Below are 144179 nucleotides of genomic sequence, written 5' to 3'. Positions count from 1 at the left end.
GAAAATAAATTTTCTGTGAAGGTGCTTTGCAATGATTTGATTCTTAAAAAGCGCTATACAAATAAACTTGAATTGAATTGAATTGAACTGCGATGCACAATCGCCTCAGAAGAAAACATCCTGGCGCTCTCCGGCCTCAAAAGGACGAGCCATCTGTGTAAGTATTTATTATTACAATTAGTTTTGGGAGCCATTGTTGCATTCATAGCTGCTGTGTTTTTGTCATGAATTAATTAATATATGCTATGTAATAATGGTAATGCTAATCGGTAATGTATAAACTGTAAAAATATACTGTATAGTAGGGCTGCACGATATTGGGAAAAAATGACATTGCGATATTTTATTTTTCTGCGATATATATTGCGATATGAAATCTAATCTAATTTTTTCTTACAAACAAAAATGGGGTGAGCACACTTACATTCTCATTTTAAATGATTTAAACATCAGAGAATTATTTAAATTAGAGTAAATTATTTGTTTGTAACTTTAGGATATGGTTTGAATTGTTAATATATCAACTAACATGAACTTACTACGAGCAATACTTTTGTTACTATAATTATTAATCTTAGTTTATCTTAGTTTATAAAAACACAGCTGTTCATTGTTTGGTAATGTTACTTCACAGTGCATTAACTATGTTAACAAATACTGTACAACTTTTGATTTCAACAATGAAGGCTATAGCCTAAATGTTGAAATTAACAATGTTGTAGAAGTGCAGTTTAGTAATAGTAAATGTTAAATAATGTAGTTAAATAGTTTAATAAATAGAACATTATTGTAAAGTGTTACAGATTTTTTTAGACACCAATTCAGACGTCTCGTTAGTTCAGTGTTGGACAGGTCAGTTGTTAAAACCATTCATTAAATTAAATTGGTTCAAAGGAATCATAAGTTCGCGAATCAGACGTGTACGGCATGCCTTGTGTAATTATCTCTTTTTCGACAACATCGTGTCAATTGATTTTGATTAATATGCGCGAGGGAGAGAGAGCAAGAGTGAGGTTTACCTGCACAGCACTGCTCACTGTTCTCCGTTACACTGTAATCTAGTAGTGTACATGAATATATAGATACATTTCTTCTGCATTGCAAAGAGGAATTATGATGCTGATATCATTTGTTCGTTAACAACCCAAAATGTCTTTTATTCTAATTGACTGATTAAATGTAAGAATTTGACTCAAAAGATGATGAACTCTTAAAAAAAAGGGACAAGAGGGATTATTTTCCAAATAACTCTGATTTAATGTTGCAGAAAAATGTGTTCTTGTCCTTTCTCCAAGTTACCATCCTGTAGACTGATTTTTGCCTCTTACAAAAGTCAGAAAGTCTTCCAAGACGACAGTAGCTGAAACTGGAAAGTTAAGCTGCACAACATAAATGTAGATTAATGTATTATTATTATTATTTGTCTTACTATTTGAATACATTTATTAGTTTTTTTATTTCAATTTTTATATTATTGATATATTTGTATTTGCATTTTGAATGTAATTTGGCCATTAAAAACATTAAATTGGTTTAGTTTTCATGGTTATTAATGTCTTTATTAAGAGTTATTTTAAAATATCTATCTTATCTCTTGTATATTTAGTATTGCTCTTTAATAAAGAAAAAATACTTTAAAGAAGTTCCAGATCTTTACTGCACCACTGCCTAACATCACGACTTAAGGGACCGTTCTCAATTACCTCAGTCACCTCGATTTAAAAAAAAATGCTGTAATTCACCAACATTTTTAATCCTTTTTATTTTTCACATTCCTAAATGTTGCAGCTCATATTCAGTAAGTTAGCTTGGCCACTAGCTTTTACTAAAACGTTGTTTCACACTGTGGCTGGAGTTTGCAGACGGTCCCTAAACAACACCTGCGGTTATCCAGTGGATATTCATATTCAACCGTGAGAAATAACGGTAACAAACTTAGCAGCAAAAACAAGAACTGCGTTGGAGTGTTGGTTTTAACAATGACATATGATTTATTTCAATAGTTTTTGAAAGCAAGCTAAAACATCTTGTCTGGACACTACAGAACATACTACAGCCGATGTCTTGCTGTTTTATTAAACCCTGTTTTTCTGGTTTTACTTGTGAAAAATTAAGTGTTAAAAAATTATTTTGGGTTGAAAAGGTTCTGAAGGTCTTTTGAAACTACTTTCTTTTCTTCAGAAACTTTAGGCCTATTTAAAGGTAATTGTCTTGTTAAAATCATTTTTAAAATATATGTTCAATGAAACTTTAACATTATTTAAAAAGCCACCCTGCAATTTATATCAAATGTCAGTCATTTATGATACAGATTGTAATGAATGGTCTCAACTTGAAGTTGGTTCAGAGTCTCTTGATGTATTTATTTAATGTCATGTTCAATCCTGTTTGATGTAAAGTCTCTTTTATAATATGATGGGTTCAGGACAATGGACAGTTCAGCAAGAACGAAAACCATTTCGAAACTTTAATACTAAATCAAAAGACAATACATTCGAGGATGTAAAAGATAATATCCAGTTAACAGTAATTGGACTGATCCCAAGCCTTTACTACACATAAACAATAAAAACAGATCTGTAAAAACTCAGCGAGTGTCATGGATTATGATATTAAGTGAGTTTAATGTTAGATGAAAACAGAAAACAAGCATAAAACAGAATAATGTATCTTTGTTAATTCAACATCTAGACAACAGTGATGTATAACTCATTATAATGATCACATGATCACATTATAATGATCACACGTGTGATGCATTTCTCCACTTCCGGCATGATTTTTCTCATCAGAATTATTCTTCTTTCCACTTATTGTCTTCAATCAACTCTGAAACAAAAGTTGTCGGGTCTCGGGGCTAATCACCTGTCTTTTTGGTGTGGGTGTGTGTGTGTTGGGATGGTGACTGCTCACCACATCTGCCTGTTTGTGTTTTCCCCGCCTCCCTTGTTCCCCGTTGTTAACCATAATTGCTCGCCACCTGTTCTCTATGTCCTTCTAATTTTTTCCCCTTTATTATTCCCTGTGTTTCTCTGTCTATTGTCAGACTGTTGTTATTCGTTCCAATAGCTCCGATCATCTAGCAGTTCTTTGTACTCACCCTGTCGTGTCTTGTCCTCAGGCTCCAGTGTGTTTGGCTTATTTCTCTGCTCTAGTTCTTACAAGCCCAGAGCTCCTAGTAGCTTCAGCTGTTCATCCTGTCACTGCGAGTGAAACCTGTGGAGCGTGACTCTTTCTTCTCTGTCTCCGCTTTGTGAATAAAGCCTTGAGTTTACCCGCACCTGTATCCAGCCTGCTTTCTCCTGACAAAAGTAAAAGTAAATCTGTCAGTACCACGTAAAAAAAAAAGTGAAAGGATGTAGTAAAGTGAAGGGACATAACCCTGATTATAACAGCAGAAAGTAGACAATTGCATTACACGATTTTGATCCTTTTGATGCAATTTTATAAATTAAATGTCCCTGAATCTTTCCATGAATGAGGTACACTGATCTTGAAATTATTGGTTTTAAAATATTATAGGACATTTGGCCCGTTGCCCTGTTTTATTTATTTTAGTTATAATTACTAATATTTTAGATTCATGCCTTCTCAATGTACCAAAGTGATCATTTCCGTTTTTGTTTTATAATAAATGGATAATAAGTCTTGGCTGGCATTGCTGCGATAAATGAATCAGCTCATGTTTGTTCCTCAATCAAAGTGGTCAGAAGAAGCAGGGAAATGTAGCAACATCACTGACCTGTTCAGAGCTTCAAGCACAGGTCCGTTTCATTTGTAAAGATAGTTTTGTCTTTATTAATGTAGTTGAGTATTAAATTTCTAGTATCTGTTAGGCTATAGGGCACCCCATTATTATCATCATTCAGAATGCTGTGCTAAAGGACGTGAATATTGATTGTAAAGTTACATAAAATGGATTTATTGTATAGAGAGGGAGCTAGAGCAGACAGCAACACAAAAGAATATTATGAGTAACAGGCTCACAGCCTAATAATTCAATAGTTTATCAGACATTTTCAACAAATATGTACTAATTTTGACATTTAGGCAGTTTAAAACATTTGTTTTTAACGCACTACCAGTCAAAATAAAAAAGTTTTATTAAAGAAGTATTTTCTGCTCATAAGCCTTCATATATTTGATCCAAAACAGTAAAAACAGTAATACTGTGAAATATTTTTATTAACGTAATTTATTCCTGTGATCAAAGCTGAATTTTCAGCATCATTACTCCAGTCTGTAACTTGATCCTTCAGATGTCATTCTAATATACTGATTTGCTCATCAACAACAGTCCACATGTGCTTTGTGGATTTGGAGAAGGCATTCGACTGTGTCCCTCGCGGCGGCCTGTGGAGGGTGCTCCGGGAGTATGGGGTCCGGGGCCCTTTGATAACGGCTATCCGGTCCCTGTACGACCGGAGCAGGAGCTTGGTTCGTATTGCCAGCTGTAAGTCAGACTTGTTCCCGGTGCGTGTTGGACTCCGGCAGGGCTGCCCTTTGTCGCCGGTTCTGTTCATGATTTTTATGGACAGAATTTCTAGGCGCAGCCAGGGGCCGGAGGGGGTCAGGTTTGGTGACAACACGATTTCGTCTCTGCCCGAGGCCATGGTCCTCAGTCGGAAAAGGGTGGCTTGCCCACTTCAGGTTGGTGGAGAGTTCCTGCCTCAAGTGGAGGAGTTTAAGTATCTTGGGGTCTTGTTCACGAGTGAGGGAAGGATGGAACGGGAGATTGACAGACGGATCGGTGCAGCTTCTGCAGTAATGCGGGCGATGTACCGGTCTGTCGTGGTGAAGAAAGAGCTGAGCCGCAAGGCGAAGCTCTCGATTTACCGGTCAATCTACGTTCCTACTCTCACCTATGGTCATGAGCTTTGGGTCATGACCGAAAGGACAAGATCCCGGATACAGGCGGCCGAAATGAGCTTTCTCCGCAGGGTGGCTGGGCGATCCCTTAGAGATAGGGTGAGAAGCTCAGTCACCCGGGAGGAGCTCAGAGTAGAGCCGCTGCTCCTCCACATCGAGAGGGGTCAGCTGAGGTGGCTCGGGCATCTGTTCTGGATGCCTCCTGGACGCCTTCCCGGCAAGGTGTTCCGGGCGCGTCCCACTGGGAGGAGACCCCGGGGAAGACCTAGGACACGCTGGAGAGACTATGTCTCCCAGCTGGCCTGGGAACGCCTCGGTGTCCCCCCAGAAGAGCTGGAGGAAGTGTCTAGGGAGAGGGAAGTCTGGGGTTCTCTGCTTAGACTGCTGCCCCCGCGACCCGGCCCCGGATAAGCGGAAGAAGATGGATGGATGGATGGCTCATCAACAAACATTTATTATTATTATTATTATTATTAAACTGAACAAAATTATAAACTGCAACACTTTTGTTTTTGCCCACATTTTTCATGAGCTGCACTCAAAGATCTAAGACTTTTTCTATGTACACAAAAGGCCTATTTCTCTCAAATATTGTTCACAAATCTGTCTAAATCTGTGTTAGTGAGCACTTCTGCCAAGATAATCTATCCACCTCACAGGTGTGACATATCAAGATACTGATTAGACAGCATGATTATTGCACAGGTGTGCCTTAGGCTGGCCACAATAAAATACCACTCTCAAATGTGCAGTTTTATCACACAGCACAATACACATATGTCGCAAGTTTTGAGGGAGCATGCAATTGGCCAACAGACCTGTTGCCCGATGTTAATTTCTCTACCATAAACCGTCGCCATGGGCGTTTCAGAGAATTTGGCAGTACATCCAACCGGCCTCACAACTGCAGACCACGTGTGACACCAGCCAAGACCTTCAAACCAAGCATCTTCACCTCCAAGATCATCTGAGACCAGCCACCCGGACAGCTGCAGCAACAATCAGTTTGATAACCAAAGATTTCTGCACAAACTGTCAGAAACTATCTCAGGGAAGCTCATCTGCATGCTCGGGTCTTGACTAGTGTTGGGCGATATGGTCATATTTAAATCATCATATCATCAGCACGTAAGATTGACGATACACAATATTATCATGCATGGTTGCAAGGAAGCAAGACGGGGGTGACAAGGCAAGACTTCTGCAAGTAAGTGCGAAGCCACACGGTAGTGACGACTATGTGGGAGGAAAAGAGGACGCGTTGCAGGTAAAGTCTTGGATTGCGAAAATGGGGTCTGGGAATGTCAAATCTAAGATTGGTCTTGATGATTTGGACAGTCAAATTTACAATGGCATATGGAAAATAATTATGGAAGTCATACCCTGGGATGAGAATCATGGTTTTCCAAAAAAGAAAAGGTACCTTTAGCATAACAGCCCTGAACAGAGTAAAAGAGAGCTTGGAAAATTGTGAAAACAAATTAAGAAATTTAAAATTATTAAATTTTTCCCCTTAGAGAACTGTGGTGTGCCAAAATGGACTTTGATCTGGACTCCTGGCTTCACCCCTATTGACAAATGGCACAGCAGCACCAGATTCAAGTGGCTGGGCTGAATGGAACTGTGATGGTCTCTTGACCATGAAATGAGAAAGATTTGAAAGAAGCACAACAAAGCATATCGTCAAGCAGTGGAAACACTGTGTCAACGGATGAAGACTGACTTTCCAGTCACACCCGGAGCAGTGAACACACACACACACACACACACACACACACACACACACACTGTGAATACACACACTGTGAACACACACACACACACACACACTGTGAACACACACACACACACACACGCACACACTGTGAATACACACACTGTGAACACACACACACACACTGTGAAAACACACACACACACACACTGTGAAAACACACACACACACACACTGTGAAAAAACACCCGGAGCAGTGAACACGCACACACACACGCGCACACACACACACACACACACACACACACACACTGTGAACACATACACACACACACACACACACACACTGTGAATACACACACACACACACACACTGTGAACAAACACCCGGAGCAGTGAATACGCACACACACACACACACACACTGTGAACACACACCCGATATCAATAATTACTAAGTAAAACAGAATAAAATCAAATGTAACAATTTATTATCAGTCAGGTAAATATGTGTTATGCCAATTACATATCCAATTGAAACACATCAAATCATATCAATACAAAACATCAAATTCTCAAAGATGAATCTGAAAGTAAAATATGCATACCTGACCTTAGAAAATACATAGTATGAAGTCAAGAGACACAACACACTACGGACTTTCTGGCTACAGAATCGCCCTGATCCTCTTGCTGCAATCGTTTAAATACCTATTGAAATTTATAAATATTGTGCTCTCATTTATATTTGGTTTGTTTACCTTTTATTTATTTTCCTTGAACCAGGCAATCATATTGCAGAGTGTATGTCATGTGACCTAATCAGTGACTGAATGAATGCACATGTTTCTGTTTAAATAAAAGTGCGCCAGTCTGAACAAAACTGGTTGATGTGAAACAGTAATCCTGTTGTCTGCGTGAGTTACTCTGCTAACAGGTTATGGGCCCAGAATACGGGTGTTAAGTCGCTGGGTAAAAGTCGCAACGAAAACTTAACTGCGTGTACCCGAGTTTGTAAGAGAAATGACATGAGGCTGCAAACATGAGCAGAAAGACAAAAGCAGCGGTATCATCGAGCCGCTGGTCAAGGCTTGTCTTTGACGGAGATGAGGAAAATTATGAGTTATGGGAGACGAAATCTTTGGGTCACCTTTGTTTACAAGGACTGAAAGAGACTATCTTGAATGAACCTTCTTTCGAAGATGAGGAAGACGAGACGAAAAACGCCGAAGCCTATGCTGAGCTGATACAGTTCCTGGATGACAAAAGCCTGTCGCTGGTCATGAGAGAAGCAGCAGATGACGGACGTGCGGCGCTGGAGATTTTACGTGGATATTATGCTGGCAAAGGGAAGCCCCGGGTAATAAGCTTGTACACAGAGCTAACTTCACTCCAAAAATTGTCGAGTGAGAGTGTTACGGAATATGTCACCAGAGCTGAAACTACAATCACTGCTTTGAGAAATGCAGGTGAGAATCTGAGTGACGAACTTTTGACAGCAATGGTTTTGAAAGGACTTCCAGAGACATTTAAGCCATTTACTATCCATGTTACTCAGAGTGATGTTAAAATGACTTTTGCCGAATTTAAGACAAGACTTCGAAGTTATGAGGACATTGAAAATATGCGGACAACTGCGTCCGGGGACAATGTAATGAAAGCAAGAGCGCAGTTTGGAACAAAATCCACTTTTGCTGACTGTGCAGCTGCAAGTGCTGACATTGTCTGTTACCGGTGTGGCACAAAGGCCATAAAGCAAGGACATGCCAACGTAAACAGTGGTGCAGTCAATGTAAAAATACCACTCACCGCGATGCAACCTGCAGACGGAGAAAGCCACGGGATAACGCAAGAAAAGTGTCCGAGGAGCCGGGTGACAAAGAATATGTTTTTCGGGCAAGCGACGCTGAGATGTGGAGGCATGAGGATGAAAGAAAGGGCCTAATGGTGGATGCAGGTGCAACTTCACACATCATCACAGACATCGCAAAGTTCCAGTGGTTTGACAGCAGTTTCCAGGCTGACACACACTGTGTGGAATTGGCTGACGGCACGAGGTGCAACAGAGTCGCTAAGAACATAGGAGACGCGGCAGTATGTTTGGTGGACAGCACTGGACGACGTTTCAAGACAACGCTAAGGAACGCGCTGTACATCCCCACGTACCCACAGGACATCTTCTCTGTGAAGGCAGCCACCTCGAATGGAGCAACCGTGATCTTCAGAGAAGGGAAGAACGTTCTGCTACATAAAGACGGTACTGAATTCCCCATACACGTGCATAATAAACTGTACTATTTGCACACAAAAGACAACGAGTGTGATGACCAATGTAGAAAATGTTATGACTTGCAGACATGGCATGAGATATTAGGTCATTGCAACTATGGGGATGTAATTAAGCTCGAGAATGTTGTAGATGGTATGAACATTGAGAATAGAGCAGACAAACCAACCCCACCGTGTGAGATTTGCATACAAGGCAAGTTTATTGAGACTAGAAACCGAGAGCCAGATGCGAGAGCCAAAGCAGCTCTAGAAATGGTACATACCGATTTAGCAGGACCTATAGACCCAATGTCCAAAGATGGCCATAAATATGCATTATCTTTCACAGTTGATTATTCTAGTGCTGTGTTGGTATATTTTTTGAAAAACAAGAGCGACACAATAACCGCCACAGAGAAATTTCTTGCTGATATGGCTCCATATGGCAGAGTTAAATGCATCAGGTCTGATAATGGGACAGAGTTCACAGGAAGGGAGTACCAGGCATTATTGAGTAGAAACGGTATTAGACATGAGACCTCTGCACCATACTCTCCACACCAAAACGGCACTGCGGAACATAACTGGAGAACCTTATTTGACATGGCTAGGTGCATGTTAATAGAAAGTGGGTTACCAAAGACATTGTGGACCTATGCAGTCCAGACTGCGGCTGTAGTTAGAAACAGATGTTTTAATAACCGAACTAAACAGACAGCTTACTTCATGTTAACAGCCAGGCAACCTAACATTTCTAGAATGCAGAAGTTTGGTATTCCGTGTTACGCTTATCAACATGAGAAAAGTAAGCTGAACTCTAAATGTGAGAAGGGCATTTTTGTGGGATATGACAAGAATAGTCCAGCATACATGATCTACTATCCTGATAGCAGGAAAATACAGAAGCGCGGACTAGTTAAGTTTTTACCTGAAATGAGTGCTGAGGCAGACGAGATTTCGATTGATGATGATTGTGACGATTTTGGGGTTGGGAATAATCTTAGAGAATCGAAAAGAGAAGGTTCTGAAATTAATCTGCAGAATTCTCAAGAACCAGTCACAGAAAAAGAGCCAGAAATGTGCGAAAACCAAACACAAAAAGATCATAAACCTGAAACCGGGAGAAATCCTGCCAGAGAGAGGAAAAGGCCAGGATATTTAAGTGATTGTTTGTGGTTTGGATGGTGACGGAGCTAACATTGATTATTGTTACAGACTTGTATGTAATGTACCCCAGACATACAAAGAAGCAGTAACATCAGTGAATGCAGATGAATGGGTTAAGGCTATGAATGAAGAGATGAAGTCATTAAAGGAAAGTGTAACTTTTACCCTGACCAGTCTACCTGAAGGTAAAGAATTAGTGGGGGGTAAATGGGTCTACGCTATTAAGAAAAATAGTGATGGAACAGACAAATACAAAGCGCGATATGTTGCCAAAGGTTACAGAGTTCAAGAGAGAGGTGTGAACTATGATGAGACTTTTTCTCCAACTGCCAGTATGACAAGCATCAGAGTGTTGATACAGAAGGCAGTACAGGAAAATTTGATTGTTCATCAAATGGATGTGACCACTGCATACTTACATGCGCCAATAGAGTGTGACATTTATATGAAACAGCCAGAGGGTTACGAGATCAAATCTCAAGGTAATGCAAAACTGGTGTATAAATTGAAAAAATCACTGTATGGACTTAAACAGTCGGGCCGGAACTGGAACTGAATGTTGCATGAGTATCTTTGTGAAATGAAGTTTGTTCAAAACCCAGCTGATCATTGTGTTTACACGAAGGTTACAGAAACTGAGAAAGTTTTTATAATCATATGGGCTGATGACTTGATTATTGCAGCCAACAATATGTATGTGCTTAATCATGTAAAAGAGAAACTCAGTGCAAAATTTAAAATGAAGGAGTTGGGAAAATTAACACATTTCCTTGGTATTGATTATGAACAAGATTTTGATTGTGTTACAATGTCTCAATGTAGGTATATTAAGAAAATACTTGAGAGATTTGACATGCAGAATTGTAAGTCCAGAGTAACTCCATGTGAACAGAAACTAAACTACACTGATGATGCTGTGGAAATGAGTGATGTCAGAAAATACAGGGAGGTTGTAGGTAGCTGAATCTACCGGGCAACATGCACAAGACCAGACCTAAGTTTTGTAGTGAGCAAACTGTCACAGTATTTTACTAGACCAACCACAGAACAGTGGAACACTGTCAAGCATGTTTTAAGATATTTAAAAGGGACACAAGACAAAGAACTGTGTTACAAAAAAGGTGAAAATGATAACTTGATTCATGCGTACAGCGACGCGAATTGGTCAGCTGATGTAACTGATAGACTGAGTACTACAGGTTACTGTATTAGCCTAAACAAAAATGGTCCACTGGTCTTATGGAAGACCAAAAGACAGCCTACTGTTGCTCTGTCGACTTGTGAAGCAGAGTATATGGCTTTAGCTGCGACTGTACAGGAGTGTTTATTTCTACAGCAATTGTTAGAAAACATTGGTGGTCAGAAATATGAATCGAGAGTGTATGAGGACAATCAGGGTGCCATTGCTTTAGCAAAAAATCCTGTGTATAGACAACGATGTAAACATGTGGACATTAAGTACCATTTTGTGAGATCTGTGATAAAGGAGGGCAGAATTAGTCTGGAATACTGTCCAACTGGTGATATGGTTGCAGATGTGCTAACAAAACCAGCAACAAAGCTCAAGTTAATGAAATTTAACTCATTTATGTTTGGTGTATGAATTTTGTACTTGTATTGAGATGATGAACTGGAAATGTTGAAATAGAAATGTGAGAGCAAGTGGGGGTGTTGAGATTTATAAATATTGTGCTCTCATTTGAGTACATGCGACGAACAACCGTATAAGTCCAAAAAAACAAAAATTGAGATAACCATGTGACTTCAATGTATGTGTGCCACTTTGTATACAGAATCACTTTGGGGGCTGTTCGCGCGACCAAAACTCTGAATTTAAAATTTTAAAATAGTCTCACGCGGAAAAACCGTTTATGTCCACTAACGAAAAATGGAGATGCCGGTTGCTTTCATGTCCGCTGCGGACATTAATAGACGAAACGTCGGTAAAAAAAGGAGAGCGAACATGAATGAATGGAAGGACAGAGCAAGGAAGTCTTTGAGGGATGCTGGGAAACCATATGTGAACCGGAGAGGAGAGCAAAAACGAGGAAAATGTCCACCAAAAGAGGTGAGTGAAAAACCGTATACAAAGTATCTACATAAAGTTAGCGGTTTCAGTCAGAGGGGCGTGTAGGCTACTGGGCGTCGTCTACTACAGTTCATTCATATAGCTCACTCTGTTTAAAGGCTCAAGTCATGAATGGGTTGATATGAAAGCTGAGAAAATTAGGATTCAGGGGACGTTTTAAACATGTCTCTAAGTTACTCCTTATAACCACGGAGAAATGAATCGAAACGCTTTAGGTGCAGCCCAGCTGCGTCTAATGTTAGGCTTGAATGTTTTTTTTTTTTACCATTCATTGATTGTGTTATAAGGACTGCTGGCAGAATTTTATATACATAAACAAACATATGTAAATTCATCCCCAATCTTTAAGATGTTTAGAGTAGAATTTGATTGCTTTATGTCTTCACTGAAATTGGTAAAAAAAAGTCATTGACGTGTTTAAAATATTTTTATATAATTTTTGGATCCCTGTTACCATTGAATGCAACACTTTGTTTTTGTAATATTGTATGCTATGCTATGTTTGTTACTTGTTATTTAATAAATAATAAAAATTAAATAAATAAAAAAGGTAAAAAAAAAAAAAATGCATTGATTGTGTAAGCTGTTATATATTCTAGCTAGTAACCTTAATAGCTGCTAATAGCTCTAGTGTTTTATAGCTCAAAAAAAAAACAAAAAAACGCTAATGTGACTTTGTTTCTGTTAAGGGAAAGGCGTGCAAGGAGACATGTCCCAGGCAGTGTTCAAGCCTAACAGACCAAAGAAAACTCCAGCTCTTCACAGAGTTTTATGCTGTCTCTTATGGGAGGCAGCAGGCTATCATTCTCTCTGGTTTAGAGCAGGTATGCTAACTTAAGCAATTCATGACCATATCATGTCAACAGTATGCAATGCATTACAATGTAGGCCCATGAAATAACCAGTGAATTGAATAATACTGTATGCCTTTAATTCACTAAGACTGCATATGTGCCTGATCACTGATCATCCCAATATGTCTTTTTACTTCTAGCACAAGGTGAGTCGCAGACGACCACGTGGGCCCGACACTGAGAATACAAAGAGGAAGTACACCTTCAAGTACCATATGCAACAAGGAGGCCAAAGACTTGCTGTTTGTAAGCTCACATTTATGTCAGTCTTTCAACTGACCAACAGTCGCCTACAGGCAAGTTTTATACAGCCTAGCTTTTTCCATTTATTAACTTTTTATTACATGCATGATTTTAATTAGATACATTGTCCATAACATATTTATTTAAAGTTACTTATCTTTGAAAAGGTTATTCAAGAAAAGTTAGGCAGTCAGTCTGAGGGGACAGAGCAGGTAGTCAGGTCTCCATTAGAGGACTTCAGAGGAAAACATAAGAACAGGTAAAAAAAAAAAAATCTTGAAGGACCTCATGCTCTCGTCCTGTTAGTTTTTAAAGCTGCACCAATGTCAGCATCAGTTGCCCTACAACATTGCCTGATCTAATGGTGCACTGGACGCTGGCATTATAGGGCGTCGGGAGCCTTGCCACCCTATAACGCCAGCATGCACAAACTGTAATGGTTAGGATTCAGCTCACTGTTGTTGCCCAGTCAGGAAACATATTCTTGCACTTTGAGATCGATATCAGAGGTAAAGTGCTATGCAAATGTAATGTATGATCCCAGGATTTCGAGATCGGCCAAAATGTCCAGGATTCGCTTTTGCGTTCTACAGTTGCCATTCACTGTGTTTACTGTGGCGAGCAGGACGAGACTGAGGGCCGCGGGAGAACGGCGCGAGGCCGGTGGCGTGATTACTGGTGAGCAACACCTGTGAGACGCACCGGTCTCGTGTCTCTCACGGAGGAGCGGGAATTTTCTTAGCAATGCTAAAACGCACACATCAATCAATCACATGTTTAGCGTTCATGTAAACATAACATTTAGATTCACCAATCAGAATGAATTCAGTTAGATTGAAACAAAAGGTGTGCATGTAAACAATGACAATTTTTGCATCATCTGAGGATTTTTTCCAGACAAAAAATACATAAATCTCTCATCTCAGGGGGATATGAGGGAGGAAAGCATGGTAATTCGAAAATACTATACTGGTTTTCTACTAATACAAAGCTAAATGCTAAATCCTGAAGTATCCCTTTAATGATTGTTTGTGAAAAACAAAATCCTATAGTTTAGAGAAAAGTTTACAATTGTATTAAATTTTATTGTCACAGAAACAATGCAATTGTGCAAAACAGACCAGTTTATTATATTTCCCTTGTTCATGAGTTGTGTTGTTTATTTTTTAGGCCTCATAGCATTCATCCTGCAGTGAGAGAGGGGATAAGAGAGCACATCCTGAGCTTCCCACGCCAACTGAACCACTACTCACGGATGAAGGGAGATGTGGAGAGGGAGTACCTGAGCCCTGATTTAAACCTGCTCCGCATGTTCCGCCTATACAAGGAAAACAATCCAGCATCCACTGCAAAGTTCTGGCTCTATAGGGACATCTTCAAGCAGCAAAACCTCAGTTTTGGGCAGCCAAGAAGTGATACTTGTGCAAAATGTGACGCCCTGTTCTCAAAATTAGTAGCTGCTACAACAGATGGAGAAAGGTTGAAGATCGCAGCCGAGAGTGAGCTTCACCACCGGAAAGCCAAAAAAACGTACACCCAGTTGCAGGCTGACACAGAGTGGGCCAAAACCAATGATGACTGCCATGTCATTTGCATCGACATGCAGGGGGTAGTGTTCACGCCAAACCTGACACACTCCAACGTGTACTATCAACGGCAGCTGGCCAACTACAACCTCTGTATCCAGGAGATGGGCATTGACAAACCTCCTACAATGTGCCTCTGGCATGAGGGCATCGCTCACAGAGGTTCCATCGAGGTGGCAAGCTGTCTTTTGAAGTGGGCAGAAACCTCTTTCGCTCCCCTAGTCCAGGCAAAGGAACGGAAGCTCATCATCTATAGTGACCGATGCTGTGGGCAGAACAACAACTGGCGAGTCCTAAACCTCATGGCCCTACTCGTATCTAGAGGGTTCTTCAGTCAGATAGAGCAGAAGTTCATGGTGTCTGGTCACTCCTTCCTTCCCTGTGACCGTTCATTTGCCACGCTGGACAAGAGGCGTAAGGTGTCCACACTCCACACCCCCAGCGATGTCGCCGAGATGATCCGTGGAGCCAGGCAGCTGCATCCATTTAAAGTAATTGAGATGAAATGTGCGGACTTCAGGCAGCTCCCTGATGCAACATTAAAGCATCCACCTGGCTTCCTAATCACATCCATGATGTGGTTGAAAGTGACAGGTAAAAAACTAAAGAACTAAAGAACTAGACTAAAACTAAACTGGTTTTCTGAGATTAACAGTGTTGGGGATATGTGCGTGAAGGAAGAATCTTTATTGAATTTCTTGTTGAATCATGATTTCAGCTACTGATCCATGGTGTGTCCACACAAAAGGGAGCCACAGCCTCTACGAGGGATGGAAGCATTGGCTGATCACCAAACAGAGGAAGAATCAACCACCTCCAGCTCCCTTGTTTTCCACCACGTATGCTCGTGCTTACGAGGACCCTCTGCCCATCAAGAAGGAGAAGCACCGTGACCTTATGAAAATGCTAGCCTACATGCCAGCGGAGGCCCAAGCATTTTATGGGACACTAGAATGTGAAGAGTAGCCTGGTATGTGTAGGTCATGTGCAGGGAAAGGTGGGATATATTGTGTGAAATGAATCATAAAAGTAGCTGTAGCTTATCTTGTATGCCTTATCTTATGTTGTATAATAGTAATATATAGGTATTTATTTTATTTTATTTAGAACCAAAAAAAGGAAGACATATATGGTAAACTAGCATATGGAACGAGCATGGAATGAAGATGATGTATGTCTGTATTGTAAATATGTATTGTTTACCGTTATTACTGTTTATTGTTTGTATGTGTTGTTTATTGTAAGTATGTACGGTTTGTTTGTACTGACGTTTATTTTCTGTACTATAAGTAGGCCTATGTATTGTTCATTGTTCGTACCGTATTGTCCGCGTTTTTGTTCTGTGATTTACGTTGGCAAAAAATAAAAGAAATTGAAAGAAATAAATGCTTAATATTTTCTTTAAGGTTCTGTTACTGTATTAAAACTAAGATAAAAGAATTAAATCTCCAGTGGTTTAAATTGATATGATTAATTGGACTTATACTGTTATTCCACATTAACTGGACATATACTGTTCTTCCACATTCCAGAAATGTAAATTACTCTAACTTTTTATTTTTAAGATTGATACTAAAAAATCCTATCTCATTAGAATTGGGAAGCTTTTGTTGTCTATCTTCAATTAAAAAAAAAAAAGTAATATAATATTCAGAGTCCAAATTAAAAAAAAATGTATTCTTCAAAAATTGAAAATATGGACTTATATGGTTCTTCGTCTGAAGCCCTCATTTATATTTGGTTTGTTTACCTTTTATTTATTTTCCTTGAACCAGGCAATCATGTTGCAGAGTGTATGTCATGTGACCTAATCAGTGACTGAATGAATGCACATGTTTCTGTTTAAATAAAAGTGCGCCAGTCTGAACAAAACTGGTTGATGTGAAACAGTAATCCTGTTGTCTGCGTGAGTTACTCTGCTAACAATACCTCAGACCAAGACAAACATCCCCCGAGATGGAGACAGGAACTAACCATTGGAATTTGCATTAACTCAGGTCCCAAGCCTGGGTGGTTTTACGACCCAAAGAGAATAGAGGGTAATTCACATGGAAGACCCTGGGAAAGGACACTCCCATCACAGTAATCAAGATATCTCCTGACTCTTCGGATCTGTATTATCTTCTAATCTACCTTTGTTAGATTGAGACCATTGTACCAGTTGCACTGAGACATTTCCAACGATACTAGACATGAGTATTAATTCACTTGCATTGACATTTTCATGTAATCATTTTGAGCAGATTGAGTAGAAGGAAGAATGGGTGAAGGGATTTAAAATGAAACAAATGGACAGAAGGGAAGGAGGTCTCCTGCTCCTCCACTCTGTGGAGTGTCTCGAAGATGCTCGTGTATGTTTGTATTGTTTGTTTCTCAGGAGATCAAAGTATCTCATGTTCTTTCATCCTTACAGCGTATATATATATATATATATATATATATATATATATATATATATATATATATAGAGAGAGAGAGAGAGAGAGCGAGAGAATATCGATTCTGCTCGGAGTGAACTGATTGAATTTTTTTTCGTTTTCAAGCCCTAGTTTGCACCAATCCTGGGTTTTAGGTACCATGTAAGTGGCTTGGCTTTTAGCGGCATTCATTGCCATAGTAACTTACACTCCATGACTAACAGATGTAAGAAGAGTGACACATGACACAAAGTTACTCCCCCAGTTTATTTATTCATCACTAATGCTAAAAAAAAGGTTCTGGCTTTAATGATAGTTACTGAGCCATTTTAGGTTTAGATAATTATTATGATTCATATTATTATTATTATTATTATTATTATTTATCTATTACAAGCAATTTTAGTTTAACAGTTATTATAAATCATTTATTTTAAATAAATATTAATGTATACAGATCATGTTATATAAATAATCTGTGGTATCAATAGATTGCACGATTTAAAAAAAATAAATCTGACCTTACATGTTCAAGTCTCTATCACTATATACACTCACCTAAATAATTATTAGGAACACCTGTTCAATTTCTCATTAATGCAATTATCTAATCAACCAATCACATGGCAGTTGCTTCAATGCATTTTGGGGTCTGGTCCTGGTCAAGACAATCTCCTGAACTCCAAACTGAATGTCAGAATGGGAAAGAAAGGTGATTTAAGCTATTTTGAGCGTGGCATGGTTGTTGGTGCCAGACGGGCCGGTCTGAGTATTTCACAATCTGCTCAGTTACTGGGATTTTCACGCACAACCATTTCTAGGGTTTACAAAGAATGCTGTGAAAAGGGAAAAACATCCAGTATGCGGCAGTCCTGTGGGTGAAAATGCCTTGTTGATGCTAGAGGTCAGAGGAGAATGGGCCGACTGATTCAAGCTGATAGAAGAGCAACTTTGACTGAAATAACCACTCGTTACAACCGAGGTATGCAGCAAAGCATTTGTGAAGCCACAACACACACAACCTTGAGGCAGATGGGCTACAACAGCAGAAGATCCCACCGGGTACCACTCATCTCCACTACAAATAGGAAAAAGAGGCTACAATTTGAACAAGCTCACCAAAATTGGACAGTTGAAGACTGGAAAAATGTTGCCTGGTCTGATGAGTCTCTGATGATTTCTGTTGAGACATTCAGATGGTAGAGTCAGAATTTGGCGTAAACAGAATGAGAACATGGATCTATCATGCCTTGTTACCACTGTGCAGGCTGCTGGTGGTGGTGTAATGATGTGGGGGATGTTTTCTTGGCACACTTTAGGCCCCTCAGTGCCAATTTGGGCATAGTTTAAATGCCACGGCCTACCTGAGCATTGTTTCTGACCATGTCCATCCCTTTATGTCAATGTCAATGTCAATGTCACCTTTATTTATATAGCGCTTTAAACAAAATACATTGCGTCAAAGCAACTGAACAACATTCATTAGGAAAACAGTGTCAATAATGCAAAGATGATAGTTAAAGGCAGTTCATCATTGGATTCAGTTATGTCATCTCTGTTCAGTTAAATAGTGTCTGTCCATTTATTTGCAATCAAGTCAACGATATCGCTGTAGATGAAGTGTCCCCAACTAAGCAAGCCAGAGGCGACAGCGGCAAGGAACCGAAACTCCATCGGTGACAGAATGGAGAAAAAAACCTTGGGAGAAACCAGGCTCAGTTGGGGGGCCAGTTCTCCTCTGACCAGACGAAACCAGTAGTTCAATTCCAGGCTGCAGCAAAGTCAGATTGTGCAGAAGAATCATCTGTTTCCTGTGGTCTTGTCCTGGTGCTCCTCTGAGACAAGGTCTTTACAGGGGATCTGTATCTGGGGCTCTAGTTGTCCTGGTCTCCGCTGTCTTTCAGGGATGTAGAGGTCCTTTCTAGGTGCTGATCCAGCATCTGGTCTGGATACGTACTGGATCCGGGTGACTGCAGTGACCCTCTGATCTGGACACAGACTGGATCTGGTGGCCACGGTGACCTCGGAACAAGAGAGAAACAGACAAATATTAGCGTAGATGCCATTCTTCTAATGATGTAGCAAGTACATAGGTTGTTATGGGAAGTGTTTCCGGTTCCGGTTTACCTAATTAATGCAGCCTAAAAATCCTTTAGCGGATTTGGATAATAAAAGCATATTAGTATGTTATGTGTATGCCAGGTTAAAGAGATGGGTCTTTAATCTAGATTTAAACTGCAAGAGTGTGTCTGCCTCCCGAACAATGTTAGGTAGGTTATTCCAGAGTTTGGGCGCCAAATAGGAAAAGGATCTGCCGCCTGCAGTTGATTTTGATATTCTAGGTATTATCAAATTGCCTGAGTTTTGAGAACGTAGCGGACGTAGAGGATTATAATGTAAAAGGAGCTCATTCAAATACTGAGGTGCTAAACCATTCAGGGCTTTATAAGTAATAAGCAATATTTTAAAATCTATGCGATGCTTGATAGGGAGCCAGTGCAGTGTTGACAGGACCGGGCTAATATGGTCATACTTCCTGGTTCTAGTAAGAACTCTTGCTGCTGCATTTTGGACTAGCTGTAGTTTGTTTACTAAGCGTGCAGAACAACCACCCAATAAAGCATTACAATAATCTAACCTTGAGGTCATAAATGCATGGATTAACATTTCTGCATTTGACATTGAGAGCATAGGCCGTAATTTAGATATATTTTTGAGATGGAAAAATGCAGTTTTACAAATGCTAGAAAAGTGGCTTTCTAAGGAAAGATTGCGATCAAGTAGCACACCTAGGTTCCTAACTGATGACGAAGAATTGACAGAGCAACCATCAAGTCTTAGACAATGTTCTAGGTTATTACAAGCAGAGTTTTTAGGTCCTATAATTAACACCTCTGTTTTTTCAGAATTTAGCAGTAAGAAATTACTCGTCATCCAGTTTTTTATATCGACTATGCAATCCATTAGTTTTTCAAATTGGTGTGTTTCACCGGGCTGCGAAGAAATATAGAGCTGAGTATCATCAGCATAACAGTGAAAGCTAACACCATGTTTCCTGATGATATCTCCCAAGGGTAACATATAAAGCGTGAAGAGTAGCGGCCCTAGTACTGAGCCTTGAGGTACTCCATACTGCACTTGTGATCGATAGGATACATCTTCATTCACTGCTACGAACTGATGGCGGTCATATAAGTACGATTTAAACCATGCTAATGCACTTCCACTGATGCCAACAAAGTATTCAAGTCTATGCAAAAGAATGTTGTGGTCAATTGTGTCAAACGCAGCACTAAGATCCAATAAAACTAATAGAGAGATACACCCACGATCAGATGATAAGAGCAGATCATTTGTAACTCTAAGAAGAGCAGTCTCAGTACTATGATACGGTCTAAATCCTGACTGGAAATCCTCACATATACCATTTTTCTCTAAGAAGGAATATAATTGTGTGGATACCACCTTTTCTAGTATCTTGGACAGAAAAGGGAGATTCGAGATTGGTCTATAATTAACTAGTTCTTTGGGGTCAAGTTGTGGTTTTTTGATGAGAGGCTTAATAACAGCCAGTTTGAAGGTTTTGGGGACATGTCCTAATGACAATGAGGAATTAATAATAGTCAGAAGAGGATCTATGACTTCTGGAAGCACCTCTTTCAGGAGCTTAGATGGTATAGGGTCTAACATACATGTTGTTGGTTTAGATGATTTAACAAGTTTATACAATTCTTCCTCTCCTATGGTAGAGAATGAGTGGAACTGTTCCTCAGGGGGTCTATAGTGCACTGTCTGATGTGATACTGTAGCTGACGGCTGAATGGTTGCAATTTTATCTCTAATAGTATCGATTTTAGAAGTAAAGTAGTTCATAAAGTCATTACTGCTGTGGTGTTGGGAAATGTCAACACTTGTTGAGGCTTTATTTTTCGTTAATTTAGCCACTGTATTGAATAAATACCTGGGGTTATGTTTGTTTTCTTCTAAAAGAGAAGAAAAGTAATCGGATCTAGCAGTTTTTAATGCTTTTCTGTAGGATATGTTACTTTCCCGCCAAGCAATACGAAATACCTCTAGTTTTGTTTTCCTCCAGCTGCGCTCCATTTTTCGGGCTGCTCTCTTTAGGGTGCGAGTATGCTCATTATACCATGGTGTCAAACTGTTTTCCTTAACCTTCCTTAAGCGTAAAGGAGCAACTTTATTTAAAGTGCTAGAAAAGAGAGAGTCCATAGTTTCTGTTACATCATCAAGTTGTTCTGAGGTTTTGGATATGCTAAGGAATTTGGATACATCAGGAAGATAACTTAAAAAGCAGTCTTTTGTGTTAGAAATGATGGTTCTTCCATACTTGTAACAAGAAGTAGAATTTACAATTTTGGCTATATGAATTTTGCAAAGAACTAAATAATGATCTGAGATATCATCACTTGGCTGAATAATTTCAACACCATCAACATCAATTCCATGTGACAGTATTAAATCTAGAGTATGATTTCGACAATGAGTAGGTCCTGAAACGTGTTGTCTAACACCAATAGAGTTCAGAATGTCTATAAATGCTGATCCCAATGCATCGTTTTCATTATCAACATGGATATTAAAATCACCAACTATTAAAACTTTATCTGCAGCCAGAACTAACTCAGATGTAAAATCACCAAACTCTTTAATAAAGTCTGTATGGTGCCCTGGTGGCCTGTATACAGTAGCCAGTACAAACATAACAGGGGATTTATCATTAACATTTGTTTCTTTGGATAATGTTATATGAAGTACCATTACTTCAAACGAGTTATACTTGTAGCCTGCCCTCTGAGAAATCCTGAAAACGTTGTTATAAATTGAAGCAACACCTCCACCTTTGCCTTTTAGACGTGGCTCATGTTTATAACAGTAATCTTGGGGGGTGGACTCATTTAAAATAATGTAATCATCAGGTTTTAGCCAGGTTTCTGTCAAACAGAGTACATCTATATTATGATCAGTGATCATATTATTTACAAAAAGTGTTTTCGTAGAAAGGGATCTGATATTCAATAAGCCAAGCTTTATCATTTGTTTATCCATATTGCTTCTGTTTTTTATTTGTTGAACCTCAATTAAATTGTTAATCTTAACCTGGTTTGGACGTTTTTTGTTTTTTCTAGTTCGGGGAACAGACACAGTCTCTATAGTGTGATATCTAGGTGAAAAAGTCTCTATGTGCTGAGAATTAACTGACCTCTGTGACGGGAGGCAGCTAGCAGACGGTCGGTTTAGCCAGTCTGTCTGCTTCCTGACCTGGGCCCCAGTTAGTCAAGTATATGACCACCATGTACCCATCCTCTGATGGCTACTTCCAGCAGGATAATGCACCATGTCACAAAGCTCGAATCATTTCAAATTGGTTTCTTGAACATGGCAATGAGTTCACTGTACTAAAATGGCCCCCACAGTCACCAGATCTCAACCCAATAGAGCATCTTTGGGATGTGGTGGAATGGGAGCTTCATGCCCTGGATGTGCATCCCACAAATCTCCATCAACTGCAAGATGCTATCCTATCAATATGGGCCAACATTTCTAAAGAATACTTTCAGCACCTCGTTGAATCAATGCCACGTAGAATTAAAAATCAAACTTGCTTTGTGTTGCAAGGCTCGTGCTTTGTTTGATTTTACAGCTTTGATTTAAAGTTGCAGGGAGCTTCAGAATATTCTATTATATATATGCGTTTATATTGCTTGAAATTGGGATGAATTAAACATTTGTTGAGTATTTTAACATTTAATATTTGATTGTTTTAAATTAAAAATCCAAAACTGCAATGGGTCAACCAGACCCAAAAACACTGGCTGAGTAACAACAATATTCACAAACAGCCTTTGCGGCCATGTTGGGACAGGACAATAGCTCATAATTGGCCTCCGTGGCCATAACAGAACAGACTAAGAGTTCTAAGGTGGTCTTTGTGACTGTAATGGGCAGGGCTGAGAGTCCATGATTGGCTTCTAAGGCTGAGATAGTTTTGACAGGAGATTCAATGACCGTCTCCATGACCTCTTCAGGATGGGGAAGTCGTGGCCTAATGGTTAGAGAGTTTGACTACTATCTCTAGGGCTGTGGGTTCCAGTCTCGGGCCAGCAAATCCACGACTTAGGTGCCCTTGAGCAAGGCACCGAACCCCCAACTACTCCCCGGGTGCCGCAGCATAAATGATGCCCACTGCTCTGGGTGTGTTTTCACTGTGTGTGTGTGTGTGTGTGTGTTCATTGCTGTGTGTGTTTGTGCACTTTGGATGGGTTAAATGCAGAGCATGAATTCTGTGTATGGGTCACCATACTTGGCTGTATGTCACTTCACTTCAGATTTTTTTTCTGCCACGGGAAGTTTTGCAGCATCCGCCGCCACCTCTGGATAAATCATACTGTGCGCCATCATCTCTGGATAATATCAGCTAGAATGTTACGTGACTCTGGATGTCAGCTGCGACCTGAAGTGACTCTGGACGATCAACTGTGACATTACGTGAGTCTGGATGACCAGCTGGGACATTACGAGACTCTGGATGATCAGCTGTGACCTGAAGTGACTCTGGATGATCAACTGGGACATTACGTGCCTCTGGACGATCAGTTGTCGTACGAGGCTCTGGAAGATCAGCTGAGACGTGACTCTGGAGGATCAACTGGGACGTTATGTGACTCTGGACAATCAGCTGTGACCTGACGTGACGCTGGATGATCAGCTGTGATGTGATGAGTCTCTGGATGACCAGCTTTGACATGACGAGACGTGAAGGATTGTAATGTAACAGGAGCTCATTTAAATACTGAGGTGCTAAACCATTCAGGGCTTTATAAGTAATAAGCAAGATTTTAAAATATATATGCTGTTTAATAGGGAGCCAGTGCAGTGTTGACAGGACCGGGCTACAGGGGTGCTGCACAAGATCCCGGGCCCTATGCATAAGCAGTCCTAATGGGCCCCCCTCCCCTTGAAAATATATATTTCAGACTTTTCAAGGGCCCTCTCTTCCTTTGGGGCCCTGGTAATCAGTACTGGTTTCACCCCCAGTCCAGCGCCCCTGCCGGGCTAATATGGTCATACTTCCTGGTTCTAGTAAGAACTCTTGCTGCTGCATTTTGGACTAGCTGTAGTTTGTTTACTAAGCGTGCAGAAAAACCACCCAATAAAGCATTACAATAATCTAACCTTGAGGTCATAAATGCATGGATTAACATTTCTGCATTTTACATTGAAAGCATAGGCCGTAATTTAGAAATATTTTTGAGATGGAAAAATGCAGTTTTACAAATGCTAGAAACGTGGCTTTCTAAGGAAAGATTGCGATCAAATAGCACACCTAAGTTCCTAACTGATGACGAAGAATTGACAGAGCAACCATCAAGTCTTAGACAGCGTTCAAGGTTATTACAAGCAGAGTTTTTAGGTCCTATAATCAACACCTCTGTTTTTTCAGAATTTAGCAGTAAGAAATTACTCGTCATCCAGTTTTTTATATCAACTATGCATTCCATTAGTTTTTCATATTGGTGTGTTTCACTGGGTCGCGAAGAAATATATAGCTGAGTATCATCAGTATAACAGTGAAAGCTAACACCATGTTTCCTGCTGATATTTACCAAGGGTAATATGTAAAGCGTGAAGAGTAACGGCCCTAGTACTGAATTCATACTGCACTTGTGATTGATATGATACCTCTTCATTCACTGCTACGAATTGATGGTAGTCATATAAGTACGATTTAAACCATGCTAATGCACTTCCACTGATGCCAACAAAGTGTTCTAGTCTGTGCAAAAGAATGTTGTGGTCAATTGTGTCAAACGCAGCACTAAGATCCAATAAAACTAATAGAGAGATACACCCACGATCAGATGATAAGAGCAGATCATTTGTAACACTAAGTACTGAGTCTCAGTACTATGATACGGTCTAAATCCTGATGGGAAATCTTCAAAGATACCATTTTTCTCTAAGAAGGAATATAATTGTGAGGATACTACCTTTTCTAGTATCTTGGACAGAAAAGGGAGATTCGAGATCAGTCTATAATTAACTAGTTCTTTGGGTTCAAGTTGTGTTTTTTTGATGAGAGGCTTAATAGCAGCCAGTTTGAAGGTTTTGGGGACATATCCTAATGACAATGAGGAATTAATAATACTCAGAAGAGGATCTATGACTTCTGGAAGCACCTCTTTTAGGAGCTTATATGGTATAGGGTCTAACATACATGTTGTTGGTTTAGACAAGTTTATACAATTCTTCCTCTCCTATAGTAGAGAATGATTGAAACTGTTCCTCAGGGGGTCTATAGTGCACTGTCTGATGTGATACTGTAGCTGACGGCTGAATGGTAGCAATTTTATCTCTAATAGTATCGATTTTACATGTAAAGTAGTTCATAAATTCATTACTGCTGTGATATTGGGAAATGTCAACACTTGTTGATTCTTTTTTTTAGCCACTTTATTGAATAAATACCTGGGGTTATGTTTGTTTTCTTCTAAAAGAGATCTAGCAGTTTTTAATGTTTTTCTGTAGGATAGGTTACTTTCCTGCCAAGCAATACGAAATACCTCTAGTTTTGTTTTCCTCCAGCTGTGCTCCATTTTTCGAGCTGCTCTCTTTAGGGTGCGAGTGTGCTCATTATACCATGGTGTCAGACTGGTTTCCTTAACCTTCCTTAAGCGTAAAGGAGCAACTGTATTTAAAATGCTAGAAAAGAGAGAGTCCATAGTTTCTGTTAGAATACGTCAATAGACTGGTGACGTAGGTCTGCGCGCATTTCTCAATACAAAGTACGCTGTTTTTGGACGTGCATTCTCGGTAGTGCGGACTTTGTGCATTCGACTCGGGAGTGTGATGTCCGCGACGACGCAAGTCCAGTAAATCTGCAAACAGCAGCGTACTTGATTCAGTCAGCTGACCATGGCTACTGCTATTTTCCTCTGTCAAACTGAGCACATCTAGATTATGATCAGTGATCATATTTACAAAAAAGTGCTTTCGTAGAAAGGCACCTGATATTCAATAAGCCAAGCTTTATCATTTGTTTGTCAATATTCCATCGTTTTTTATTTGTTGAACCTCAATTAAATTGTTACTCTTACATTGGTTTGGACATTTTTGTGTATTTTCTAGTTCGGGGAGCAGACACAGTGTCTATAGTGTGATATCTAGGTGAAAGAGTCTCTATGTGCTGAGAATTAGCTGACCTCTGTGACGTGAGGCAGCTAGCAGACGGTCGGTTTAGCCAGTCTGTCTGCTTCCTGACCTGGGCCCCAGTAAGTCAAGTACAAACTCTAAGACTATGTGCCATATTTCAAGAGAGAAAAGCGGCACCACCCCAGGAGGGATGAAGACCAACTCTTTTCAACAGGTCAGGTCTGCCACAAAGCTTGTCCAATTGTCTATGAAACCTTTGTTATTCTGCAGGCACCACTTAGACATCCAGCCATTGAGTGATGACAATCTGCTATGCATCTCGTCACCACGGTAAGCAGGGAGGGGACCAGAGTATATTACAGTGCCTGACATTGTGGTTGCAAGTTCACACACCTCTTTTAATGTTTTTTTTTTGTGATCTCTGACTGGCGAAGTCGAAAATCATTAGCGTCGGCATGAACAACTATCTTACTGTGTTTACGTTTAGCATTAGCCAGCACTTTTAAATTTGCCAAGATGTCAGGCGCTTTGGCTACTGGTAAACATTTGACTATGGGGGCTGGTGTCTCTATATTCACGTTCCGTACAATAGAATCACCAATAACTAGAGCACTTTCATCAGGTTTCTCATTGGGTGCATCACTGAGTGGGGAGAACCTGTTTAATGTTTTGATTGGAACAGAAGAGCGGTGTTTTGACCCACGAGTACGCTGCCTCACCGTCACCCAGTTGCCCTGCTGCAGGGGCTCTGCCGGAACCGAACAATGTACAGGAATCCCTGAGCTAGACGCATCCAAAGCCGTATCTAGAGCCCTAACATTCCTACTGTCCTCAATTAAAGTTTGGATGTGTGTCTTTAATTCTGAAATATTCTCTGTCAGCCTAACTATTTCCCTGCATTTATCACATGTGAATCCCTCATCAGCGACAGAGATGTGGCAAGAGGTGCAAATAACAATAGCAGGAGAAGCCATTACTCACCGTGCTTGATGAAATATTCTTACCACAGTTTTTTGATGAACTTGTAAAAAAACTGGAGAGAGAGAGAGTAGCGAGAGAGAGGAGAGGAGAAAAGAAAACAGCGATAGGCACGAATGAAAACGCTAATACAGGTGCACCGCAGTCACGGATTTCAAATAAAAGTGAACGATCAAATTAATCAGATTAGATTGATATATAATATCAGAAATATGGTGGGTATTAAGTTATATTTTACTACTTTAAACAACAGAGAGTGATAGTAAGATTCTATTGAAAACAAAGCAACATGGAGCTACGATCACAAACATAAGCAAGGCCATCAGGAAGCAGGAATAACACGGTAAAGTCACATGACTCTGGACGATCAACTGTGATGTGTCGAGACTCTGGACATCAGCTGTAACGTGACGTGACTCTGGATGATCAGTTGTGTCAAGACGAAACTGGATGATCAGCTGTGATGTGAAGTGACTCTGAATGATCAACTGGGACGTGACATGACTCTGGGAGATAAGATCAGCTGGGTCATTACGAGAGTCTGGACGATCAACTGTAAAGTGACGAGACTTTGGAAGATCAGCTGTGACATGACCAAACCCCTCAATATCAGCTGAGATGTGCCCAGGACCTGGAAGATCAGCTGTGACGTGACAAGACTCTGGATGACCAACTGTAACATGACTTAAGATGATTAAATGGGATGTCAAATGACACAAGCCTCTGGAAAATCAACTGTGATGTGATATGACTCAGGACGATCAGCAGTGACTTGACTCAGGAAGAGCAGCTGTGACTTGACTTGATTCAAGAATGGCAGCAGTTACATACCATGAATGTGCTCTGCTGTCGCAGCGGCCACCATAACACAAGCGAGTTTAATCAACAGAGTAGCGATAAGCATTCTTGAATGTCTTGTGGCCGCCTTTACTGACAAGGAGTCATAAAACAGGGATGGGTCGACAGCAACAACAGCTTTAGCACAGGCACAGCAGAAAAGTTATCCAGAGACAGGCATGGATCAATCGATGGCGAAAGTCAAGAGGTCAAGAGTCATTTATTTATAATTTGCATAGGTAACACTGGGAAAACTGGGCATTGAAATGATTGTGACAAGGCTCAGACTACAAGGACAATAACAGGCCCACACATAAAAAAAATTTAACATACACAGATATAAACGTACATGGATGTTATGGAGATATTGAGTGACTTAAGTCACTATAGACAGAACAATAAACACAGACAGAGCAGTAAATAAAAATAAGTGGCAGTAACCGATACAATAGGGGTAGACATTGTTAAGAGATTTAACTAGTCCTGAGATACTAATATAGAATATTGGGGCAGAGCAGTGTCCAAAATGTATTTGTAGAATATCGCAGAGCTACAAGAAAAAACTATTAAAAGTTGCAGTGCAAGTACAATAAATAATAAACTTAAAGGCAGCATGTATTCCGGTTTTAGATGAAGGATAGTTGGCTGTTAAGCAGTCTGATGGCTTGAAGATAAAAGCTATTCTTCAGTCTGGTTGTCCATGATCAGATGGATCGTAAGTGTCTGCCAGATGGCAGTGAGGCAAACAGGTGATGAGCAGGGTGAGTGCAGTCCTTGATGATGCTGCGGGAAAGCATCTAGAGACTAGAGGCTAGAGGCCTCTAGAGGCCTCTGCTGTTTAATACAGAGATACGGTTTCTCTCCAGTGTGAATCATCTCATGTGTTTTCAGGTGTCCTGACCGACTGAATCTCTTGTCACAGTGTGAACACTTGTAAGGTTTCTCTCTAGTGTGAATCTTCTCATGCAGTTTTAAACGGCCCGCTGTAGTAAAAGTCTTTTCACATTCAAAGCACATGTAATCTCTCACAGCAGCATGTATTTTCTGATGCAATTTTAAATGTTCTGGACATGAAAATCTCTTTCCACACAAATTACATGAATGTGGTTTCTCCTTTGTATTAACTCTCAGGTGTCTCTTCAGTTCTGGAGCACTCAAACATTTTTTGTCACACTGATCACATGTATACAGCTTCTCTCTAGTGTGGATGTTCATGTGTAGCTGAAGGTTTGCTGATTGTGAGAAACTCTTTCCGCACTGATCACAAGTGAATGGTTTCTCTCCAGTATGAACTCTCATGTGTGATGTAAGGTTTGCTTTTATCGTGAAACTCTTCCCGCATTGATCACATGTGTGCAGTTTCTCTCCAGTGTGGATCCTCTCATGTAGTTTCAGACTTGATGACACACTGAATTTCTTGTCACAGTGTGAACACTTGTAAGGTTTCTCTCCAGTGTGGGTCATCTCATGTGTTTTCAGGTGTCCTGACCGACTGAATCTCTTGTCACAGTGTGAACACTTGTAAGGTTTCTCTCCAGTGTGAATCCTCTCATGTAGTTTCAGACTTGATGACACACTGAATTTCTTGTCACAGTGTGAACACTTGTAAGGTTTCTCTCCAGTGTGGATCATCTCATGTGTTTTCAGGTCTCCTGACTGATTAAATCTCTCGTCACAGTGTGAACAATTGTAAGGTTTCTCTCCAGTGTGAATCCTCTCATGTGTTTTCAGGTGTCCTGACCGACTGAATCTCTTGTCACAGTGTGAACACTTGTAAGGTTTCTCTCCAGTGTGAATCCTCTCATGCAGTTTTAAACGGCCCGCTGTAGTAAAAGTCTTTTCACACTCAAAGCACATGTAATCTCTCACAGCAGCATGTATTTTCTGATGCCATTTTAAATGTTCTGGACACGAAAAACTCTTTCCACACAAATGACATGAATGTGGTTTCTCCTTTGTATGAACTCTCAGGTGTCTCTTCAGTTCTGAAGCCCTCAAACATTTTTTGTCACACTGATCACATGTGTACAGTTTCTCTCTAGTGTGGATGTTCATGTGTAACTTAAGAGTTGATGAGTGTGAGAAACTCTTCCCGCACTGATCACAAGTGAATGGTTTCTCTCCAGTATGAACTCTCATGTGTGATGTAAGGTTTGCTTTTATCGTGAAACTCTTTTCCGCACTGATCACATGTGTGCGGTTTCTCTCCAGTGTGAATCCTCTCATGTAGTTTCAGACTTGATGACCGACTGAATCTCTTGCCACAGTGTGAACACTTGTAAGGTTTCTTCTCCTCAGATTCACTCACTTCTTCTCTCTCCTCATTACCTTCAATCAACCATGAAAAAAGAAAAGAAAAAACTGTACATTTGACATTAACTACAAAAAAGTGACAGGACATAAAATCAAACCCTGCTATAACAGCGAAAAGTAGACCATTGCATTGCAAAATTTGTTTAGTTTGTTTGCTTAATCTTATGATTAGGTTTCATTAACTGTTTTGTCTGAATGAATAAGAGATAAAATGTAATGTTTACGCAAACTCAAGGTTTATGGGTTGTTTATAGTTGGATGTGTGCTGGTCAGATGAAGTGTGAGGATTGAAACACACACAACTAAGATTTTTCAATAAACTCTGGTCCTTTTTATCATCGTCACACTATCTCTCTTGCTTAGTCTCTTTTCTGGCTTTACTCGGTCAACTTCTTGGTTGATAGGAGGCTTGACGGCAAGAGGACAGTTGATGGCAAGAGACAAGACTTGATGTTAAAGGGATAGTTCACCCAAAAATCAAAATTATGTCATTAATGACTCACCCTCATGTCGTTCCAAACCCCTGAGACCTCCGTTCAGACCTGGAAGAGAAGACAATGATGAATAAAGTCGTAGTTTTTGCTATTTTTGGACCACAATGTATTTTCGATGCTTCAAAATATTCTAACTGACCCTCTGATGTCACATGGACTACTTTGATGATGTTTTTCTTACCTTTCTGGACATGGACAGTAGACCGTACACACATTTTCAATGGAGGGACTGAGAGCTCTCGGACTAAATCTAAAATATCTTAAACTGTGTTCCAAAGATGAACGGAGGTCTTACGGGTTTGGAACGACATGAGAGTGAGTCATTAATGACATAATTTTCATTTTTCGGTGAACTACTACCCCTTTAATGGGTTTTGGTTATCGACAACCCTACTGACTATTTGTTCAGATACCAAACAAATTGGATATTTTCTGACATCCGGGACTGGATCTTAACTATTTGGTGTTGAGACCAAGTTGCAACCTTCCACTCCCAAGCCAACAAAGAAGTTGTGTACAGCCTAGTATAAAATAGTAATTTTGGTCTATATAGCAAATTTTGCCTTTCATGACAACTGTGAGGGGGTGATTTTTTTTTTATAACTCATCAGTTTAAATTATATTAAGCCTTAATGTTCTGCAAAAGTAAGGGTGTGGCCACTTGAGTGACAGGTGGATTGCCGCTGCTGACACTGCCATCGATCTTGGTGGACGTGGTTTCAGCAACCAACTCCCTCCTCTTTGCCCATTTTCGATGATCCGGGAGTGACGTGCTGCCAAGATGGCGATGGTCTTTCTCAAATGGACCACTTCATGTGCATTTGCGGTCTTAAGTTCACAAGAACTTTGGGTGTCCCATTTATCATTTTAGCACTCAGAAGGGTGATCGTTAGTGTCTCCTCTGTAGCCGTTATGGCTTTTGAGCTACAAAACGCTCTTCAAGAGACAACAGGTGAGGTCACAGGCACTACGTCTATGTTTTTATACAGTCTATGGTTGAGACTAAAACTAATATACATTTTGTTGGAGCGGGAAAACCTGCCAGTCTATAGGAAGTGTCCCTTATTATTTGATGTTTCAGTAAAATCATTCAGCAGCTCTGAAGACCTTTCCAATTACAACAAACAAAATATAAATCTGTGTGAAGTTTTAGAAATGTCAGCCTCATTAATGAAGAATAAACACCAACCTGTTTGTTCTTCAGTATCTTCAGTGTGTTTGATTCTGCAGGGTTCTGGATCTCCCATCTCCTCTCTTACCTCTTTAATAAACTCAATCTTTACAGATTTCATCTCTTCTTGGATGGTTTGATGCTCCTCTTCACTTGAGAACTGATGGAGATATTCCTTCATTTATTGGTGAATTGATGAATGTGAGATTGTTGTCAGAGGAGTTTCACTGAACATGAATTTCTGTGTGGAAAAGCAGATTTGCCAAAATAAACAAATCAAAGAGGCATTAAGTGTTGTCTCTTTGTAAATCATTACATTACTATATTATATTACAGTAGTGAGCTCTTGAACTGTCCCTCTACCCTCATCGGTGGAAACTACCAGCCTAGCTTCCAGTGTCTTCTTCTGAAAGTCATCTTTGATGATTCCACCTCTCAAACAAGACGCTATTCCAGCCTTAATGTGGTCACAAACTGGTCGAGAAACACAGTACTGCTCTGCACATTTTTTAAATTCACACACATTTTTTTATATGAAGTGCACACACAGATTAACTCTTTCTTGGCATTACAAATAAAGTAATGTGGGGCGGCAGTGGCTCAGTGATCCATTTAGGTTGTCTACAAACCGGAAGGTTGGTGGTTCAATCCCCGGCTCCACCTGACCAAGTCCTTGAGCAAGACACCTAACCCCAGCTGCTCCCGACGAGTTGGATGGCGCCTTGAATGGCTGACACCGTAGTCGGTGTGTGAATGAGTGTGTGAATGGGTGAATGTGAGGCAAGTTGTAAAGCGCTTTGGATGGCCATGTGGCCATGTGCAACCTTTTTATTATTTTCATGCACACCTCACTATAATGTGATGCATGCAATACATAGTTTTGGCTGTTTCAAAGTCTCCATCCACAAACAGACGTACATCGTCTGCAGATATAACGTATTTCATTGCACTTTAACAAGTAATCTGAACGGCCTATATATGTGCACTATTTTAAACGAGCCCTCACTGAGTTTAATGCCACAGTTATGTTAGAACGCATCTCATTCTTGTTTCTGTGGCGGTGCGTCGAGCTGGTCATGAGGCGCGTGGTCCAGAGCGCTGTATGACTGATGCAGCAGTTCAATTCAACTTTACTCCAAACATATGAACTTACCTGTTTTAAATACTTTATATTTAACGTGTTCGTTTATGCCCGATATTAGTGTTAAACTGTTGGACTTTAAATGAAATCTACTATTGATTTTCACCGTTGATTGATTTTTCCGAACATTAACTTCCGTGCGCAGATGCGGCAGATTTGTCACAGGACGAGTGATATGACAGTTGTGTCCGACTATATATATGAACTTAGCTGTTTTAAATACAGTATTTTTATATTTAACGTCATTTTCAGTATGTTTTAAAGTATATTTTTTTAATTATTGGTGATTCCATAGGCTCTCTCGCGCGCACCTGCGTGGTTTAAAACACCAGAAAAAAAAGAGTCTCTGTCTTGCTCCACCCAAGCACGATAAGATCGTGTATTGTCGATCTCACGGACTGACGATATGACGATTTGAAAAATGACCATATGGCCCAACACTAGTATATATATATATATATAGGCAAAATAAGTTCAAAAGTTTTCACCTCCCGGCTCTTAATGCATGGTTTATCCTTCTGGAGCATCAGTGAGCATTTGAACCTTCTGTTATAGTTGCATATGAGTCCCTCAGTTATCCTCAGTGTGAAAAGATGGATCTCAAAATTATACAGTCATTGTTGGAAAGGGTTCAAATACACGAAAATGCTGGAAAACCAAATCATTTTTGGGAGTTTTCTGAAGGGATTTTTCTGAAGAACAATGGGCACTTTTTAACAGGGTCATATGAAAAACTTAAAAAAAAAATGTAAACTGTACATTTGACATTAACTTAAAAAAAAAAGTGAAAGGACATAAAAACAAACCCTGCTACAACAGCGAAAAGTAGACAATTGCATTACAAAATTTAAAGTTTAAACACCCCCCCCACATGCCTACTTCACAGTGTTTTATTTACAACACTGTTCAAGAACAACCCAAATATTCCTGAACCTGGGAGAGTAGCCTACAATGCCGTCTACACACAAAAGCTGTTTCTATAACAGGGAATTTTCAAATACCGGCATTGGCCGATACATTTTTCTGCTTGGACTATGTGTTCTTTTGTTTTGAGGGCGCGCCTGACATTTATTTTGATGGTGCATAGTGCACACATTCTCCCTTTCTTTAAAAGACTAATGAATAGGGATATGACAGTATCCGATTTTTATGTTGCGATTAATTGCTAATGCTAATTGAAATTTAGCTCTTAAAAGTGGTCATAATAGAGCCTGACAGGTTTAATAAAATTTAATGAACATTTAAAAAACTGGACATTTAAATACAATAACCCAATACAGAAAAATATATAAAGTTAAAACTTTAAACTTAAAAGAAAAAATTAAGTGCAAAAGAACTATAAAGACAATAAGACCTCATTAGTTGAGGATACTCCACACAGAGATATGATTTCACTGCCTGTGATTGCATGAAGAAACAGATGAAACTGAGACAAACTAAATGTCTCTACAGCAAACAGACACACTACAGCAAAAAATATAAATAACTGGACGAACACCATTCTTTGGGATGAAATTACTAACATGGCTAAGACTTTTGCACAGTAAATAAGTATAATTAAAGTATGCGTTAAATGTGTGTTAAGGGCTAGATTTCCACTGGAGGACACAGCTGTGGTGTGATGAGCAGTGAACGGAGCATTTTTAAGAGGCACCGAAATGAGGCACCAAAATTTGCATTCTGATTCAGTTTGGGTCATACAGGTTACATATGTACCGGTGCCATATTGGTTCATTAATTTCAGTAGTTCAACTCAAATTGTGAAACTTGTGTATTAAATAATTTCAGTGCACACAGACTGAAGTAGTTTAAGTCTTTGGTTCTTTTAATTGTGATGATTTTTAACCAAAAACCATAAATTCACCAATCTCAACAAATTAGAATACTTCTTAAGACCAATAATAATAATAATAAAAAAAAACATTTTTAGTGAATTGTTGGCCTGTTGGAAAGTATGTTCATTTACTGTACATGTACTCAATACTTGGTAGGGGCTCCTTCTGCTTTAATTATGGTTAATTCAGCGTGGCATGGAGGTGATCAGTTTGTGGCACTGCTGAGGTGGTCTGGAAGCACAGGTTTCTTTGACAGTGGCCTTCAGCTCATCTGCATTGTTTGGTCTCTTGTTTCTCATCTTCCTCTTGACAATAGCTTGTAGATTCTCTCTGGGGTTCAGGTCTGGTTAGTTCACTGTCCAGTCAAGCACACCAACACCATGGTCATTTGACCAACTTTTGGTGCTTTTCATGAAACGTGTTCATGCAGTTTTTCTGACAGGAAATTTGATATATTTTATTTAAGAAAAGAACTCACCATTCACTGACGCGTCCAGGTCGCAAACACTCAGGATTGTACATCTGATCTTTAATGAAACTCACGATTAGTGTTGTCACAGTACCAAAATTTCAGTATTCGGTACTGATACCAGTGAAAATCCACGGTTCTCGGTACCAAAGCAAAACACAAAAATATGCTAATTAAAAAAAACTTTTTAGCACTAAAAATAAAACCAATGCCATTCTTTATACTTATTTACAATTGTGTTTAAAGTTTTTCTAGAAGTTATATAATTATGAAAAACAGTAAACAAGTTTCACCCAAATTTTATTTGTCTTTTAATTTATGAAATTTAAACATTTTATTTCTGGTAAATAAAGGGGATTTTCTATTAAAATTAAAATTAAAAAAAAAATTAAGAAATATTGTGATTTATTTCTTTAAAAAAATAAAGTTTTATACATTTTTTCAACAGTAGTAGCAGTATCACATACATTTTACTAAATAATAGTAATATTTCTAGCACAATGCCTTTATGTAAAAATTAACTTTTAGGCCTAATGAATGCATATTTGTCATTTTAACTGAACTTAAAACTGGTGGTGATGCTTAAGATATTTTTGGTCATTGATGGTTTCTGTAAAAAAATAGTAATAGATCATATGAATTATTATTCATATTAATTATTATTAAAAAATAATACTCCTACTAATTCTACTATCATACTAATGTATATCCAATGCACTATGAATTGATGAGCTGCTGGGTTCATGAATATTAATCACGTTGTCTGCGTTCGGTCAAACTGATTTGCTGAAATCAAAACAGGGGCGGTACTAAATCAGCGCCAGCCAATGAAATTGCCATTTGCGCATTAGCTCCGCCCACTACCGGAGAAACCGGTATGTCTTCTGCTTGTTCAAAAATGAATATGAATAATTCTAAATGAACTCAATTAAACTCCATTAAAACTCCATTAAAGGAAAAGACAATAAAGAATAGTTTACATATAGCGTGTCGATTCAGCGTGGTAAGACTCTCGCTCTCTCTCTCTTTTGCATGTGTGAGAAACTGAAAAGATCGCTTGATGGAGAGAGAACTCTGAAGCTCAGATGCTGAAATTAATGCAAGCGTCATGCGCTTCAGTCTATGTAGTAAACAAACCCGCACGTCTTTGTCATTCATTAATTCACACAGAACACGGATTCATATTTCAAGCAACATTTGCGGCTTAACATTTACAGATACTGGTCCATATGGAGATTTGATTTGATTAATTTATGCTAACTTTGACAAATTCTATGACTGTCCATATTAAAATGTAAGTTTCATTTTCATGACTGGATTTTGAAATTCCGTCCTGATGACTTCGCGGAAATCATAGCACTGAACCGGGTTTGAACGGGACCTCGGTACTGCCGGTACTTAAAGAAAACTGGTACCGTCACATTTAAATTTTTTTAGTACCGACTTGGTACCGAAGTACCGGGTCTTTTGACAACACTACTCACGATTATGAGTAAATTTGCTTTCATCTTTGCAGGACTGTGATATGAAGAGTGTACAGAGCAACACATCTATAGCAATAGTGTGAAAGTAAATAGCACATAACGTGCACAATATACCAGTATAAACACGGATATCTATTGGTATAATATGCGTCACATGACTAAACTTGTGTCATCCTTTTCAAAAGCCTCCATTTTCACAGTCCACACAACATCGTGTAAATGGCATTTTCAAATTTATCCACTTTGAGAGTGTTTTAAAAAGCTCAGTTTTCCTTGATAAAAACGGCATCTCAGTGTGGACGGAAGGCGAAAATGGAGAGAAAAAGATGCGTTTTCAAACAAAAACATATTAGTGTGGACATGCCCAAAAACTATAAAATAAAAATATATATAAAAAGATATAATACAGTACAGACCAAAAGTTTGGACACACCTTCTCATTCAAAGAGTTTTCTTTATTTTCATGACTATGAAAATTGTACAGTCACACTGAAGCCATCAAAAGGGCCAACAAGTGCTAAGCATCTCTCGGGGAACTCCTTCAAGACTGTTGGAAGACCATTTCAGGAGACTACCTCTTGAAGCTCATCAAGAGAATGCCAAGAGTGTGCAAAGCAGTAATCAAAGCAAAAGGTGGCTACTTTGAAGAACCTACAATATGACATATTTTCAATTGTTTCACACTTTTTTGTTATGTATATAATTCCATATATAATTCCACATGTGTTAATTCATAGTTTTGATGCCCTCAGTACAATTTTCATAGTCATGAAAATAAAGAAAACTCTTTGAATGAGAAGGTGTGTCCAAACGTTTGGTCTGTACTGTATATATTAAAAAAATATTGGTAGACCACTACTCTAAATTGCGACTAAAACGGTTGCATTTGCGACCAAAATTATTAAATTCTAAGTTTCTGCTGAGGTCCCACTGGCAACTAAGCCTATGTATTTGCATGTTATAATTAAAAAAATTGCATGTAATGCCTTTTTTTTCTGATTTTGTTTTTGATTTTTTTTCCTGTTTTGGGATGGCATCATTTGCTATGTTCACGTATTAAACTGAGACGATGCACATCAAAGTTTTAGTGGTAAAAATATTTTTGCAGCATTGCATTTACGCACACCTGAGTTGTGCAGTGCGCAACACCTCGTGTGTTAAAAAAAAGTTGTCCTTGAAAGACAGCGGAGACCAGGACAACTAAAGCCCCAGATACAGATCCCCTGTAAAGACCTTGTCTCAGAGGAGCACCAGGACAAAACCACAGGAAACAGATGATTCTTCTGCACAATCTGACTTTGCTGCAGCCTGGAATTGAACTACTGGTTTCGTCTGGTCAGAGGAGAACTGGACCCCCAGCTGAGCCTGGTTTCTCCCAAGGTTTTTTTCTCCATTCTGTCACCGATGGAGTTTCGGTTCCTTGCCGCTGTCGCCTCTGGCTTGCTTAGTTGGGATCACTTCATCTACAGCGACATTGTTGACTTGATTACAAATAAATGCACAGACATTATTTAACTGAACAGAGATGAATTCAATGATGAACTCATCATTTTGCATTATTGACACACTGTTTTCCTAGTGAATGTTGTTTAGTTGCTTTGACGCAATGTATTTTGTTTAAAGCGCTATGTAAAGTAGGGATGCAAGATCAAGATTTTTCCTGGCCGATTCCGATACCGATTTTTTTACAAGCAACAAACAAGAAAGAAGGAAAGTGTGCATACACAAGATGTTTTTTTTTTATAGGCCAAACTAGCTTTTGGCTATTGAAAACAATAACCGTAACCATCTGAAATTAACGGCAGTAACTGCGCAGTAAGTAGCCTACATTCAATACAAACATAGATGGTACAGACATCAGCATTTAGCTTTTGTTTTTGAATTGGGTTGAAACTACATAGAATTGGCCTTTAAGATTAACTCTCTGTAACCAAATTAAAGGCAACAACTGCATAGTTCTAAAGTCCAATCAACACAATCAGCACACATTCAATAACATCTAGTTAGGTTTTGCTGCAGGGGGTGTCAGGGAGACGCCCCTGTTCACTGCCCAGCCACCAGGAGATGTTCTGGGTTAAGGGGTGAAACGTCAATGAGCAGTGGTCCCCAGCTGAAGACCCTGCAGCAAAACCACATGGTATGCGGTCAGGTTTAGGCCTGCATCAGGGAAAAGGACACACTGTAATGAATTATGCATTTCTGGAGACAGTGACTACTGTGAATAGAGCAGTTGGCATTCAGGGAAGACAGGGGGACAACCAGGAAAGACTGGTGGCAGCAGGATAGACTGCTCCGGGAGAGGCGGGTTGGTAACTCAATCCTCAAATTTTCCAGGAGGAAGACACCCAAAGCTTACTACAAGGAAGAAACAAAGAAAACAACCCGAAGGCCGTTCGAGAGAAAGGCCATCAAGGACGGACCACACGGTAACGGACACAAGGATATCGGCAAAAGACAAAATCCCAAGGAAGTGTGGGTGTGGCTGGGAAAAAACAACTTTGAGGGGACTTCACATTCACATGGGAAAGAAGAAGTGTGGTGGTGGTAGCTTGATGCAACATTGCACTGACCCTGTAAGGGCAGGTCAGACAAATGGGATCCAAGGCCAGGTTCACAACCACAGTGCCAACAGGCCCAATGTTGCAGAGGTAGAGCAGGAGGAAAGGAAGGAGGAGGAAGAAAGGGATGTTGATGAACCCCAGGAAGTAAACTCAGGAGCACCCCCAAGAATGGAGGGGAGCCAAAGGGACAGGAACCTGAAGAACCCACTCCGAAGGAACAAGATCAAGTGGCCAAAGGCCAACGAGGCTGAGGAGTGGATAAAGTTGGATGAACATCTGAGCGGGCTGCTGAAAAAAGCTCTGCGTGGCTCAGTGGTAGCCAAGCTAAACCTGTTTGGGGAAATCCTGTATGAAGAATGCAGCAACAGGTACGGCGAGGTGACCATTAAAGAAGCCTTAATAAAATCAAAAAGCAGTAGGGAGAAAGAGATAGATGACCTGGTGATATGCAGAAGGCAGCTCCGCAAGCGTTCGAGGAAGGCAGAGGAGTCTGAGAAGGAGGACTTGAAAGCTCTGTGGGATGAGATCAGAAGACGCCTTGCTAACCTCCGGAGGGTTGAACGCATCAGAAAACTGAGAAAAAGGAAGGAGAAGGAAAGATCTAGTTTCTTCAGGAATGCACGTGGGCTCCTCGAGGAGAAGACAAGTGGAATTCTGGATGTCTCCAAAGAAGAACTGCAGGAGCACATCCGCACTCAGTACAGTGACCCAGCAAGGAACAGGCCACTAGATTCACCAGGGTATGTGCCCAGACCCTCAGAACTATCAGCCCTGTTTGACACATCGCCACCAAAGTTCAGCGAAATCAGGCAGGTGATCCGGCGGGCAAGATCTGCTTCAGCACCAGGCCCGAATGGAATCCCGTACAGGCTGTATAAGTGCTGCCCAGCAGTGCTGAAACTGTTATGGTCCCTGATGAAAATCACCTGGACAAAGCAGACTATACCATCTGAGTGGCAGAGGGCAGTGACAGTCTCTATTCCCAAACAACAGAATGCTAAGACTGTCGAGCAGTTCAGGAGCATAGCTCTCCTGAATGTGGAGGGGAAAATCTTCTTCTCCATGATGGCAAGAAGAATGACCACCTACATTATGGAGAACAACTACATTGATACCAGCTGTCAGAAAGCCAGGATCCCAGGCTTTCCTGGCTGTGTAGAGCATGCTTCCATGATTTGGGAACAGATCCAAACCACCAAGAGGGAGAAGAAAGATCTGCACGTTATATGGCTAGACCTAGCCAATGCCTATGGGTCAGTGCCACACCTGCTTATAGCCTATGCTTTGGAATTCTTCTACATTCCAGACAACATCAGGACCATGATCATGAACTATTACCAGGACATGCACATGTGTTTTGCACTGAAAAAGTCACCACTGGTTGGCAACAACAGGAAGTAGGGATCGCAATGGGATGCTCTATTTCTCCTATTCTCTTTGTAGCAGCATTTGAGGTCATCCTGATCGGAGCAAGGCAGGTAGTGGGTGGAGTCCAGCTGCCTATAGGTCAGAGGCTCCCGCCCTTAAGGAGCTATATGGACGACATCACCTGCCTGTTATGAACCGCCCCATGTACAACCAGGTTGCTCAGGAGGTTGGATGAGCTGATCACCTGGGCCAGAATGAAGTTCAAGCCACAGAAGTCAAGGAGCCTCTCGTTGGGAAAGAAACGACAGTCACCTTCACCATCAGTGGGGAAGATATCCCCCGCATCGTGGATCAGCGCATCCGAAGCCTGGTAAGACTTTATACATCCGGTCTCTCAGACAAGGATATGGGGAAATTAAATCCCTTCAGCAGTTGTCAGAGGGCCTGTGCAAGATTGATGCAAGTCAGCTACCTGGAAAGTACAAGGTATGGTGTTATCACTTCACTTTGTACCCAAGGGTAATGTGGGCTCTGAAGCTGTGCGAAGTCACCTCAACAGCAGTAAGCTGGATGGAGGCAAAAGCTAACTTTTTCATCCGCAAATGGCTTGGCCTACCACGGTGCTTCTCAGCTGCTGGGTTGTATGGATGGAATTTACTCCAACTAACTCTGAAATCCATCACATTGGGCTAACGGCAGGAGAAGGCAAGGCTGGTGATGGAATTAAGTGATTCCTCTGACAGAGCAGTGGCTGATGCAAATGCCAGAGTTGAGACTGGAAGCAAATGGAGGGCTAAGGAAGAGGTGCAGAGGGTGATAGGAAGGCTGCAACACCAACAAATTGTACTGGCACGGTCCAGACAGGGAGGACAGGCCTTGGATGGAGGGAGCCACCCATCCTATGGTCCAAGGCAAGTAGGAAGGAGAGGAAGGACCTAGTTGTTGCAGAGGTCACCAGGATGGAGCAGGAGGAGCTCAGAGTAAGGTCTGTGGCACAGGGGCAGCAGGGGCGGTGGACAACTTGGGAGGGTGTTGCAAGCCGAGCTATCAGCTGGGCAGAGTTCTGGAAACTGCCACAAGCCCGGCTCAGTTTCCTCATTAGGGCAACATACGATACCCTACCAAGCCCAAAAAACCTCCACCAATGGCTTGGAACAAAGCAATCCTGTGATCTCTGCGGGACCATAAATGCCTCACTCCAGCATGTTCTGTCCGGCTGTAAAACAGCACTAACACAGGGTCGGCTCAGATGGCGTCATGATTAAGTGCTAAGGAAGCTGGCAGAGGTGCTGGAAAAAAGTTGGCAGGAGGCAAACAATCAGAGTCCAGTAAAGAGTCAATGTAGGATCCACTTCCTTAGGGAGGGGGAACCCGCAATGCATACCAGCAAGAGACCACCTACCAAGTTATTAACACCAGGGGCACCGTGGAAGATGGAAGTAGACCTTGGAAGGCAGCTCCAGTTCCCACAGGAGATATGCAGCACCACATTAAGACCAGACGTGGTGCTCTGGTCTGCAGCTGTGAAGTCAGTGATAGTGATCGAGCTGACAGTGCCATGGGAGGAAGGGCTGGAAGCTGCTTATGAGAGAAAGAAGGCAAAGTATGCAGACTTGGTTGCAGAGTGCAGAGAAAGTGGATGGAGAGTGAGGCTGTACCCGGTGGAGATGGGAGCCAGAGGTTTTATGGGCAGATCAATATCATGCCTGCTCAAGGACCTGAGATTACGGGGAACCACACTGAGCAGATCCACCAAAGAGCTCTCTGAGGAAGCGGAGAAAGCAAGCCATTGGCTCTGGCTGAAACAACGTGATAAGGCTTGGGGAGTAACATCTAATTAGGTTTTGCTGCAGGGGGTGTCAGGGAGACGTCCCTGTTCACTGCCCCGCCACCAGGAGATGTTCTGGGTTAAGGGGTGAAACGTCAATGAGCGGTGGTCCCCAGCTGAAGACCCTGCAGCAAAACCACATGGTATGCGGTCAGGTTTAGGCCTGCCTCAGGGAAAAGGACGCCCCTGCCATGCATAGTCCACTATAGGCACTGTAGGAGGTGCGACAGGCCTCAAGGTCCAGCAGAAAGACCACCTCACTGTAATTAATTATTAAGAGGTTTCTTAATCAACATTCAGTATTTTAGTTTTTAAATTTGGTTTTAAGTTTAAAAAAGGTCTTTACCAGTTAGACTAAATAACAGTATGCTATATAAATACATTAAAATAAAATAATGTTGATGCAATAAAACAAAGATGCAAAGTGTTTCATTTAAAAATTAAAATAAAATTTATTTATTAATTAAACAAATAGGGAAATGTTTCACATCTATATTTTTTTCTTGAGCCAACGAAATTGAATAACTATTGTCTCAAATTAAAAAAAATTATAGATGTGAATCATTACCCTAAAATGTTTTAATTGGATGAATAAAACACTTTTTTTTCAATGTGCTAGAGCAGGTGATTTTTTTTTAATTAAATTAAGTCAATGTAATTTTAAGGTAAAATAAAAATAATCATCCTATACAGAACTGATGATTACTTCTGTCATGTATGTCGTCTATGCAAGTTCTACTTTACAAAAAAAAAAAAACATTTCAGTTTTATCACAGTTTAGTCCTTTTCATTTCTCATCCAACACGCAAGAAGTTGAGCTGAACATCGCTTCACTGTCTCCGCTTGTGCAGGGACAGAACACTCGCAGCTTCAGTGCGCGCAGGAAAGGGACTCATATTTTGTGCGCCAGTACAACAGCGGCTGTTCGCTTCATATTTGTGCCTCAGACATGTAGCTCTGCACTTCCAGTGCTGATCAGCTGCCCGTGTCCTGCGCACAGATTTAGAAATACTTCCACACAAATGACATAGCGAACCATTGGCCGGAAAAAGACCAAAAACCGGCCGATCGCGTATTTTAAGCAAAAACCGGCCGGTTCCGATTTATGGCCGGTCGACCAGTGCATCCCTAAAATAAAGGTGACTTGACTTTACTTAAAATTAGAGGATTTTTGAGCATGTAATTTCAGCACTGCGGTTAGAATATATTCTAACTTAATCACCTCTGATTGGCTACTGCATTACAGCTGAGTCTGTGACTGGCTACACTGCGAAACCTTTTTAACACACAATATTATAATTGGAAACTATGCCTAGTAGGGCTGTGTATCACCAGCAAAGTCACGATACGATACATATCACGATACAGAGGCCACGATATGATATGTATCACGATACAGGACTGATCTTTTTTTTTCTTTCACAAACTCCATTACAATGCAATAACTTTCCAAAATATCAGTTATGTGAAATTATGAAGTCTATTAACGCCTGTTAACACAGGTCAGAGACACTGAAGACAGACGCACAGAGAAACATACTGTAGCAGGCAGATCACTCACTGTTTATGATACACAAACTATTGGAAGAAAATCCTCAAAATTGATTTGAGGGGTTTATATGAATGTGTTTCTGAGGGGAGCTGACTGTCTTCTGAAAAGTTTACATGGTATAATTTCACAAAGAACATTCTGATTTAGGTTAAATAAAGATTTCAGTCTTTATTTATTTTTTTTTTTAAGGAAACAAATCAAATAAAAAACTAATTCTACAGTTTCTAATATTCTGTATGTTGCTCAAAAACAAAATATATTGTCTCCAGTGTGAAAAAAATATATATTTTTACCCAGTCTTTAAAAAAAATGAAAAAATAAAAATCATAAAATTTCAGAGCTGTAACAACAATACTTCAATATTTCTTCAAAAGCAGATTGTGGATAACATTTCGGTCACACACTTCAGGTATTCAGCCAAACACAATGCACTGAATAGTATGGCAAGAGCACACCTAGCTTTTTTTTTTTTTTGAATGATAAGCCATGTATAAAAGTTTCAGAAAGGCGGAGCATAGAGAGCAACAATAATGTACATTATGTGGAAAATAAAGGGTTTTTTAAAACCTTAAACCGCATACACATTACATTACACCAAATATAAAAAATGATGTTCTTTTTAGCAGCATCATATCACAAACAAAGGACTCATTAACAGCTATCACTAAACTAAACAAAAAACACAGCTGTGGATCATTCAGGTAACAAAGTATTAAGAATCAAGGGGATGTAAACTTTTAAACAGGCTAATTTTTTATAAATTGAACTAATATTTTATTGAATGAGCACTGTGCATTGTCGGAAGTGATTGCATTGTATTTTATGTATAATCATTTTCAGACTTAAATTTTCAATGTTTTTAAATTTCTTGTTTTATTTCTGTGATTTCTTTTAATGATTATTTTACCTTCTTTCATGGTGTAGCAAATCAGTTCAAAAGGGAAATGTATATAAATAATTACAATTAGTTATTATTAATTACAATTATTTATATCAGTTACCAGTAGTCAAGTCAAGTCTGCTTTATTGTCAATTCTTCCACATGTACAGTACACACACACAGAGAATCGAAATTACGTTACTCTCAGACCCCCGGTGCATACAGATAACACTAACATTAGAGCCTAAAAATCTAGATCAAATATAAATATAAAATATAAGATAAAGCTATTGAAAGTGAGGAGTCACGTGCCGATTTGGGAGGGGTCTGAGCCGGTCAGCTATGATGGTAGGACACGCTTTCGGTTGCCAGGGGCAACGTCTTCAGAACTTCACAGAGGCGCGACTAAACATTCCAGAGCTCTTTCATTTTAGTACATTTATTATGTCGGTGGAACAGAGACGGATATACGAATACGAGAAAGAAATGAAGAAAGTAAAGCAATTCAGAAAGATAAGTCGAAAGAAAGGGGACCTTACAGGAACAAGCTCACACCAAGCGCAAAACAGCGGTGTTTGGAGAAGCTCTCAGGCATCCAAAATATCGACCCATATGAGCTCCCTGCAGCGGCACAGAGACCTGGACCATTTACCTCCATGCACACATATGGACATTGTGAATTATCTTGTTTACGATGGAAGCATATGGGTAGCATTATTCAATTTGGAATGTAATATTCAAAATGACAATGCATTTCTGTATTTACATTTACATTTTCCAATACATTTGTGCAACGTTTGGTGCAAAATGAAAAAAGAACTATTTGCACTGTTTTTATCAGTGGGACAATATTTATACAATACAGTATACAACCTAGAAATAATTTAACGGGGTCTCTTGCAAGTCGCAGCAGCACGAATTATGTGCCCAGCTACATCTGATTCAAATATTATGCTAATTAACAGTGAGTGTAGTTTCAGACATTACAGTGCTTCACTCGCTCTGACTCTTATTCTGTCTGAAAGAATGAAAAGACCGAGCTGAAGCTGGAGCGATTCGACCAATCAGATGAAAGCAGCATTTCAGCTCCGCCCACATGTGCGAATGAAATATTGAAGCCATAAACCGAAATGATCAAAACGTACACGGGCTAACTGTCTTGTCCATGTTCTCTGACTTGAATCCTCTTCTTGAGATTTGAGTCTCTGACCTTCTGCAAGCCCCGCCTTGTTCACGCAGTGATTGACATGGGGGGGAGGGGGACGGAGACGTGATCGGCTTGGAATGCATTTTCAATGCGCACATTGAATTTTGCTACATTCATTGCGGGACACTGAATGAAAATGCAATCGTAAGTGTCTTGACTGTGAGTGTTAATGCATTTAAGAAAAATAGCATTTAAATTATCATTTTGCCACAGTTTTTTTTGTAACATGTTAGACATATCTTATCATTTCTGTAATACATTTTCATTTTGCATTTTACATATTAAAACTGGTGTATGACATGGCAAATGAAAATTATGTAATTTCATTTTCATTTTGCACCAAACGTTGCACAAATGTATTGGAAAATGTAAATGTAAATACAGAAAAGCATTGTCATTTTACATATTGCATTGTCATTTTGAATATTACATCCCAAATTGAATAATGCTACCCATATGCTTCCATAGTTTACGATGTAAGTCACCTTGCATTCACGCTGTTAATGGCTTTAATCTAACCAGAACATTTACATCTTGCGATCACACATTTAACTACCCTAGCTAACCCAGAACTGGTTTGTCCACTTTGCAGCCCCCAACACAAAAACCTGGTACAGTATGTGTCATTGGGCTAAAATCTAATTATAACTAAACATACACAGCTTTAGCCTCCATCAAAACATGTTGGAAACATTTGTGTTCACTGAACATCTCATTACAACCTAGTGTTTACGAAAGATTCACGGTTAATTAAGTGACTTTGTCATTTTGGTCAAGAAGTGTCTGCTAAATGCAATGTAATTACAACACACTAAAACGCATGTGAAGAAACTTACTTTGGCCAGTACAACGCTGTTTTCACCACCTGGAGGCTTAGATGGACCCAGCCACAGCAGAAAGCCTCGTAACTTTCCAAAGACTTGTGGCTTTTAAACTCCTGAATTGTGTAGTAACTTACACCGTAAACAAGATAATTCACAATGTCCATATGTGTGCATGGAGGTAAATGGTCCAGGTCTCTGTTCCGCTGCAGGGAGCTCATATGGGTTGATATTTTGGATGCCTGAGAGCTTCTCCAAATACCTCTGTTTTGCGCTTGGTATAACCTAAAAAAACTGTATTCCATTGTTCCTATGTTTTCCATATCATATGTATCGTGTGAGGTACTGGAGCAGTTTTTAACGCAGCAGTAACTTCCAGGCATGGTATGGTTCCACGTGGGTATGGTTTTTTTTAATCCGGGGGCACGATTTGTTTAAAAGAGGGAACAATTTGAGAATTCGTGAGTACGATTTATAAACTGAGGGGACGGATTGCTTCTCTCTCTCTCTCCTACAGGTGAATTATCGGGCTCCATAAGTAAATAATAGCGAATAAAAATCAGAAAAAGAGGAGTTTCACTCACCATACAACTCTCGCGCAGCTCCGCTCATTTACTCGCGCATGCGCACACCGAGTGATTCCCACGAGCGCTGTTGCAGAGTGACGTCAGCGCGCAGGCGCGTCGCACCCGTGGGGAACACCCACACTTTTCCCGGTGAGAGGGTTCAACACCCGCACGTTTTCTGCAGTTTTCCCGCAGTTTTGCACAAACGCCTAACGCCTTACTACAGTCGCTCCTCCGTTTCTCAGGCCGCTCTGTGTCTGCGCTCGCTGCGGCTGCCTCCTCCCCCTCCCCCTCCCTCTCAAACATGATTGGCTGTTCTGCCTTAAGTCCCGCCTCTCTTGGAGTGTTATCGGTCGGCTCGTGCTGAGGAGGCGGGAACTTACGGTTATGGTTATTTACATCTCCCTTTTCCAGGTACTTTGAATGAGTGTTTATGCTTTCGAGGTTTTTAAATAAGCTTGATATGTGTCTGGGAAGATGTTCTGTTATCGTTTTGTTGACATGTCGAGTGTTTTCGGTATTATATTTCGTTTTTTAGACTGTTATTATTGGGATATTGTTCAGCAGCTAGCTAAATTCGGTTATGTAACGTTATGTGGCACGCAATGTATAACATAACTGTGATGAAGAAGGCAAGGAATTGACGAGGAGGGGGGACAAACTGCCATTGTTAAGCAGTGTATTGACAGCGCGTCTCGATCAAACCCCGCCCCCTCCATCTGATCTAACGGGGCGCGAGACTCACTAAATAATTACATTACACTCACTATATTTGTTCACAAAGATGAGTTTTGACTCTGTATGTAGTTTTGTAACTACTGTCACGCTGATGTAAGTTCAAATGTTAATTACATTATCTTTTCTAAATTGGTTTCTAATTGTTTCATTATTTGGGGAAGTCGTGGCCTAATGGTTAGAGAGTCGGACGGAAAGGTTGTGAGTTCGAGCAGGAATTGTGGGTGGGGGGAGTGCATGTACAGTTCTCTCTCCACCTTCAATACCACGACTTAGGTGCCCTTGAGCAAGGCACTGAACCCCCAACTGCTCCCCGGGCGCCGCAGCATAAATGGCTGCCCACTGCTCTGTGTGTGTGTGTGTGTGTGTGTGTGTGTGTGTTCACTGCTGTGTGTGTGTGCACTTCGGATGGGTTAAATGCAGAGCACAAATTCTGAGTATGGGTCACCATACTTGGCTGAATGTCACTTTCACTTTCATTATGTAGTTGGCATGATGCAATTTTAGCTGACTAATAATAAACTGTTATATTTGATATACAGATATAGATTAATGTGTATTTCTGCAAATCTGTGTCCAGGGCCGCTCATACTGCAGCACCAATGGATGAAGCAGACTAACACTTGTATAGTTCTCTTAGTTTAACATTGAAATGTCGAGTTTTTTTCTGCATGCTGTGGTTTAAAACTAAAATGTGTTCTATAATACAAGAATTTTCAATGTTGCTTTACACATTGTTAAATTAACTGATGTGATAATATTTTTGTCTTCACCTGTTTGAGGCAAATAAACGCTACTGAACATACTTTTAAGAATGTTTACATGATGCAAAAATAAACCATTTTATATATTGTGCTGGATTTATTTGCTGCGAAAGATAGACCTATGCTATACTTTTTTTTTTTGAGGAATCTCTGCATAAAGGATTTTCCATTTATGATACAGAAGAAAATGTTCATCTACAGAATTGTCCGTTTTATTGTTGAAGGAAGTGTACATAAATTTAAAAGTAAATGCCCTGGTAATTTTCTGCCAGTACATTATCAGCTTTGTTTGTCTTACAAAAGCCTTTTTTTCATCTATAAATATTCTCACTGCATTTTTCTTGTTATCTACAGAACTAGTTAAGTGTTCAATTAACTATATTAATGTCATGGATGTAGATCTGTTACTAAATACATAATGACAATCAAATTACAATTCATGCTTCTCCATAAACTTTCCAGTCTATTAACAATTTTTCCAATACTTACATTTTTACTCCTCCTGAATCTTGTTAATAATAAGGTCATCAGACACCAGTTATGAAGGTAACATGAAAATAGTGGGCTAATAAAGAGTTAGCTTCACCTACACAATTAATGCATTAAACTTTTGCTGATAATCCCAATCTGCCTTTAGCACCACGGACAGCTCCAAAAACACAACAGCGTTACTTCCTCGAAGGACAAGGGGACTGGATCTTCAGGCCGTTACTGTAGAAAGACATTTAGAGAATGTAGATGGACACAGAGAAGTTAAGGGTAGAAAGGAGGAGCTTGAGCTAGAGGAACGGAAACTTGCCTTAGAAATCCAGCTTGTTAGAGCGAAGGGCCAGAGAAAGAGTTTTTGAACATCTGAATAATCCTATGAGAAATGTTCTGTTTTAAATCCCTAATTAAATCCTAAATACATATATATATATATATATATATATATATATACAAAATCTGCATCAGCAAATCTAATTTGATTTCATAACACACACAATTTAATCAATACCTACATATTTTTTCTTGCCAGTATTCATTTTGTATAGCTTTATTTTATTCACTCTTGTGAAAGAAGAAAAAAATTGGAACAAGTGAAATGTAAAATAAAATAACCTGCACATTTATCTAAAGCAGATACATTTAATGTTTTCTTTTTATACAATATATTAGTCCTACATTATCTTTTAGAGGCTGATGATATCCACTGGTCCTAAATCCTCCACAGTAAGAGGCACTCTCTTGTCTGGTTTCTCTCCAGTGTGGATCATCTCATGTTGTTTTAAACACTTTGCTGTAGTAAAAGTCTTCCCACACTCAAAGCACATGTAATCTCTCACACCAGTATGTATTTTCTCATGTTCTTTCAAATTTAATAATAAACTCTCAGGTGCTGCTTCAGGTCTGAAGCTCTCAAAAATGTTTTCACGCATTGATCACAAGTGAATATGGAGCTACTATTATGACAAAATGATTTGAATTTAAAATTCAATGTCAAAAATTCAAACTCAAAAATTCAGATCTTACAGAAAGTAGGTCACAGGTCATCCACAGGGAAGAGTAGATGATCTCAGAAAAGTCGAACAGAGCATTTTGGCCAATTGGGGACTGCGGAAGTTTTCCAGCGCGAACGTGGTGGTGGTTCAAGAGGTTGCCACTCTCTGACTCTGATCATGAATCGCCCGGTGTTGTGTAATATTCGGTTCCTGTGAAAAACTGTTCCCGTTGGTGGAGTTAACATGAACATTCATTAGTTCCCTAATCAGTGCACGCTCCTCAAATCGCTACTTGGATTATTTTGGAAAGGTAAAGAAGTGTCTATCTTAAGCACTGAAGCATTGTAAATTTGTGTAATATTAATCGTCTGTAAGCTGATTTGATTGATTGATTGCAGGCTGAATAGTATGATAAGCTAAGTTAGGCTACTGGTGACTATTACTGCAATGTATTCATGACAATGCTTGAAACAAATATATCTGCCGCCTAATAAATATAGCTATAGGCTAGCTGTCCTGTGTCGTTTATAAAAAGTTTAGTTTGTATGTAGCCAGTGTTTCTGTTACCCAAATAAGTCACACACATAGGCTACTGAAAACTATTTTCTTGCAGTGAAAATGTTAATATTCTAATCAATCTAATTTGTAATTGGTTATATAAAACGGTGCATAAACCTTAAAGTAGTGTTCTGATGCAGTCTTCTTGGACATAGGTCAGCAACTACTCCTAGAATATTATTTTTACATTTGGATAAGAAATCATGTGTCTCATCATCACCAATGTTATAATATGGCTTTGATTTGCTTTTGTGATGTTTCCACATATATTAATGCTCATGTAAAGTCACTGTCGGTTTCAGACTGGATGAGAGAGCTGAAGTCACTGGTCAGTAGCTGATCATTGTATGAACTGGACATACATGGAGGCTGTTCTCATCCAGAGACAATAAATATCTCAGACACTCACCTCATTTTGCATTGCTTCATTCCATGCTTACTTTCACACCACTTTCCTTGTCTTTACTATTTGAGTTATATTCATAAAGCAATTACTTCTGTACGTGTCATATTAACATTAAATAGTGTTATATTTATGTGATCTACAATATCGTTTTTTGAGTATAATTTTAAACAGTAAACATACTTAAAGATAACATGTTATTTGTTAACCTGCATGCCATGTTACTATTAATACACATCAGAGAACTGTCAACATTAAAGAGTGTTGTTAAATTATTGAAATATTAACTTTAATATATCTCAGAGGATATTAATTTCGGTAAGCGACAGGAGAACAGAGTTTGGCTGACAAAGAAACATTTGGGTTTCATTGTATGTAATAGTTGTAAAATGTGAAAAACTATTTTGATTAAGATTTTCAAATGTTAAACATTATTTACACAATGGATCACTCTTCACTATTCATAAACATGACATGATGAGGTTGTTGTTCAGTGCCTATGGTCAAAGAACAGACACAATGTATGCTTAGACATACAGATACAATGTATGCATATGATATTCATTATTATTATATTTTATTATTAGTAGTTCTTTCTCAGATTGTCTAAACCGTTAAGCTCTGTATTTGACTGTTAACTCAATGCAATAAAGAAAAATGTGTCCATTTTAAAAAGACTGTTCATTTAAATATAAAAATTAACTCACATGTTGTTTCAATGTTGCATGACTTTAAAATCTTAGTAATAGGATAAAATATGTGACCGAAGTAAATGTGCATTTATAATAATAAATACACTGATGGGGCTGTGAAGGCTGGTAAAAACTGGTTATTAAAAAAAAAGAAGATTAAAGAAAGCATGACACAGGATGCTCACATCGATTTTATTAAGACACAGATACATTTGTAGTGGTTTGTTTCAGGCATTGTATACAAATTGTACTAGTCTCTCTCCAATGACAAATAGGTAGTCTAATCAAAGCAAACTATTATAAAAAAAGCCTCACAAACAAAATATATAAAAAGCGAAATACACCAAAGAGTCAAAACTATATTAGTTAAGATAGGTTAAATTAGCTTATTGATTGTTTTTCTGTGTGCCTGTAATCAATCAAGCAAAACATGAAAGACAATTTATCATATTACACAAACTATCCATTGTTTTGGCACTGTTGCAGTTAATGCTAATTAACGCTTAACATTGACACTTTGTTACCTGATCAAAATAATCCATTAAATCAAATAGAGATTTGACGAGCGTGCACTGATATTTTCAGTTCCATTCGTTTGCACGTTGTTTCAAGGACACACTCACAATAAGGGAACTAATGAATATTCATGTTAACTCCACCAACGGGAACAGTTTTTCACAGGAACCGAATATTACACAACACCGGGCGATTCATGATCAGAGTCAGAGAGTGGCAACCTCTTGAACCACCACCACGTTCGCGCTGGAAAACTTCCGCAGTCCCCAATTGGCCAAAATGCTCTGTTCGACTTTTCTGAGATCATCTACTCTTCCCTGTGGATGACCTGTGACCTACTTTCTGTAAGATCTGAATTTTTGACATTGAATTTTAGAAAACTGAATTTGAAGTTCCAAATTTCTTCATCTTGAAAACATGAATCTGAATTTGTTTTAAATGAATATTTGCAGTATAAGAATTCAGAACAAAAAAACTAGCTGTTTGAAAATACAGGTCTATAAAAATCAGCCATAAAACATTTCAGTTTGTTAATTTTCAAATCTTCAATATTCGTTTAAAAAAAAATCAAATTCAGAAATATTTAAACTACCACTTAAAATTCAATTTTGTTGGATTACACTTGCAAATAATTCAAGTTTACACAATTCAATTTCAAATCATTTTGTCATAATAATAGCTCCACAAGTGAACGGCTTCTCTCCAGTGTGAATTCTCATATGTGATGTAAGGTATCTTTTTATTGTGAAACTCTTCCCGCATTGATCACATGTGTATGGTTTCTCTTCCGTGTGGATGTTCATGTGATCCTTAAGGTTTGATGATCGTGAGAAACTCTTTCCACATTGAGTGCAGGTGAAAGATTTATTGGTTCTTTTTTTCTTTAAATCATTCGTTTGGGTTTTTCTCCACTTCTGACATGATTTTTCTTCTCAGATTCACTCAATTCTTCTTTTTCCTCATTGTCTTTAATCAACTCTGAAACAAAAGTAAAAACAGTACATTTGTCAGTGTGATGGATCTGTATGGAATGATATTGCGGACTTTATTCAAAAGGCATTGCAAATTGTATTTGCAATTGCGTTTTCAATTTGTGGACGCATAAAATGTGACATAATCCAAACGCAAATGCAAATCGCGCATTACCGCTTTCATTTTCGATTAAGTGAACGCACAGTGTCTGCCAAATTTAAAATGGAAATGCAAAGTCCGTTTGCAATTGTGTTTCCCATATCTTACGAGCTATGAGCCTGTCATATTTAAATAGCAATATTAATTACCACATTTGCCTTTTCACTCTTTCTGCACTGTGCATGTAAACTGCCAAAACTCAAATGGAATCGCAATACCTTTTGCATTTGAATTTCCAACGTCTACACGGAAATCTGTCAATCAAGTTACAGGGGTGGGGCCATTTTATTGGGCGTGTTTGCATTGGGAAGTGACGATCGTACTAAAATGTACCATGTTTTTACTAGGGTAAATATGAGTTAACGATAGTGTTTATAATTAAGCCACAGTAGCCACAAATGTACAGTTGTCTGAGACGTTATGAAATGTTCTTTAACATCATGAACAGGGTTCTAAATTAACACCCGCCAACCCGCCAAATGCGGGTTAAAATTAATTTTGGCGGGTGTTAATTTAAACTTACTAGCCAGTTTGGCTGGTGATCCATGGCATGAGGCTCTGTTCTCGGTCATTTATCCCCCTGGCAGCACTTCCTACATTTCCCATGAACACTGTGCTGTAATGCTACGTGATGACGTTTCATATGCCCATTGGCTGCACGCAGTTTGCAGTTAAACCAGCGCGAAAAAACATGGAAACGAATAGAGCGTCCATCAGAAAACACAAGGAAGAAGAACGAATGGAGCCAGAGCAGGGAACATAGACTGAAAGAGGAGGGAGTTAGCTATTAAAGAAAAAAATTAACATTAAACTAAATGCGGCGGTGGTTGGGACAGATTTCTGGGGGCGAAAAGAGGAACGAGGCAGGGGATGAGGATATTACGGAGCCCCGCACGTCACCTGTAGGAGAAAAAACAATCCGTGGCGACGGTTTTGCAATCCGTCCCCTCAGTTTATAAACCGTACTCACGAATTCATAAACCATTCCCTCAGTTTAACAAACCGTGCCCACGAATTTCCAATCCGTGCGCTCAGATTTTGAAAACCGCACCCTCGCTTTTTTAATCTGTACCCACGAATTCATAATCTGCGCGCACACTTTCGCAATCCGTTCCCATGGATTTGTAAACCGTACTCACAGATTCATGCAGCAAGCTCCTACGTGATAACATACAGTTTTAATGAATATTATTATGTGGAATGGGTCTACAGCAAAGTGGCTTAAGTGATTCTCTATCAAGTGTAGTACGAGGTGGAATACAAAGATTTAATAAGAAAGATGTGCATCAAAATCTTGTGATAATCTTATAATAGCACTTGATTATTATTGTACAATAAACCTGCCATTGTGACTAACTCTGGAGTAATTATTTTTCCTCTTTTGTAAGTTGTTTTGGATTAAAGATTCTTATGCATAACCTGTATAATAATATATAATAATGATAAAAATAAAAAGAAAGTTATTTTTATAGTTTTAATTTGTAGGCTAAATAAATGATTAGAAAGCAAGAAAAAATGTTTGTCATAAAATAATTCATGAATTGCTTTATTTCTAAATAACCTTTGACAGTTTTGGAAATGCTTGTGTACAATTCTTTCTTAACATGAAGACTTATTTTTGTGATTTTATTATACTAAGCTCCACCCACCCCACCCCACCTGCCGGAGTTAGATGCATGCGTCACTGTTAATGTTATTATTAAATAATTAGGCCAAAAATAACATTGCATTCAGTTAGAGAGAAAAGGAATGAAAACATAACCGGCATATTATTAGTTTTTTATTGCTTTTTACCCTTATTTTCTTCTTTTAAGCGTTTATTTTTTTGGCCATAAAAAACAGGCAGCTGTGTCTTATCCTATGGGTGAGTAATGTAAAATAAACGCTAACGCTAAGACTATTTTGTGAATGCTGATCGTGGTCTTGTTGGATAGGTACTATGAAAAATAATGTTTAATAAACAGAAATGAATCTGCCGGTGGAGGCGGAGCCACAAATGCGTGCCAGTTTACAAATCCGTGGGAACGGATTGCGAAAGCGTGCGCACGGAAAATGAATTTGTGAGTACGGATTCAAAAACCGAGGGTACGGTTTACAAAATCTGAGCGCACGGATTGGGAATCCGTGGGCACGATTTGTTAAACTGAGGGAACAGTTTATGAATTCGTGAGTACGGTTTATAAACTGAGGGGACGGATTGCAAAACCGTCGCCACGGATTGATTTTTTTTTCTCCTACAGGTGACGTGCGGGGCTCTGTATTACGGACAGAGAAACAAAGAAAAGAAAATGTCATGACAAATGGCTGACGGGTCATGAATGGCTTGTGTTTGATCACAAGAATGTCGTAATGCTTTGTCAGGATTGCCTCATGTAAATTACGCGAAAGAAAAAACAAAACAAGCAATTTCGTGGTGGGAACTAATAGTTTTAAATTTGAGTCAGTGTATATTTTGTTGTATGCATTGTACTTTATATGTGTTTTTCATGCCAACAATGTTAATAAAATGATTAAATGCATTCAGTGGCACTCATAATTTGTTATTTTTACCGAAAAAAAAATGGCTAGTGGAAATTCTGATTGGCTGGTAACTTTAGAAAGTTACCAGCCACATTGGCTGGTGATCAAAAAAGTTAATTTAGAACCCTGATCATGAACCATAAAATGTTGTTGTTCTGCTATTGTTTATTTTCATAATAGGTAAACACAGGCCACAAGTTAACACGGTCACATTTCCTTGGTTCAGCAGCTGCACGATGTACAGCCGAGAGTCCTGTCTTGAATCTAGAGATCTAGTGCTGCCAGTGTAGCTTGGTAGCTCCGTGGTTAGTGACTGTCATCTCTCATGGCATACCGTCTTTTAGCGCGTGTTCGAAACCCGGGCCAACACAGACGTTCTTTTTTGTTTTTGTTTATCCTACTAACTTCAGCCGCCAAACGGGCGATCATACAGTGAGGAAAATTGCAGTAGTCAAGGCGAGCTGGCATGTTATCAAGTACGCTGCTGTTTGCAGAATTACCGGACCTGCGTCCTCGCAGACATCACACTCCCGAGTCGAATGCACAAAGTTTGAACTACTGAGGATGCAAGTCCGAAATCAGCGGCTGAAGTTAGTAGGATAAACAAAAAAATAAAGAACGTCTGTGTCGGCTGGGTTTCGAACACGCGCTAAAAGACAGTATATCGTGAGGGATGATAGTCACTAACCACTGAGCTACCAAGCTACAGTGTATAAGCACCAGATCTCTAGATTCAAGACAGGACTTTCGGCTGTACATCGTGCAGCTGCTGAACCAAGGAAATGTGACCGTGTTAACTTGTGGCCTGTGTTTACCTATTATGAAAATAAACAATAGCAGAACAATGACTACATTTTATGGTTCATGATGTTAAAGAACATTTCATAACGTCTCAGACAACTGTACATTTGTGGCTACTGTGGCTTAATTATAAACACTATCGTTAACTCATATTTACCCTAGTAAAAACATGGTACATTTTAGTACGATCGTCACTTCCCAATGCAAACACGCCCAATAAAACGGCCCCACCCCTGTAACTTGATTGACAGATTTCCGTGTAGACGTTGGAAATTCAAATGCAAAAGGTATTGCGATTCCATTTGAGTTTTGGCAGTTTACATGCACAGTGCAGAGAGAGTGAAAAGGCAAATGTGGTAATTAATATTGCTATTTAAATATGACAGGCTCATAGCTCGTAAGATATGGGAAACACAATTGCAAACGGATTTTGCATTTCCATTTTAAATTTGGCAGACACTGTGCGTTCACTTAATCGAAAATGAAAACGGTAATGCGCGATTTGCATTTGCGTTTGGATTATGTCACATTTTATGCGTCCACAAATTGAAAACGCAATTGCAAATACAATTTGCAATGCCTTTTGAATAAAGTCTGCAATATCATTCCATAGATCTGCCGTAAGAATTAGCAAATCACAACAACAACAAAAAGTCCATAGCCACAAACTGCAGCAAAGCAGTCTTCAATTGTGACAGTCTGTATTGAATCTTGTTGAAACAAGAAAAAAAGTGATCAAGCCTCATCAGAGGTACAAAAACAATAACAGTTTAAAAAGGTCAAGTCATGTTCCATTTAGGTACAATCACTGGGAACAGAAAGCATTCCAAAGGGCATAATCATGCTAGAGCCTCTCAACCTGACCGAGGACCATAAAACTTCACCACCTTTCCAGGATACATCACATAAGACTTACTAGACAAGACATACACTGAATTTATAAGAGGTGGCCGGCGCCACTAAAACTAAAAAGCATAAACAAAACCATAGAAATTCTTAAAATAACAGAGCCATTCCTTGAAACTGTGGAATTGTGTCCCTCTGGCCTTTTTAAGTGTATTTTATCTATTGGGTCACCGAAATCTTTGATATATATATATATATATATATATATATATATATATATATATATATATAAACAAAACTAGAGGTATTTTGTATTGCTTGGCGGGAAAGTAACCTATCCTACAGAAAAGCATTAAAAACTGCTAGATCCGATTACTTTTCTTCTCTTTTAGAAGAAAACAAACATAACCCCAGGTATTTACTCAATACAGTGGATAAATTAACAAAAAATTATTTCCCAACATCACAGCAGTAATGACTTTATGAACTACTTTTCTTCTAATATCGATACTATTTGAGATAAAATTGCAACCATTCAGCCGTCAGCTACAGTATCACATCAGATAGTGCACTATAGACCCCCTGAGGAACAGTTCCACTCATTCTCTACTATAGGAGAGGAAGAATTGTATAAACTTGTTAAATCATCCAAACCAACAACATGTATGTCAGTGATGCACAGGGTTGATCCAAAATTAGCGGGTGCCTGCGGTCATCCAAAAATATTTTTAATGATATTCAGGTCGCGGTCGGTCGGGTCGTTTGAGATAAAGATGCCAATTAAACCTTTGTAATTTATAAAATACTAGACACAATTTTGAAATACATTGACCTACACATTATTGGCTGAATAACTGGCATGAATATAGTGACCACCTGTCCTGCTTTACGTTGTACTGTACAGCAATTTTACCCTTTGTCACGCCCCACGCGAGCATCTGTCCCGCTTTTTCATTCGACCCTGCCTAATAAATACACGGATATGTCCATCGGTGTACTGTTAACTTATATCCAATAGTTCAGAGGAGAGCAATAAAAGCGTTAGTCAATAGGCTGAATCGTACGTCAATCAAACTGTTGACTGGTGCACGAAGCCTCCTCAACATTCAACAATCACAAATTGGAGAGCGTGCACGCTGTTCGGTCAGGTTAAGCAGCCATGGCCAGTGTGGCCGCGAAAAAGAGAAGATGCACTTTTAATAGCGAATGGACTGCAACATACTCTTGGTTAAACCTGTAGATGGCGAAGCAAAGAGAGCTTTTTGCATTTTATGCAAAAGCAGTTTTTCTGTGGGACATAGTGGAGAATACGACGTGAGCGACATGGTGCATGTGAGTACCACAGAAAAAAAGCACATCATCAAGAAACATGCAAATCAGTGCAATCGTTTTTCAATAAACCAAATGACCCACAGGCTGACGAGCATGTATCATGCCGTACATCACACACATTCATATCGTTCAACTGACCGCAGTAACAAGTTAGCCCCAGTCATTTTTCCAGATTCTGAAATAGCTAAAAAAAAAAAAAAAAAACATGTAGAAACTTTGGGTGATATTTTGGGTCAGGTAATGTCTTAATCTTTTAGTCGGTGGGTTTAAAAAGAAATATAGGCGATATATTACAGAAAGCTTGAAATGTCTACTTTTAAACGAAAATATTCAAACCAAAATAAATAGGCTATAATCTGAATATGTAATCCATATGAAATGTGCATTTCTCTCTGGCGTTCACGGTGACTTCTTATGGTCAACTTCATCTTAGCAGCGACACAAAAAATGCCAGTTTATTACCTAAAAATTAAATGTCTCCTTGCTAATTTAGACAAAGTTATAATCATTACGGTTCTTTGTGGCAAGCCTTGTGTGCGGTCATGACACTTATTATCCTGTAGGCTATAGCTTATTTAAGTAATTAAATGAAAGGGGCGACGCATTTACTACTTTTAAAATATGTGGGTAGGTTACAATATTTTCTTTTTCTTTTTTTGCGGTCCGAGTTGCGGTCGGGTTAGTTGAAAACATCGGTCGGGTGCGGGTTGTTTATACATTGCATCACTGATGTATGTTAGACCCTATACCATCTCCTAAAAGAGGTGCTTCCAGAAGTCATAGATCCTCTTCTGACTATTAATTCCTCATTGTCATTAGGATATGTCCCCAAAACCTTCAAACTGGCTGTTATTAAGCCTCTCATCAAAAAACCACAACTTGACCCCAAAGAACTAGTTAATTATAGACCAATCTCAAATCTCATTTTTCTGTCCAAGATATTAGAAAAGGTGGTAGCCTCACAATTATATTCCTTCTTAGAGAAAAATGGTATATGTGAGGATTTCTAGTCAGGATTTAGACCGTATCATAGTACTGAGACTTCTCTCCTTAGAGTTACAAATAACCTGCTCTTATCATCTGATCGTGATTGTATCTCTCTATTTGTTCTAATTGGATCTTAGTGCTGCGTTTGACACAGTTGACCACAACATTCTTTTGCATAGACTTGAACACTTTGTTGGCATTAATGGAAGTGCATTAGCATGGTTTAAATCGTACTTATATGACCGCCATCAATTTGTAGCAGTGAATGAAGAGGTAACATATCAATCACAAGTGCAGTATGGAGTACCTCAAGGCTCAGTACTAGGGCCGTTACTCTTCACGCTCTATATGTTACCCTTGGGAGATATCATCAGGAAACATGGTGTTAGCTTTCACTGTTATGCTGATGATACTCAGCTCTATATTTCTTCACGGCCCGGTGAAACACACCAATTTGAAAAACGAATGGAATGCATAGTCGATATAAAAAAGTGAATGACAAGTAATTTTTCCTGCTAAATTCTGAAAAAACAGAGGTTTTAATTATAGGACCTAAAATCTCTGCAACTCTAAGACTTGATGGCTGCTCTGTCAATTCTTCGTCATCAGTTATGAACCTAGGTGTGCTATTTGATCGCAACCTTTCCTTAGAAAGCCACGTTTATAGCATTTGTAAAACTTTTTTTTTTCCATCTCAAAAATATATCTAAATTACGGCCTATGCTCTCAATGTCAAATGCAGAAATGTTAATCCATGCATTTATGACCTCAAGGTTAGATTATTGTAATGCTTTATTGGGGGGTTGTTCTGCACGCTTAGTAAACAAACTACAGCTAGTCCAAAATGCAGCAGCAAGAGTTCTTACTAGAACCAGGAAGTATGACCATATTAGCCCGGTCCTGTCAACACTGCACTGGCTCCCTATCAAGCATCGTATAGATTTTAAAATATTGCTTATTACTTATAAAGCCCTGAATGATTTAGCACCTCAGTATTTGAATGAGCTCCTTTTACATTATAATCCTCAACGTCCGCTACGTTCTCAAAACTCAGACAATTTTTATAATATCTAGAATATCAAAATCAACTGCGGGCGGCAGATCCTTTTCCTATTTGGCGCCTAAACTCTGGAATAACCTACCAAACATTGTTCGGGAGGCAGACACACTCTTGCAGTTTAAATCTAGATTAAAGACCCATCTCTTTAACCTGGCATACACATAACATACTAATAAGCTTTTATTATCCAAATCTGTTAAAGGATTTTTAGGCTGCATTAATTAGGTAAACCGGAACCGGAAACACTTCCCATAACACCCTATGTACTTGCTACATCATTAGAAGAATGGCATCTACGCTAATATTTGTCTGTTTCTCTCTTGTTCCGAGGTCACCGTGGCCACCAGATCCAGTCTGTGTCCAGATCAGAGGGTCACTGCAGTCACCCGGATCCAGTACGTATCCAGACCAGATGCTGGATCAGCACCTAGAAAGGACCTCTACATCCCTGAAAGACAGCGGAGACCAGGACAACTAGAGCCCCAGATACAGATCCCCTGTAAAGACCTTATCTCAGAGGAGCAACAGGACAAGACCACTGGAAACAGATGATTCTTCTGCACAATCTGACTTTGCTGCAGCCTGGAATTGAACTACTGGTTTCGTCTGGTCAGAGGAGAACTGGCCCCCCAACTGAGCCTGGTTTCTCCCAAGGTTTTTTTCCCCATTCTGTCACCGATGGAGTTTCGGTTCCTTGCCGCTGTCGCCTCTGGGTTGCTTAGTTGGGATCACTTCATCTACAGCGATATCGTTGACTTGATTGCAAATAAATGCACAGACACTATTTAACTGAACAGAGATGACATCACTGAATTCAATGATGAACTGCCTTTAACTATCATTTTTGCATTATTGACAGTTTTCCTAATGAATGTTGTTCAGTTGCTTTGACGCAATTTTGTATTTTTGTATTTTGTTTAAAGCGCTATATAAATAAAGGTGACTTTGACTTTGATGTGGGAGAGGATCGACAGAGTGATGCCCTTGGTCCGGGAAAACCTCAGTCAGGCTCAGCGGACCCAACAACGCCACAACATGGGGCGGCACAACCACGGCAGTTCAGGCCGGGAGACCACGTCCTGGTCCTGGTCCCCAACGCGGCTTGCAAGTTCTTGGCCACCTGGCAAGGGCCGTATACCGTGACAGAGAAGGTGGGACCGGTCACCTACAAGGTGCGTCAGCCCGGGCAAAGACGGGAAAGCCAGTTGTACCATATCAACCTGTTAGAAAAGTGGATTGGAACCCGGACCCAGCTCTCCGCCCTTGTCACCTCCTCTCCCGTGGTTGTGGAGCTCAAACTGTCAGCCTCCCAGAAACTGGAGCTGCAGCACCTGGTCGGTCAGTTCCCCGATGTGTTCTCCCCCCTCCCTGGGCAGACCAACGTGGTACAGCATGACATCCGGACACCACCAGTACTCATCGTGAGGCAGCGGCCCTATTGTGTGCCGGAGACTCGGCGACATGCCATCAAGGAGGAAGTTAAGGAGATGCTGAAGTTAGGGGTGATCGAACCATCCCGGAGCCCCTGGTCCAGCCCCATCGTCCTGGTCCCGAAGCCCGATGGCACCCTCTGGTTCTGTAATGACTACCGTCGCCTAAACGAGATCACGGAAATCAACGGCTATCCAAGAGTCCCAGACGGCTAGCAACGGCTAGCCCAGAGTGGACGAACTCCTCGACCTACTCGGGAGGGCCCAGTATATCTCCACCCTCGACCTGACAAAGGGGTACTGGGAAGTCGGACTCACAGAGAAGGCCAAGCCCAAGACCGTCTTCTCCACCCCAAGTGGCCACTGGCAGTACCGGACCCTCCCGTTCGGCTTGCATGGGGTGCCGGCAACCTTCCAGCACATGATGGACACCCTCCTGCGGCCCCATCAAGCCTACGCAGCCGCCTACCGATGTCGTCGTCCACTCCGAGCGGTGAGAGGACCACCTAGAACGGCTCCAGAGGGTGTTAGGAGAACTGCGGAGGGCTGGACTTACGGCCAACCCCCGGAAGTGCCACCTCGCCCGTACCGAGGCCAAGTATCTGGGGTTCCAGGTGGGACGCGGCCTGATTAAACCCCAGCAGAAGAAGGTAACAGCTATCCTCTCTGCACCACGTCCCAGCTCCAAGACACAGGTACGGGCTTTCCTGGGGTTGACAGGGTATTACCGTTGCTTCATACCTAACTTCTCCTCCTTAGCAGCCCCCCTGACAGACTTGACCAGAAAGGGGCAGCCGGAGAAGCCATCCTGGGGCCCTGTGGAGGAGGAGGCATTCCGTCGGATCAAGACAGCCCTCACGTCGGAACCAGTCCTGCGGGCCCCGGACTTTAACTGTCCCTTTCTGTTGCAAACAGATGCCTCGGACACAGGATTGGGAGCCATCCTCTCCCAGGTACAGGACGGCCAGGAACATCCCGTAATCTACATCAGCCGGAAGCTGACCCCCACGGAACAGCGCTATGCCACGGTAGAGAGGGAGGCATTGGCCGTCAAGTGGGCAGTCCTGGAGCTGAGGTATTATCTATTGGGAAGGAAGTTTACCTTAATTACTGACCATGCCCCTTTGCAGTGGATGGCCCGGGTGAAAGACACCAAAGCCCGGGTAAAGCGGTGGTTCCTATCGCTCCAGGACTTCCACTTCAGCATACAACGCCGACGGACTCTCCAGGATTTGGTCAGCTTTCGCAAGTCTGTCAGGGCACACTCCCCACCCACCCCCAATCTCCCCGTTGTACAAGAGGACCAGGACAACGCTTGGGGAGGGGGGGGGGAGTGTGACGCGTGTCCCGAGGCCTCATCAGCGTCGCCCTGGAAACGCACGAGGAGCACCTGGAAACCTCATCACTGGCCGATCGGTCACGGCTGCTGACAATCAAGCGGCGGCTTATGCACAAGTGAGTGATCACTCCAGAAGACTGGATGCTAATGCTCTTCCCCGTGTTCCCTTGTATAGAAAGCTCGTGACCGATCAGCACCCCCACGCACGGACACACCGCACCTGGGACACCACCACGACCAGCCCACCAGCACTTCCCACTCCTGACCACTGAACTCTCTCACCCAAATAAATCCACCCTCCGGGGCCTTACTTTGTACTCCTTGCTGTCGTGTGATTCTTCACCCCGTGACAATACACATGTTGCCCATTGGTAATATTATTGGAAAATATGGGATTAGTTTCCACTGTTATGCTGATGATACTCTATAGCTATATATCTCAACGAGACCAGATGAAACTTCTGATGATGCTAACCCTGAATCAACAAACAGAACTAACAAATATTGCTACAAGTGTGACTGAATCATATAATAATAATTGCTGTTATAATGTTCATCGTCTGGTTGATTAAGTCTTGTATTCGTTTTTCTGAACAATCCTGTCATATACTCACAAATTGACAGTCACCACTTATAAGCTACTACTAAATGTTGTCGAAATTTAATTTTTCTGTAAAGTTGCTTTGTAATGATTTGTATCGTAAAAAGCACTATACAAATAAACTTGAATTGAATTGACTCCTTTAATAATGTTAAAAAACAAGACATACATTGTATCTATATACAAATTTTGTTTTTGCCACCATTTTTCATTAGCTTAACTCAAAGATCTAAGACTTTTTCTATGTACACAAAAGGCCTATTTTGCTAAAACGTTGTTCACAAATCTGTCTAAATCTGTGTTAGTGAGCACTCCATCCACTTCACAGGTGTGGCATATCAAGCTTCTGATTAGATAGCATGATTATTGCACAGGTGTGTCATAGGCTGGCCACAATAAAAGGCCACTCTAAAGTATGCAGTTTAATCACACAGCACAATGCAACACAAGTTGTAAGTTTTGAGGAAGTGTGCAATTGGCATGCAGACTGCAGGAATGTCCACCACAACTGTTGCCTGTGAATTTTATGTTAATTTCTCTACCATAAGCCATCTCCAAAGGCGTTTCAGAGAATTTGGCTGTACATCCAACTGGCCTCAAAACTGCAGACCATGTTTAACCACACCAGCCAAGACCTTCAAACCAAGCATCTTCACCTCCAAGATCATCTTGAGACCAGCGACCCGGACAGATGCTGCAACAATCGGTTTGCATAACCAAAGAATTTCTGCACAAACTCTCAGAAACCCTCTCAGGGAAGCTCATCTGCATGCTCGTCATCCTCATTGGGGTATCAACCTGACTGTAGTTCATCGTCATAACCGACTTGAGTGGGCAAATGCTCACATTCGATGGTGTCTGGTACTTTGGAGACATGTTCTCTTCAAGGATGAATCCCGGTTTTCACTGTACAGGGCAGAGGGCAGAGGGGAGATGGCAAACAGCGTCTATGGCATCATGTGGTTGAGCAGTTTGCTGATGTCAGTGTTGTGGATATAGTGGCCCATGGTGGCGGTGGGGTTATGGTATGGGCAGGTGTATGTTATGTGCATTTTAATAAGGCATTTTGAATGCACAGAGATACCCTGACGAGATACTGAGGCCCATTTTTGTGCCATTCATCCACAACCATCACCTCATGTTGCAGCATGATAATGCATGGCCCCATGTTGCAAGTATCTGTACACAATTCCTGGAAGCTGAAAACATCCCAGTTCTTGCATTGCCAGCATACTCACTGGAAATGTCGCCCATTGAGCACATTTCGGATGCTCTGGATTGGCGTATACAACAGTGTGTTTCAGTTCCTGCCAATATCCAGCAACTTCACACAGCCATTAAAGTGGAGTGGACCATCATTCCACGGGCCACAATCAACCACCTGATCAACTCTATGTGAAGGAGATGTGTTGCACTGCATGAGGCAAATGGTGGTCACACCAGAAACTGACTGGTTTTTGGACCCCGCAATACAGTTAAACTGCACATTTTAGAGTTGCCTTTTATTGTGGCCAGCCTAATGCTGGTAATAATATAATCTGAAATTATCTTGTTTTATTTTTTTCAGTGGACACCATCTATTTTTTTTCATGTCCCTCTTGGCTTTCCTTGAAAGTGCACTTGGGATATGAATAATACAAATATCCATACATTTTACTAATCACATAAATATCACAATTACTTGTGAAAATTATCTTTGTTATTTTGATAATATACATGATTTCTTAATATAATGCATACCATGTGCTCTCCTGTTATACACTACATTTTATTTTCAGATGCCAGGTATGTTTTCATGTGTCTTCACTGAGGAGGGGGTTGACTCTTGTGACACTGTCATAAAGCCCAGATCAGTGGAGTGTTGCAGCGACGATTGTCACGTTTCTCCTTTCTCCATGTATGATCATAGAGATGGAGAATGATCAAGTTTTTGGTCAGCAATCTAACCAAGGCCCATCTCCATCAGGTGCTCAGTTTGGCCAGTTCTAGGAAGAGTCCTGGTTGTTTCAAACTTCACCCATTAAGGGTAACAGAGGCTATATGCTTTTGTGAACCTTGAATGCTGCAAACATTTTTCTGTGCCATTCCCCAGATCTGTGCCTCGATAAAATCCCGTCTCGGAGGTCTGCAGACAGTTCATTGGATTTCTTTGCCTCGTTTGTGTTCTGATATTCAGTGTTACCTGTGGAACCTTATATAGACCGGTGTTTGCCTTTCCAACTCATGTCCAATCAACTAAATTAACAACACATAGTGTGATGTGACATACAGCCAAGTATGGTGACCCATACTCAGAATTTCCGTTAATTGAGTTGATTTATCTAGTCCTTTATTTAAATGGTTCTACTTCCGAGGTCGAAGAAATAAGGGATAGTATAATCAGTTCTCCTTCAGACCCCACTGAAACACACCATGCCTCTCCATCTCACCCTATGCCGGGATCCTCTGGCCACCCCTTGCCTCATGTGGCTTCCTGTACTCAGGGAGAGACCTCAAACAGCGCTGACTTGGAGGCCAAAGTATATGACTCTGCATTACAATATTTTAGGTCAGCACTAAAGGCTGTTCCCCTTCCGCTAGCCATCCCAGTTCTTGGCCTCAAAGTGCGGGCCTCTGCATCAGATGCAGGCCCACTGGCTGATGCCACCGCACTCACACTGACCTAAACAAGGTTTCCCGATCCCCAGTTAAGCCCAGGAGGGGCTCCCATCCGTCTGTTAAGCCCAGGGAGGGCTTATGATCCCCAGTTAAGCCCAGGAGGGGCTCCCATCCGTCCGTTAAGCCCAGGGAGGGCTTATGATCCTCAGTTAAGCCCAGGAGGGGCGCCCATCCGTCTGTTAAGCCCAGGGAGGGCTTATGATCCCCACTTAAGCCCAGGAGGGGCTCCCATCCATCTGTTAAGCCCAGGGAGGTCTTAAGATCCCCAGTTAAGCCCAGGAAGGGCTCCCGATTGTCCATTAAGCCCAGTCCCGGGCCTCCATCCTCGCACTTGTCTCCAGTGTGGTGCATAAACATAAAGCCTTCATCCCTTCAATACTCTGGACTCTGGTCTACCATTCACTACTATGAACTGGTTCCCGACCTCTCTCTTACCTGTCGTTCCTAGGTCCTTAGATATCCCCACGACAATATGCATTGACATTCCTAAGCTGACTCTCTGTGTGTTCATTTCCACAACTCTGGAAGTGCTCCACTCTACAACTCAACAACACCTTGTTACATTACCACTTGTAAATAAATAGTTCACTTGCACTAAACCCTCTGACTACATCATGGTTTGTGACATAAAGACTCTATGCTGCAAACTTTGAATTTTTCATATACTTTTGAAGCTCTAGATTAGTTGATCCCGATGAACACTCATCGTCACAGCTGTAAACACGACGGCTTTTTTTCTTTGGTGAGGGGGTTTGGCAGCACGGTATCTTTGTTTCCATTTGGGACGTTAAAGAACGCTATATGCACGTCTACATGTACGACACGTATGACACTGCTGAAGTATTTCCACTTATGTGTACCATATGCATCAGATGTTTAGCCAACAGTCTGTGGGCATGACATCTGAGGCTGAGACTTGTGACTGGGACTCTGGACGCTTTTTATAGACTTGACAGACTCTACCTGAAATGACTCCAGACTTGACTTGACAGGAGGAAAAGGACATGAATATTTTAAAAGCAACTGCAGTCTTTTATCCTTAAATACTTAAATATCCTAATTGATATGTTACATCAGACTTCTCCATGTTGGATTTTAAATGTTTCTATTTATTCTGTCCTGCAAATATTAACTACATTTTAGATATGTTTTTTAACAGGCGGACAATTTTATGTGTGTGTGTTTGTTCACCTGAATGGAAAGGAGCAAAGCCTGTTTTAATGCTATTGAGTAGTCTAATCTTTATGGCCAAAGAAGATATTTTGTTTTATTAATAAATGTTCATTTAAAAGCAGCCCAGAATCATCATATTATGTTGCCATTAAATGACAGAGGAATAAAACTTTTTGACATTATTCTTTGAGGAGAAACTCAGTCATTAAGTTGGTCTGAATCTCAGTCGAATCTCATGGTTTTAAAGATGAAGATGAATTTTATTTATCGTGAAAACATTAGATAATGTTTTTATGTTGTGTCACTTGTAATTACAGATTTATCCAGATAATATTTTAACTGAAAATTGAGTGTTTGAAATTATTGAAACACTATTTTCCTATTTAATACTGCAAAGCTGCTTAGATAATCTTAATTGTTAAAAGCACTATATCAGTTTCTCAACTCTGGTCCTAGACGTCCCCCAACACTGAACATTTTGTATGTCTCCCTTTTTTGACACACCTATTTCAGTTCCTGGAGTTTCTTTTAATGAGCTACTGAGTTGAATCAGGTGTGTTTGATTAGGGAGACACACAAAAGTTGAACATGAAGGTGAAATATTTATGCTTGATGCATAATTGTGTCACATTTGGGGAGGACATAGCATAAGGTCTGAAAGTGCTGGATCTGAAGATGATTACTTACTGTGATAGTTTTCACATGCAGTGCAGTGACACGGTTTCTCTCCAGTGTGAATCCTCTCATGTAGTTTCAGATTTGATGACTGACTGAATCTCTTGTCACAGTGTGAACACTTGTAAGGTTTCTCTCCAGTGTGCATCTTCTCATGTAGTTTCAGATTTGATGACCGACTGAATCTCTCGCCACAGTGTGAACACTGGTAAGGTTTCTCTCCAGTGTGAATCCTCTCATGTCTTTTCATGTCTCTTGTCTGACTGAATCTCTTGTCACAGAGTAAACACTTGTAAGGTTTCTCTCCAGTGTGGATCATCTCATGCTGTTTTAAATACTTTGCTGTAGTAAAGGTCTTCTCACACTCAAAGCACATGTAATCTCTCACACCAGTATGTGTTTTCTCATGTTCTTTCAAATTTTGTAGATGTGAAAACCTATTTCCACAAAAATGACATGAATGTGGCTTCTCCTTTGTATGAACTCTCAGGTGCTGTTTCAGTTCTGGAGCACTCAAAAATGTTTTCCCGCATTTATCACATGTGTACAGTTTCTCTCTAGTGTGGATCATCTCATGTTTTTTCAGGTCTCTTGACTGACTGAATTTCTTGTCACAGTGTGAACACTTATAAGGTTTCTCTCCAGTGTGGATCCTCTCATGTTTTTTCAGGTTTCCAAAATCTCTGAATCTCTTGCCACAGTGTGAACACTTGTAAGGTTTCTCTCCAGTGTGAATCCTCTCATGTAGTTTCAGACTTGATGACACACTGAATCTCTTGTCACAGTGTGAACACTTGTAAGGTTTCTCTCCAGTGTGGATCCTCTCATGTAGTTTCAGACTTGATGACACACTGAATCTCTTGTCACAGTGTGAACACTTGTAAGGTTTCTCTCCAGTGTGGATCATCTCATGTAGTTTCAGACTTGATAACACACTGAATCTCTTGTCACAGTGTGAACACATGTAAGGTTTCTCTCCAGTGTGAATCCTCTCATGTAGTTTCAGACTTGATGACACACTGAATCTCTCGTCACAGTGTGAACACTTGTAAGGTTTCTCTCCAGTGTGGATCATCTCATGTTTTTTCAGGTGTCCTGACTGACTGAATCTCTTGTCACAGTGTGAACACTTATAAGGTTTCTCTCCAGTGTGAATCCTCTCATGCTGTTTTAAACACTTTGCTGTAGTAAAAGTCTTTTCACACTCAAAGCACATGTAATCTCTCACACCAGTATGTATTTTCTCATGTTCTTTCAAATTTTGTAGATGTGAAAACCTCTTTCCACACAAATGACATGAATGTGGTTTCTCCTTTCTATGAACTCTCAGGTGTCTCTTCAGTTCTGAAGCAAACAAAAATGTTTTCCCGCATTGATCACAAGTGAACGGCTTCTCTCCAGTGTGAATTCTCACATGTGATGCAAGGTATCTTTTTATTGTGAAACTCTTCCCGCATTGATCACATGTGTATGGTTTCTCTTCAGTGTGGATGTTCATGTGATCCTTAAGCTTTGATGATCGTGAGAAACTCTTTCCACACTGAGTGCAGGTGAAAGATTTATTGGTTCTTTTTTTCTTTAAATCATTCTGTTCAGGTTTCTCTCCACTTCTAACATGATTTTTCTTCTCAGATTCACTCAGTTCTTCTTTCACCACATTATCTTCAATCAACTCTGAAACAAAAGTAAAAACAGTACATTTGTCAGTGTGATGGATCTGCCACAAGAATTACTTCGGTTTGAAAAGACCCTTCAATATGGAGGCCATGATTGTTTTCAATCCTAAGTGCCCTTCAGAGTGTGATATATCCCTTTATAGTAAAACCAATATAGTAAAGTCTTTTCATTAATTGATCAATGCAAAGATCAAAATTTGGGATGCTCCGATAAGGATTTTGCAGCCGATACCAAGTGCAGATTTCTGATGCTTCAAGCCAGAGATAGGCACTCGAGTTAGTGACTCGGTGTCTTGCATAGCCAGATCTTCAGACTGTTGGCTGAAGGTCTGGAATCTATCGCAGCTTTCATTGGCCAAGGCCCACCCATGAGTCCATTTGACTGACATGTCATACAACTAATCTCAGTTTGTTTTGTTTCAGCGTCACATTTTGGGATGTGGAGATGTGTAAAACTCTTGGACATATTGTAAAGACTTTATGCCACAAACTTTGTCTTTTACACATACTTTTGAAACTCCAGTGTTGATCCTGATAAGCACTCATCGTCATAGCTGTAAACACGACAGCTTTCTTCTTTCTTAAGGTGGTTTGGCACCACAGTATCTTTGTTTCCAGGCAGAATGTTAAAGAACGATATGCACGTCTACCAGAAATCATGTAAAATTCAACCAATGTGATGAGGATTTCGACACTGCTGAAGTGTTTCCACTTTTGTGTCCCATATGCATCAGACATTTAGCCAACAGTCCTTGGGCATGACGTCTGAAGCTGAGACTAGTGACTCGGACTCGAGTCGCATTTTTATATATTTCAGACTTGACCTGAAATTACTCCATACTTGACTTGATCAGAGGAAAAGGAGTCGGGGAAATTTTAAAAGCAACTCAATTCTTTTATACTTTAATACCTATGTAGCTTAACTGATATTCAGACACACGCATCTCTTTTGCCAAGCATTCGAATAATGTATCTCTTAAATTGTGACTGCAGTTGTATCTGATCAAATGTTCATTATTTTTCTTTAGCTTGGGTTAAACTAATTAATTTTTCATTATCAGATGGGTAAGCCTAGCCAGGCAGGGAAGCAGAAAAGTAAAACCCAACTGGGAGATTGGAGCAGGGGCCGCCTCGTGTTTAATATCGACCTCTGGGGCTTGAGGTGGGAAACTGAGAGAAGCGCAAGAAAAATGGAGAAAAGAAAAATGTATTGGTCTGTGTTGTGAGCAGAGGCAGCCTCGCACTGGTGTCTGATTTGGGAGATGGAAGCCACTGAAAAGGAAAAAAGGGGTTATTAGCGGCAGGAGGAAAAAGACTGAGATGTGTGAGTCTCAGAGGTGGAAAGTAACGAATTACATTTACTCGCGTTACTGTAATTGAGTAGCTTTTTTGTGTACTAATACTTTTTAAAGTAAATTTTTAAATCTGTAATTTTACTTTTACTTAAGTATATTTTGTTTAAAGTATTGTACTTCGCTACATTTTAAAACACATTAATTACTGAGTAAAAAAAAAAAAAAATCGCTCCCTGGAAACTACGTCAGCAAATAATGGGCAGGAGGGCAAACTGGCGCTAAAATCAGAAGAAAGATGCAGACGGTAGTGGTGGAAATTATGATTCTTTCTAGAGATTCGTTCATTTTCAGTTCGTTCACCAAAATGATTCGTTCAGAATCGTTCACTGATTCGTTCAGTGATCATTTCTTGGTATTACACAAAATATGCCAGCAGGTGGCGAAAAAAGAGTGTATTATGTGTTATGTCTTTAGTCAACGAACGTATTCACTTGTTACAAAAACTGATCTGGCTTTATTAAAATGTGTGTATAATCGCATTCAGTATATAAAGTCTAATTAAGTTGTTCAGATGAACAAAGCACAAGGTTTTCTTGCCTAATTAGCATTTTAATTGTTTGGTCAGACAATTTGTATATTATATATTCACATTTTAAATCGGGGATTAAACGTGGAGTTGCTAAATATCAAAACAAGCGTATGTGCACAGTAACTGCGCTTTGCATTTTGCGAGATTGACATGCTAAATGGCAGACTAACCCAGTTTACTCTCATTAATTTTGTTCACAAACGAGATAAGCGATGTACCAGTTAATTTCATTCACGAACGACATGTATCCGTTCATTCAGGTTCACGAATGACATGTGTGCCAGTTCAGTCATTTCATTCACGAACGAGATGTACTAAATCATTCAACTCGTTCACGAACGATAAGATCTCTAGATCTTGTTCAGATTCATATGAAACTCGTTAATTGAAGGGCGTATTCGCTCACTACATTCAACAAATCACATTCTCTGTCACATCTCATACTCAAAGGCTATTGGCTCGAGGTTGTAACTCTTTGACAGGATGAAATGGTTGTTACTCGGTTCACTGAGCTGCGCATGCGCTGCTTATAGCGCCGCACTGCTGTGGAGGGAGTAACTTCAGTGAACGAGAAATATGAGTCAGTGGATTGCGTGAACGAGAACGATTCGTTCACCTAAAAGATTCATTCAAAAAGAACGATTCGTTCACGAACGACACATCACTAGCAGACGGTCAAAACAGGCGTTAGTGGTGCAGACACCGCTGAAAACGAAACCCCGTCATATTCTGAAGTTGAACTCGAAGGAAATGAAGTGAACCCCTGGCCATATGTATGCTCTATTATGCAGTGTAAGCTGTACTTGCCTAGGAAGACCAAACTAGCAGCTTATAAAATCTCGACAAGACATCAACCCTTCGCAAGAATGTAGGGCTAAGCTAAATAATTGCATCGTTGCATTGGTGGTTAAAATGAAGCTTTAACATTTTAGCAAGAGGTTTTGCACAAATTAGCCAAAAAGACAGTGGTGAGGAGTGTGCTATATATATATATATATATATAGTCTGCGATATCATATTTTTTGTTTTAATGATGTGCGCGCGCATTTATAGTGCGTTCTTTCACTGTGTGATTCAGTCTCCTAAAATGCATGTAGAATGATCACAAAATTGAAGATATAGGGGCATAAAATTAACATTTATATAATTTCATATATTAAATCAAAATCACACAAAGAATGCCATCTTTTCCTCAAAAAAATCATGAATATATACATACATGTATATAACAGTTCAGTAAACAAGTTAATTAAGAGACTTGCGTTTTAGACACCATATTGCCTTTTTTAGCTCTATTTCTACAACAGAAAATAATTCCAAACACAGCCACCAAAGCACAGTTTTGCGTCTCTGAGCAACGTGACAGTGTTTCGTTCCTGAATGAATCAACCGTTTAAATGATTCGGTTCAATCGCAATGACTCACTTATTAACAGTGACTTGCTGACACATACTGGCCATTTTAATTTCACATTTAAAGTATCATTTTTTTAAATAATGAATTTCTTATCATTTCAAATGAGTATTCAACATTTTATGTCTTGTATATCAAAACATTATTCATGCATTTGTAACTGCAGGTTAAATGCATTCTTGTCCTGCACTAAACAGTGTAATACATCTAAATGCCACTTCCAATGAATCTTCTGCATTTCCTCTGCATTAAAAGATGAGTTTGTTGATACTTATTTGCCTGGTAACAGCCCAAATGTTTTATTATTCTAAATAACTGATTCCTTTAATTAAAAACAACTAGTTTGAGATTAATAGACCTATCCCAGGGGTGTCAAACTCAGTTCCTGGAGGGCCGTAGCCCTGCAGAGTTTAGTTCTAACCTTGCTCCAGCACACATATCATGTAGTTTTCAAATAAACCTAAATGATTAGATTAGCTGGATCAGGTGTGTTTAATTAGGGTTAAATCTAAACTGTGCAGGACTGTGGCCCTCCAGGAACTGAGTTTGACACCCTTGGCCTGTCCCATTTTTGACTCCCTCCCACTGTTAAAATGTAACTAAGTAATTTTTACTCTGAGTAAATTTTAAATGAGCTACTTTTTACTTTTACTTGAGTTGACTTTTAGACTGGTACTTTTACTTGTACTTAAGTAAAATTTCATTAATGTAATGGTACTTTTACTTGAGTAGAATATTTTTGTACTCTTTCCACCTCTGGTGAGTCTGTACTACAAGTGGAGGCAGCCTTGCGCTTTCCTCGGCTGCAGGCATCGGGAAAGAGTGGTTTGTAACATTTTGACGGGAAATGCTGAAATCCCAGAGTAGCCTGCACGGTTGCAAATTTAGTCATTTGTTGTTCAGATTTAGCATTTTTTTTTGACTACCCTAGCAACATGTTCACCCAAAGCACATAGCAACAAATGGACCTTTTATATATATATATATATATATATATATATATATATATATATATATATATATATATATATATATATATATACAGAGGTGGGTAGTAACGAGTTACATTTACTTCTTTACATTTACTTATGTAAATTTTTTGGGCAACTAATACTTTTTTGAGTATGTTTAAAGATGGGTACTTTTACTCTTGCTTGAGTAAATTATTTGGAAAAAATCTGTGTCTTTACTTCGTTACTGTGGGCCACGCTCCTCTCGTTACTTTATCTTAATGCAATAAATGTTATAAATGCTTCAGTTTATTCCAAAGACGACGTCTCCTTTTCTTTGGACAATGAGCGATGCTCATTTGCGAATGATTCATTCTTTTGAGTCCACTCTGTTCAAAGGATTGATCAAGCCAATTGGCAAACGAGTGAATTGGTTCATGAATCAGTTTGAATGATTCGTTCAGTTCCCTGCCGCACGCGCTGAGCGTCTGAAGTGGTTCACTCAGAGTTGTAACGTTTAACATCAGCAGCGTTGAAAACGTGGCAAATGTTCAAAGACTATTATTTGCTAGCGATGAAGATCCTTATTAGATGAACACCGCGTGTGCTGTCTACTGTTTAACAGGTAATAACTTGTGCTACATTCGATTACAGTACACGATACCACTGTGACATTGGTTTGTTGTACGTGTGAATTCTAACAGAGGGGAGTCAAGTTGAATGCAGCTTCCAAAAGAAAAAAAATAGCCGATTAAGATTTTATTAATTTTAATACAATCACACCGGCGTGAAAACGTTCAGCGAGTCACCAGCTGCTAAATTCAGATCTGTGATCGCTTGCTGGCGCTGAGCCAGAGATAGATGTGTTTTTACAGCACTGCGCATTATAACCAATCACACACGATTCTGTTGAGCTTTTGAATGCAATGGCCAATCATAGGTGTTCAGGTGAGTCATCGCTAAAATGCCGGTGCTTCCTTCACTCGCTCACTGACTGAATACCTCTTTCTGGCGAATTCTCTCGTCAGAAACAACAAAGTGCAGATGTGTGTACGAATCTTTAATTAAGATATTGATTTCACAGTGTTAACAGTTTCAGTGATTTTAATGGGAGTTTCTGAGAGTGATTGAACTCTAGACTGTCAGTGAAAATGATTTTTGATAATGTAATATTATTTGGTCTCTTTATGAACAATGAAATATTAGTAGCAGTTTTTATATCACATTAACTTTCAATGTTAAATTCACATTTAATATAAAGTCAGTCGTATTAAAAATATGTTATGGCATGACACCTATATCTGTGACTTAAGTAAACAGACAGATGTTCTGGAACTTAACGGTCATGTGAGGAGTTTTCTCTCTCTTCTCTGTGTCAGAGGTTATTTATACATATATAATACATACTTTAAAATATCATTTATTTCATGATGCAAATCCGAATTTTCATCAGCTGTTACTCCAGTTTTCAGAGTTATGATCCTTCAAAATATAAATCTAATATATTGATTTATTACCAGTGCTGGAAACAGTTTTGCTGCTCAATATTTTTTTAGAACCTGTGATATTTTGTTAAGATTATGATAAAAAGAACATCATTGATAGTAAATCAACATATTGGAATGATTCCTGAAGGATTATGTGACATTGAAGACTGGAGTAAAGGCTGATGAAATATATATATTTATACACACACATATAACATACATTTTATCTATATATCTAAATAAAAATAGGCTCAGTATATATGACCCAAAGTAACTAGTAACTAACTACTTGAGTAGATTTGTTATCCGATACTCTTTTACTCTTACTCAAGTAACTATTCAGACTAGTACTTTTACTTGAGTACAGTTTTTGGGTACTCTACCCACCTGTGTGTGTGTATATATATATATATATATATATATATATATATATATATATATATATATATATATATATATATATTTGTCAACCTTAAAAGTTATTAGATGATAAAAAAGACATGCATTTTCCTCTTAACCACACAAAGAAGAAAGTATTGAAAAGCTACCCAGTGCTGCACGTTGGCTAGAGACTTGCCTAGTAATAGCATTCAGGAGGAGGTTAATGGGTTAATGAATTAATGAAGAATAAACACCAACCTTTTTGTTCTTCAGTATCTTTAGTGTGTTTGATTCTGCAGGGTTCTGGATCTCTCATCTCCTCTCTTTCCTCTTTAATAAACTCAATCTTTACAGATTTCATCTCTTCTTGGATGGTTTGATGCTCCTCTTCACTTGAGAACTGATGCAGATATTCCTGCATTTATTGTTGAATCGATGAATGTGAGATTGTTGTCAGAGGAGTGTCACTGAACATGAATTTCTGTGTGGAAGAAGCAGATTTAAATAAACAATAAATCAAAGATGCATTAAGTGCTGTCTCTTTTTAAATCATTACTATATTATACCACAGTAGTGAATTGTGACTCTTGAACCTTGAAAAACTACCAGCCTAGCTTTACAGTGTTGTGTTGTCTTCTAAAACTCATCTCTGACAGTAACACCTCTGAAACAAGAAGCTATTCCAGACTTAATGCGATCACAAACCAACTCTGGACACCTTTCAAATGCCAAAAGCCTATGCAAAATGTTAATTATCTTACATTAATAGTGTATTTTATTATTATAATTAGTAGTAGTACTGACCTAAATATGATATTTCAAATAAAAGGTACACTCATGGCAAGATGGCGCCGCACATGGCTGCTTCAGTGCTTGGCTCTCCAGTGTTTGTACTGTTTTTGTTCGTTTTTCCTGTTTTTTGTTTAACAAACACGATCAGTTTCACCAGGGATGAACTGCTGAACATTCGGCAGTACACACCACATGATATTTTTCCGGATTTCTATTATACAGACGTTTTACTGAACATTGTTATTGGAGGAGCAGCAGCGCTGATCAAGCGCTTCAGGACGCGCAGACGGGGAAAGCGAGCGGGAGCGCTCGTCAGACTCAGGAAGCGCGGATTTCGAACGCCGTTGCCTAGCATCCATCTCGCAAATCTCCGCTCTCTACCCAACAAAACGGATGAACTCCTTCTGCTCTCTCGGACAAATAAGGATTTCTCTCACTCTGCTGCTCTGTGTTTCACGGAAACCTGGCTGAATGACGCCATACCGGACAGCGCACTCCATCTGCCGGACTTTCAGCTGTTTAGAGCGGATCGCGACGCAGAATCAACGGGGAAATCGCGCGGCGGCGGGACATGCTTTTACATCAATGAACGGTGGTGTACAGATGTAACTGTGTTAAAGAAGATGTGCTGTCCTGATCTAGAAACGCAGTTTATCAACTGCAAGCCGTTCTATTCGCCGCGGGAGTTTCACTCGCTCATTCTGGTTAGTGTTTACATTCCACCTCAAGCGCACGTGAGCTCAGCTTTACAGAAACTCGCTGATCAGATCACAGACACAGAACAACAACACCCGGACTCTGTTTTAATCATTCTTGGGGACTTTAATAAAGCCAATCTCTCCCGTGAACTGCCAAAATACAGACAGCATGTTACCTGTCCCACCAGAGACAGTAATATACTGGATCACTGTTACACCACAATAAAGGATGCATATCACTCTGTTCCACGAGCAGCTTTGGGACGTTCTGATCACTGTCTGGTTCATCTTATACCGACCTACAAGCAGAAACTTAAATCTGCTAAACCTGTAGTAAAGACTGTGAAGAGATGGACCAGCGAAACAGAGCAGGATTTACAATCTTGTTTTGACATCACAGACTGGAGCGTTTTTGAAGCTGCTACCACCGATCTGGACGAACTCACAGAGACTGTAACATCCTATATTAGTTTCTGTGAGGATATATGCATTCCTACCAGGACTTATTTAACATTCAACAATGATAAGCCATGGTTTACAGTAAAACTCAGACACCTTCGTCAGGCCAAAGAGGATGCCTACAGAAATGGGGACAGGGTCTTGTACAATCAGGCCAGGAACACACTGAACAAAGAGATTAGAGTGGCTAAAAAGACCTATGCTAAAAAGTTGGAAGACCAGTTTACTTCCAACGACTCTACTTCAGTTTGGAGAGGACTGAGAGCCATCACAAACTACAAGACACCATCCCCTTGCACTGAGGCTAATCAACGACTTGCTAACGACCTGAATGAGTTTTATTGTAGATTTGAAACCCCCAACACCCACTCTGACCATCTCCCTACACAACCATTAACACCTCCTGCAATCCCCCTCTCCATACCTCCTGCTCTTCAAATCTGTGAAGATGATGTGCGCCAAGTCTTCAAGAAAAACAAAAGAAGAAAAGCACCAGGCCCAGATGGCGTTACACCAGCCTGTCTGAAAATCTGTGCTGACCAGCTGGCCCCCATCTTTTCACAGATCTTCAACAGATCTCTGGAGTTGTGTGAAGTGCCTTCCTGCTTCAAACGCTCCACCATAATCCCCATTCCAAAGAAACCCAAGATAACAGGACTTAACGACTACAGACCTGTGGCTCTAACGTCTGTCGTCATGAAGTCGTTTGAAAAACTGGTTCTGGCTTATCTGAAGGACATCACTGGACCCTTACTGGACCCCCTGCAGTTTGCGTACCGAGCAAACAGGTCCGTGGATGATGCAATCAACATGGCATTGCACTTCATCCTGCAACATCTGGACAAAACAGGGACTTATGTGAGGATCCTGTTTGTGGACTTTAGTTCGGCTTTCAACACCATCATCCCAACAACCCTCCAGACCAAACTGACCCAGCTCTCTGTTCCTAGCTCTATCTGTCAGTGGATCACCAGCTTTCTGACAGATAGGCAACAGTTAGTGAGACTGGGGAAATTCATGTCAAACAGCTGCTCCACCAACACTGGTGCCCCTCAGGGATGTGTTCTCTCCCCTCTGCTCTTCTCCCTGTACACCAACGACTGCACCTCTAAAGACCCCTCTGTCAAGCTCCTGAAGTTTGCAGACGACACTACAGTCATCTGCCTCATCCAGGACGGTGACGAGTCTGCTTACAGACAGGAGGTTGAGCAGCTGGCTGTCTGGTGCAGTCTTAACAACCTGGAGCTGAACACGCTCAAAACAGTGGAGATGACTGTGGACTTTAGGAGAAACCCCCCTGCACTTTCCCCACTCACCATCATGAACAGCACTGTGGCTGCAGTGGAGTCATTCAGATTCCTGGGAACCACCATCTCTCAGGACCTGAAGTGGGTCAATCACATTGGCTCCATTGTGAAAAAAGCCCAACAAAGGTTGTACTTCCTTCGCCAGCTGAGGAAGTTTAACCTGCCACAGGAGCTGCTGAAACAGTTCTACTCAGCCGTCATTGAGTCAGTCCTGTGTACTTCAATTACTGTCTGGTTTGGTTCAGCTACAAAATCAGATATCAGAAGTCTACAGAGAACTGTTCGGACTGCTGAAAGGATTATTGGTGCTCCCCTGCCCACCCTCCAAGAACTGTACACATCCAGAGTGAGGAAAAGGACTCAGAAAATCACTCTGGATCCCTCACATCCAAGTCACCCCATCTTTGAACTTTTGCCATCTGGCCGGCGCCTCAGAGCCGCAAATACAAGAACAGCAAGGCACAAGAATAGTTTCTTCCCCCAGGCAATCTACCTCATGAACAGTTAAATGTTTCCCACTTAAACTTATGCTTATGCAAAAATGTGCAATATCCTTATATTTATTTGTTACCCCTCCATCCTAGAACATTCCGGCATCTCACTCAATCCTATTCCATTATCATTTATAGCACAATTGTTTATACACTTATTTATTTGCCAATTTGTAATTCTCCCGTAATTTTTTTTTTTTTCTTTTTTTTCTGTGTGTTGTTGTGTGTCTGTTTACTGGAAGCTTATGTCACTAAAACAAATTCCTTGTATGCGCAAGCATACTTGGCAATAAAGCTCTTTCTGATTCTGATTCTGATTTACATATAGTCTACAAGAGAAACGAATAGTTGAATTTTTGAAAATGACCCCTTTTCAAAAGTTTACATCCCCTTGATTCCTAACACAGTGTTGTTACCTGATTGATCCACAGCTGTTTTTAAGTGATAGTTGTTCATGAGTCCCTTGCTTGTTCTGAACAGTTAAACTTCCTGCTGTTCTTCAGAAAAATCCTTCAGCTCTAGGGATGTAACGATTATCTGTGAGCTGGTTGAAAATCGATTTGAATATGTGTCGATTCAAATTGGTTGAGACGCTTAAATGAATCGCGGTAGGAGTTTATATAAATGTATGTCTGATGAGAGCTTGCTGTCTTTAGAAAAGTTTATACTATAGTTTTTCCTTTCATCTTGCTTCTGTGTAATGAATATTAGTTTACAGTGAAATTTTGGACAATTTCTCTAGCCATCTGAACAGATAATTGTTTTTCCACCATGAATGATAGTAATAAGGAAACACATAGCTATTTTTTTTATTTTTTTGGTATTGTTTTGAAAATATTATATAGGTGCAGTACCACACATTAAACATGACACTACTTTGGTATAATGCAAAAAAAATAAAATAAATGTAACCTTTTCCCAACACTTATGAAGCCAAAATGTTACCGCATGCAAGGAATGACCTATATATATTAACGTCTAAGGTTAATACTTGTTCAAAACAATCACTTTAGCAAAAGTTTTTGTAGGCTATTCTCTGCTTATATATTTTTTTTTTTACCCCAAATACCAACAAAAGTTTTTTGTTTGTTTTGCAAAATGTAGCTCAACTCACATTCAGAATCTGAGAGATACGTGTTTAAATTTACTTTCCTCATTTGTGAAACTATTTGTCCTGAACAACTCATCTTTTATGAACATTAGACACAATATGATCGTTTTTGAACGAAGAGCATTTCTAGAGTAAAAGTCTCTTTCTGCACAGAACACAAGTGTTATTAAAGTAAATCACTCCAGCGCTATTCATACGAGAATCTGACTTGACCTCAAACCTAATTACGCAAAACAATCCATGCATGACACCAAACAGCAAATAAATAGTGAAAGAAAAGCAGAAAAGAGGTCTCACATTCAACTCTTCTTCTTCTTCTTCTTACTTTTTTACGGCGGATCGCAGACAGATACGTGCATTACCGCCACCTATCTTGGAAATGGACCATTAACACTTCCTATACTATAACCTCTCACCAACATAACACCCTTTATTTACCCGCACAGAGGCTTCATAGAGTTTCATCCGGCGCTGCGTGTTCAGCTCCTCCGTCCACTCTCAGCCCCCATGACAGAGGAAAAAAAAAAAAAAAAAAAAAAAATACACACCCTAATTTAAATGCGCTTATTTAACCCAGTATTTCCCAAATATTCTACCATTAGATTTATTATACTCCTATCTGACTTTAATACATTTTGAATTGTAAACTTAACTCCTATATTATTTAATTCCTCCTTCAACTCTTTCCTTTCAACATTATATCTCCTACAGTGAATTACTACATGCTCAACTGTTTCACTAACTTCACATGCCTCACATAAATCTGTTGGACTCTTACCTATTAAATGCAATGTACTATTCAATCTTGTATGCCCCAATCTTAATCTTGTAATCATATTCTCCTCATACCTACGCCTACCTGATACTCTTCCTTTACCCACTATTGGCTCTATTTGATGCATATGTCTACCTTTTATTTCATTATCCCAATATTGCTGCCATATTTTCAGAATATTCTTTTTAATAATTGACTTAATTTCTGACCTACTAAATAAAATCGGTATATCTACTATATCTCTTTCTATTGCCTTTTTTGCTAATGCATCAGCCTCCTCATTACCTCTCAACCCAATATGTGCTGGAACCCACAAAAACTGTACTTCTAAACTAGCTTGTTTGATTGAATATAATTCTTGAATTATCTCTATTACCATATCCTGTCTGGTTTCTGACTTCATCTCCTTCAAACTTATTAGACCTGAACTACAATCTGAACATATTACTGCCTTGGATATTTTAACTTCCCTAATCCACCTTATTGCCATAATTATTGCAAACATCTCTCCAGTATACACCGATAAACAATCTGATATCCTTTTATTCTTATACACTTTAACCTTTGGAATAATGAATGCTGAACCCACATGATCAGTTTTTGGATCCTTTGAAGCATCTGTAAAAATGTGCATATATTCCCCATATCTTGACCCAATATACTCCCTTACATTATATACTTCTATTTCATATGAACCTTCCTTTTGTCTTTTTCCTAATAAACTTAAATCTACTTCTGGTTGGGGCATAACCCATAATGGTACTGGAGATAAAGGAATTATTGGAGCATATCCAACCTCCTCCAATCTCATATCTCGAACTAATTTCCCCACACTCCATCCAAAACTATTACACTCTCTCTTCTCATGTTCCCAACTAGGACTCATTACTTTCCTTGTTGGATGATCTTCTCTCTGTCCTCTCAAATTTGCCCAATAAGATGCCATTAATTGCTGTCTTCTTATCTGCAAAGGCATTTCACCCATCTCCACCTGAAGAGCCGAAACTGGAGAAGTTGGATATGCTCCGCAACAAATTCTTAATGCTTGAGATTGAATTCTTTCTATTTTAACTAAATGAGATTTATTTGCAGAACCATATACAATACAACCATAATCCATTATAGATCTTATCATAGATATATATATAGTTTTTAAAGCCAATCTATCTGCTCCCCATTCCTGACCTGAAATACATCTCATTACATTCACAACTCGCTTACATCTTCCAACCATTTTCTCAATATGCTCTTTCCAAGTTAATCTAGTATCAAACCAAACTCCTAGAAATCTTACTGTACTTACACGCTCTAACTCTTTTTTGTATAATTTTAACTTAACATCCATATTCCTCCTCATTTTAGTAAAAACTATTATTTTTGTCTTTTCCACTGAAAACTTAAAACCATTTTCCCCTGACCACTTTTCTACTCCATTTAGCGCACATTGCATTTTCTTTATGTTATACTCTATATTCTTTCCTCTAAACCAGATAGCCCCATCATCAGCAAACAATGATTTCCCCATACTTCTATCAATCCTTGAAAAAACATCATTTATCATAATAATAAATAAAAGTGGACTTATTACACTGCCCTGAGGTGTACCATTATCAATTATTCCACTTGAAGATATAGCTCCACCCACCTTTACTCTAATACTTCTTCCAATTAAAAACTCTTTAATCCAATTATACATTCTTCCTTTTATACTCATCTTCTGTAACTTTATTAGTAACCCCTCTTTCCACAACATATCATAGGCCTTTTCTATATCAAAGAAAACTGCAATTACACTTTCCTTATTTATAAATGCCTTTCTTATTTCATCTTCTAATAATACTATTGGATCCATAGTCCCTCTACCACACCTAAACCCACTTTGATAAGAAGAAAACCAGTTCATTTTTTCCAAATGATAAGTCAATCTATCTGTTACCATTCTCTCCATTACCTTACATAAATGAGAAGTTAAAGCTATTGGACGATAATTTATAGGATTACTTGGATCTTTCCCAGGCTTTTTAATAGGTATAATTAATGTTTCCTTCCAACTTTGGGGAATTATACCTTCCATCCATACTCTATTATAAAATGTTAAAATCACTTCCAAAGAAATTTCACTAAAATGCTTCATCATACAGTAACTAATTCCATCCCCTCCTGTAGTAGATTGTTTCATTCTTCTTACTGCATTCTTTAATTCACTCATAGAAAATGATACATCTAACAAATTATCTTCAGCCTCCTTTTTCTTCTTTATTTCAGAATATTCCTTCATCACACAGTCTCTCATTTTCTTACTCTGTTCTGTCAAATTCTCTGAGCTATTCACTTTAATAAATGCCTTTAAAAACATTTCCACTTTATCCTCATCCTCCACAGCTATTTCTCCCTCCATACTTAAAACTGGATATCCATTACTCTTTTGAATCCCTTTCATTTTCTTAATCATGCCCCATACCTCCTCCACTGGTGTATTCTTCCCTATTTCATCACAATAAGCCATCCAATACTCTTTCTTAGTTTTCCTTACAATCTTCCTTACCTCAGCTTGTGCTTTTTTATACTCTATTAAATCTTGAAAATTATGTGTTTTCTTAACTATCCTAAATGCTTTTCTTTTCCTTCTTATTGCACTTGCACACTCTTCATTCCACCACGGAACTATCTTATTCTTCCTACCTCCTTTCCCTTTTGGTATATATTTATTTGCTGCTCCTTGAATGGCATTAACAATATCATCACTTATCACTTCTACAGATCTATCTGATTCTATTATAATATTCTTTAATCCCTCTTCACTCAGACTCATGAATTCTTCCCACTTTGCTTTATCAAACCTCCATCTACCAATATTTCCTTGACTCACCTTACCTCCTCTCACATTTACACTAACATATATCATTATTGGATAGTGATCACTTCCAATAGTATCTTGTCGCAATATTTCCCACTCAGCACTCCCTGCAATTGAATCAGACACCATTGTTAGATCTAGCACAGACTCTTTACCTGTAGCCACATCTACTCTAGTACTACCCCCATCATTCAGACATACCAAATTCCTCCGATCTATCACATCTTCCAGCACCACTCCATTACAATCTGTCACTAAACCTCCCCATAACATACTCTGTGCATTAAAATCCCCACACCAAATTACCCTTTCTTCATTAAGACCCTCTATTTGTTCTAACTCACTCAACACTAATTTCTTACAAGGATTATAAAAGTTTATTATTACATACTTTTTTCCATTCACCCATACCTCCACTACAACATATTCTTGTGCTACACCTTTGCCTAATGATCTATATTGCATTCCTTCCTTAATCAGAGTAATACACCCTCCACCATTACCCTCCTCTCGATCTCTCCTCTCACTCACATATCCTTTAATAACAAAATCAAATCTAGGTTTAAGCCATGACTCTTGTATACATATCAGATCCGGTTTAACTTCCATCTCATTAATAACACTTTTAAACTCCAATCCATTAGCCACAAGACTTCTCGCATTCCATTGTAAAATTAAAATCATCCTATCCAAACCATGCTTCCTGACTTGACTGTGTCTCATTAATCAGCCCATCCCTAACCATTACCCATGTTATGTCCTTAACTCCCAAAAATCTCTCTGCTGCCTTGACTATAATTTGAATCTTAGCTGTCTTCTTTTCAGTTTGTGCAGTACAATTAATTACTTCAGCTATGAACAACAAGAAACTAACTTTACTTACAATCATTGTCTCTTCTGTAATCCTATCTTCCACCTCTGATGGTTCCTCACTTCTCCTCTCTTTTTGCACATCCCTCTCTCTTTCCTTCTCTTTATTCCTTGTATCAACCACTTTAACAGCTTCTGCATATGTTATATTTCTCTTAGCTCTCTCATTCTGTACCTCAATTACTCTCTTTCTCACCTCACATCCTCCATACGCAACACTATGATCCCCTCCACAGTTACAGCATTTTGGTCCTGCTCCTTCACATTTGCCATAATCATGCTCCCCCCCACATCTTGCACATCGTTTCTTAGCCTTACACACCATAGCCACATGCCCGTATTTTTGACAATTATAACATCTTAAAGGAGGGGGCACAAAAGGCCTTACTGAGTAACTGATAAATCCAAGCTTGACCTTATCCGGCAAAATTACTCCATCAAACCTAAGCTCCACTGAAAGGCTCTCCACTCTATTCCCCTCTCTGTTCATAAACAATCGCCTAGCACCCACTACTTTCCCTCCGTTGATATTACTTTTAAGTTCTTCCATAGATACTCCTAATGGCACTCCAGATATTACTCCACTTACCCACTGCCTCTGTCCTACAATCTTACTACTCACCACTTCCTGCTTACACATCACTTTAACTTTCAACATTTTCTTTCTTTGCTCTTCACTATTACAAACTATCATCAAATCTCCATTGCTTAACACTTTTGCAATCTTAATTTCTCCTACTACCTTCCTCAACTCTTTCGTTAATGCAATTGGACTTACCTTTTGTATTCCACCACCCTCTTTAAATTTCAATATTACCTTCAACTCATCCAAATTAACATTCCTCACCTCCTGTTCATTTCCACTCTCACCTGAACTTCTTACCTCTATCTGATGTTTTTTCTTTCTTTTCTTTGTACCCACATCTTCCCTTAAGTCTATATTCCTCTCTTCTCCTGTCTTTCCTAACTCCATCTGATCATCTTCCACATCCGTATCATCAACACTAACTAGTGTCTCTGGTCCATTACCATTATAATTTTTCTTATATTTTGACATAATCGATTTCGCTGCGTTTGCCGCCATCCATCAAACAAAAATCTCCCCACGCTGTTTCCGGTGCGTCCGATCACCAGGCGGTTGAATGCCTCATTCCTTCTCACATTCAACTCTCACGCCAGCTCCCATTATTTACTCGCGCATGCGCACACCGAGGGATCCTCCGCTTCGGTTCTTCTTCTTCGACTTTTTTCTTATGGCGGTTGGCAAACTATCTTTGGGTGCATATACCGCCACCTACCAGGATGGAGTGATGTAACTCGAGTTAAAGGAAAAACTGAAAGGGTAAACAAAGAATTTTTATATATATATATATATATATATATATATATATATATATATATATATATATATATATATATATATATATATCTATATATATATATATATATATATATATATATATATATATATATATATATATATATATGTGTGTGCAGTTCCCTAAATCCTGTTCATTAATACGGTGTCTTTGAGATATTTAAACAGTATGTAAAACATGTCTATAGTTGCATCTTTACTGAACAATTTCTTAAGTGAGATCGGATTAATTCCTATATTAAGTGCTTCTGCAAGTTGTAATCTTTCATTCTCATGTCCTTTACATTTAACTAAAATATGTTCAACTGTTTCAGGAAGATCACATTTAACACAAAGTCCAGACTCATGTTCTCCTATTTCATATAATGACTGATTAAGTGCAGTGTGGCTTGTTTTCTTTCGCTGATTAAGACTGGAATTTCTCTATTCTCAGTCAACAATTTGATCTTACAATGATGTCACTATGAGCTCACAATATTCTCATGGTGCGGTCATAATGTGAGTGTCACAGTGAACTAAAAGTGTAACCACACAGAGCTCTCACTGTGTGCTCATACTTTGTTCACAACATGAGGTCACTGCACAATCACAGTGCACTCATACTGTGGTCGAAATATGAGGTCACATCACACTCACTGTGTGCTCATACTGTGATCACTGTGTGCTCATACTGTGGTCACTGTGTGCTCATACTGTGATCACTGTGTGCTCATACTGTGGTCACTGTGTGCTCAAACTGTGGTCACTGTTAGCTCATACTGTGATCACTGTGTGCTCATACTGTGGTCACTGTGTGCTCATATTGTGGTCACTGTGTGCTCATACTGTGGTCACTGTGTGCTCATACTGTGATCACAGTGTGCTCATACTGTGATCACTGTGCTCATACTGTGGTCACTGTGTGCTCAAACTATGATCACTGTGTGCTCATACTGTGGTCACTGTGTGCTCATACTGTTGTCACTGTGTCCTCATACTGTGATCACTGTGTGCTCATACTGTGATCACTGTGTGCTCATACTGTGGTCACTGTGTGCTCATACTGTGATCACTGTGTGCACATACTGTGGTCACTGTGTGCTCATACTGTGGTCACTGTGTGCTCATACTGTGATCACTGTGTGGTCATACTGTGGTCACTGTGTGCTCATACTGTGATCACTGTGTGCTCATACTGTGATTACTGTGTGGTCATACTGTGGTCACTGTGTGCTCATACTGTGATCACTGTGTGCTCATACTGTGGTCACTGTGTGCTCATACTGTGATCACTGTGAGGTCACTGCGCACTCACTGTGTGCTCATACTGTGATCACTGTGAGGTCACTGCGCACTCACTGTGTGCTCATACTGTGATCACTGTGTGCTCATACTGTGGTCATTGTGTGCTCATACTGTGATAACTGTGTGGTCATACTGTGGTCACTGTGTGCTCATACTGTGGTCACTGTGTGCTCATACTGTGATCACTGTGTGCTCATACTGTGGTCACTGTGTGCTCATACTGTGATCACTGTGAGGTCACTGCGCACTCACTGTGTGCTTATACTGTGGTCACTGTGTGCTCATACTGTGGTCACTGAGGTCACTGCGCACCCACTGTGTTGCTCATACTGTGGTCACTGTGTGCTCATACTGTGATCACTGTGTGCTCATACTGTTTGATCTCACAATGATGTCACTATGAGCTCACAATATTCTCATGGTGCGGTCATAATGTGAGTGTCACAGTGAACTAAAAGTGTAACCACACAGAGCTCTAACTGTGTGCTCATACTTTGTTCACAACATGAGGTCACTGCACAATCACAGTGCACTCATACTGTGGTCGAAATATGAGGTCACATCACACTCACTGTGTGCTCATACTGTGATCACTGTGTGCTCATATTGTGATCACTGTGTGCTCATACTGTGGTCACTGTGTGCTCAAACTGTGGTCACTGTTAGCTCATACTGTGATCACTGTGTGCTCAAACTGTGGTCAATGTGTGCTCATACTGTGGTCACTGTGTGCTCAAACTGTGGTCACTGTTAGCTCATACTGTGATCACTGTGTGCTCATACTGTGGTCACTGTGTGCTCATATTGTGGTCACTGTGTGCTCATACTGTGGTCACTGTGTGCTCATACTGTGATCAGAGTGTGCTCATACTGTGATCACTGTGCTCATACTGTGGTCACTGTGTGCTCAAACTATGATCACTGTGTGCTCATACTGTGGTCACTGTGTGCTCATACTGTTGTCACTGTGTCCTCATACTGTGATCACTGTGTGCTCATACTGTGATCACTGTGTGCTCATACTGTGGTCACTGTGTGCTCATACTGTGATCACTGTGTGCACATACTGTGGTCACTGTGTGCTCATACTGTGGTCACTGTGTGCTCATACTGTGATCACTGTGTGGTCATACTGTGGTCACTGTGTGCTCATACTGTGATCACTGTGTGCTCATACTGTGATTACTGTGTGGACATACTGTGGTCACTGTGTGCTCATAGTGTGATCACTGTGTGCTCATACTGTGGTCACTGTGTGCTCATACTGTGGTCACTGTGTGCTCATACTGTGATCACTGTGAGGTCACTGCGCACTCACTGTGTGCTCATACTGTGATCACTGTGAGGTCACTGCGCACTCACTGTGTGCTCATACTGTGTTCACTGTGTGCTCATACTGTGGTCATTGTGTGCTCATACTGTGATAACTGTGTGGTCATACTGTGGTCACTGTGTGCTCATACTGTGGTCACTGTGTGCTCATACTGTGATCACTGTGAGGTCACTGCGCACTCACTGTGTGCTTATACTGTGGTCACTGTGTGCTCATACTGTGGTCACTGAGGTCACTGCGCACCCACTGCGTTGCTCATTCTGTGGTCACTGTGTGCTCATACTGTGATCACTGTGTGCTCATACTGTTTGATCTCACAATGATGTCACTATGAGCTCACAATATTCTCATGGTGCGGTCATAATGTGAGTGTCACAGTGAACTAAAAGTGTAACCACACAGAGCTCTCACTGTGTGCTCATACTTTGTTCACAACATGAGGTCACTGCACAATCACAGTGCACTCATACTGTGGTCGAAATATGAGGTCACATCACACTCACTGTGTGCTCATACTGTGGTCACTGTGTGCTCATACTGTGATCACTGTGTGCTCATACTGTGGTCACTGTGTGCTCATACTGTGATCACTGTGTGCTCATACTGTGGTCACTGTGTGCTCATACTGTGATCACTGTGTGCTCATACTGTGATCACTGTGTGGTCATACTGTGGTCACTGTGTGCTCATACTGTGATCACTGTGTGCTCATACTGTGATCACTGTGTGCTCATACTGTGATGACTGTGTGCTCATACTGTGGTCACTGTGTGCTCATACTGTGATCACTGTGTGCACATACTGTGGTCACTGTGTGCTCATACTGTGGTCACTGTGTGCTCATACTGTGATCACTGTGTGGTCATACTGTGGTCACTGTGTGCTCATACTGTGATCACTGTGTGCTCAAACTGTGATCACTGTGTGCTCATACTGTGGTCACTGTGTGCTCATACTGTGATCACTGTGTGCTCATACTGTGGTCACTGTGTGCTCATACTGTGATCACTGTGTGCTCATACTGTGGTCACTGTGTGCTCATACTGTGATCACTGTGTGCTCATACTGTGATCACTGTGTGCTCATACTGTGATTACTGTGTGGTCATACTGTGGTCACTGTGTGCTCATACTGTGATCACTGTGTGCTCATACTGTGGTCACTGTGTGCTCATACTGTGATCACTGTGTGGTCATACTGTGGTCACTGTGTGCTCATACTGTGATCACTGTGTGCTCATACTGTGATCACTGTGAGGTCACTGCGCACTCACTGTGTGCTCATACTGTGGTCACTGTGTGTTCATACTGTGGTCACTGAGGTCACTGCGCACCCACTGTGTTGCTCATACTGTGGTCACTGTGTGCTCATACTGTGATCACTGTGTGCTCATACTGTTTGATCTCACAATGATGTCACTATGAGCTCACAATATTCTCATGGTGCGGTCATAATGTGAGTGTCACAGTGAACTAAAAGTGTAACCACACAGAGCTCTCACTGTGTGCTCATACTTTGTTCACAACATGAGGTCACTGCACAATCACAGTGCACTCATACTGTGGTCGAAATATGAGGTCACATCACACTCACTGTGTGCTCATACTGTGGTCACTGTGTGCTTAAACTGTGGTCACTGTTAGCTCATACTGTGATCACTGTGTGCTCATACTGTGGTCACTGTGTGCTCATACTGTGGTCACTGTGTGCTCAAACTGTGATCACTGTGTGCTCATACTGTGATCACTGTGTGCTCATACTGTGGTCACTGTGTGCTCATACTGTGATCACTGTGTGCTCATACTGTGGTCACTGTGTGCTCATACTGTGGTCACTGTGTGCTCATACTGTGATCACTGTGAGGTCACTGCGCACTCACTGTGTGCTTATACTGTGATCACTGTTTGCTCATACTGTGGTCACTGTGTGCTCATACTGTGATAACTGTGTGGTCATACTGTGGTCACTGTGTGCTCATACTGTGGTCACTGTGTGCTCATACTGTGATCACTGTGAGGTCACTGTGCACTCACTCTGTGCTCATACTTTGATCACTGTGAGGTCACTGCGCACTCACTGTGTGCTCATACTGTGGTCACTGTGTGCTCATACTGTGATCACTGTGTGCTCATACTGTGATCACTGTGTGCTCATACTGTGGTCACTGTGTGCTCAAACTGTGATCACTGTGTGCTCATACTGTGATCACTGTGAGGTCACTGCGCACTCACTGTTTGCTCATACTTTGATCACTGTGAGGTCACTGCGCACTCACTGTGTGCTTATACTGTGATCACTGTGTGCTCATAGTGTGGTCACTGTGTGCTCATACTGTGATCACTGTGAGGTCACTGCGCACTCACTGTGTGCTCATACTGTGATCACTGTGTGCTCATACTGTGGTCACTGTGTGCTCAAACTGTGATCACTGTGTGCTCATACTGTGATCACTGTGTGCTCATACTGTGGTCACTGTGTGCTCATACTGTGATCACTGTGTGCTCATACTGTGGTCACTGTGTGCTCATACTGTGGTCACTGTGTGCTCATACTGTGATCACTGTGAGGTCACTGCGCACTCACTCTGTGCTCATACTTTGATCACTGTGAGGTCACTGCGCACTCACTGTGTGCTCATACTGTGGTCACTGTGTGCTCATACTGTGATCACTGTGTGCTCATACTGTGATCACTGTGTGCTCATACTGTGGTCACTGTGTGCTCAAACTGTGATCACTGTGTGCTCATACTGTGATCACTGTGAGGTCACTGCACACTCACTGTTTGCTCATACTTTGATCACTGTGAGGTCACTGCGCACTCACTGTGTGCTTATACTGTGATCACTGTGTGCTCATAGTGTGGTCACTGTGTGCTCATACTGTGATCACTGTGAGGTCACTGCGCACTCACTGTGTGCTCATACTGTGATCACTGTGTGCTCATACTGTGGTCACTGTGTGCTCAAACTGTGATCACTGTGTGCTCATACTGTGATCACTGTGTGCTCATACTGTGATCACTGTGTGCTCATACTGTGGTCACTGTGTGCTCATACTGTGGTCACTGTGTGCTCAAACTGTGATCACTGTGTGCTCATACTGTGATCACTGTGAGGTCACTGCACACTCACTGTTTGCTCATACTTTGATCACTGTGAGGTCACTGCGCACTCACTGTGTGCTTATACTGTGATCACTGTGTGCTCATAGTGTGGTCACTGTGTGCTCATACTGTGATCACTGTGAGGTCACTGCGCACTCACTGTGTGCTCATACTGTGATCACTGTGTGCTCATACTGTGGTCACTGTGTGCTCAAACTGTGATCACTGTGTGCTCATACTGTGATCACTGTGTGCTCATACTGTGGTCACTGTGTGCTCATACTGTGATCACTGTGTGCTCATACTGTGGTCACTGTGTGCTCATACTGTGGTCACTGTGTGCTCATACTGTGATCACTGTGAGGTCACTGCGCACTCACTCTGTGCTCATACTTTGATCACTGTGAGGTCACTGCGCACTCACTGTGTGCTTATACTGTGATCACTGTTTGCTCATACTGTGGTCACTGTGTGCTCATACTGTGATAACTGTGTGGTCATACTGTGGTCACTGTGTGCTCATACTGTGGTCACTGTGTGCTCATACTGTGATCACTGTGTGCTCATACTGTGGTCACTATGTGCTCATACTGTGATCACTGTGAGGTCACTGCGCACTCACTGTGTGCTCATACTGTGGTCACTGTGTGCTCATACTGTGGTCACTGAGGTCACTGCGCACTCACTGTGTTGCTCATACTCTGATCACTGTGTGCTCATGCTGTGATCACTGTGAGGTCACTGCGCACTCACTGTGATCACTGTGTGCTCATACAGTGGTCACTGTGTGCTCATACTGTGTGCTCATACTGTGATCACTGTGAGGTCACTGCGCACTCACTGTGTGCTCATACTGTGATCACTGTGTGCTCATACTGTGCTCATACTGTGTGCTCATACTGTGCTCATAGTGTGTGCTCATACTGTGCTCATACTGTGTGCTCATACTGTGATCACTGTGTGCTCATACTGTGCTCATACTGTGTGCTCATACTGTGATCACTGTGTGCTCATAGTGTGGTCACTGTGTGCTCATACTGTGATCACTGTGTGCTCATACTGTGATCACTGTGAGGTCACTGCGTACTCACTGTTTGCTCATACTTTGATCACTGTGAGGTCACTGCGCACTCACTGTGTGCTTATACTGTGATCACTTTTTGCTCATACTGTGGTCACTGTGTGCTCATACTGTGATAACTGTGTGGTCATACTGTGGTCACTGTGTGCTCATACTGTGGTCACTGTGTGCTCATACTGTGATCACTGTGTGCTCATACTGTGATCACTGTGTGCTCATACTGTGGTCACTATGTGCTCATACTGTGATCACTGTGAGGTCACTGCGCACTCACTGTGTGCTCATACTGTGGTCACTGTGTGCTCATACTGTGGTCACTGAGGTCACTGCGCACTCACTGTGTGCTCATACTGTGGTCACTGTGTGCTCATACTGTGATCACTGTGTGCTCATACTGTGCTCATACTGTGTGCTCATACTGTGATCACTGTGAGGTCACTGCGCACTCACTGTGTGCTCATACTGTGAGATCACCATATAACACCACTATGCAATAATTGTGTTAGTTCACTGTTATCTAAAATGATTCAGTTAACTCACTCAACTCAACTTTTACACCCACATTCTTTATTTCCATCAATAAAAACAATCAAACAAAAAGTCAGCTTTTTCCTTTATTTGGTTTCCTTTTCAGCCTGGTGTTGGCGTTGGACAAAAAAATTTCTACTTGGCGAATACATTCCGCGTCTGGTGTTGTTCTGGTGGTTACTTTTAGCTTATTCACCTCTATTTCATTTTGTTTGTGAAAAGACCTGACACATTCTAAAAACACAAAGAGCAAGGTGTTAACATTACAATTTCTATAGCAGCATCCAGATGCACAAACCAAAACTTAAACACTTACTTTTCAAACATGTCAGGAGCACAGGTGGCAACACCTTCTTCCCATCTTTCCCCGTTCTGTTATACAGACAGAGAACATTGTCTGACGCTATGCTTTTTAAAGCCTGTCTCACCATCTCATCTATATTGCAGCTGCCGTGAGTATGGATGAGATAGTGTACCTGACAAAAACATACATAATATTGTCATGATTAAAATATACCAGGCTTCAACATTTCTTTTACATGGTATCTGCTGCAAAAAAATAAAAAAATAAAACTGTGGCTTTGTTGTTTTTGTCTTCTTCAAGCCTCTGACAGAAGGCTTCAAACGTTTCAAAGCTGGAGCACTGTTGTTGTTTAAAAAGTTCCTCATGGGCATCTTCTTCTGCCCGCTTCATGAGAACAGACTTAACTTTTGCCAAGTCATTCATGATGACAGCTTGTCTCTGTTCCAGCATTTGAATTTGTTGGAGAATCTTAGTATTCAGATCTGAAAAATTGTAAAGTTAGATTGTTATATAGCAAAGGATGTTTTATGTCTGTATAAATAAATAATGTCTAATTGATATATCACATACCAAACAATTTTTCCATGGTGACTTTGCATTTTGTTTCCTTTGGTTCCTTCCCTGTTATCAAAATTACATACATAAGGTCAGTGAAATTGCATTTATCTAAATCAGTTATATTGTTTCTATATTTTTCTACATCAATTAAACCGTTTTTTTCCCTGATCGTTTTATCCACAATGCACATGTAGGTGGTTCACTTTAATTGTGGGGACATTTGGTACAGTGTAAAAAAAAAAAACACACACACGCACACACACTAAATTATATTAAATTATAACTCACCTGAAGAAGCAGAGCTTTTGGGATGATCATCCTCATGCATTGCCACATTTCCCTGAAGAGTATCTGTGAGAGTCATGACACAAAATTCTCTTATAAGGTACCTTGTGATGTGTTTGCATGTGTTAAAGGGAATATCTATTGTCTCACCTAAGAATACTGGGTTGGGCTGGCTTGAGTTTAAATAACTGTCATCAGGGCTTTCATTGTTATCATCCAGACAGTCACCTGAACAATGTGAATTAGAATGATCAAATTAGCTTAACCAGATTCTATTTAAGAGAAAAAGTGTTTCATACTCACCAGATGTTTTGACACAAATCTTTCTGAATAAGTGGACTCTTGACTACTTTCAAGAAAAGACATAAGACATTCAAAATCTGCAAATAAAATGATAAAGCTGATTCTGCTAAGTTCCTTAGATAAGTTAAAACACAAGCTTACCATGGTATCTGGGAGTTTTGGCCAGCTGAACATTCTTTGTCTTCAGACCAACTCGCTTCATTGCATTTCTTGACTTCTTTAAATGCACATCATCTGTTTATCACATTAAAATTAGTATTATCACCTAATCTTTTGCCATAACAAACCTTGTATACACAATGAATAAACCTGGTATCCTGGTTTGCACTGTAATTTCTTTATAAGTCATGTGATGTTGTTGAAGATCATGAAATTCTGAGAGGAAGATATAGAAGTAAGTGGCTTAATGTACATCAATACATGAATGCATGGGTTTTCTAACTGGGGTCAGGGGACCCACAACAGGCCTCCAGAGGGTCTTCATAAAATTCATAAAAAACATAAATATTAATATATTCAAACAATGATTAAAAAATTTATAAGACCACCTATCATAATATTGAGAAAAAAATCTTCCAGAAATATTAAATACTTATGTAAAACTAAAATTGTGATTGTCTTATATTAGGCACAACAACTTGAATTTGTGTTCTTATACCCACATTTCAGCATCACATTCATTTTCAATTCAAATGCACCATTATTGCAATTTCTTACCAATTGATGGTCCAACGATCTTCACAATGTTATAAACCTTCCAGTTAGGGTTTGGTGGAGAATTGTTTTTAATGTTTGAGAGTGATGATGTCCATCGACACTTCAATGTTCCATTGTCATCAAAAATCCAACTGATTGGTACAACAGATGTCTGTCCATCACCGAATAAACAAATTCGATACTGAAAGACACACGCACACACACGCACACATTATTCATAGTCTTTGGATCAAAATCAGGATAACATGCAATAAAAAAAGACAAAAACCCTGCCTTACTGACTTACTTGACAAACTAATCAAACTGAATGCATGAGCGGTATAAGCGCTACCGCATTGTATTCATCTTTATCAATCAATGACAAAGGTATCATGATTGCTTTATGTCTCAGTTGAGTGGTGCCAGTATGTAACATTTTAGTGTGATTCCGAAATCCTTTGAATATGCCAATTATTCTGGAGTCACATGGTTTAGTGTACAAAGGTTCCATTCTGCAAAAAACCTCACAAAAAAACAGATTTTCTTGAACTCCATGTATAAGGCAGTAGCTATCATTGGTCATTCTGTAACATTCTTTTGTCTTTGGCGTACCAGAGTTAACATTTGATTTCTTAGAACTTGATATTGCTTGCCTCTCTGCCAATCTGTTAGTTACTTGAATCAGTGGATCACTTGAACCGCGGATAAACCTCTTGATTTGACCCATATTGTTCTCAAACTTGTACGCTGAACAATAGTGTAATGATCTGTTGTAATTTGCAACATCAGTGAGATGTAGCAAGCAATGCACATTATATGAGATGAAACTCATGCTATACAGGCTGCTACCTTTTTCAACAAAATATGTTAACAGCTCATCTGCATAATCACGATGCTCCATTAGGTTTTCACTGTACAAGATGCGCATTCCAATACTAAGTGAAAGGAAGTGAATATACTTCTCCTTATCGAGAACATATTTCAAAATCACTGGTCCAGTATAAAGCAAAAATGTTCGGAATTCAGTTGCTTTCCAGTGCTTCAGTTCATCTAACCCCCTGGGTTTCCTATTGAATTCAGGAGGTAGGTGATGTCGGACAGCTTGATGAAAATAAGTAATGGTGCTAAGATGTCCAGCTGATAATCTATGGGCCAAAGGTCCTTCTTTCCACAGCATCAACATGCGCTTAGTCACTCCTAGATCTACACAATGCATGGGATCTATTGGGAACTGCCTGATCATATCAATGTCCAGATTCAAAAGAATGCTATCTGTTTTGTGATGTTCATGATTTGTCTTCTGTCTAAATGACTCCTTTAGATTTCCTTTATACAAAAAAAGCATTTTGCTCTCGTGAACTCCCTTTACATCACAAAAGTCACAGCCATAGCGGCCATTAAACTGAACTATTCCTTTGATGAGGGCTCGTGCTGGTGCATCACATATGATGTTTTTAGGACAATTCTCTTTCCTTTAAAGCCTGTTTCCATCTGTTCTTGCAGCTCCTCCATAAAATCCCTCAAAAACTCTAAATCATTTGGTTTCTTTGCTCCAGAAAACAGAGCAACAACAACAGGAATGTTTTTCACTTCATCAATGCTGATGACAGCACACTGAAGTGGCCACATTGTGAGGTTTTTGGACTTGAAAATGGGTAGGCCATAAATATTCAAAGAAATCTCAAAGTGGTCGTATTTTGAAGTGTCTTGCTCAGACAGAGTATGCGTAAGACCTTCCTTTAATCCAAAATATGTGTATTTGCCACCTATCAAAAACAAGATTTTACAGTTCAGTGAAATTTCTGAATAATATTGCCGAATGAGTGCATGGACATTTTCAAAGTTAAAATGTACCTGATTTTTCAGTTATTCTCAAACTGCCAGAACGAGGTGTTTTCAATAGTGTTCGTCCGTCTGCTGGAACATCAATGTCATGTTCCTTCAAAATCTTAAGCGAATGAGTGAAAGAGGTCATGGAGATGTTGAATTTCATTGCCCACTCAGACAGCTTTTTCTCCAGAGACAAAGCTAGCTCTGAGATACTTTCACTGGTAACATCCATGGAATCATTTAGTCCATCAATTTCAAACCATAGCACTTGATCTTGCATATTAATTATGGTATTCTGTTGTGATTCTGAATCATACTGTTCTTGCAAGTCTTCATTTAGTCATCTCTTCAGGAATATGCTCCGGTTCTGCACTGTACTGATCATTGCCAGAATACTCAAGAGTCATCTCTCCAGGAATGTCTGAAACACCACTACAAGTGGCATCCTGCATTTCGTCACTGTCATGTGTCCCATCCATCTGTAATAACCATTCTGAAGTCTTTGAAACAGGATCAGGACCATCCATCAGAGCAGAATCGAGAGCACTGTCACAGGTAGCACCAGTGGAATCTGATCGAACTGATTCTCCCTCACCTTCATCCCAGGATAAGAAATTCACTGGAAGCAACAAATGTATGTGCACCACTTTCTCTTTGCCAGTCTGAACATCCTTAATCCTGCTCACATTGACTTCTGGTTTCACTGACTGAACCTCATACAAAACAGAGTCCCACTTGTCCGCAACTTTCCTTTTGCCTTTCTCTCCACAGTTAGCTAGCAAAACTCTATCTCCCACTGCTAAGGGTAAACCTCTGACCTTCCGATTGTAAAGAATGACATGGCGGTTCTGCTCTTTGAGACTGTGTTTCCGGGCAATTTCTGCTGCTGCACTCAGATCTCTTCTCAGTGCAGTGACAAACTCATGGTGACTGACCACCCTCTCATCGCAAAGGACATGCTGAAACATTACGTCGATTGGCAGCCTTGGGACACGCCCAAATATAAGATAAAAAGGGGCGAAACCGGTTGTTTCATGCACAGTACAATTGTAGCTAAAGGTTAATGTTCTTAGAAGCTGTGGCCACCTCGCCTTTGATTTCACTGGGAGAGCTCTTATCATATTACCCAAGGTCCTATTGAAACGTTCTGCCAGACCGTTACCCATAGGGTTGTTACGCCCTGTGGACGTATTTGTGAATTGTGCGCTCTTGGGAGAGTGTCACCTACTGGGCAAGTTAGGCATTGCATGTTTTCTTCTCTTGCTCTTTCTGTCTCTCTCTCCGTTATAGATCGCTAATTGGATTCCAGCTGATGTCCATCATTCATCAGTACTGAGTGAACGCTACAGAGATCCAAGGTGTATAAGATGCCAAAGAAACAATGCTGGAGGACTGACGGCTACGCACTCACTCTTTGTCCTGATCCAGATTGGTGTTATTTTGTGTATCTCAGTGTGACCAAGTGTGGTCTTTATTACCTCTTAACTTTGTGAATGAACTTGTCAATTACAAACTATGAGAGAACGTGTGAACGTTATGGTGGGTGTGTTTATGATTCTTTTGTGTTATTTTCTAAGTTATGTAAATACCTTTGTTTATCTTTCTTAGGAAGCGGTAGGGAGAGGGTGCCATTTTCTTTGAGTATAAAATTTTGTTTATGTTTATGGTAGACAGGGAGATAGGTAAGACTCTGTCATTTCTTTTTTTTAGTTAAGGTTATTTAGAGTTTCCGTGTTTAGTTAGAGGTTTTTGTTTGTTATGTTGGCCTGGCCTGGCCCTCTCCTGGAGATTTGCTTCCTTTGTTATTAATAAATTAAGTTATTTTGCTTAATTTTGTGTTTGTGCTTCTCTGGATCAGGGGATTGATGTGACCGTCAGACTTTCTTTTTATCTTTACATTTTGTTACGACTTCATTTAACCCCTAGACTAATATTGAGGTTCGTAACAAATGGGGGCTCGTCTGTTTTTTTTTTTTGTGAAGTGAGTTCGTTTATTTTTCGGATCGCAAATTGGAAGTTTTCTCTGTTTGTCCAAAACTGAAGTCTGTTTGTACGATCGTGATTCGATGGGTCGCAGTTTGTGTATAGTGAGTATTTTTTTTCTCTCTTCCTCTAACGTTTTGACTGTTTTCATCTGTGGGTGGGGAAGGAGTAAAGAAGGGAAACGTAGAAATAATGGAATTCGATTTAACAGCGTTTACTCTCATGCCCACGATCGAAGTCTTTAATAGATGTAGAAAAAAAGATTTGGTTTTAATTGCGGAATTCTTCGATATTCGTATTGAGAGGGAGGCCACTAAACAAGTGCTTAAACAAGATCTTCATGAGAAATTGGCAACTGCAGGTATGCAGGTGATGAGGATGAGTTGGTAGTGGTTCCTGAAGAGGCAAGTCCAAATTTTGATTCTGTGCCTCAGGATCCAAAGATTGCTTTAAAATTGTAAGAGATGGATCTTTTAATTAAGAAGCAAGAATGCGAGGCGGAGATGATTAGGTTTCGCATATTAGAAAAACAGGCGGAGAGAGATATTGAGATCCGTAAATTGGATTTGGAATCTGAGCGGTTGGCCCAAAAGCCAATTCCAGTTCCACGTATTCGGGGTAGTTCCATATCCTCACCCGTAAATAGCACTGTAACTGAAGATTTTTCTAGATCTACTGCGAGTGATTCATTTCACGTTAGTAGGTATATTAGACTGGTACCTCCATTAAGGGAGGCTGAAGTCGATTCTTACTTTGTTGCGTTTGAGAGAATTGCTAGTAAACTAAAATGGCCAAAAGAGATGTGGGCTTTGCTGTTGCAATGCAGTCTAACAGGGAAAGCTCAAGAGGTTTGCTCGGCCTTACCTATTGAAGGTTCCCTTGACTATGAAACGGTAAAGTCTGCTGTTTTGAGGGCATATGAGTTGGTCCCAGAGGCTTATCGGCAGAAGTTTCGGGGGCATATGAAAACAGTCAAACAAACTTTTGTTGAATTTGTGAGAGAAAAAAAGAGTGCTTTTTGAAAAGTGGTGTCTTTCTAGCAAGGTTACATCTCTGGAGGAAATACAGGAGTTAATCTTGTTAGAAGAGTTTAAAAATTGCGTTCCGGCTAACATTGTTGTGTATTTAAACGAACAGAAGGTCACTTCTCTAGCTGATGCTGCAGTTTTGGCAGACGAATTTGTGCTGACACACAAGAATGTTTTTTCTTTTGGTGCAACTGTCAAAATGCAGGCGGAAAATTCGGTGCAACGTGTTGCACGTCCGTTTAAAAATGAAATAACTCGTAAATCAAATGGGGGTGCTGACAAGCGAGTTTGTTTCTTTTGCCTCGATTCAAATCATCTGATTGCGGATTGTAGAGCATGGAAGCAGAAGAGTGGTGCTTATAAGACTAAAAATGTTGCACTTGTTGATTCCGTAAAATCTAACACAGAAAAAGCGATGTATCAGCTTTTTTTGTTTTGGGGTACTGTCTCATTATCGTGTGATTCTGAGTTTAAGCCTGTAACAATTCTGCGTGATACGGGGGCAGCTCAATCGTTTATATCTGCAGGAATTTTGCCTTTTTCCGATACTACTTTTACTGGTCAGGAAGTATTGGTACGTGGAATTGAGATGCGTTGTGTGAATGTACAACTTCATATTGCATACTTGAAATCTGATATTGTTAGTGGGGTAGTCAACTTGGCTGTGCGTGAACAGTTACCTGTAGAGGGTGTTGACTTGATACTGGGGAATGATCTTGCAGGTGGCATAGTTTTCCCTACACCTATTGTGACCTGCATGCCTAATACTTCCCAAAACGATGATTTAGCTGAGAAGTTTCCGTCTGTGTTCCCCTCTTGTGTGGTTACTCGTGCTCAAGCACAGAAGTTTAAAGAAATCGTAGATCTGTCAACCTCTTTTATAGCTAATGACGTGCCTAAGACTGTGGAATGTGCTCTGTTTATACCACCAGATTCTGATGTTGATGTACCTTCTGGGAGGGAGGAGGGTGAAATGGAGACTTCCTTGAAGGTGGGGAGAGACTCTTTAGCTGTTGCACAGAGAGCAGACCCTTCTTTGGCCAAGTGCGTAAAGGCTGTTGAGAATAGTGTCCATGATTCTAATTCAGGGGTGGTTTACTTTTGGGAGGAGGGCTTGCTGATGCGCAGATGGAAACCACAGAAGGAAGAGCTTGGCTGGCAGGAGGTGCAGCAAATAGTTTTGCCATCTACTTATCGGCAACAGGTTTTGAAACTTGCCCATGAGAATTTTCTTTCTGGACATGTTGGTATAACTAAAACCTATTACCGCATTTCTAGATACTTTTTCTGGCCTGGACTTAAGAACTCTGTTTCTAAATACTGTAAGTCATGCCATGTCTGCCAGATTGCAAGCAAGCCGAATCAGAAAATTCCTCCCGCACCCCTTTGTCCGATTCCTGTTGTAGATGATCCATTTGACCGACTGATTATTGACTGTGTCGGACCACTGCCAAAAGGGAAAGCAGGACATCAGTATATTTTCACAATAATGTGTGCGACAACCCGTTTTGTTGAAGCAATTCCATTACGTACATTGAGGGCTAAGGTGGTGGTAAAAGAGCTTCTTAAGTTCTGTACTACGTTTGGATTACCAAGGATTATACAGAGTGATCAGGGCTCGAATTTTACCTCCAAGGTTTTCAGGCAGGCTCTAGGGATGCTGGGTATTGGGCACCAAATGTCTAGTGCCTATCATCCCGAATCCCAGGGGAGCTTGGAAAGGTTTCACCAAACCCTCAAAGCGATGTTGCGACGTTATTGTATCGAGACTGGTAAAGACTGGGCTGAGGGTCTTCCTTATTTGATGTTTGCAACCAGAGAGACTGTACAGGAGTCTCTTGGTTTCAGCCCTGCTGAACTCGTGTTTGGGCACACTATGCGGGGTCCGTTAAAATTACTAAGTGATCAGTTGTTAAGCCAGCCATCTAGACCTGTGCCTGTTGATGAGTATGTTACCTCCATCCGTGAAAAGCTAGGTAAAGCACGAGACCTGGCTAAGTTACATCTGTCTGAAACCCAGTTAAAAATGAAAGAACAGTTTGATGTAAAAAGTGTAAAACGAAACTTTTCACCTGGTGATCAGGTTTTAGTTTTGCTGCCAATGCCTGGGTCGATTCTGCATGCCAAATTTGCTGGTCCGTATTTGATTGAAAGGAGGTTGAATGAAACCAACTATGTTGTTGCTACACCGGACCGAAAGTGCAAGAATCGTGTATGTCATGTGAATCGCCTTAAAGCTTATGTGAGTAGAACATCATCTGATAACAATAGCAAGCAGGTTGATTCTCTCTTAACTTGTGCTGCTGCTACTGTGAGTGTAATAGCCATGTCCTCTACGGACGAGGATGAACTGCAAGGCGGAGGCTTTCCTATTTCTCCCACCCACCTTCAGAATTCTGCTATATTACAAGATCCCTCTTGTTTTCTTTCACATCTGACTGCAGAACAGTCTCATGACTTGTTGGAGTTGTTGAGTACTTTTTCTATCTTGTTTAGTGATGTCCCCGGTAGAACATCTGTCTGTGCTCATGACATTGATGTGGGGAATGCCAAACCAATAAAACAACACCCTTACAGACTAAATCCACGAAAGCGGGAAGTTATAAAAGTAGAAGTTGACTACCTGTTAAAACATGGTATGGCCGTGCCCAGTCAGAGCCCATGGAGCTCTCCCTGCTTGCTGGTACCTAAACCAGATACAACCTTTCGATTTTGTACGGATTACCGTAAAGTCAATAATGTAACAAAGCCTGACTCCTTTCCTCTTCCTAGAATTGAAGACTGCGTGGATAAAGTAGGTTCAGCTAAATATGTTACTAAGTTGGATTTATTGAAGGGATATTGGCAGGTGCCCCTCACTAAACGAGCCTCTGAGATATCTGCATTTTTAACCCCTAATAGCTTTCTACAATACACTGTTTTAGCTTTTGGGATGAGAAATGCACCTGCTACATTTCAGAGGATGATGCATCAAGTTCTTTTGGGAGTCTCAAATTGTGAAGTGTACCTAGATGACATTGTGATTCATTCAGATGATTGGGTACAACACTTAGAAACTCTTAGAGAAGTTTGTAGTCGTTTAAGGACTGCTTCATTGACACTAAATCTGGCAAAGTGTGAATTTGCTAAAGGTACAATTACCCATTTGGGTAAGCAAGTTGGTCAGGGACTGGTAAAACCAATTGATGCTAAAATAGCAGCTATTCTTCAGTTTCCTGTTCCATCTAATAAACGTGAACTAAGATGTTTTCTGGGGATGAGTGGTTACTATCGAGCTTTTTGTTAAAATTTTTCCACCTTGGTCTGTCCACTCACAGATCTCCTCAGTATAAAACGAGAGTTTGTGTGGTCTACCGAATGTCAACTGGCTATACAAGTGAAAACATCCACGATCTTTACATTTTTCTTAAGAATAATTACTTTGTCTGTAGGGTTCATTATTTTGAATGGCACCCATCTGCTGCCCCACATAGGTGTGATGACTCTCCCTATGATCACGTTCCTTGGACGGCATTTACTGAGGGTTGACTCGACAATGACTGTGCTCCCCACAGAAACAGCTGTTGACTCCGGAAGCTGTGCCCAAGCGAGATGTTCATGATGCGGTTCTAAAGTAACTTTCTCCTTCAACTTAGCTGTCCCCACTCTGTCAGGCATGTTTTCACCCTTCCATCGTTCTACATTCAAAAGTAGAGACAGGAATTGATGACATTCAACATCCTCTGAGTTAACTGGGCTGGACACAAGCCTCCAGTATCCGTCGGTCTCTTTCATTTTTTTAATCAGCCACTTGATAGCATTGCTGCCCAGGATCAAATCGTCGGTTTGGCCTGGAACTACTAAAACTGGAACAACCATCTTGCATGCATAAACTGAGAGCTCAAGCTCATACATACACTTTAGGGGAACACGCTGCCCGCCACAACCAATTATGACAACATCACTGGCAGGGAACTTTTGTAAATTGGGCTTGTGCTGTAACAAGAGACGTTCAGCAGCTTCACTCATTGTGCACGCCATGGAGCCACTGTCAACCATAGCTTTCAGTTGAAGGTCACCCCATACTGTTGCTGGTGTGTAAAACAGACTATCAATTCGCTGTACTCTGTGCGTGTTCTGAAAAATTATAGTTTTCCCTGCAGGCTCAACAGAACTAGAAAGACTATAAACTGAGGTTGGGTCATTCATACAACACTGGTTTGGAGGAATAAACTCACGATCTACACGGTCCTCCCTTAAGTGCAGATCTTCTAGTTTCCCAGCCCTTGAGAAGACGGAGATTTCATTCTCTCAGGACAGACAATGCGGGAATGGTCAGGAGAGTGACACTGGAAGCACGACCTTTTTTCAAGACAATGCGTGAGGCCAGAATGATCAGGGCTTGAGCAGACAGTGCATGGCAGGTCATTGAGGCCTTTAACTCTAGGTAGATTTACTTTGGGCTTCACACGTGAACTTGGCTCTCTGCTCGCATACTCTTTTAAGAAGACCTTTTCCAACAAACTCATGACTCGCTCCAATGCAGACGCTTCCAGAGACCTGGACTGCTGGACATCAGAAGAAACTGGAAGTGCTGCAGACGACAGTTCCACTTCAGTTCTGTTCACAGGAATTGTAGTGGGTGCTGCATTCCTTACTGCAGATACAAGACTGGAATCGGAGTGATATTCATTCAAAATATCTTGAACTTCTCTCACAGACCATGCGCCAATTGTTTTAGATCGAAAAGTGATGGCAAGCTCCCTACACGGACAGTGTCTGATGAACATGCGGGTTAACTCTGTTCCTGGACAATACAGTACTTTATCCTGTTCTTTCAAGCGCTCAGCAGCGATGTCAACTGCACGATTTAGCCTGATCCAGTAGCCGAAGGCGTCCTCATCTGGTCTGGGTAAGGTGGTGTAAAAGTCAGCCAGTGGAAGAGGAGAGCAAGGAGCAGCTTCAAAGTGTTTTCTAAGAATACTAAAGATTGCATCAGGGTTATGCACAATGTCAATGCCACAGTTTCTTATGCCAAACTTGACCACATCCCTTGCTTTGCCTCTTAGATGGACCATAATCTCCTCCGCTTGATGCTCTTTTCTCAAATTACTGCGTTTTACATAGTCTCTCATGATATCTATCCACTCATTTAAGTCAACAGCATCAGAAACTTCTCCCCTGAACTTAGGAGGTTCTCTCACATTTCTAGATAAGGACAACTGGCTTTGTATCAGGTCCAGCATTTGTGAAGCTGTTCCGTCTGCTGTCACATTTTTGGAGGAATTATCAACTGAATGTGCATTAACTTTATGTGCTGGGCTTATTCTGGTAACTATCCTGTCAACAATTTGCTGACCGACCTGGCTGATTATGTCAGTCATTTCAGTGATTACATTTGGCGGCTGTGCATTAGGGTATGGAGTAGAGGAAAACACACCCTTTTGTTCTTTTAAAGCATCCAATGCAAAACTTGTGGAAGGACCCTCACAAACTAACGAATCAGAATCTGAAGTGTTACTGTCTATGACTACATGAGCATCACTCTGTACATCAGACCCACTGAACTGTAAAGACTTTGGCACTTTCAAAAAAACCATCCTCTACCTTTACCTCCACAGACTGGAGTGTGATATTTATCAAAACCACTCATAATGAATACCAGTACTTGTAAAAAAAATGAATACGATAAATTAAAAAACTAAAATGTGCTGTTGTCTGTATAGCAAATTGTCCTTAAGAAATGTTGCAAATTTCTTAAGTTCAGTCACTATATCAAAAAAACAACAACAAAAAGACGTCGTTCCTGAGCAAAATTGTGTCCACCTGACTCCAGTGAAAGCTTTAAGATGAACCCTCGGCCGCTTCAGGAGCCATCTTGATTGAAGAAACAACGGGTCACGGCACCAATGTGACTGTGTTTGTGTGAATGGAATCACACTGAGAGCAGGTGGATGGTTACTCAAATCTTGCTTTACTGGGCCTGGGACAAACACGACCAAAAGCTGGTTAGTGTAGGTTACATCAATGCATCAATGTTGCTCATAAATCAGCAGCGAGAGATGTGAGACTCTGCTGGATACACATTTTTACAAAGTGATCGTGAACATATAGTGGAATAAAATTCAAAATAAAACATATATCAAAGAAATAAAATATAAATCACTGTCTCTGTTCTCATTTCTCATCACTTCACATAAATACAGAGAACTATAAACTTACGTAACCATCATTTTGCATATTTTTGTATAAATGAAATACAGAAAGAGAAGAACTCGGACCTAAAATGGCGCAGTTACTCAGTTAAGCACGTGCAAGCCTATAGTGAAAGTGAAAGTGACGTGACATTCAGCCAAGTATGGTGACCCATACTCAGAATTTGTGCTCTGCATTTAACCCATCCGAAGTGCACACACACAGAGCAGTGAACACACACACACACTGTGAACACACACCCGGAGCAGTGGGCAGCCATTTATGCTGCGGCGCCCGGGGAGCAGTTGGGGGTTCAATGCCTTGCTCAAGGGCACCTAAGTCGTGGTATTGAAGGTGTAGCACATGTGTTAACGCTAACACTCAATTCGGCTAATATATTTTTACACAGAACATGACAAATGGGAATATAAAACATACCTGGGACAAACACGACTAAAAGCTCGTTAGTGTAGGTTACATCAATGCATCAATGTTCCTCATAAATCTTAAATGAAATCAACAGAGATTCGGAGTTCACAAGCAGGTTAACACATACAAACACACTCATTTTAATCATAGCAAATAACACATTTGACTCGACTGACAGAACCAGGAACTGACAGGCAATTGAAGTAAACTTGTGCGTAGTATTAAAGTCTAACCTTGCACTTGAAAAGAATCTAAACTCTGTTTATGACACAGCGCTTATTGATGCGACTTACCAGCAGCGAGAGAGATGTGAGACTCTGCTGCTAATTACGTAGCTCCACCCACAATAACACGCACACAAGTGCGAGTGACTCAACATCCAGCCAATGTCGAGTTTCCCCCAATTAATGCATGAATTTAACAGCATTATTTAAACTCCGTTACACATATCCAATTGAAACACATCAAATCATATCAATACAAAACATCAAATTCTCAAAGATGAATCTGAAAGTAAAATATGCATACCTGACCTTAGAAAATACATAGTATGGAGTCAAGAGACACAACACACTACTAGGGCTGTGAATCTTTGGCAAGGCAGCGATTCGATTCGATTACGATTCATAGGTTTTCGATTCGATTCAAGAACGATTTTTTCCAAATTTAGAACGATTCAATTTGATTCGATTCGATTCGATTCGATTCTGCATTCTTTAAGTGCATTCATGGGATTATTTAAATGCTTCTACTAAATTCTTTAAATGCTTAGTCAGGGGGCAAATTACAGTAGCATTTATGGTTAGAGAACCATAGGTTAAAAAAAAAAAAAAAACTTTTGCCCATTGTTAAATGCTAGTTTAATGATGCGACATGGCATACGTAAAAATGTATGTAAGCCAAGTTTTTAAAAAAGAGCTTAAAGAGTATTATGTATAAGCTAACATTTTGTCACACCAGGGGCGTAGCCATAATTTCAGAAGTGACAGAAATGTCAAATACAATCATTTTATGTATGTAGCCTATATAATAATAATAATAATAATAATTATTATTATTATTATCTTTTTTTTTTTCAAGGAATTGTCTTCCTTTTTAATTACTTTTAATTAGCTGTAATAAATCAAATACACTGCTGGACAATAATTAATCATTTGTAATCGATATTTTTTTCCTAATGGCAATTTTATGATTGTTTTATATACTAGGCTACATTTAATTAGCAATTATTTAAATTTTCTGCACAGAATAAGGTAGAAAATATACTTTATAGTTTCTGTACTGTAATAAATGTCAATTAGCACTGCATCATTCATAAATTGTTTTTTTTTAGTTTCATCAGTTCATTCTGCTTTTATTCAGTTTAGCTGCAGATATAGCCTGGCACGTCTATGAGAGCGAGATCGCTTCTCTTTCAGTGTGAAAACGTCTTCATCTCTATTTAACTTTTCCACTCCATCAGCGAATGATCCTGAGAGAAAACGCGCCAGATGTCTGTTTGCTAATGAAACAAACGCTACTTTCATGCATATTATCAGATAAATCTCGCGCTCTTATTTCAAGGTCGTTGTTAATGCTGTGGTTAATTTTAAAAGTTTCCTTTGTATATTCGATTAATCCGCATTGTTTAAACACATTTATAATTCAATGGAACTGTGCGTATGATTTAGACACTTACATTTCTGCTCCGTCCATGCAATAAATACAGCTGTCGACGGCTCCGGTAACTCTGTCGGTAAGATGCAGAGAGCCATTGACAAACTACAGAAAAGTAAAACTACTGGCCACGAGTCCTATAGATCACACGTCAGCTGCGTCAGAGACGAACGGAGCGCGAGCGCAATCCTGTGACAGTCTGTTCAGGCGGTAAACAGTGGAGCGCGTGAAGGACAGATAAGAGGCACGATTCACGAACACTCTTCAAGGTCTCCATTAATTGGTGCGTGTAGTAATTTAATGTGTATACATTTTGAAAGCATTGAATCGCTATAGAAATCGGGATTCATTCGATTCTTAGCATTTTGAATCGATTACTGTCCAAGATCGGCGATTCACGATTCAAAAATCATGTTTCAAGATCGATGCATATGAATCGACAGGGTTTGTAATCGATGCATCGAGAAAACGAGTGAATCGTTACACCCCTACACACTACAGGCTTTCTGGCTACAGAATCGCCGTGATCCTCTTGCTGCAATCGTTTATATACCTCAGACCAAGACAAACATCCCTCGAGATGGAGACAGGAACTAACCATTGGAATTTGCATTAACTCAGGTCCCAAGCCTGGGTGGTTTTACGACCCAAAGAGAATAGAGGGTAATTCACATGGAAGACCCTGGGAAAGGACACTCCCATCACAGTAATCAAGATATCTCCTGACTCTTCGGATCTGTATTATCTTCTAATCTACCTTTGTTAGATTGAGACCATTGTACCAGTTGCACTGAGACATTTCCAACGATACTAGACATGAGTGTTAATTCACTAGCATTGACATTTTCATGTAATCATTTTGAGCAGATTGAGTAGAAGGAAGAATGGGTGAAGGGATTTAAAATGAAACAAATGGACAGAAGGGAAGGAGGTCTCCTGCTCCTCCACTCTGTGGAGTGTCTCGAAGATGCTCGTGTATGTTTGTATTGTCTGTTTCTCAGGAGATCAAAGTATCTCATGTTCTTTCATCCTTACAGCGTGTATATATATATATATATATATATATATATATATATATATATATATATATATATAAAGAGAGAGAGAGAGAATATCGATTCTGCTCGGAGTGAACTGATTGAATTTTTTTTCCGTTTTCAAGCCCTAGTTTGCACCAATCCTGGGTTTTAGGTACCATGTAAGTGGCTTGGCTTTTAGCGGCATTCATTGCCATAGTAACTTACACTCCATGACTAACCTGCTCCAGGGCAGGTTATGTTCTGGGTTAGAGATCTCAAAGTGAAGCTGGACCAATCAGATGTAAGAAGAGTGACACATGACACAAAGTTCCTCCCCCAGTTTATTTATCAGAATCAGAATCAGAATCAGAAAGAGCTTTATTGCCAAGTATGCTTGCGCATACAAGGAATTTGTTTTAGTGACATAAGCTTCCAGTGAACAGAGACAACAACACACAGACAAAAAAAAAAAAATTACAGGAGATTTACAAATTGGCAAATAAATAAGTGTATAAACAATTGTGCTATAAATGATAATGGAATAGGATTGAGTGAGATGCAGGAATGTTCTAGGATGGGGGGGTAACAAATAAATATAGGGATATTGCACATTTTTGCATAAGCATAAGTGGGAAACATTTAACTGTTCATGAGGTAGATTGCCTGGGGGAAGAAACTATTCTTGTGCCTTGCTGTTCTTGTATTTGCGGCTCTGAGGCGCCGGCCAGATGGCAAATGTTCAAAGATGGGGTGACTTGGATGTGAGGGATCCAGAGTGATTTTCTGAGTCCTTTTCCTCACTCTGGATGTGAACAGTTCTTGGAGGGTGGGCAGGGGAGCACCAATAATCCTTTCAGCAGTCCGAACAGTTCTCTGTAGTCTTCTGATATCTGATTTTGTAGCTGAACCAAACCAGACAGTAATTGAAGTACACAGGACTGACTCAATGACGGCTGAGTAGAACTGTTTCAGCAGCTCCTGTGGCAGGTTAAACTTCCTCAGCTGGCGAAGGAAGTACAACCTTTGTTGGGCTTTTTTCACAATGGAGCCAATGTGATTGTCCCACTTCAGGTCCTGAGAGATGGTGGTTCCCAGTAATCTGAATGACTCCACTGCAGCCACAGTGCTGTTCATGATGGTGAGTGGGGAAAGTGCAGGGGGGTTTCTCCTAAAGTCCACAGTCATCTCCACTGTTTTGAGCGTGTTCAGCTCCAGGTTGTTAAGACTGCACCAGACAGCCAGCTGCTCAACCTCCTGTCTATAAGCAGACTCGTCACCGTCCTGGATGAGGCCGATGACTGTAGTGTCGTCTGCAAACTTTAGGAGCTTGACAGAAGGGTCTTTAGAGGTGCAGTCGTTGGTGTACAGGGAGAAGAGCAGAGGGGAGAGAACACATCCCTGAGGGGCACCAGTGTTGGTGGAGCAGCTGTTTGACATGAATTTCCCCAGTCTCACTAACTGTTGCCTATCTGTCAGAAAGCTGGTGATCCACTGACAGATAGAGCCAGGAACAGAGAGCTGGGTCAGTTTGGTCTGGAGGGTTGTTGGGATGATGGTGTTGAAAGCCGAACTAAAGTCCACAAACAGGATCCTCACATAAGTTCCTGTTTTGTCCAGATGTTGCAGGATGAAGTGCAATGCCATGTTGATTGCATCATCCACGGACCTGTTTGCTCGGTACGAAAACTGCAGGGGGTCCAGTAAGGGTCCAGTGATGTCCTTCAGATAAGCCAGAACCAGTTTTTCAAACGACTTCATGACGACAGATGTTAGAGCCACAGGTCTGTAGTCGTTAAGTCCTGTTATCTTGGGTTTCTTTGGAATGGGGATTATGGTGGAGCGTTTGAAGCAGGAAGGCACTTCACACAACTCCAGAGATCTGTTGAAGATCTGTGAAAAGATGGGGGCCAGCTGGTCAGCACAGATTTTCAGACAGGCTGGTGTAACGCCATCTGGGCCTGGTGCTTTTCTTCTTTTGTTTTTCTTGAAGACCTGGCGCACATCATCTTCACAGATTTGAAGAGCAGGAGGTATGGAGAGGGGGATTGCAGGAAGTGTTAATGGTTGTGTAGGGAGATGGTCAGAGTGGGTGTTGGGGGTTTCAAATCTACAATAAAACTCATTCAGGTCGTTAGCAAGTCGTTGATTAGCCTCAGTGCAAGGGGATGGTGTCTTGTAGTTTGTGATGGCTCTCAGTCCTCTCCAAACTGAAGTAGAGTCGTTGGAAGTAAACTGGTCTTCCAACTTTTTAGCGTAGGTATTTTTAGCCGCTCTAATCTCTTTGTTCAGTGTGTTCCTGGCCTGATTGTACAAGACCCTGTCCCCATTTCTGTAGGCATTCTCTTTGGCCTGACGAAGGTGTCTGAGTTTTACTGTAAACCATGGCTTATCATTGTTAAATGTTAAATAAGTCCTGGTAGGAATGCATATATCCTCACAGAAACTAATATAGGATGTTACAGTCTCTGTGAGTTCGTCCAGATCGGTGGTAGCAGCTTCAAAAACGCTCCAGTCTGTGATGTCAAAACAAGATTGTAAATCCTGCTCTGTTTCGCTGGTCCATCTCTTCACAGTCTTTACTACAGGTTTAGCAGATTTAAGTTTCTGCTTGTAGGTCGGTATAAGATGAACCAGACAGTGATCAGAACGTCCCAAAGCTGCTCGTGGAACAGAGTGATATGCATCCTTTATTGTGGTGTAACAGTGATCCAGTATATTACTGTCTCTGGTGGGACAGGTAACATGCTGTCTGTATTTTGGCAGTTCACGGGAGAGATTGGCTTTATTAAAGTCCCCAAGAATTATTAAAACAGAGTCCGGGTGTTGTTGTTCTGTGTCTGTGGTCTGATCAGCGAGTTTCTGTAAAGCTGAGCTCACATGCGCTTGAGGAGGGATGTAAACACTAACCAGAATGAACGAGTGAAACTCCCGCGGCAAATAGAACGGCTTGCAGTTGATAAACTGCGTTTCTAGATCAGGACAGCACATCTTCTTTAACACAGTTACATCTGTACACCACCGTTCATTGATGTAAAAGCTTGTCCCGCCGCCGCGCGATTTCCCCGTTGATTCTGTTTCGCGGTCCGCTCTGAACAGCTGAAAGCCCGGCAGATGGAGTGAGCTGTCCGGTATGGTGTCATTCAGCCAGGTTTCCGTGAAACACAGAGCAGCAGAGTGAGAGAAATCCTTATTTGTCCGAGAGAGCAGAAGGAGTTCGTCCGTTTTGTTAGGTAGAGAGCGGAGATTTGCGAGATGGATGCTAGGCAACGGCGTTCGAAATCCGCGCTTCCTGAGTCTGACGAGCGCTCCCGCTCGCTTTCCCCGTCTGCGCGTCCTGAAGCGCTTGATCAGCGCCGCTGCTCCTCCGATAACAATGTTCAGTAAAACGTCTGTATAATAGAAATCCGGAAAAATATCATGTGGTGTGTTCTGCCGAATGTTCAGCAATTCATCCCTGGTGAAACTGATCGTGTTTGTTAAACAAAAAACAGGAAAAACGAACAAAAACAGTACAAACACTGGAGAGCCAAGCACTGAAGCAGCCATGTGCGGCGCCATCTTGGTTTCCTATTTATTCATCACTAATGCTAAAAAAAAAGGTTCTGGCTTTAATGATAGTTACTGAGCCATTTTAGGTTTAGATAATTATTATGATTCATATTATTATTATTATTATTTATCTATTACAAGCAATTTTAGTTTAACAGTTATTATAAATCATTTATTTTAAATAAATATTAATGTATACAGATCATGTTATATAAATAATCTGTGGTATCAATAGATTGCACTATTTTAAAAAAAATAAATCTGACCTTACATGTTCAAGTCTCTATCACTATATACACTCACCTAAAGAATTATTAGGAACACCTGTTCAATTTCTCATTAATGCAATTATCTAATCAACCAATCACATGGCAGTTGCTTCAATGCATTTTGGGGTCTGGTCCTGGTCAAGACAATCTCCTGAACTCCAAACTGAATGTCAGAATGGGAAAGAAAGGTGATTTAAGCTATTTTGAGCGTGGCATGGTTGTTGGTGCCAGACGGGCCGGTCTGAGTATTTCACAATCTGCTCAGTTACTGGGATTTTCATGCACAACCATTTCTAGGGTTTACAAAGAATGCTGTGAAAAGGGAAAAACATCCAGTATGCGGCAGTCCTGTGGGTGAAAATGCCTTGTTGATGCTAGAGGTCAGAGGAGAATGGGCCGACTGATTCAAGCTGATAGAAGAGCAACTTTGACTGAAATAACCACTCGTTACAACCGAGTTATGCAGCAAAGCATTTGTGAAGCCACAACACACACAACCAGAAGATCCCACCGGTTACCACTCATCTCCACTACAAATAGGAAAAAGAGGCTATAATTTGAAGTTCACCAAAATTGGACTGTTGAAGACTGGAAAAATGTTGCCTGGTCTGATGAGTCTCTGATGATTTCTGTTGAGACATTCAGATGGTAGAGTCAGAATTTGGCATAAACAGAATGAGAACATGGATCTATCATGCCTTGTTACCACTGTGCAGGCTGCTGGTGCTGGTGTAATGGTGTGGGGGATGTTTTCTTGGCACACTTTAGGCCCCTTAATGCCAATTGGGCATCGTTTAAATGCCACGGCCTACCTGAGCATTGTTTCTGACCATGTCCATCCCTTTATGACCACCATGTACCCATCCTCTGATGGCTACTTCCAGCAGGATAATGCACCATGTCACAAAGCTTGAATCATTTCAAATTGGTTTCTTGAACATGGAAATGAGTTCACTGTACTAAAATGGCCCCCACAGTCACCAGATCTCAACCCAATAGAGCATCTTTGGGATGTGGTGGAATGGGAGCTTCATGCCCTGGATGTGCATCCCACAAATCTCCATCAACTGCAAGATGCTATCATATCAATATGGGCCAACATTTCTAAAGAATGCTTTCAGCACCTCGTTGAATCAATGCCACATAGAATTAAGGCAGTTCTGAAGACGAAACGGGGTCAAACACAGTATTAGTGTGGTGTTCCTAATAATCATTTAGGTGAGTGTAATTTCAGATGTATAAACTAACTTAACAAAAGTTAACAGCGAGATTCAAAAATTAGTTTTGAATCTCTCGGGGTCTCTCACAAGAAGTAAATCAAACTTGCTTTGTGTTGCAAGGCTCGTGCTTTGTTTGATTTTACAGCTTTGATTTAAAGTTGCAGGGAGCTTCAGAATATTATATTATAATATAGAATAGAGTTATGAATGAATAATATTAAAAAAAAAACAGAAATTAAAAAGAAGTGTAGGAAAATCCAATAAAGAAGAATGACTTGGATGTGAAAACTCAGAACAGTGTTCAGTGAGTGTGCTAATGCAGAAAGCTCAGGGGATAGTATCACTTCATACTAGTCAGTACTAAAGATAACTCCGGCAGTTTGTGAGTGTGGTGAAAGCATTGCTAAAATATATAGAAAATGAAGTTATGCAGCCAATGTTATTCTAAGTCATGAATTTGGATCTTAACCCTTGTTTAGTGTTTTTTTATCAAAATAAAAATGATACTATTATTAACTTTTCCAAACTCAGACTCATTGGCCTTGGCTCATTTTCTGTGAAGAACATTTCTAAAAACAAATGCTAAATGACCACTCACTGTACACCCCCCCCCCCCCACCATCCCACCCTACACATTTATATTACATACAAGTTGTTCCGGTCCTATGTACCTTCCCTCTGTCCTCCTATTGTCTGGGACTGCTATTAGTATGGGTATGTTTATTTATGTGGGATTTTTGTGCTTCTGCCCCTGCACAATGTTGTAGCACTTTAATATATAAATGTGATCTAATTAATTTAAAGGGCAAATATCAACCAAATATGCAGTTTATATTGCTTGAAATTGGGATGAATTAAACATTTGTTGAGTATATTAACATTTAATATTTGATTGTTTTAAATTAAAAATCCAAAACTGCAATGGGTCAACCAGACCCAAAAACACTGGCTGAGTAACAACAATATTCACAAACAGCCTTTGCGGCCATGTTGGGACAGGACAATAGCTCATAATTGGCCTCCGTGGCCATAACAGAACAGACTAAGAGTTCTAAGGTGGTCTTTGTGACTGTAATGGGCAGGGCTGAGAGTCCATGATTGGCTTCTAAGGCTGAGATAGTTTTGACAGGAGATTCAATGACCGTCTCCATGACCTCTTCAGGATGGGGAAGTCGTGGCCTAATGGTTAGAGAGTTTGACTACTAACTCTAGGGCTGTGGGTTCCAGTCTCGGGCCAGCAAAACCACGACTTAGGTGCCCTTGAGCAAGGCACCGAACCCCCAACTACTCCCCGGGTGCCGCAGCATAAATGATGCCCACTGCTCTGGGTGTGTTTTCACTGTGTGTGTGTGTGTTCATTGCTGTGTGTGTTTGTGCACTTTGGATGGGTTAAATGCAGAGCATGAATTCTGTGTATGGGTCACCATACTTGGCTGTATGTCACTTCACTTCAGATTTTTTTTCTGCCACGGGAAGTTTTGCAGCATCCGCCGCCACCTCTGGATAAATCATACTGTGCGCCATCACCTCTGGATAATATCAGCTAGAATGTTACGTGACTCTGGATGTCAGCTGCGACCTGAAGTGACTCTGGACGATCAACTGTGACATTACGTGAGTCTGGATGACCAGCTGGGACATTACGAGACTCTGGATGATCAGCTGTGACCTGAAGTGACTCTGGATGATCAACTGGGACATTACGTGCCTCTGGACGATCAGTTGTCGTACGAGGCTCTGGAAGATCAGCTGAGACGTGACTCTGGAGGATCAACTGGGACGTTATGTGACTCTGGACAATCAGCTGTGACCTGACGTGACGCTGGATGATCAGCTGTGATGTGATGAGTCTCTGGATGACCAGCTTTGACATGACGAGACGTGAAGGACTGTAATGTAACAGGAGCTCATTTAAATACTGAGGTGCTAAACCATTCAGGGCTTTATAAGTAATAAGCAAGATTTTAAAATATATATGCTGTTTAATAGGGAGCCAATGCAGTGTTGACAGGACCGGGCTACAGGGGTGCTACACAAGATCCCGGGCCCTATGCATAAGCAGTCCTAATGGGCCCCCCTCCCCTTGAAAATATATATTTCAGACTTTTCAAGGGCCCTCTCTTCCTTTGGGGCCCTGGTAATCAGTACTGGTTTCACCCCCAGTCCAGCGCCCCTGCCGGGCTAATAGGGTCATACTTCCTGGTTCTAGTAAGAACTCTTGCTGCTGCATTTTGGACTAGCTGTAGTTTGTTTACGAAGCGTGCAGAAAAACCACCCAATAAAGCATTACAATAATCTAACCTTGAGGTCATAAATGCATGGATTAACATTTCTGCATTTTACATTGAAAGCATAGGCCGTAATTTAGAAATATTTTTGAGATGGAAAAATGCAGTTTTACAAATGCTAGAAACGTGGCTTTCTAAGGAAAGATTGCGATCAAATAGCACACCTAAGTTCCTAACTGATGACGAAGAATTGACAGAGCAACCATCAAGTCTTAGACAGCATTCAAGGTTATTACATGCAGAGTTTTTAGGTCCTATAATCAACACCTCTGTTTTTTCAGAATTTAGTAGTAAGAAATTACTCGTCATCCAGTTTTTTATATCAACTATGCATTCCATTAGTTTTTCATATTGGTGTGTTTCACTGGGTCGCGAAGAAATATATAGCTGAGTATCATCAGCATAACAGTGAAAGCTAACACCATGTTTCCTGCTGATATTTACCAAGGGTAATATGTAAAGCGTGAAGAGTAATGGCCCTAGTACTGAATCCATACTGCACTTGTGATTGATATGATACCTCTTCATTCACTGCTACGAATTGATGGTAGTCATATAAGTACGATTTAAATCATGCTAATGCACTTCCATTAATGCCAACAAAGTTTTCTAGTCTGTGCAAAAGAATGTTGTGGTCAATTGTGTCAAACGCAGCACTAAGATCCAATAAAACTAATAGAGAGATACACCCACGATCAGATGATAAGAGCAGATCATTTGTAACACTAAGTACTGAGTCTCAGTACTATGATACGGTCTAAATCCTGAACGGAAATCTTCAAAGATACCATTTTTCTCTAAGAAGGAATATAATTGTGAGGATACTACCTTTTCTAGTATCTTGGACAGAAAAGGGAGATTCGAGATCAGTCTATAATTAACTAGTTCTTTGGGTTCAAGTTGTGTTTTTTTGATGAGAGGCTTAATAAAAGCCAGTTTGAAGGTTTTGGGGACATATCCTAATGACAATGAGGAATTAATAATAGTCAGAAGAGGATCTATGACTTCTGGAAGCACCTCTTTTAGGAGCCTAGATGGTATAGGGTCTAATATACATGTTGTTGGTTTAGACAAGTTTATACAATTCTTCCTCTCCTATAGTAGAGAATGAGTGAAACAGTTCCTCAGGGGGTCTTATAGTGCACTGTCTGATCCGATACTGTAGCTGACGGCTGAATGGTAGCAAATTTATCTCTAATAGTATCGATTTTACATGTAAAGTAGTTCATAAATTTATTACTGCTGTGATGTTGGGAAATGTCAACACTTGTTGATTCTTTTTTTTTAGCCACTTTATTGAATAAATACCTGGGGTTATGTTTGTTTTCTTCTAAAAGAGATCTAGCAGTTTTTAATGTTTTTCTGTAGGATAGGTTACTTTCCTGCCAAGCAATACGAAATACCTCTAGTTTTGTTTTCCTCCAGCTGCGCTCCATTTTTCGAGCTGCTCTCTTTAGGGTGCGAGTGTGCTCATTATACCATGGTGTCAGACTGGTTTCCTTAACCTTCCTTAAGCGTAAAGGAGCAACTGTATTTAAAATGCTAGAAAAGAGAGAGTCCATAGTTTCTGTTAGAATACGTCAATAGACTGGTGACGTAGGTCTGCGCGCGTTTCTCAATACAAAGTACGCTTATTTTGGACGTGCATTCTCGGTAGTGCGGACTTTGTGCATTCGACTCGGGAGTGTGATGTCCGCGACGACGCAAGTCCAGTAAATCTGCAAACAGCAGCGTACTTGATTCAGTCAGCTGACCATGGCTACTGCTATTTTCCTCTGTCAAACTGAGCACATCTAGATTATGATCAGTGATCATATTTACAAAAAAGTGCTTTCGTAGAAAGGGACCTGATATTCAATAAGCCAAGCTTTATCATTTGTTTGTCTATATTCCATCGTTTTATATTTGTTGAACCTCAATTAAATTGTTACTCTTACATTGGTTTGGACATTTTTGTGTATTTTCTAGTTCGGGGAGCAGACACAGTGTCTATAGTGTGATATCTAGGTGAAAGAGTCTCTATGTGCTGAGAATTAGCTGACCTCTGTGACGTGAGGCAGCTAGCAGACGGTCGGTTTAGCCAGTCTGTCTGCTTCCTGACCTGGGCCCCAGTAAGTCAAGTACAAACTCTAAGACTATGTGCCATATTTCAAGAGAGAAGAGCGGCACCACCCCAGGAGGGATGAAGACCATCTCTTTTCAACAGGTCAGGTCTGCCCCAAAGCTTGTCCAATTGTCTATGAAACCTTTGTTATTCTGCAGGCACCACTTAGACATCCAGCCATTGAGTGATGACAATCTGCTATGCATCTCGTCACCACGGTAAGCAGGGAGGGGACCAGAGTATATTACAGTGCCTGACATTGTGGTTGCAAGTTCACACACCTCTTTTAATGTTTTTTTTTTGTGATCTCTGACTGGAGAAGTCGAAAATCATTAGCGTCGGCATGAACAACTATCTTACTGTGTTTACGTTTAGCATTAGCCAGCACTTTTAAATTTGCCAAGATGTCAGGCGCTTTTGCTACCGGTAAACATTTGACTATGGGGGCTGGTGTCTCTATATTCACGTTCCGTACAATAGAATAACCAATAACTAGAGCACTTTCATCAGGTTTCTCAGTGGGTGCATCACTGAGTGGGGAGAACCTGTTTAATGTTTTGATTGGATCAGAAGAGCTGTGTTTTGACCCACGACTACGCTGCCTCACCGTCACCCAGTTGCCCTGCTGCAGGGGCTCTGCCGGAACCGAACAATGTACAGGAATCCCTGAGCTAGACGCATCCAAAGCCGTATCTAGAGCCCTAACATTCCTACTGTCCTCAATTAAAGTTTGGATGCGTGTCTTTAATTCTGAAATCTTCTCTGTCAGCCTAACTATTTCCCTGCATTTATCACATGTGAATCCCTCATCTGCGACAGAGATAGATAAACTGTACATGTGGCAAGAGGTGCAAATAACAATAGCAGGAGAAGCCATTACTCACCGTGCTTGATGAAATATTCTTACCACAGTTTTTTGATGAACTTGTAAAAAAACTGGAGAGAGAGAGAGTAGCGAGAGAGAGGAGAGGAGAAAAGAAAACAGCGATAGGCACGAATGAAAACGCTAATACAGGTGCACCGCACTCACGGATTTCAAATAAAAGTGAACTATCAAATTAGTCAGATTAGATTGATAGATAATATCAGAAATATGGTGGGTATTAAGTTATATTTTACTACTTTAAACAACAGAGAGTGATAGTAAGATTCTATTGAAAACAAAGCAACATGGAGCTACGATCACAAACAGCAGCAAGGCCATCAGGAAGCAGGAATAACACGGTAAAGTCACATGACTCTGGACGATCAACTGTGATGTGTCGAGACTCTGGACATCAGCTGTAATGTGACGTGACTCTGGATGATCAGTTGTGTCAAGACGAAACTGGATGATCAGCTGTGATGTGAAGTGACTCTGGATGATCAACTGGGACGTGACATGACTCTGGGAGATAAGATCAGCTGGGTCATTACGACAGTCTGGACGATCAACTGTAAAGTGACGAGACTATGGAAGATCAGCTGTGACATGACCAAACCCCTCAATATCAGCTGAGATGTGCCCAGGACCTGGAAGATCAGCTGTGACGTGACAAGACTCTGGATGACCAACTGTAACATGACTTAAGATGATTAAATGGGATGTCAAATGACACAAGCCTCTGGAAGATCAACTGTGATGTGATATGACTCAGGACGATCAGCAGTGACTTGACTCAGGAAGAGCAGCTGTGACTTGACTTGATTCAAGGATGGCAGCAGTTACATACCATGAACGTGCTCTGCTGTCACAGTGGCCACCATAACACAAGCAAGTTTAATCAACAATGTAGCGATAAGCATTCTTGAATGTCTTGTGGTTGACTAAATTTTGTGGCCGCCTTTACTGGCAAGGAGTCATAAAACAGGGATGGGTCGACAGCAACAACAGGTATAGCACAGGCACAGCAGAAAAGTTATCCAGAGACAGGCATGGATCAATCGATGGCGAATGTCAAGAGATCAAGAGTCATTTATTTATAATTTGCATAGGTAACACTGGGAAAAACTGGGCATTGAAATGATTGTGACAAGGCTCAGACTACAAGGACAATAACAGGCCCACACATAAAAAAATGTAACATATACAGATATAAACGTACATGGATGGTATGGAGATATTGAGTGACTTAAGTCACTATAGACAGAACAATAAACACAGACAGAGCAGTAAATAAAAATAAGTGGCAGTAACCGATACAATAGGGGTATACATTGTTAAGAGATTTAACTAGTCCTGAGATACTAATATAGAATATTGGGGCAGAGCAGTGTCCAAAATGTATTTGTAGAATATCGCAGAGCTACAAGAAAAAACTATTAAAAGTTGCAGTGCAAGTACAATAAATAATAAACTTAAAGGCAGCATGTATTCCGGTTTTAGATGAAGGATAGTTGGCTGTTAAGCAGTCTGATGGCTTGAAGATAAAAGCTATTCTTCAGTCTGGTTGTCCATTATCAGATGGATCGTAAGTGTCTGCCAGATGGCAGTGAGGCAAACAGGTGATGAGCAGGGTGAGTGCAGTCCTTGATGATGCTGCGAGCCTTTTTCAAGCAGTGAGTTTGATAGATATCCTGTAAGGCTGGGAGTTTATGTCCAATTATGAGCTCTGCTGTTTTCACTACTCTCTGTAATGTAATCCAAAGGGCGAGGCAAATGGGTAATCTTTAGACAGGCAATAGTTCAGGCGAGGTACAATCAAAGTCTGAAACAGCAAGACAAAGTGATAATCCAAGAAAGGCTAAAGTCCAAGGCAGGCAGAGAACAGGCAGAACAAGGCAAACATGCTAGGATCAAGACACGGATGTATAAGGCAATGGACAGGACTAAACTAGACTTGATTTGAGAACTAGGACTAGGAACTGTCGCTGTAATGTAGCTATCGCTAACATGGTGATAAACACTAACAATACTCAGCCCTGAGTGGTGGTTAGGGTATCGTATTTATATTGTATGTGATTGGTTGCAGGTATTAATACTACGGCTGGGACAACGCGTCGAGGTCATCGATGACGTCGACGCAAAAAATACGTCGACGCAAAATATGCGCATCGATTTGTCGACCTGTTTTTATTTCTCTAAAAAACGTTTGCAAAACGTTTACCTTATGTGCGCTGAATATAAGCGATGTCTGTTTGTTGGATATATTCTGTCCAACGTTATATAACCAATCCAGGGGTTTTCTGCATTGATCTTTTTTTTTGGCGGCTGTCAAAGCCTTATTTGATCGGTGAGTGATGTAGAATAGAACTGCTGCGCCTGACAGGGCGCGTACGAGAGAGAGCCCCGGCTGTGCGCGCGCACTCACAGTCTTCAAACAACACGAGCGCTTCTTGCTCTCTCTCTCCCTTGTGCACATTAATCAAAAACATTAAACACGATAGAAAAAGGGCAAAACACCAAAGTTTCACACGCGCTCGCGCACTCACAGTCTTCAAACCATACGAGTGCTGTCTTGCTCTCTCTCTCTCTCTCTCTCTCTCTCTCCCTCGTGCATATTAACCAAAATCATTAGACATGATAGAAAAAGGGCGGAACGCCACAGTTTCACGTGGAGCATTCTGAGATTTTTTTTTCTCCATGACAGGATGCTGGCTCCCACTGTTAATTTTTATTTATTTAGTTTTTGTAAAAGCACTTTCTGTATTAGCTTAAAGCCCTCTAGTTTACATTGGTTACTGTATTCTTTCAATTGCTCTAAACAAGTATTTTGGGTGACCTTTTTTATTGAATGCTAGACATCAAGTTGTTATTTTCATCTGAAAGAAGAACTTTTTTTCAGTAAGCTAGGCCCATGTGTTCAGTAAGCTTGTTTCAGTAAGCTATGTGTTTTCAAGGCTTCAAGGTTTTATTGAATGCTATCTCTATACAAGTGCAAAGTAATGCATTCTTAGTAAGTGTTTTATTTTGTAATTTTAAGAGCAATAAACATATATTGCAATGTTAAGGAATTCATGTTTTTTCCTTTCAGATATGTAAATCAACATGTATAAAATGTTAGTAGTCAATTGATGGGGAGATAATCGAAATCGAATCGTTCTGAAAAATTAATCGTTAGATTAATCGATGCAGCGAAAAAATAATCGCTAGATTAATCGTTTAAAAAATAATCATTTATCCCAGACCTAATTAATACCATTGATATTAGGATCGAACTGCCCAAAGCTAGGAGAAGGGTTGCTAATATAGACAAACTCATTCAATGTCAGTCATGTGTGGAGTAAAACATAGTTTATTAGGCAAATGAAAGCTTTACTGAGAAATGTAAAAGCCCCAAAAGCATTTATAATACTTTGTGGCTTTAAAATATTAAAACTACAATTATAAAATTACTTTTCCCTGATTCAAATACAATCAGCAGACAATAACAGTTGTTGATAAAAAGTTGAAATATAAAAAGTAAAGATAACAATGTATTCATAAAAAAGGAATCGGACTAGCGCGTTCAGCGCGGGGGCGTGGTCACATTAGATGAAGGGAAACGTGAAAAACGGACATCGCGTTGTTTTCATATGGATTACTTTATCACAGAATATCTGTTTTCGACAGCACTTGTTCAGTTTAAAAGTAGACATGTCAAGCTTTCTATAGATATCTTATATATCTTATAGACAAAAGCTGCAGACAGCACACCTTGTTTGTTATCTTTATTTTATAAATGCACCAAGTTTTGTTGTTATTATGTCTGTATACAAAAAAAAGTTGACCCTTTACAGATTCGTGTATTGCTCTTATCTGTACGATCAAAACTGAAATTTAAATTCTTTTTGGGGTTATCAGGAGAAAATGACTCATAATGCGTATACGCGTTAATCGATTTAAGAGGATTTTTTTGGTGAGGATACAGCATCAGATCTGAAGATGATCTACTTACTATGATAGTTTTTTGTATGATTGTGTAGAGAAACTGAATGACAGAAACTCTTCCCACATGTCTCTCCAGTGTGAATCTTCTCATGTGTTTTCAGGTTTCCTGACTGATTGAATCTCTTGTCACAAGTGTGAACACTTGTAAGGTTTCTCTCCAGTGTGGATCATCTCATGTGTTTTCAGATTTGATGACACACTGAATCTCTTGTCACAGTGTGAACACTTGTAAGGTTTCTCTCCAGTGTGGATCATCTCATGTGTTTTCAGATTTGATGACACACTGAATCTCTTGTCACAGTGTGAACACTTGTAAGGTTTCTCTCCAGTGTGGATCCTCTCGTGTTTTTTCAGATTTGCTGACTGACTGAATCTCTTGTCACAGTGTGAACACTTGTAAGGTTTCTCTCCAGTGTGAATCCTCTCATGCTGTTTTAAATGGCTCGCTGTAGTAAAAGTCTTTTCACACTCAAAGCACATGTAATCTCTCACAGCAGCATGTATTTTCTGATGCAATTTTAAATGTTTTGGACATGAAAAACTCTTTCCACACAAATTACATGAATGTGGCTTATCCTTTGTATGAACTCTCAGGTGTTGCTTCAGTTCTGGAGCACTCAAAAATGTTTTGTCACACTGATCACATGTGTACTGCTTCTCTCTAGTGTGGATGTTCATGTGTGTCATAAGGCTTTCTGATCGTGAGAAACTCTTCCCGCACTGATCACAAGTGAATGGTTTCTCTCCAGTATGAACTCTCATGTGTGATGTAAGGTTTGCTTTTATCGTGAAACTCTTCCCGCACTGATCACATGTGTGCAGTTTCTCTCCAGTGTGGATCCTCTCATGTAGTTTCAGACTTGATGACACACTGAATCTCTTGTCACAGTGTGAACACTTGTAAGGTTTCTCTCCAGTGTGGGTCATCTCATGTGTTTTAAAGTTTCCTGACTGACTGAATTTCTTGTCACAGTGTGAACACTTGTAAGGTTTCTCTCCAGTGTGGGTCTTCTCATGTGTTTTAAAGTTTCCTGACCGACTGAATTTCTTGTCACAGTGTGAACACTTGTAAGGTTTCACTCCAGTGTGGATCCTCTCATGTAGTTTCAGACTTGATGACACACTGAATCTCTTGTCACAGTGTGAACACTTGTAAGGTTTCTCTCCAGTGTGGGTCATCTCATGTGTTTTAAAGTTTCCTGACTGACTGAATTTCTTGTCACAGTGTGAACACTTGTAAGGTTTCTCTCCAGTGTGGGTCTTCTCATGTGTTTTAAAGTTTCCTGACCGACTGAATTTCTTGTCACAGTGTGAACACTTGTAAGGTTTCACTCCAGTGTGGATCCTCTCATGTTGTTTCAGATTTGATGACTGACTGAATCTCTTGTCACAGTGTGAATACTTGTAAAGTTTCTCTCCAGTGTGAATCCTCTCATGTGTTTTCAGACTTGATGACACACTGAATCTCTTGTCACAGTGTGAACACTTGTAAGGTTTCACTCCAGTGTGGATCCTCTCATGTAGTTTCAGATTTGATGACACACTGAATCTCTTGTCACAGTGTGAACACTTGTAAGGTTTCTCTCCAGTGTGAATCCTCTCATGCTGTTTTAAACAGTTTGCTGTAGTAAAAGTCTTTTCACACTCAAAGCACATGTAATCTCTCACAGCAGCATGTATTTTCTGATGCCATTTTAAATGTTCTGGACATGAAAAACTCTTTCCACACAAATGACATGAATGTGGTTTCTCCTTTGTATGAACTCTCAGGTGTTGCTTCAGTTCTGAAGCTCTCAAACATTTTTTGTCACTCTGATCACATGTGTACAGTTTCTCTCTAGTGTGGATGTTCATGTGTAACTTAAGAGTTGATGAGTGTGAGAAACTCTTCCCGCACTGATCACAAGTGAATGGTTTCCCTCCAGTATGAACTCTCATGTGTGATGTAAGGTTTGCTTTTAGTGTGAAACTCTTCCCGCACTGATCACATGTGTGCGGTTTCTCTCCAGTGTGGATGTGAACACTTGTAAGGTTTTGACATTTACATTTGACATTAACTTAAAAAAAAGTGACAGGACATAAAATCAAACCCTGCTATAACAGCGAAAAGTAGACCATTGCATTGCAAAATTTGTTTAGTTTGTTTGCTTAATCTTATGATTAGGTTTCATTAACTGTTTTGTCTAAATGAATAAGAGATAAAATGTAATGTTTACGCAAACTCAAGGTTTATGGGTTGTTTATAGTTGGATGTGTGCTGGTCAGATGAAGTGTGAGGATTGAAACACACACAACTAAGATTTTTCAATAAACTCTGGTCCTTTTTATCATCATCACACTATCTCTCTTGCTTAGTCTCTTTTCTGGCTTTACTCGGTCAACTTCTTGGTTGATAGGAGGCTTGATGGCAAGAGGACAGTTGATGGCAAGAGACAAGACTTGATGTTAAAGGGATAGTTCACCCAAAAATCTAAATTATGTCATTAATGACTCACCCTCATGTCGTTCCAAACCCCTGAGACCTCCGTTCAGACCTGGAAGAGAAGACAATGATGAATAAAGTCGTAGATTTTGCTATTTTTGGACCAAAATGTATTTTCGATGCTTCAAAATATTCTAACTGACCCTCTGATGTCACATGGACTACTTTGATGATGTTTTTCTTACCTTTCTGGACATGGACAGTAGACCGTACACACATTTTCAAAGGAGGGACTGAGAGCTCTCGGACTAAATCTAAAATATCTTAAACTGTGTTCCAAAGATGAACGGAGGTCTTACGGGTTTGGAACGACATGAGAGTGAGTCATTAATGACATAATTTTCATTCGAGGTCCCCTTTAATGGGTTTTGGTTATCGACAACCCTACTGACTATTTGTTCAGATACCAAACAAATTGGATATTTTCTGACATCCGGGACTGGATCTTAACTGGTGTTATCTGGTGTTGAGACCGAGTTGCAACCTTCCACTCCCAAGCCAACAAAGAAGTTGTGTACAGCCTAGTATAAAATAGTAATTTTGGTCTATATAGCAAATTTTGCCTTTCATGACAACTGTGAGGGGGTGATTTTTATTTTTTATAACTCATCAGTTTAAATTATATTAAGCCTTAATGTTCTGCAAAAGTAAGGGTGTGGCCACTTGAGTGACAGGTGGATTGCCGCTGCTGACACTGCCATCGATCTTGGTGGACGTAGTTTCAGCAACCAACTCCCTCCTCTTTGCGATTTTCGATGATCCGGAGTGACGTGCTGCCAAGATGGCGATGGTCTTTCTCAAATGGACCACTTCATGTGCATTTGCGGTCTTAAGTCCACAAGAACTTTGGGTGTCCCATTTATCATTTTAGCGCTCAGAAGGGTGATCGTTAGTGTTTCCTCTGTGGCCATTATGGCTTTTGAGTTACAAAACGCTCTTCAAGAGTCAACAGGTTAGGTCACAGGCACTACGTCTATGTTTTTATACAGTCTATGGTTGAGACTAAAACTAATATACATTTTGTTGGAGCGGGAAAACTAGTCTATAGGAAGTGTCCCTTATTATTTGATGTTTCAGTAAAATCATTCAGCAGCTCTGAAGGCCTTTCCAATTACAACAAACAAAATATAAATCTGTGTGAAGTTTTAGAAATGTCAGCCTCATTAATGAAGAATAAACACCAACCTGTTTGTTCTTCAGTATCTTCAGGGTGTTTGATTCTGCAGTGTTCTGGATCTCCCATCTCCTCTCTTACCTCTTTAATAAACTCAATCTTTACAGATTTCATCTCTTCTTGGATGGTTTGATGCTCCTCTTCACTTGAGAACTGATGGAGATATTCCTGCATTTATTGGTGAATTGATGAATGTGAGATTGTTGTCAGAGGAGTTTCACTGAACATGAATTTCTGTGTGGAAAAGCAGATTTGCCAAAATAAACAATAAATCAAAGAGGCATTAAGTGTTGTCTCTTTGTAAATCATTACATTACTATATTATATTACAGTAGTGAGCTCTTGAACTGTCCCTCTACCCTCATCGGTGGAAACTACCAGCCTAGCTTCCAGTGTCTTCTTCTGAAAGTCATCTTTGATGATTCCACCTCTCAAACAAGACGCTATTCCAGCCTTAATGTGGTCACAAACTGGTCGAGAAACACAGTACTGCTCTGCACATTTTTTAAATTCACACACATTGTTTTATATGAAGTGCACACACACACACACACACACAGTGGATCCCATATGTGATGGGAGGGGGGTAATTATGCAATCATCTTCCATAGCTTCTGAAGGGCAGTACTAAATGAGCAAAACGTATATACTAGGGTTATGCCGATAGACGATAGTATCATGTATCGACGATAGTCAGAGATATCGACATAAGCAGATTTCTCTGTCGATAAGACGATATTAGGATCATTTTCCTATTAATGTATTAGATTATAATAATAATAATAACTATTATTTTTATTAGGCTGCTTATTAAAATAAAACTGCCCAGCTATTTCACTTCCGCACCGCATTTCTCACACACACACACGCACAGCGCGCGAGCACAGGAGGATAAGAGCCTGTAGTCACTGAAGTTGTCCGCTTTGACTCGGATAACTCGTTAAATTCATGAAATGAAAGAGATAGAAAACGAGGAGTTGGTGTCCCGCACATTTAATGGCTGGTCCACAGCACCGCGCTCTTCTCATACATGACAGATTAACTCTTTCTTGGCATTACAAATAAAGTAATGTGGGGCGGCAGTGGCTCAGTGATCCATTTAGGTTGTCTACAAACCGGAAGGTTGGTGGTTCAATCCCCGGCTCCACCTGACCAAGTGTCGAGGTGTCCTTGAGCAAGACACCTAACCCCAGCTGCTCCCGACGAGTTGGATGGCGCCTTGAATGGCTGACACCGTAGTTGGTGTGTGAATGAGTGTGTGAATGGGTGAATGTGAGGCAAGTTGTAAAGCGCTTTGGATGGCCATGTGGTCTGTAGAAAGCGCTATATAAATGCAGTCCATTTACCATTTACCAATAAATACAGAATGATAACAAGGCGGCAGAGCGAACTTAGCATCCATAGTGGTTCTCACATAGACCCTCTATTAAAGACTGATCATTATAACACACACTAGAAGGACTATGTGAGAACCACTATGGATCATAAGTTCGCTCTGCAGCCTTTTTATTGCACACCGTACTATAATGTGATGCATGCAAAATACATAGTTTTGGCTGTTTCAAAGTCTCCATCCACAAACAGACGTATATCGTCTGCAGATATAAGGTATTTCATTGCACTTTAACAAGTAATCTGAACGGCCTATATATGTGCACTATTTTAAACGAGCCCTCACTGAGTTTAATGCCACAGTTATGTTAGAACGCATCTCATTCTTGTTTCTGTGGCGGTGCGTCGAGCTGGTCATGAGGCGCGTGGTCCAGAGCGCTGTATGACTGATGCAGCAGTTCAATTCAACTTTACTCCAAACATATGAACTTACCTGTTTTAAATACTTTATATTTAACGTGTTCGTTTATGCCCGATATTAGTGTTAAACTGTTGGACTTTAAATGAAATCTACTATTGATTTTCACCGTTGATTGATTATTCCGAACATTAACTTCCGTGCGCAGATGCGGCAGATTTGTCACAGGACGAGTGATATGACAGTTGTGTCCGACTATATATATGAACTTAGCTGTTTTAAATACAGTATTTTTATATTTAACGTTAGTTTCAGTATGTTTTAAAGTATATTTTTTAAATTATTGGTGATTCCATAGGCTCTCTCGCGCGCACCTGCGTGGTTTAAAACACCAGAAAAAAAAGAGTCTCTGTCTTGCTCCACCCAAGCACGTTAAGATCGTGTATTGTCAATTTCACGGACTGACGATATGACGATGTGAAAAATGACCATATCGCCCAACACTAGTATATATATATATATATAGGCAAAATAAGTTCAAAAGTTTTCACCTCCCGGCTCTTAATGCATGGTTTATCCTTCTGGAGCATCAGTGAGCATTTGAACCTTCTGTTATAGTTGCATATGAGTCCCGCAGTTATCCTCAGTGTGAAAAGATGGATCTCAAAATTATACAGTCATTGTTGGAAAGGGTTCAAATACACGAAAATGCTGGAAAACCAAATCATTTTTGGGAGTTTTCTGAAGGGATTTTTCTGAAGAACAATGGGCACTTTTTAACAGGGTCATATGATAAATTAAAAAAAATGTAAACTGTACATAGACAGTAACTTAAAAAAAAGTGAAAGGACATAAAAACAAACCCTGCTATAACAGCGAAAAGTAGACAATTGCATTACAAAATTTAAAGTTTAAACACCCCCCCACATGCCTACTTCACAGTGTTTTATTTACAACACTGTTCAAGAACAACCCAAATATTCCTGAACCTGGGAGAGTAGCCTACAATGCCGTCTACACACAAAAGCTGTTTCTATAACAGGGAATTTTCAAATACCGGCATTGGCCGATACATTTTTCTGCTTGGACTATGTGTTCTTTTATTTTGAGGGCGCGCCTGACATTTATTTTGATGGTGCATAGTGCACACATTCTCCCTCTCTTTAAAAGACTAATGAATAGGGATATGACGGTATCCGATTTTTATGTTGTGATTAAGGAAATTTGATATATTTTATTTAAGAAAAGAACTCACCATTCACTGACGCCTCCAGGTCGCAAGCACTCAGGATTGTACATCTGATCTTTAATGAAACTCACGATTATGAGTAAATTTGCTTTCATCTTTGCAGGACTGTGATATGAATAGTGTACAGAGTAACACATCTATAGCAATAGTGTGAAAGTGCATAGCACATAACGTGCACAATATACCAGTATAAACACGGATATCTATTGGTATAATATGCGTCACATGACTAAACTTGTGTCATCCTTTTCAAAAGCCTCCATTTTCACAGTCCACACAACATCGTTTCAAATTTATCCACTGTGGAGAGTGTTTTAAAAAGCTCAGTTTTCCTTGATAAAAACGCCATATCAGTGTGGACGGAAGGCGAAAATGGAGAGAAAAAGTTGCGTTTTCAAACAAAAACATATTAGTGTGGACATGCCCAAAAACTATAAAATAAAAATATATATAAAAAGATATAATACAGTACAGACCAAAAGTTTGGACACACCTTCTCATTCAAAGAATTTTCTTTATTTTCATGACTATGAAAATTGTAGATTCACACTGAAGGCATCAAGGGCTATTTGACCAAGAAGGAGAGTGATGGGGTGCTGTGCCAGATGACCTGGCCTCCACAGTCACCGGTCCTGAACCCAATCGAGATGGTTTAGGGGTGAGCTGGACCGCAGACAGAAGGCAAAAGGGCCAACAAGTGCTAAGCATCTCTCGGGGAACTCCTTCAAGACTGTTGGAAGACCATTTCAGGTGACTACCTCTTGAAGCTCATCAAGAGAATGCCAAGAGTGTGCAAAGCAGTAATCAAAGCAAAAGGTGGCTACTTTGAAGAACCTAGAATATGACATATTTTCAATTGTTTCACACTTTTTTGTTATGTATATAATTCCATATATAATCCCACATGTGTTAATTCATAGTTTTGATGCCTTCAATAGTCATGAAAATAAAGAAAACTCTTTGAATGAGAAGGTGTGTCCAAACTTTTGGTCTGTACTGTATATATTAAAAAAATATTGGTTGACCACTACTCTAAATTGCGACTAAAACGGTTGCATTTGCGACCAAAAGTATTAAATTCTATGTTTCTGCTGAGGTCCCACTGGCAACTAAGCCTATGTATTTGCATGTTATAATTAAAAAATTAGCATGTAATGCCTTTTTTTCTGATTTTGTTTTTGATTTTTTTTCCTGTTTTGGGATGGCATCATTTGCTATGTTCACGTATTAAACTGAGATGATGCACATCAAAGTTTTAGTGGTAAAAAATATTTTTGCAGCATTGCATTTACGCACACTTGAGTTGTGCAGTGCGCAACACCTCGTGTGTTAAAAAATAGTTGTCCCTGATCGCTTCTCGGCCTTTTGGCTAAGATCAAGTGTAGTATCTGTTCTTATCAGTTTAATATCTGATACGTCCCCCATCCGGGGACTACATATTAAATGGATTTTTAGATTAGGGAAGTTGTGGCCTAATGGTTAGAGAGTCAGACTCCCAATCGAAAGGTTGTGAGTTCGAGTCCCGGGCCGGCAGGAATTGTGGGTGGGGGGAGAGCATGTACAGTTCTCTCTCCACCTTCAATACCACGACTTAGGTGCCCTTGAGCAAGGCATCGAACCCCCAACTGCTCCCCGGGCGCCGCAGCATAAATGGCTGCCCACTGCTCCGGGTGTGTGCTCACAGTGTGTGTGTGTGTTCACTGCTCTGTGTGTGTGTGCACTTCGGATGGGTTAAATGCAGAGCACAAATTCTGAGTATTGGTCACCATACTTGGCTGAATGTCACTTCACTTAAGACAGCGGAGACCAGGACAACTAAAGCCCCAGATACAGATCCCCTGTAAAGACCTTGTCTCAGAGGAGCACCAGGACAAGACCACAGGAAACAGGTGATTCTTCTGCACAATCTGACTTTGCTGCAGCCTGGAATTGAACTACTGGTTTCGTCTGGTCAGAGGAGAACTGGCCCCCCAACTGAGCCTGGTTTCTCCCAAGGTTTTTTTCTCCATTCTGTCACCGATGGAGTTTCGGTTCCTTGCCACTGTCACCTCTGGCTTGCTTAGTTGGGATCACTTCATCTACAGCGATATCGTTGACTTGATTACAAATAAATGCACAGACACTATTTAACTGAACAGAGATGAATTCAATGATGAACTTCAAACTATCATTTTGCATTATTGACACACTGTTTTCCTAATTAATGTTGTTTAGTTGCTTTGACGCAATGTATTTTGTTTAAAGCACTATATAAAGTAGGGATGCAAGATCAAGATTTTTCTTGGCCGATTCCGATACCGATTTTTTTACAAGCAATAAACAAGAAAGAAGGAAAGTGTGCATAAACGTGCATTTTTTTTTTTTATAGGCCAAACTGGCTTTTGGCTATTGAAAACAATAACCGTAACCATCTGAAATTAACAGCAGTAACTGCGCAGTAAGTATTCTACATTCAATACAAACATAGATGGTACAGACATCAGCATTTAGCTTTTGTTTTTTAATTGGGTTGAAACTACATAGAATTGGCCTTAAATTAAAACATTAACTCTCTGTAACCAAATTAAAGGCAACAACTGCATAGTTCTAAAGTCCAATCAACACAATCAGCCCACATTCAATAACATCTAGTTAGGTTTTGCTGCAGGGGGTGTCAGGGAGACGTCCCTGTTCACTGCCCCGCCACCAGGAGATGTTCTGGGTTAAGGGGCGAAACGTCAATGAGCAGTGGTCCCCAGCTGAAGACCCTGCAGCAAAACCACATGGTATGCGGTCAGGTTTAGGCCTGCCTCAGGGAAAAGGACACACTGTAATGACTTATGCATTTATGGAGACAGTGACTACTGTGAATAGAGCAGTTGGCATTCAGGGAAGACTGGAGGACAACCAGGAAAGACTGGTGGCAGCAGGATAGACTGCTCCGGGAGAGGCGGGTTGGTAACCCAATCCTCAAGTTTTCCAGGAGGAAGACACCCAAAGCTTACTACAAAGAAGAAACAAAGAAAACAACCCGAAGGCCCTCTGAGAGAAAGGCCATCAAGGACGGATCACACGGCAACGGACACAAGGATATCGGCAAAAGAGAAAATCCCAAGGAAGTGTGGGTGTGGCTGGGAAAAAACAACTTTGAGGGGACTTCACATTCACATGGGAAAGAAGAAGTGTGGTGGTGGTAGCTTGATGCAACATTGCACTGACCCTGTAAGGGCAGGTCAGACAGATGGGGTCCAAGGCCAGGTTCACAACCACAGTGCCAACAGGCCCAATGTTGCAGAGGTAGAGCTGGAGGAAAGGAAGGAGGAGGAAGAAAGGGATGTTGATGAACCCCAGGAAGTAAACTCAGGAGCACCCCAAAGAATGGAGGGGAGCCAAAGGGACAGGAACCTGAAGAACCCACTCCGAAGGAACAAGATCAAGTGGCCAAAGGCCAACGAGGCTAAGGAGTGGATAAAGTTGGATGAACATCTGAGCGGGCTGCTGAAAAAAGCTCTGCGTGGCTCAGTGGTAGCCAAGCTAAACCTGTTTGGGGAAATCCTGTATGAAGAATGCAGCAACAGGTACGGTGAGGTGACCATTAAATAAGCCTTAATAAAATCAAAAAGCAGGAAGGAGAAAGAGATCGATGACCTGGTGATATGCAGAAGGCAGCTCCGCAAGCGTTCGAGGAAGGCAGAGGAGTCTGAGAAGGAGGACTTGAAAGCTCTGTGGGATGAGATCAGAAGACGCCTGGATAACCCCCGGAGGGTTGAACGCATCAGAAAATGGAGAAAAAGGAAGGAGAAGGAAAGATCTAGTTTCTTCAGGAATCCATTACGGTATGCACGTGGGCTCCTCGAGGAGAAGACAAGTGGAATTCTGGATGTCTCCAAAGAAGAACGGCAGGAGAACATCCGCACTCAGTACAGTGACCCAGCAAGGAACAAGCCACTAGATTCACCAGGGTATGTGCCCATACTCTCAGAACTATCAGCCATGTTTGACACATCGCCACCAAAGTTCAGCGAAATCAGGCAGGTGATCCGGCGGGCAAGATCTGCTTCAGCACCAGGCCCAAATGGAATCCCGTAGAGGCTGTATAAGTGCTGCCCAGCAGTGCTGAAACTGTTATGGTCCCTGATGAAAATCACCTGGACAAAGCAGACTATACCAACTGAGTGGCAGAGGGCAGTGACAGTCTCTATTCCCAAACAACAGAATGCTAAGACTATCGAGCAGTTCAGGAGCATAGCTCTAGTGAATGTGGAGGGGAAAATCTTCTTCTCCGTGATGGCAAGAAAAATGACCTCCTACATTATGGAGAACAACTACATTGATACCTGCTGTCAGAAAGCCAGGATCCCAGGCTTTCCTGGCTGTGTAGAGCATGCTTCCATGATTTGGGAACAGATCCAAACCACCAAGAGGGAGAAGAAAGATCTGCACGTTATATGGCTAGACCTAGCCAATGCCTATGGGTCAGTGCCACACCTGCTCATAGCCTATGCTTTGGAATTCTTCTACATTCCAGACAACATCAGGACCATGATCATGAACTATTACCAGGACATGCACATGTGTTTTGCACTGAAGAAAGTCACCACTGGTTGGCAACAACTGGAAGTAGGGATCGCAATGGGATGCTCTATTTCTCCTATTCTCTTTGTAGCAGCATTTGAGGTCATCCTGATCGGAGCAAGGCAGGTAGTGGGTGGAGTCCAGCTGCCTGCAGGTCAGAGGCTCCCGCCCTTAAGGAGCTATATGGACGACATCACCTGCCTGTTACGAACCGCCCCATGTACAACCAGGTTGCTCAGGAGGTTGGATGAGCTGATCACCTGGGCCAGAATGAAGTTCAAGCCACAGAAGTCAAGGAGCCTCTCGTTGGGAAAGGGGGAAAGAAACGACAGAGTCACCTTCACCATCAGTGGGGAAGATTTCCCCCGCATCGTGGATCAGCCCATCCGAAGCCTGGTAAGACTTTATATATCCGGTCTCTCAGACAAGGATATGGGGAAATTCATCCTTCAGCAGTTGTCAGAGGGCCTGTCCAAGATTGATGCAAGCCAGCTACCTGGAAAGTACAAGGTGTGGTGTTATCACTTCACTTTGTACCCAAGGGTGATGTGGCCTCTGAAGCTGTGCGGAGTCACCTCAACAGCAGTAAGCCGGATGGAAGCAAAAGCTAACTTTTTCATCCGCAAATGGCTTGGCATACCACGGTGCTTCTCAGCTGCTGGGTTGTATGGATGGAATTTACTCCAACTACCCCTGAAATCCATCACATTGGGCTAACGGCAGGAGAAGGCAAGGCTGGTGATGGAATTAAGTGATTCCTCTGACAGAGCAGTGGCTGATGCAAATGCCAGAGTTGAGACTGGAAGGAAACGGAGGGCTAAGGAAGAGGTGCAGAGGGTGATAGGAAGGCTGCAACACCAACAAATTGTAATGGCACGGTCCAGACAGGGAGGACAGGCCTTGGATGGAGGGAGCCACCCATCCTATGGTCCAAGGCAAGTAGGAAGGAGAGGAAGGATCTAGTTGTTGCAGAGGTCACCAGGATGGAGCAGGAGGAGCTCACAGTAAGGTCTGTGGCACAGGGGCAGCAGGGGCGGTGGACAACTTGGGAGGGTGTTGCAAGCCGAGTTATCAGCTGGGCAGAGTTCTGGAAACTGCCACAAGCCCGACTCAGTTTCCTCATTAGGGCAACATACGATACCCTACCAAGCCCAAAAAACCTCCACCAATGGCTTGGAACAAAGCACCATAAATGCCTCACTCCAGCATGTTCTGTCCGGCTGTAAAACAGCACTAACACAGGGTCGGCTCAGATGGCGGCATGACCAAGTGCTAAGGAAGCTGGCAGAGGTGCTGGAAAAAAGTTGGCAGGAGGCAAACAATCAGAGTCCAGTAAAGAGTCAATGTAGGATCCACTTCCTTTGGGAGGGGGAACCCGCAATGCATACCAGCAAGAGACCACCTACCAAGTTATTAACACCAGGGGCAGCGTGGAAGATGGAAGTAGACCTCGGAAGGCAGCTCCAGTTCCCACAGGAGATATGCAGCACCACATTAAGACCAGACGTGGTGCTCTGGTCTGCAGCTGTGAAGTCAGTGATAGTGATCGAGCTGACAGTGCCATGGGAGGAAGGGCTGGAAGCTGCTTACGAGAGAAAGAAGGCAAAGTATGCAGACTTGGTTGTGGAGTGCAGAGAAAGTGGATGGAGAGTGAGGCTGTACCCGGTGGAGGTGGGAGCCAGAGGTTTTATGGGCAGATCAATATCATGCCTGCTCAAGGACCTGGGATTACGGGGAACCACACTGAGCAGATCCACCAAAGAGCTCTCTGAGGAAGCGGAGAAAGCAAGCCATTGGCTCTGGCTGAAACAACGTGATAAGGCTTGGGGAGTAACATCTAGTTAGGTTTTGCTGCAGGGGGTGTCAGGGAGACGTCCCTGTTCACTGCCCCGCCACCAGGAGATGTTCTGGGTTAAGGGGCGAAGCGTCAATGAGCGGTGGTCCCCAGCTGAAGACCCTGCAGCAAAACCACATGGTATGCGGTCAGGTTTAGGCCTGCCTCAGGGAAAAGGACGTCCCTGCCATGCATAGTCCACCATAGGCATTGTAGGAGGAGCGACAGGCCTCAAGGTCCAGCAGAAAGACTTGTGCAGGGACAGGGACAGAACACTCGCAGCTTCAGTGCGCGCAGGAAAGGGACTCATATTTTGTGCGCCAGTACAACATCGGCTGTTCGCTTCATATTCAATTCAATTCAAGTTTATTTGTATAGCGCTTTTTACAATACAAATCGTTACAAAGCAACTTTACAGAAAATTATGTTTCTACAATATTAAGTAGTAGCTAGTAGTTTGTGCACGTTTGACAGGATTTTAGAAAAATAAAAATAATAATAATAATACAAGACATAGTCAGCTAGATGATGAACTATCAATATTATTAATTAATAGTAATTATATGATGCAGTCACACATGTAGCAATAATTGTTAGTTCTGTTTGTTGATTCAAGGTTAGGATCATCTGGGGTCCTCTGAGGGTCAGCATCATCTCTTCTCAGGTGTTCTGGATGCAGACTGGAGCTTGTGTAAATCCTAGTTACCACGGGATGTAAATCCCGTGGCAAAGCATAGAAACAAAATAGAGACATCATTAGCATAGCTGCTGATCCAACAAAGTAAAATTAGTTTAACCCAAGCTAAAGAATAAAAATGCAGATGCAACTACACTCACAATTTAAGAGATACATTATTCGAATGCTTGGCGAAAGAGATGTGTTTTTAATCTAGATTTAAACAGAGAGAGTGTGTCTGAACCCCGAATATTATCAGGAAGGCTATTCCAGAGTTTGGGAGCCAAATGTGAAAAAGCTCAACCTCCTTTAGTGCACTTTGCTATCCTAGGAACTACCAAAAGTCCAGCGTTTTGTGACCTTAGGGTGCGTGATGGGTTGTAGCGTGGTAGAAGGCTAGTTAGGTACGCAGGAGCTAAACCATTTAGGGCCTTATAGGTAAGTAATGATAATTTGTAACTGATACGGAACTTAATAGGTAGCCAGTGCAGAGACTGTAAAATTGGGGTAATATGATCATATTTTCTTGACCTGGTAAGGACTCTAGCTGCTGCATTTTGGACTACCTGTAGCTTGTTTATTGACGAAGCAGGACAACCACCTAGAAGTGCATTACAATAGTCCAGTCTAGAGGTCATGAATGCATGAACTAGCTTTTCTGCATCAGAAACAGATAACATGTTTCGTAGCTTGGCAATGTTTCTAAGATGGAAGAATGCAGTTTTTGTAACATTGGAAATATGATTTTCAAAAGACAAATTGCTGTCCAATATAACACCCAGATTTCTGACTGTAGAGGAAGTAACAGTACATCCGTCTAGTTGCAGATTGTAATCTACAAGATTCTGTGTAGTGTTTTTTGGTCCAATAATTAATATCTCTGTCTTATCCGAATTTAATTGGAGAAAATTATTTGTCATCCAATCTTTTACATATTTAACACACTCTGTTAGCTTAGATAATTGGGAAGTTTCATCTGGTCTCGTTGAGATATATAGCTGAGTATCATCAGCATAACAGTGGAAGCCAATTCCGTATTTTCTAATAATATTACCAAGGGGCAACATGTATATTGAAAATAGAAGGGGACCTAGGACGGATCCTTGTGGCACTCCATATTTTACTGATGATAAATGAGATGACACCCCATTTAAGTAAACAAAATGGTGGCGATCGGACAGGTAGGATCTAAACCATCTTAGAGCCTGCCTTGAATACCTGTATAGTTTTGTAATCGATCTATGAGTATGTCATGATCTATGGTGTCGAACGCAGCACTAAGATCAAGTAAGACTAGAAATGAGATGCAGCCTTGATCTGACGCATGAAGCAGGTCATTTGTAATTTTAACAAGTGCAGTTTCTGTGCTATGGTGGGGCCTAAAACCTGACTGAAATTCTTCATACAGATCATTTTTATGCAGGAAGGTGCTCAATTGAGCAGACACAACTTTTTCTAAAATTTTAGACATAAATGGAAGATTTGAAATAGGCCTATAATTTGCCAGTACAGTAGGATCTAGTTTTGGTTTCTTAATAAGAGGCTTGATAACCGCCAGCTTGAATGGTTTTGGGACGTGACCTAAAGATAACGACGAGTTAATGATATTGAGAAGCGGTTCTTCGGCTACAGGTAACAGCTCTTTTAGTAATTTAGTGGGTACAGGATCTAATAAACATGTTGTTGGTTTAGATACAGTGATAAGTTTATTTAGCTCTTCCTGTCCTATATTTGTAAAGCACTGCAGTTTATCTTTGGGTGCGATGGATGAAACTGAAGTGTTAGACGCTGTAGAATCTACATTCGCTATTGTATTTCTAATGTTATCTATTTTATCAGTGAAGAAATTCATAAAGTCATTACTATTTAACGTTGGTGGAATATTTGAATCAGGTGGCGTCTGGTAATTTGTTAATTTAGCCACTGTGCTAAATAAAAACCTTGGATTGTTTTGGTTATTTTCAATGAGTTTGTGGATATGCTCTGCCCTAGCAGTTTTTAGAGCCTGTCTATAGCTACACATACTGTTTTTCCATGCAATTCTAAAAACTTCCAAGTTAGTTTTTCTCCATTTGCGTTCCAGACTACGAGTTACTTTCTTGAGAGAGTGAGTATTACTGTTATACCATGGCACAGTACGTTTTTCTCTAACCTTTTTCAATTTGATGGGGGCAACAGCTTCTAATGTATTAGAGAAAATAGTGCCCATGTTGTCAGTAATTTTGTCTAATTAATGTGTATTTTTGGGTACAAATAGCAGTTGAGATAGATAAGGCAGGTTATTTGCGAATCTGTCTTTGGTGGCTGGAACAATAGTTCTGCCAAGACGGTAACGCTGAGACATATAGTTAATATCAGTTATACGCAGCATGCACGATACAAGAAAATGGTCTGTAATATCATCACTTTGGGGTACAATATCTATAGCAGTAAGATCGATTCCATGCGATATAATTAGATCTAGTGTATGATTAAAACGATGAGTGGGTCCGGTGACATTTTGCTTGACTCCAAAGGAGTTTATTAGGTCAGTAAACGCAAGTCCTAATGTATAATTTGCATTATCAACGTGAATATTAAAATCTCCCATGATTAGCGCCTTATCAACTGTAACTAGAAGGTCTGAGAGGAAATCTGCAAATTCTTTTAGGAATTCTGTATACGGCCCTGGTGGTCTATACACAGTAGCCAGAGCAAGAGATACATTAGACTTCTTTTGCATGTCTGACAGTGTAACATTTAGCAGAAGTAATTTAAAAGAGTTAAACCTGTATCCTGTTTTCTGGGTAACATTGAGAATATCACTATATATTGTTGCAACACCTCCGCCACGACCAGTCTGACGGGGCTCATGCTTATAACAGTAGTTTGGTGGAGTAGACTCATTTAGACCAAAATAATCATTTGGTTTTAGCCAGGTTTCAGTCAAGCAGAGTACATCAAATCTATTATCTGTGATCATTTCATTTACAATAACTGCTTTGGGTGTGAGTGATCTAATATTTATGAGCCCAAACTTTAAAAATTGTTTTTGTTCATTTACTTTACATTTTTCTGGTTTAATTACGATAAGATTTTTTTCTAGATCCTACATTATATTTTGACCTCACTATTCGGGGAACAGACACAGTCTTAATAGTTTTTACAGCGCAAGTATTTTTATCATTTAAGCGGGTGGAACAAAACTCATCATAATAGTTATTAGAGAATTGTCTTACTAGTCACATTGAGCGAAGTGTCCTGGAGATGTTGTCAGAGAGCAGCTCCGCTCCGATTCTGCTGGGGTGTAATCCATCAGCGCGAAACAGCCTAGGACGCTCCCAGAAAAGATTCCAGTTATTAACAAATAGCAGTTTCTGTTCTTTACACCATGACAACAACCATTCATTTAAAGAAAAAAGTCTACTGAACCTTTCGTGTCCTCGTCGATATGTGGGCAGTGGTCCTGACACGACGATCATCGCCGCGGGCGTCATGCTGCGAACCGTCTCGATCAGGCTGCTGAAGTCCCTCTTCAGCGTCTCCGTCTGCCGCAGCGTAGTGTCGTTAACCCCGGCATGAAGCACGACCGCTCTGGGGCTCTCGTCGGCCTTCAGGATTGCGGGTATCTGCGCAGAAACATCGAGAACACGAGCACCAGGCAAACAATGAGTGTGCACTTTACCTTCGGCTAACGTAGCACTTACGTGTCGGACGATGGAGTCTCCGATGATCACAGCGTCGCGTCCTGCCTCGCGGAGGGGAGCGAAGCGGTTCCGGATGGAGATGTCGAAGGCAGGAGGGGGAGAAGTCGTCGCCCGGGACCCGGCTCGCGTCCTCCGCTGTGGATGCACCCAGGGTCCGTGGTGTCCCGGCGTCGCAGTGAAGGACATCTGGGAAGATTGCGTCCTGGGTGGACCGGGCCTGTGCAGAGAAACACACGGAGTAGATGTGGTGGGACTGTTAGCAGATCGCTGTATACTTACAGTGAGCGTCAGCCCGGGATGATTCCAGCGTGGCTCTCCGCTCTCTTAGCTGGGCCTGCCTCACCTCCAGGTCGCGAATCTGCTTTCCCACGGCCTCGAGCTCGAGCTGCACAGAGTGGAGACATTCATCCGCCATTAAAGCAAGTAACAGTGAGTACAGCAGTGGTAATGTGTGTGAATAGAGTATTAGCAATGTAAGCGCAGTTAGCTGCAACCATGCCGCTGATGCTAACGGGCTAAAAGCTAATAGCGGACCCGGGAGATCAAAATACAACTAGTGATAGCGAGGCGTTCTGATTGTTTTTGTTGTAGAATACAATAGAGGATATATTCACACGTTATATAAACGGAAACGATGATGTATAAAATTGATTTTTGAGTTAAAAATAGTAAATGAAAAGAATATAGTGACGGAGCTCAAACGCAGTACAGCCGCCAACAACAAACAGGAAGTGACGTCAACCTTCGTCACTTCATATCTGTGCCTCAGACATGTAGCTCTGCAC

The 144179-nt window shown here is 40.5% G+C and overlaps 3 protein-coding genes and 2 pseudogenes across 4 annotated transcripts; 2 read left to right on the top strand and 3 right to left on the bottom strand.

The window, feature by feature from the left end:
* Nucleotides 1–12963: 12963 nt before the first annotated feature.
* LOC132145170 (uncharacterized) lies at nt 12964–15793 on the top strand. The gene is made up of 4 exons (XM_059556002.1): nt 12964–12972; nt 13102–13169; nt 14375–15384; nt 15509–15793. The coding sequence occupies exons 1-4, from the start codon at nt 12964–12966 to the stop codon at nt 15754–15756; spliced, it is 1335 nt and encodes a 444-aa protein (XP_059411985.1). The 3' UTR covers nt 15757–15793.
* Nucleotides 15794–23643: 7850 nt separating this feature from the next.
* LOC132145104 (zinc finger protein ZFP2-like) lies at nt 23644–30526 on the bottom strand. Its single transcript, XM_059555874.1, has 3 exons — nt 29291–30526; nt 27710–27909; nt 23644–23964 (listed from the first exon to the last, which is right to left on the bottom strand). Exons 1-3 carry the CDS (start codon nt 30417–30419, stop codon nt 23644–23646), a joined length of 1650 nt encoding a protein of 549 aa, XP_059411857.1. The 5' UTR covers nt 30420–30526.
* Nucleotides 30527–52689: 22163 nt separating this feature from the next.
* LOC132158598 (gastrula zinc finger protein XlCGF57.1-like) lies at nt 52690–129902 on the bottom strand. 2 transcript variants are annotated; one of them, XM_059568104.1, is made up of 4 exons: nt 87898–87985; nt 77635–77857; nt 69598–71259; nt 52690–54010 (listed from the first exon to the last, which is right to left on the bottom strand). In XM_059568104.1, exons 2-4 carry the CDS (start codon nt 77795–77797, stop codon nt 53916–53918), a joined length of 1920 nt encoding a protein of 639 aa, XP_059424087.1. In that variant the 5' UTR covers nt 77798–77857; nt 87898–87985; the 3' UTR covers nt 52690–53915. The 2 variants fall into 2 exon arrangements, with proteins under 2 accessions (XP_059424087.1, XP_059424167.1); XM_059568184.1 differs by lacking the exons at nt 77635–77857; nt 87898–87985 and adding an exon at nt 129657–129902.
* LOC132131990 (zinc finger protein 845-like) lies at nt 125989–127999 on the bottom strand (annotated as a pseudogene).
* A 4091-nt stretch (nt 129903–133993) lies between the features above and the next one.
* On the top strand, nt 133994–134142 carry LOC132153992 (U2 spliceosomal RNA; annotated as a pseudogene).
* Nucleotides 134143–144179: the final 10037 nt, after the last annotated feature.

The sequence above is a fragment of the Carassius carassius genome, chromosome 1, assembly GCF_963082965.1.
Source record: "Carassius carassius chromosome 1, fCarCar2.1, whole genome shotgun sequence".
In the NCBI taxonomy this organism is placed as follows: domain Eukaryota; kingdom Metazoa; phylum Chordata; class Actinopteri; order Cypriniformes; family Cyprinidae; genus Carassius; species Carassius carassius.
This window is presented reverse-complemented; position numbering and strand designations above follow the sequence as displayed.

Coding starts and splice junctions, on each gene's coding strand:
- LOC132145170 (XM_059556002.1), top strand. Junction 13,170..14,374: donor AAGAGGAAGTACACCTTCAA/GTACCATATGCA, acceptor TTTATTTTTTAG/GCCTCATAGCATTCATCCTG. Junction 15,385..15,508: donor GATGTGGTTGAAAGTGACAG/GTAAAAAACTAA, acceptor TCATGATTTCAG/CTACTGATCCATGGTGTGTC.
- LOC132145104 (XM_059555874.1), bottom strand. CDS start 30,419: ATGAGAGGATTCACACTGGAGAGAAACCGCACACATGTGATCAGTGCG. Junction 27,910..29,290: donor AAAGGAGAAACCACATTCAT/GTAATTTGTGTG, acceptor GTCACTTTACAG/TTGATCGTCCAGACTCTCGT. Junction 23,965..27,709: donor AGTTGATCGTCCAGAGTCAT/GTGACTTTACCG, acceptor GTCATGTCAAAG/CTGGTCATCCAGAGACTCAT.
- LOC132158598 (XM_059568184.1), bottom strand. CDS start 129,819: ATGCAGGAATATCTCCATCAGTTCTCAAGTGAAGAGGAGCATCAAACC. Junction 71,260..129,656: donor AGATACTGAAGAACAAACAG/GTTGGTGTTTAT, acceptor CTTTTGTTTCAG/AGTTGATTGAAGATAATGTG. Junction 54,011..69,597: donor TGCATGTGAAAACTATCACA/GTAAGTAATCAT, acceptor CTTTTGTTTCAG/AGTTGATTAAAGACAATGAG.